General features: G+C 39.9%; 1 protein-coding gene and 1 non-coding gene across 2 annotated transcripts; one reads left to right on the top strand and one right to left on the bottom strand.

The window, feature by feature from the left end:
• Nucleotides 1–33,122: 33,122 nt before the first annotated feature.
• Nucleotides 33,123–143,400, top strand: LOC126252019 (Bardet-Biedl syndrome 1 protein homolog). Its single transcript, XM_049952805.1, has 12 exons — nucleotides 33,123–33,236; nucleotides 35,688–35,844; nucleotides 57,804–57,903; nucleotides 79,728–79,843; nucleotides 103,427–103,597; nucleotides 103,682–103,813; nucleotides 109,884–110,138; nucleotides 115,383–115,611; nucleotides 130,898–131,056; nucleotides 135,334–135,461; nucleotides 136,665–136,799; nucleotides 143,183–143,400. Exons 1-12 carry the CDS (start codon nucleotides 33,211–33,213, stop codon nucleotides 143,357–143,359), a joined length of 1,785 nt encoding a protein of 594 aa, XP_049808762.1. The 5' UTR covers nucleotides 33,123–33,210; the 3' UTR covers nucleotides 143,360–143,400.
• Trnas-uga (transfer RNA serine (anticodon UGA)) lies at nucleotides 90,650–90,724 on the bottom strand. Its single transcript has one exon. It is a non-coding gene; the product is annotated as a tRNA-Ser (tRNA).
• Nucleotides 143,401–144,179: the final 779 nt, after the last annotated feature.

Below are 144,179 nucleotides of genomic sequence, written 5' to 3'. Positions count from 1 at the left end.
GATAACTTGTAAAGAGACATGTATTTCGTCGCATGATAAATATCCAAAATCTATTTATCTACAGAGATACGAAAATAACTACAGTTTTTCAGAATGGATCGATGAATTTTTTAAACGGCATTTAATAGCATGAATTACAGTGACATGGAACACGTTAATATTTACAATATTCTATATAGACCTACAAAAGTTAAACCGAAACTAATTTGCTGGTATGTCATAAGATGTAATTTGCTAAGTATCTACAGCTATTGATTATTTCCTTTTTGTAAGTAACAAATGTTTTGTTCTTTTTGCAGTGTGCTTTATTTGTTCAAGACGCATTTCGCCTTTTACTTTAAGACATCTTTGGTGGAATCTAGAATGATCCAATTCTGTTTTGATGTGTGATACTTGCAGATTATAAAAAAGTTCTTATCTTTTTTATGTGAATAAGTTACTTACAGTTACTCGAGTTTTTGGAGGACATATGTGTTTCCCCTCACCTGGTCACATGCTGGAGGTTGAAGTAAAACTTAGCTTATGGACATAAGCACATTTTCATGTTCGTTCTTTTTTCCTTCTGTCATTAGATGTAGTTACTTTACCGAAAACTCTGATTTAAAGTCGTAACTACAGTGTGTTCACCTCACGTCTCTTGCTGTTTGGTTTTTTTATGTAGCTGATGTCAACCTAAAAATTATATGCTGAAAACTAACAACTGTTTATTTCTATTCTCCTTATATCTGTATGTGTGTGTGGCTAGACGGTGATAGTTATAGGAAAAAGTGAAATGCAGAAGTTGTCAGACAGTGGTTGAATGGGTTGGTGTTCAGCTGATTTCAGTTTTGGTTTAAATGTTTTGTGGAGGAGTTCATGTAAGAGTAAACTCATTGCTTACATTAATAGATAAAATAGTAGAATGGCGTTTCAACAGATGATTATTATCAGAATACTGCCACCCAACTCCTTTGTCCTCACTCTTACATGAACTCCTCCACAAGGTATTTAAATCAAAACTCGAATCAGCTGAACACGAAAACTTTCAACTACGCTCTGGCATATATTACATTCACATTCAATTTCTTCGACTCAGCCTGACTAACTACATGCACACATAAACAGATATAAAGAAAAAGAAAACAGAATGAACAAACTTTAATTTTCAGCATATGCTTCGTTAGGTTGGCAATATGTACATAAACAAACCAAATAAGAAAACACAGAGGTTACAACTCTAAATCAGTTTTTGGTAAAATATTCGCAGCTAGAGACAGAAGAATAATTGTGCTACACACCAATTAGCGCAAAGAACATAAAAATTGTGAAGGAATAAAAGTTTGTATCGTGAAAATGTGCTTACGTCTCGTAAGTGATTTTATACTGCGATCTACAGCCTGTGACCAATGAGAGGAAATGCAGATGCCAGCCAAAAATTCGATCAACTGTCAGTAATCACTAATTCACGTTAAAAAATTAGACCTGAACTGTTTCATAATCTACAAACATCACAAAGATTCCACTAGAAGTGCCTTAAAGTAGAAAGTGAAAAGCGTATAGAACAAATAAACATACATTACAGGAAGAAAATGGCGATTGTTATTTACAAAATCAATATTTCTGTGCATGCTGCAGATGATGGTCGCGTAAAACAAGCGGTTCAAATGGCTCTGAGCACTATGGGACTTAACTTCTGAGGTCATCAGTCCCCTAGAACTTAGAACTACTTCAACCTAACTAACCTAAGACATCACACACATCCATGCCCGAGGCAGGATTCCAACCTGCGACCGTAGCGTCGTGCGGTTCCAGACTGTAGCGCTTGGAACCGCTCGGCCACTTCGGCCGGCTCACATAAACAAATTTATTATTTATTATTTCGTTGTGCATTAAGAGATTTTGTTTATTTGCAACGTTTAGAAAACTTTATAATTACATGATATCACCTGATTGTCAATTACTCTTTCCAGCATCACTAAAACAGTCTTTACAGTCAAGATGTATAGTTTTTGATAAGTCGATTTCTTTTACCGAAAGATTTTACATCCCTGATCGAATCTTTGTCTCAAACACTTTGACATAAAGTACCAAATATAATATTATTTGAATCGTTTTCAATATCCATAAAGTCTCACTGATCACAGTCTTGCAAGGAGTTATGAAGGACCAGTCATAATAATTGCTTTCACAGTTACCACTTTAGGCGTTATAATCCAATTGCCGATTCCATATTTTGTTGCCAAAATACAGTATTTATTTTTTGATTAACCTGCTTTCCCCGACAAAAACGGCAATTAAAAGTAGTTTCATATGACGCTCGTGCATCCTGTAATGTGCGTGAGAATGGTCACATGAAATCTGAAGTCAGCAGAAAAGCCTCCATTGCACAAAAAACGTATGGCAGCATACGTAAACGAGCATTACGATACATTTGCCACACAGTTTGAGAACGTGCATTCGAAAGCCATGGATAATACATAACCAGTCATTGGTTGTTGTTTCATGAAGGAAAACACAGCTTACGGAAAATGCTACAAATGGCAGAATGGCCATTATAGTAATTAAACTTTATCATTTGCTGACAGTCACCATAAGAAAACTGCATTCAAGTTGTAATTGCCTTAACATAAGGCTGTTTGCAGAGTCTAATAGAGATGTATACACAAATACATCACAAATATATGTGCTAGATTCTGCATTAAAGAAATATTTTGGCAATAAATACGCAACTGACCTACCTAATGAAAAATGGTGATATTTGCTGTTGGGCTGCATTAACAAGAAATACAATTCGTCTGTGAGTTGGTACAGTGTTCCACAGTAGTGTATCCTCTGCATGCCTCTTCGTCTCTACATAACTACTGCATCCTACATCCATTCTAATCTGCTTACTGTTGGCAAGCCTTGGTCTCACTCTACCATTTACCCTCCACTATCAAACTGACAATTCTTTGATGCCTCATAATATGTCCTATCAAGTAACACCTCTTTTAGTCAAGTTGTGCCTCTCTTTAATTCAGTACCTCTTCTTTAGTTACACGAGCTTCGTATCTAATCTTCAGCATTCTTATTTATCACCACGTTTTAAAAACGTCCATTGTCTTCTTGACAGAACTGTTCATCGTTCAAGTTTCACTTATATTCAAGGCTACACTCCACACAAATACCTTTGAAAAATAGTACCCAACCATAAAAATTTATATTCAATGTGAACAAATTTTTGTTTTCCAGAAACGCTTTTCTTGCTGTTGACAGTCTTCATTTTATATCCTCTCTACTTCTGCCCCTCAACTACTGCTTCCCTTTCAAGTCATTGAAGTCTTAGAAATGCAGTTTGGTTTCTGTACAAGTTGTAGATAATCTTGTGTCCATGTGTCTTATCGATGATACCTCCAGAGCTTCAAAGAATGTTTTTCAATTAAGATTGTCAAAACCTTTCTCTAAACATGCAAATGCTATAAACACAGTTTTTCCGTTCTTCAGTTTGTCTACTTAGCTAAGTGGTAGGATCAGTATTGCCTTGCGTGTTCATTCAATTCACAGGGATCTAAAATTGTGCTCATGTTAGTTTGTATAACCCCTCCTTCTCCCCTCTCTACATATTCCTTCCACTTTATAGCCTTCTCTCATTTGCTTCGTTCTGGCTTGCCAAAGGAGTTCTTGACAGTTGCTTCTCCTTTGAGCAAAGTTTTCTTTCTTCTTTCGCATTTTCATTATCCTATGTTTTCCAACGCGATTTTGGACTCTCTGTCAACGTCATTTTTAGACATTTCTATTTCCCATGGCCTACTTTATTTCCTGCGTTTTTATATTTTTCCTTCTTGTCAGTTAAATTTAGTATATCATGTTTATCTAAGGATTTCTACTGTACTTATTTCCCATTCACGTCGTCTGCTGCATTCACCACTTCTTCTCTCAAAGATATCCATTCGTACTGTAGTGGATTCCTTCCTCTGTTTCAGTCAGTCGTTTCCTTACTGTACCTTTCAGACTATCGAAAAACACTGGGTCTTAACTTATTCAAGTTCTGTCTCCTTAATTTGCTACCGCTTACTATCTCCTTAGTTGTAATCTACAACTCATAGCCAATAAATTATTGTCGGTTTGCGTCTGTACCGAGAACTGTCTTACAATTTAAGATCTGGTTTCGAAAACTCTGTTCCAAATATATATTATTCTTTCATGATTCTTAAGCGAATTGTTGGCGATGATTACATTATGCTCTGTGCTAAATTCTATCAGGTGGCTTCCCCTTTCATCCCTTCCCCCAAGCTTTTGTGTTCTTACTGTTTTCTCTACCTGTACCTGCTACTGTATCACATTTTAAATTTTTGTCTCGCTGAACTATCTGAATAATCTCTTTTATTGTACATTGTTTCAATGTGTTATGAGATAGTGAACAATCATGAGAAAAAATGAAAATGAAATATGTGAAAGAGTACATTGTACAGAAAATGAAAAATTAGTATGTCTTCACACAGCTTTGTCTTTCTTTCTTGGAGGTGTACGATATAGTTAATCAAACGCATTGCACGTTTCAGTGGGTCCCGCCCCATACCTCAGTGGCTGTCCATCATTGGCTGCTGCTAGCGTCTGCCACTTCCAGATGGGAACGCCAATTCCGCGAGCCGTTGCCGCTGCCGTTGACGCACGCTGCGCTGCCGCGCTCTAGTGGGAACCGGCGAGTGCTTGCGTTATGTCTATCTTGGTAATGGGAAAGTTAATGGCTGTTTAAAGATGGAACTGAGTGTTGTGACACTACTTGGTTTTTAGTTCAATAGCTAACAGTCACAGAGTGGTTCAACTACAGTATATGAGCTTAACATAGCAAATATGGAGGATCAACTGTCAGAAAATTTTAATTATAAATAAATGACTATAAGATAACAGGTAATGTGCTATCATTACTGCAAACAGTGTTTAGGTACGGCAGCTTGCAATACTAAAAGCTGTTATGAAAGTAACAGTAAGTTTCTGTTCTGGGGCAATTGTTTTTCTAAATGAGATAGTGAACTATCATGAATGGTAGCCATGAAATCTGTTTATGGTGGAATAAGAAAACACGAATAATGAAATACGTGAAAGAGTACATCATAAAGAAAATAAAAAATTGTTATGTCTTCATCCAAGTACGTCTTTCCTTTATATTGGTTAATCAAACGCACTGGGCGCTTCAGTGGGTCCCACCCCATACCCCAGTGGCGGTAGGTCATTGGCTACCGCTAGCATCTGCCACTTCCAGGATGGGAATGCTAATTCCGCGAGCTGCCGCATCAACGCGGAAAACACTTGCCTCTGCCGTTGCCGCGCGTTGCTCTGCCGTGCTCTAGTGGGAATCAGCCTTAAAAGGACTAGAGCAGAAGCTCCTGGAACCCGCCGCTCACATCGCCTTGACACTTTGAGACATTACAATGCCGCAACTACATAAAGCCCACCTTTCTGTTGCATTCATTCATTCAGTGTGGATAGTTTTGTCCAGTGCATGCTGCAGACATATTTAGTGTCCTGAAATTAGTATATAGTGGAGTATTTTACATGGTTATATTTTATTCGTTTACTTTAGGCTCTTAGTCTATTGTGAATTAAGTTTGCAATGGATAAATTTGTTACCAAAAAGGCCCACTTGGAAGTTGATGATACTGCAAGTCAACCTCCAACACTTATTGTGTTGTCAATTGCTTCATTGTCTTCAGGCAAGAACCGTTCACAGCCGAAACCTGAACAATCCATTAAGGGAAGATCATTTCAGAAGTACTGGTTGATCAAATATACATGTCTAGAATTTGAAGCATCTACCGAAAAAGTGTTTTTCAAAACTTGCAAAGAGACAGATGCTAAAAATCTATTACAATTTTCTTCAAAAAAAGAAGATGCATTTACTTCCATAGTGTTTTATAACAGGAAAAAGGCTTTGGAAAGATTCCTTCATCACGAAAATACGTTTACGCATAAAGAAAGAGTTCTGAAACTAAATTCTATCACTAACCATAGGTGGCCTCCCTATTGAATGAGCAGTTAGATAGGGCTATGAAGAAAGGCCGTTTAGCTCTTGAGACAATTTTTACTACCGTGCAATGTCTATGGCGACAAGGACTAGCAATTAGAGGGCACGAAGAGGTAAACTAAATTTTTTTCAATTGTTTGAACTCCGAAAGAATGACACACCTGAGTTTAAAGATTGGTCAGGGTGTTCGGGGTAAAAGCGAACGTCCCACGATATTCAAAACGAGATAATTGATCTACTAGGAAAGTCTTTGTTGTGAAAGGTATTGGCTCCAATCAAGAAGACTGAACATTTTTCTATTATGGTTGATGAAACAAGTGATTCTTCGATTCACGAACAAGTGTCATTTTGTATTCGTACTGTTGATGATTCCTTAATCATCAACGAAGACTTTTTTGGCTTATACGAGACCCCCAACACTGAAACACAAACTCTGTTTAGTATTTTAAAAGACGTTTTTGCTCGTCTTCATTTGTCAATGGATAACTTCAGAGGTCAGCGCTGTGGTAGTGTCTGGAATTTGAGAGGTAACTTCTAAGGACTAAAAAGAGTTAGTTTTGGATATACAACCAAAAGCACATTATGTGCAATGCACTGATCACAGTTTAGACTTCGCAATTGCAGACAGTCTCCGCCATCTTACGTCTATGAGGGATATTACGGCTTTAGCCAAGGAATTAATAAACACCGTAAGGGAATCCAACAAAAGGATTGCACTTTTCAGAAGCATACGCTGTGAGAGCGGCAACGACCAAGCTGGTCTACGATCCCTTTGACCGACTTAAAGCACTATGCGAGCTTCTAGTATCTTGAGAATATTGAAAAACTTTGAAGAACTTTTGGAAATATTTTCTGCAGAGGGCAAAACAGAGGCACATTACAAATGTGCAGGCTACCTTGAGTCAACGTTAAAATTTACGTCGTATTTCTTTTTATGTCTTTATTGCCATGCAATGAACCCAGTAGAGGATTTCAATGAAAAAATTCAGTGCCCTCATCTAACTTTTTCTGATCTGGAAAAAAAATATATGAGGGCTTGATTTGTATATTGAATGGAAGGCGTGATAGTTTTGAACACTTTTGGTAATTTTGTTTAAAAGAAAAACCTTCGCAAGTTGATGATCCTTCGCTTCCTCGGAATCTAAGTATACCAAAGAAGTATGAAAACAACGAAGCCAGCTCATCGGACATTGAAGTTTGTGAAACGGTGCAATCTTGCATTACTGAGTGGTTTTCTTCAACTGGACTCACACGGGTCATTGCACTTCAACAAGACTACTTGCTTTTAGCAAACAGAGGTAAAACAAATTTGGAAAAATCAACTGAGTTTTTCAGAAATGACCTACACAATGAGAGACTGCGCTTACACTTGAATATTTTAGCCGATATCGCTAATAAAAAACAACTGATTTAAAGACATGCGCGATCTAAGAAAGTACATTAAGCAAGAGCCTATAGTTGGAGAAATGTTATGTGAAGTAGTGAATGGAACAGAAACGACTGAACAACTTGGCTGTTCTTCATGCCCACCGAGATGTTTTGGATGAGATGGATAATCGACCAGTCATCAACGACTTCATATTCAGTAATCCAGTCAGACGGTCGACATTTGCACCTTTCTAAAGACACTCTAGCCCTAATAATGGCATTTAGAGCTATATTGAAAATCTTTATAAAATATGGTACTATATTACTATATTCCTATAGTACTGTATTAGCTATTTTCAAATACTTAAATATTTTTAGGGCGTAAGACCCCATTAAAACCCCCTATTTACATACTTTTTGACTGAAAGTTGTGGTGTCACCGCTAGACACCACACTTGCTAGGTGGTAACTTAAATCGGCCGCGGTCCTGTAGTACATGTCGGACCCGCGTGTCGCCACTATGTAATCGCAAACGTAGCGCCACCACAGGGCAGGTCACAAGACACGGACTTGACCTCGCCCCAGTTGTACGGACGACATAGCTTGCGACAAGACGTATCACGTCTTCCTCTCATTTGCCGAGAGACAGATTAAATAGCCTTCAGCTAGTCCATCGCTACTACCTAGCAAGGCGCCATGTGTATCATTGCTAATTGCTTACTACTATGCAAGAGATGTATTTCAACAAGAACAAGACTACATTAAAGTTAAGTATATTAAAATCTCTCTTCTTTTCTTTATAGTTTTCATCCAGTCTCCTGTTTCAGAATTTACGCCCGTCTGCGTTAGTTTCGCGTGCACCTAGCCACTCATTGTGTCGAGACCTTAGGGAATCGACACAACAATATTTTGGCGCCGAGGAGTGGTGCCGCGCCCACGTTGCAGTCTTTGTGTTATACTTGCTCTAATTTGCTTGAATCATGGCTTCGCCGCATTCTCCAGATGTACTGTCCGAATTTTTTCGCTTGCAGAATCAGCAGACGCAGGCGTTATTGGAAGCCCTTGGACAGCTCGTCCAGGGTCAACGTGCGCTGCAAACCGATGCGGCGGCAGCCGCTTCATCGCTACCGCAGCCACACAACGCTGTCGCACCGCCATTTAGGCCCTTTGAGGCCCATAACGAGAGCTGGACTGAGTGGGCCGATCAGTTCAACTTCCACCTCACTGCTTATGGAATTCAAGGTAAAGAGCGGCAGCCGTTTTTGCTTTCTTGTGTCGGTGTGTCTACCTACCGTGTGATAGTGAAATTGTTTCCCCGACGCGACGTAGCAACTCTGACCTACGAGGAAATTTTGTCGGCTTTAGATGCCTATTTCAAAGAAACAGTAAATGTAGTTGCCAAACGGTATACGTTTTTTCGTACAAAACGTACGGCCGGTCAGACTAATAGGGAGTGGGTAGCAACTTTGCAAGGCCTTACTAGAGACTGCGCGTTTGCCTGTGAATGTGGCCTCCCATATTCAGATACTATGGTGCGTGATGCAATTGCACAAAACGTTTCTGATGTTCGCATAAGGGAACAGATTTTGAAACTCGTTAATCCCTCCCTGCAACAAGTGATAGACATATTGGACAGGCAAGACACACTTGACTTTGCTCAGGCATCATTTGAATCTTCGCCAGCAGTGTGTCACGTTAATCGGCCCGCCGGGCCCGCTGCACGGGACGCTGAGCGGCCCTCGCGCCCGACTTCGCTGCGGCCGCCTAGCTTGCAACCACGTGCGCCGCGTAAGCAAGCAAATGCAGTGAAATCTTGCCCGCGGTGTGCCACTAGACATTCGCGTGAAAATTGCCCGTCACGCCAAGCTATTTGCTTTTACTGTCACAAGAAAGGACATGTACAAAGTGTTTGCCAGAAAAAGTTCAGATCAGACAATCACACAAATTCCAGGCCCTTTGCTTCGCGCCGGAATCGAACCCAGGACAATCAGGCTCGTGGACCTTCGCCCATGGACATTCATGTAGTTCATTCCCACCCGTCCAGTGACACTTTCGCTAACAGTGACTGTGTTCGTCCCACCCAAAGTGTGCGTCGACGTCGCCGGAAATCCCGTAAAGTTGCAAGTGCTTCTGGACCTGTATCAGTTCAAATTGCACGTGACAGTCGCTCTTGTCGTCAACAAGACAATAAACTTTTTGTGGACTTAGACTTTGCAGGAAAAGTGATACCATTCCAGCTCGATACCGGAGCTGCAGTTTCATTGCTCAATCACGACACGTACAAACAACTGGGCGCCCCGCCATTGCGTGCCGCAAATGTTAAGTTAACTAGTTACTCAGGACAGCATATACCTGTGTTAGGTCAGTGCAGCCTTCTTGCAACATACAAGGGACAGACAAAACTTGTGTCATTTTATGTTCTTCGTTCCTCTAGTGCAGTGAACTTGTTTGGTTTAGATTTGTTTCAATTGTTTAATTTGTCTATAGTGAATCAGGTCCTATCAGTGAATCAGACTGTGCCTTCCGCCAGTGTTTCTAGTCTTTGTGAAGAATTTGCAGACATTTTTGCACCGGGCCTTGGTTGCGCTAAGAACTATGAAGCGCATTTGGAACTGAAAGACACCGCGCAACCGAAATTTTTCAGAGCGCGCAATGTTCCCCACGCATTGCGTGATGAGGTCGCAAAAACATTAGCCGAATTAGAATCTCAAGGTGTCATTGAACGTGTGCAGGCTTCTCTCTGGGCCTCACCCTTAGTAATTTTGCCAAAACCTTCCGGAAAATTGAGACTTTGTGTGGACTTCAAGGCAACTGTGAATCCACAACTTGTGCCTGCTACTTTTCCTTTGCCCCGCCCGGAAGATCTTTTTGACAAACTGTGCCCGGGAAAATATTTTTCAAAATTGGACCTAGCAGATGCGTACTTGCAAATACCTGTGGACGAAGAATCCCAGCGCGTCTTAGTGGTAAACACGCATCTTGGCTTGTATCGCTTCAAAAGACTGCCATTCGGGTGTGCATCCGCCCCTGCTTTATTTCAGCAATATTTACAAACTATTTGTGCGTCGGTCCCTACAGCTGCGAACTATCTGGACGATATTGTAATCTCAGGAAAGACAGAAGCAGAACATTTGCAAAATCTCCGAACATTATTTCAGGTATTGCGACAAAATGGTCTTCGCTTGAGGAAGGACAAATGTGTGTTCTTTGCTCGGGACTTACCGTACCTGGGCCATGTCCTTAACGCCCAAGGTATACATCCGAGTCCAGAGCACCTTCGTGCCATTCAGGACTTGCCGTCACCGCAGAACTTAAAACAGCTACAGAGTGTGCTGAGTAAGGTAAATTATTATCATCGGTTTGTGCGCAATGCTTCTTCTATTTCAGCTCCGCTTCATCGCTTACGCCGTAAAGGTGTTCCGTTCGTCTGGACAACGGAATGCGAACGCGCCTTTCGCCAGTTGAAATCGGCGTTACTTTCAAATACTTGCCTTACGCCCTTCGATCCCCGAAAACCCCTTTTGTTGATGGTAGATGCCTCGGATTTCGGGATCGGTGCTGTGCTTGCGCACAAGGATGGCTCGCATGATCGCCCTATTGCCTTTGCGTCCAAATTGCTCTCATCTGCGCAAAGAAATTATTCACAAATAGAGAAGGAAGCTTTAGCTCTCGTGTTTGGTGTTACCAAGTTCCATGACTTCTTGTATGGTCGTCCCTTTACCATAATCACGGACCACAAGCCTTTGACATCGCTTTTTCATCCGAACAAGCCTGTAACTCCACGTACAGCGCAGAAATTCATTCGCTGGTCACTTTTTCTCTCGCAGTACCGCTACGATATCTTGTATCGGTCCACTGCTAAGCACGGAAACGCTGATGCGTTGTCCCGTTTGCCTGTTGCTGAGGATAAAGCATTCGATTCTTCCGAACTTGCTTGCATGTTCATTGATTCGGAAACCGATGACGTGGTCGAATCGTTTCCGATTGATTTTCGTCGTGTAGCTACAGCCACAGCTGCTGACCCTGTCCTTGCTTCCGTTTTGCGTTTTGTTGCTACGCAATGGCCCTTGTCAAAGTCACGGATCGAGGATCCTTTGGTTCGCCGTTTTTTTGCTCACAAGGAGAGACTTTTTGTACGACGTGGTGTTTTGTTGTTGCGTTCTGATAATGATCAGTCCAGAGTCGTGGTACCACGTTCGTTGCAGTCCTCTGTCTTACGGCTTCTTCACCAAGGACATTGGGGTATAGTGCGAACGAAACAACTTGCTCGACAGCACTGTACTTGGTTCGGAATCGATGCTGCGATTGCGAATATGTGCTCCTCTTGCGTGGCGTGTGCCGAACAACAATCCGCACCGCCGCGGAAATTCTTTGCTTGGCCGAAAGCCACTTCCCCTTGGCAACGCTTGCACATCGATTTTGCTGGTCCATTCTGGAATGCTCGATGGTTGGTTGTGGTCGATGCTTTCAGTAATTTTCCTTTTGTTGTCCGGATGTCTTCCACGACGTCTTCTGCCACAATCCAAGCCTTGTCTGCTATCTTTTGCATTGAAGGTCTTCCGCAGACTATTGTTTCCGACAATGGCCCACAATTCATGTCCGCAGAATTTCAGTCATTCTGCCAGGCCAATGGTATTCAACATCTGACATCCGCGCCGTTTTCGCCTCAGTCAAACGGTGCCGCGGAACGATTGGTCCGGACTTTCAAGTCGCAGATGTTGAAGTTGAAAGAGTCGCATTCTCGGGAGGACGCTTTGTTGCTCTTTTTGTCCTCATATCGCTCTCAGCCCCGCGATGGTCGCTCGCCGGCTGAGTTGCTCCATGGTCGTCCTCATCGAACTCTGATGTCTTTGCTGCATCCGCCACATCAGGTTCCTGTGCAGCGGCAGACTCCTGCTTTTGCTCCTGGCGACGTTGTCTATTATCGCAACTATCGCGGTTCACAGCGTTGGCTCGCAGGGCGCATTCTTCGCTGCCTCGGCCGCGCGATGTATTTGGTTTTGGGGGCCTCTGGTGAGGTGCGTCGGCATCTCAATCAGCTGCGCCTCTGTCGTCGCCTGGGTTCTGCCGCTCCCCGTCTGCTTTCAGCGACGGAGCCGTCCGGTCAGCGCCCTGGGGACCCATCTACTGGCTCGCCTCATCCCCAGGTGTTACCGACGATGCCTTCCATTTTGCCTCATGGCGTCGCGCCGCCGCAGCCGCCGCCGGCGCCGCCCGCAGCGGACGCTTCGCTGCAACCGCATGGCGCCTCCCTGGGTCACGCGCCGCCGCTTGCTTCCCGTGACCAGCCGTCCTCCGCCATGGACCTCTTGCCCGCTCCGGACCAGATGTCGTCTTCGCCCGTCGGGTGCTCCGACCACATGGAGGTCGACCCCGCGGCTCCTCTTATATCATTACGTGCGCAAACACCTCATGTTGACGTGCACCCTGGACTAGGTTTGCAGGCGTTTCCTAGCTCCCCTCGGACCGAATGGCCGGGTGCGGGTGGCACAGCCTCGCCTGTTGTTAGGCTCCCCACCTCATCGCATACGTCAACATGGGGTCCTCCCCACGGCGGGCGGAAGCCTTATCTCACGACCGTTCGCCGATTTGCGGGGGAGGAATGTGGTGTCACCGCTAGACACCACACTTGCTAGGTGGTAACTTAAATCGGCCGCGGTCCTGTAGTACATGTCGGACCCGCGTGTCGCCACTATGTAATCGCAAACGTAGCGCCACCACAGGGCAGGTCACAAGACACGGACTTGACCTCGCCCCAGTTGTACGGACGACATAGCTTGCGACAAGACGTATCACGTCTTCCTCTCATTTGCCGAGAGACAGATTAAATAGCCTTCAGCTAGTCCATCGCTACTACCTAGCAAGGCGCCATGTGTATCATTGCTAATTGCTTACTACTATGCAAGAGATGTATTTCAACAAGAACAAGACTACATTAAAGTTAAGTATATTAAAATCTCTCTTCTTTTCTTTATAGTTTTCATCCAGTCTCCTGTTTCAGAATTTACGCCCGTCTGCGTTAGTTTCGCGTGCACCTAGCCACTCATTGTGTCGAGACCTTAGGGAATCGACACAACAAAAGTATTAGGTATACTGTATTAAGTTTATTTACTGTATTAACGCATTAACTTTGAGATATTAATACTCTTTAATGAACCCTGAGCCTTATTCAGAGTAAGCTTATTAATCAAAGTGGTAATACTGATTGACAACAATATTTTACGTTTTATTCTTTTAATAATAGTTTATCGTTTATTTAAATATAATTTCAGTCTTTTCAGAGCTATATATTCCCTAATCTACACTCCTGGAAATTGAAATAAGAACACCGTGAATTCATTGTCCCAGGAAGGGGAAACTTTATTGACACATTCCTGGGGTCAGATACATCACATGATCACACTGACAGAACCACAGGCACATAGACACAGGCAACAGAGCATGCACAATGTCGGCACTAGTACAGTGTATATCCACCTTTCGCAGCAATGCAGGCTGCTATTCTCACATGGAGACGATCGTAGAGATGCTGGATGTAGTCCTGTGGAACGGCTTGCCATGCCATTTCCACCTGGCGCCTCAGTTGGACCAGCGTTCGTGCTGGACGTGCAGACCGCGTGCGACGACGCTTCATCCAGTCCCAAACATGCTCAATGGGGGACAGATCCGGAGATCTTGCTGGCCAGGGTAGTTGACTTACACCTTCTAGAGCACGTTGGGTGGCACGGGATACATGCGGACGTGCACTGTCCTGTTGGAACAGCAAGTTCCCTTGCCGGTCTAGGAATGGTAGAACGATGGGTTCGATGACGGTTTGGATGTACCGTGCACTATTCAGTGTCCCCCCGACGATCACCAGTGGTGTACGGCCAGTGTAGGAGATCGCTCCCCACACCATGATGCCGGGTGTTGGCCCTGTGTGCCTCGGTCGTATGCAGTCCTGATTGTGGCGCTCACCTGCACGGCGCCAAACACGCATACGACCATCATTGGCACCAAGGCAGAAGCGACTCTCATCGCTGAAGACGACACGTCTCCATTCGTCCCTCCATTCACACCTGTCGCGACACCACTGGAGGCGGGCTGCACGATGTTGGGGCGTGAGCGGAAGACGGCCTAACGGTGTGCGGGACCGTAGCCCAGCTTCATGGAGACGGTTGTGAATGGTCCTCGCCGATACCCCAGGAGCAACAGTGTCCCTAATTTGCTGGGAAGTGGCGGTGCGGTCCCCGACGGCACTGCGTAGGATCCTACGGTCTTGGCGTGCATCCGTGCGTCGCTGCGGTCCGGTCCCAGGTCGACGAGCACGTGCACCTTCCGCCGACCACTGGCGACAACATCGATGTACTGTGGAGACCTCACGCCCCACGTGTTGAGCAATTCGGCGGTACGTCCACCCGGCCTCCCGCATGCCCACTATACGCCCTCGCTCAAAGTCCGTCAACGGCACATACGGTTCACGTCCACGCTGTCGCGGCATGCTACCAGTGTTAAAGACTGCGATGGAGCTCCGTATGCCACGGCAAACTGGCTGACACTGACGGCGGTGGTGCACAAATGCTGCGCAGCTAGCGCCATTCGACGGCCAACACCGCGGTTCCTGGTGTGTCCGCTGTGCCGTGCGTGTGATCATTGCTTGTTACAGCCCTCTCGCAGTGTCCGGAGCAAGTATGGTGGGTCTGACACACCGGTGTCAATGTGTTCTTTTTTCCATTTCCAGGAGTGTATAATAGTCTATAAGCATGATTATTACTGTAAATTAAATTATCTTTTTACGAAAATACCATGCATGTTTATCTTTTGTTTCTTTTTTCAAAGCCAAAAAATGTGTCAGTCTTGTCGAGTTTCCCGGTGTGTGGAGTTGTCGAAAGTCAAGTTTTTTGGGTTCTAATGTTGATCATATGACTCTAAAATGCTTAAAAAACTTGAAAGATCACTATTTTTCATCTAAAATTTAGAAAATTTCCTGGGGAAAAACTTCCAGTATGCCCCCCCAAATATTTTTTATAAGTCGGTGCCCCTGACTGTTCTGTGCCTACAGTATGCTGGGTTCTTTTTTATTCTGGAAGAATATAAACACGTAATGTTTAAGTATTAATACAAACAAATGGTGATCGATCGTTACTCACGTCCATAGGTATAACCTAAATGAACCTACACGTGAGCTCTGGGTGGTGCTAAAGGAGCAACAGTGTCATAGGTGACACATAATATGTCCGGAAACATAACTAATAACCTTCCTTTTCAAGATCATCCAACTAGAGACGAGAAACACCTAGTGCGTATTATGCAGCTTAATACTGAAGGCATAAGCTCTGTCAAATGTGAGTATCTGCAGAAACAACTGCATAAACTTAACATTGATGTTGTCAACATTCAAGGAAAACATACCAAAGATGTGCAAGATCTTCAGTGTAGAAGACGACTACCTGGTTATACACTGGTCAAAGCTATCCACCATCCACAATATGGAATAGCCACTTATATGTAGTCAAGCCTAAACAGAGTACATGTAATTGATTCTACATACATTAGCCACATCTACACAATAGTAATCCAGATAAAATACTTAAAAATTGTCAACTTGAATAAACCTCCAAATGTGAATTTGACCCCCACAATTCTGCCGGCTTTTGATCACCCTTGTATATACAATGGAGACTTTAACAGCCGTCACACGCATTGGCGGCACGACACCGTGAATGTCAATGGGGAGTCAGTAGCTCAATGGGCAGAAACTACCAGCAGGCACTTGGTCTTTCATGTGAAAGACAAGAGAACCTTCCACTCTGCACACTGGAATAAGTATTACATCCCAGACTTGGTATTTGTGTCCAAAGATCAGCTAGACCACCCAATTAACGCCACTCGTACTGTTCTGTTTAACTTCCCAAACTGCCAGCAACGGCCTGGTATGACAGAAATTGGTTTAAAAATTCCCCTTGTAAACTCAATGCCCCTACCCATATGAATTTTCAACGAGCTAACTAGGATGGATTCTCAAAAGACCTTGACTCCAACTTAGCTGCGAAGAACTTAGACAACAGCAAGCAACTGCGATGAATTCGTTAGAATAGTTATCAAAGCTACTAAGTCAAACATTCCTAGGGGCTACAGAAAGAAATATGTGCCTGGCTGGAACCAAGAAAGTGAGGCTTTATAACAAGAATACCAAAGTTCTAGAAATCAATCAGTGGGCTCACAGCTACTCCACTCTTTAAACAAGAACAGCCGAGATAAATGTGAAGCAACACTCAAAGAAATGAACTTTGCCAAGTCAAGTAGGAAAGCACGGAGAGTCTTGAATGGGCTAACTGGCAAGCAAACACCTCAAAAAGCTGTATCCTAAATTGAGTCTCGACCTCATTGCCAACCAGATCACAGACCTCACAAGGGCAAAGAGAGACAAGAATCATAGAATCATGCCAGAGCAGTAAAACGTAACCTCTCTAACCTTAAGCGCAGTGTTCCAAGAAACGAGCCACTTTCCAGGCCCTTCTCCATAGCGGGAGTAGAAAGTGCTGCCAAGCAACTGAAAGTTGGTAAGGCTACTGGCCCCGATAACATCTATAATGAATATATTAAGAATATGGGCCCACACTGCATACGCTGGCTCACTTAGCTCTTCACTTACATACTCAGAGAGAGCAAATTTCCCAGCCAATTAAAACTTTCGGAAATTATAGCCAATCTCAAACCTGGCAAGCCTGAAGACAGCCCTGAAAGCTACCGCCCTATAGCACTGCTCAATTGTACATTCAAACTTTTGGAACGAGTCCTCCTAACTAACCAGAACAGCACCATTTGTCGAGGCTGCTACCCCCCCCCTTCCCCCCCCCCCCCCCCCCCCCCGAACAAGCTGGCTTCAGACAAGGACGCAGTTGCGCCAATCAACAATCAAGTTCTTGCCCTAACTACCCATATTGAAGCAGGTTTTCAAGGCCATCTGAAATCAACAGCTGTCTTCATCGACCTTACAGCTGTGTATGACACTGTCTGGCGACAGGGGCTGATCTACAAGCTACTGCAAGTTGAAATCGAGAAATGGTGGATCTAATATCCAGCATGCTTAGTGAAAGGCAGGCAGCTCTAAAAGCCACAAATGGAAACTAAATAATGGACTACCACAGGGATCTGTTTTAGCCCCATCACTATTCAATTTATACATTAATGATTTACCAACCACAACATCAACTAAATTTATCTGTGCTGATGACATCGTACTGGTAGCACAGAGCAATAATTTCGAAGATGATGAACGAATTCTTACAGAGGATCTGGAGAAGATGTCAACTTTCTTTAAGACCTGGAGATTGATCCCAAGCACATCAAAAACTGAAGTCTCTTGTTTCCATCTAGTGAATCGTGCTGCGAACTACAAACCAAGAGTTCTGCTCAATGGACAAACGTTGAGGTACAATCCTTTCCCAAAATATCTCGGAATCACTCTAGATAGAGCCCTGAGCTACAAAGAGTACATCACCAAGCTTTCTCATAAAGTTGCTGCAGGAACAACATACTACATAAGCTCAGTGGTACCACCTGGGGAACCTCTGCTGACTGTCTACACTTAACTGGCATCAGTCTTGTGTACTCTGCTGCAGAGCACTGTGCACCTGTGTGGTTGCAAAGTGTACATGTGAAGAAGGTAGGCACAAAACTGAACGACACAATGCACTGCATTACTGGTTCCATCAAATCAGCCCCATTCCACTGGTTACCTGTATTGAGTCACAACCCTCCACCTCACTTAAGGCAGAAACAAGCTCTACTGAGGGAGGCCAAGAAAATCTATGCATCACCAACTCTCCTACTGCACCAGGAATTCTGTCATCCTCCACTGCAACAATTGCGATCAAGAAGACCAAAAGCGTTACTGCAGGACAACTCATTGCGGATGGTTTTGATCTAAATGAAAGTTGGAAGCATGAATGGTCAACAATAACATTGGGACAAGAGTCCATCACCTTGATCCCACAAAGAAGCCAAAAGGTTTTGACCTATCGAGGAACCTCTGGTGCCGTCTCAACAGATTAAGGACCGGACATGGTTGTTGTAGCTACTTCAGGTACAAATGGGGCTGGATCAGTTCACCAATGTGTGAATGTAATCAAGAAGAGCAGACAATTGAACGTCTAGTCCAACGCTGTCCACTTCATTCATACCCTAGAATTCCCGACGACTTGTTCACTCTCACACCCAGCTTAATTAATTGGTTGAAAAACATGGACGTTAGGGTTTAATCTTGTTTTATATCATATGTATATTGTATAAAATTACTTGTCTTACATCAACTGTATATTGTATAAATTCACCATACGATTAAAAAAATAATAAATAATTAAATAAAAAATACAAACAAATGTGCTTAAGTGATAAAGGATGTTTCGTTATGTGTCCTTCCGAATTGTTACCTAATAATTGTACTGTGTCACGCTTAATTCAACTCCTCAAGCAGAAGTGGATGAGTTAAACATCTGAACTGAAACCGCCGAACAGCGGTACGTTTCCGAACGTGGGCTCCATTCAAAATATTGTGTACTCACTCTCCTCCACAAGTCCCAGAAATTTGTAACGGGAATTTCCGAGCACCCTGTATATTGGGCACTTAGAAGTTGGTTTTTAAATTATTCAGGATGATATCAAAGCATGCAAATGCTTAAAGGTGAATGAATAAATAAATAAATCAGAACTGTACAAGGCGCTAGCACTAGATATTTATACTGATATCTCTCAAAAAAAAAAAAAATATTTAGAATGACATTGTAGCACATATTGTCGCTCCGTGTAGAAGAATCGTGCAATAGTAGCAGCATAGAATCTCGACCTTTTCCATCTTCGCAAACCACTATGTGGGAACAACGGCAGAACCACGTCACTATCACAGCTCTCTTCCAAGAGCACTGACGTGGCACGTGTTCACAGGTAACAGTCCAACGAATATCACGTGAACAACTCGTTGCGCTAGCCTCTCGTGGTGATTCCGAGAACTTTTCAAACCACCCTCGTCCCAACTACCTACAGTATAAATTTCGTCACTTATCTTTATTTAACTGGGTGTACTACGTCTTCGAATGTTTAATTTCTATAAGAAGCTGTTTACGTAACGAGTTTTTAATCCGTACGCCATTCATTGGGGATGCACAGCCCACAGCCCGCTACTACCGGCACCCAACCACCCGTTCCTGGTGCTTGTGATACGAGTGTGCGGTATGTGAATGCGCGCTGCGCTCCTCTACGCATAGGCCTTTGAAGTATGGTTTGTGGCTTGTTGAATCGAACAGAACAGATTGAGCTTTCAAGTGTCTTTTTTTTTTTTTTTTTTTTTTGCTGTCACAGTGTGTTTTCCTTTGTTTTCGGCAAATTCTGAAAAAATGACATCGAAATGTAAATAAGGAGATAGTTTCTTGTTTATTTTTATTTTTTACTGAAAGGAAAGAAAGAAAGAAGCGGAGGAATCGAGCTAAAATAAACCAATATTACCTCGAAACAATGTCTGTGACTTATTATTGCCGACTCAAACTTCATCAGGTACAGCCTTCAGATTATTTTTATGTACTTAAATGAAATTTAAGTAAACACTATTCGTCAAGTTTGTGAACTTTTGTTCGGTTGAGTTCGCTGATCTTTCGATCTGTGTGGTGTGGGTGGCTGTGGGCTCCCTACGCGTGAAGTAATATTTCACGTAAATCGTGAATATAAAATCAGTCTTGGGTTTGTTTAGTTTTGAATTGTTTTTAAACTATCGTTTTTGGCGCGCCCGCCGCCGCTGTGAATTTGTTTTATAACTCATCATTTAACTAAAATCTGTCATCAGTAAGAACAATTTTTACTATGAGACCAACTTCAAAATCGCGAAAAAGATCAGCTGTTTCGTACATGTTGGTCGAGTAGGTTAACTGGTATGTAACCTTCGTAGTGAATAACTGACTTTTTTCCCCGATTTCGAAGTTGGTTCCATAATAATCATACTTATCTGTGAGTGTTATTTAAACCCCTTAAAGCAGCCACGCTGTCTGAGAGGGTAGAGGGGGAAGAGGGGCAATTGGCGAACGCAACGTATTTAAATGGCAATGCAGTCGTACTGCATACGACTTGGTTTCATATTCCTCAGCTACGTAGAACATAAACAAAACAAATTTTCAGTATTACTTCATTATTTTTGGCACCCTGAAGACATATTATAATTTTCATCTAGTACAAACAGTCGGCATACAGAGAGAGGGAGACAATTTCACAGATTTTCGCACTCAGGTTCGCACATAATCGTGACTTATTTAGTTTCACAATCGATAAGAAGTCTTTCATACACATGTTCTGATCGAAATATTTTACCGCGTTTGAAATCTCATTACGGAGATTTGGAAACTGACCCTGAGGAAAACAATGTAGACATCCTGGAAAGTTGTAACGAAAAACGATTCTCCTTTAAAACAGGACTTTCATTGTAGATCGATCAATAACGTCTGTACATACACAGGGGTGCTTTCAAGTGAATCGGCAAACGGTCTCGAAAACAGTTCGAAAATGGGTGCAAGATTGGCAGTGTACTCAAAAACGTTGAGTAAACTATCCTTGTAATTCTGTCAAGGCCACAATGAATTCTTCATATTTCGCGTTTTCTTTGACGCCTGTGAAGTTGCGGAGCTGGACTGTGCCTTTTGTCAGAATTTGTCCGTTCTACAACACGATTTTCTTTTTAAATGCTTCCGCATCAAACCAGTAGTTCACCTTACAATCGCATACTATGGGTAGTGTACAATCAAGTGCAGTTAAATTCTATGTCTGCAATCCATTCCAGATGTTCCAATTTTAGTTCATGCACCCTTTTCCTTCATAAAGTCAACAATACCGAGCTTTACATAGATAAACCCTTCCAGGCGTGCCCAAATTCATTTCAATTTTTGCACATGCACCATGCCTGCAAATTTAGCACAAAGTGCTTCTTGAAGTACAGAACAGTGAAACCCATCTCTCGATTATTGTAAATTTTTGTTGTTTTATTATGGAATAAGTCTATTAATTCTTTCTGCATGTAGTTGTAATATCGTTTCGTAGCCAATATGCAGTACACTTCGATTATGGTTTAAATGGTTCAAATGGCTCTGGGCACTATGGGACTTAACATCTGAGGTCATCAGTCCCCTAGAACTTAGAAATACTTAAACCTGACTAACCTAAGGACATCACACACATCCATGCCCGAGGCAGGATTCGAACCTGCGACCCTAGCGGTCGCGCGGTGCCCGAGGCAGGATTCGAACCTGCGACCCTAGCGGTCACGCGGTTCCAGACTGAAGCGCCTAGAACCGCTCGGCCACTCTGGCCGGCACTTCGATTATGCAACTGCATTATAGATACTGAAAATTCTCGCCCTTCTCTTCTGTCATTCATGTTTATTTTTAAAGGTTTATAGCGATAGATTGCTACACTGCCTCTTTTTGTGCAAACGGCCACTGGACCTATGAACGCCTGTCACACCGCCAAGAAATAGCGAAGAGTAGACAGCGTTGACACCACGATTCTGCCACACTGAAGAGAGTCGTGCCGGCCGCAGAATGTCGCACCGCAATACTAAATGATATGTCGCGTTGTAGCGGGTACTTCCGGCAACGAATGAACAAAGCTAAGACAGACTGAACCTTGGACCGACCGTGGCCCGCACACCATGCCCGCGTGCCGTTTGGCACACCGTAATCAGCCCTGCCTTAAAGGATTACTGGCCGTTTCTAAATAACCCTGTAGAGTAGTTCCGAACAGTTTATTTAGTTGTTGTTAAGTTGTTCAAATGGCTCTGAGCACTATGGGACTCAACTGCAGAGGTCATTAGTCCCCTAGAACTTAGAACTAGTTAAACCTAACTAACCTAAGGACATCACAAACATCTATGCCCGAGGCAGGATTCGAACCTGCGACCGTAGCGGTCTTGCGGTTCCAGACTGCAGCGCCTTTAACCGCACGGCCACTTCTGCCGGCTGTTAAGTTGTTGTTCTGATTATGTATGAGTCTGTACTTTGTGTACAAGTTGTAGGTTGTGTTTGCTGTTGTTACAGAGCCCGAACCAGTGCTTGTGGGACTGGCTAGTACGTACATTACTTGCGCTGAAAATTGGTTTGATGTTTCTTGTGTAATAGGAAACGTACTCAGTGACGAGAAAAAGTATTAACATCTGCCAGAGTCTATGGAACCATCTCGTAAACATGAATATCCATACAAAAAGAGGATGGACAAAAAAGAAGATTCCTATTGTTGCGGCGTAACGAGAAGCGCCAGCACGAAGATGAAGAACGCAAGAGCAGAGGAGACTGTGAGACGACGTCAGCAATAGTTCGCTGACTAGGAGCAGCCTCTAGCCGAAGATAATATAAGCGCCGCTCCTGCCAGCTTCTACCGGGCAGTAGAAGACGGACTATAAAAGACGAGCTCTATCAGATGCACTAGCAGAACCGTTATTATTTTGTTTATTTAGTCCTTCAAATCCTATATGTATAGAATATATACCAGGATATTGGACATGGTTAGGTATTTACAAGATAAAATACAGTTTGTATTGCAATCCTAAGGACTAGATATTGAAGTAATTTAGCACAGATTCATAAATACAACAAACATTACAGGCAACATACAAAGTAGAATATTAATAATGCATCTTTATTTTTGTTGTTTGGCTTTTATATATTCTGTCAGACTGTAAAAGCAATGATCAATTAAATATGCCTTTACTTCAGCCTTAAAACTACAGAGTTTACCTATTGATTTAATATGTTTAGGTAGATTACTGAAAATCTTTATCCCAGTGTGTAGTGTGCCTTTTTGGCACAATGATGTTCTCACCTGTTTCACATGAAGGTCAGATTTTTGCCTTGTATTGTGTGCATGTATATCTTCATTTTTTAATAAGATATCTGGGTGTCTATCGATATGTTGTTTGATGAAAACTGATGTTTCATAGATAAAAATGCAAGGAAGAGGAAGAACTGACAGTTTTTTGAATATGGGTCTGCACGATTTCGTATTGTTTACCCCTTCAATAATTCTTAGTATTCTCTTTTGCATCCTGAAAAGTTTAATATTTGTTGTTGTATTGCCCCAGAAGATTATGCCATATTTAATTACAGAATGCACATACGAGTAGTATACATTTAACAGGCTGGCTTTGCTGCAACAAGTTTTCAAGATCCGTATCATGTAACAGGTTTTGCTTAGTTTTCTTTGCAAATATTCAATATGTACCGCCCATTTTGTGTTGTTCTGGAGCCAGAGTCCCAGAAATTTAGTGCTGTCAACACTTTCATGAACTCTATCTCTATCCCTAAGTTCTATTTCTATGTTTGGGTGGTGTCTTCCGTTTACATTATAGAAATTCAGTGCTACTGTCTTTTCTTTGTTTATAATTAGCTTGTTGTAGCTGAACCACTGTTCTACACTGTTCATTGTTTGGATAGCGGAGTCTTTAAGTTTTTCTTCTGTTTTACCACTAATAAGAAAGCTTGTATCGTCTGCAAATTGGAGGGTAGTTTGGCAATACTTGTTGTACATAAGATCATTGACATAGAGGAGAAACAGAATGGGTCCTAATACTGATCCTTGAGGGACACCATATTTCACATTTTCATATCCTGAATAGTAGTAGCTGATTTTGTTATGGTCAGTATATTGCACTTCAACCACCTGTTTGCGACCACATAGGTATGTCTTGAGCCACTCATTGGATATACCTCTAATTCCTAACTGGTCAAGCTTCTGCAGTAGGGCACTATGGTCAATGACGTCAAAAGCTTTAGATAAATCAAGACATATGCCGGTCACAAACTCACCTGCATCCAGTTTACTGTAGATTTCATTAAGAAATTCAAATATTGCACTTTCAGTTGAATAGCCTTTCCTGAAGCCATGCTGTGAAGGAGAGAGAATCTTATTTTTATTTAGGAAATCAGACAATCTCTTATAAAAAGCTTTTTCTAAAATTTTAGAAAATACAGGCAGTAGGGCTATTGGTCTATAATTTGAAACACATTCTGGATTTCCTTTTTTGAACAGTGGTTTCAGCTTTGCTGTTTTTAAGCATGAAGGGAAGGTTCCTGATGCCAGTGAGCTGTTGCACAAATGTGTCAAGGGTTCAGCTAAGGCAAGACAGCATTTTTTAATAATTGCATCTGGTATTCCATCAATTCCACATGAGTAACCTGTTTTCAAGGTTTTTATAACTGATAAAATTTCTTCAGAATTTGTGGGTGAAAGGAACAAAGATGTAGACACATTTCTTACACTATTGCATGTTGGAGGTGATATTTTGTTGTGTTTTTCCAGTCCACTCACCAACTGTTCACTTACGTTTGCAAAATATTTGTTGAAGGTCCCTGCAATTTCTGTTGGGCAAGAAATCATGTGTCCTTCATAACATAAGTTCACATTTTTATATTGTTTAGTTTCACTTGTTGTTTGATGTTTTATAACTTCCCACATATTTTTAGATTTGTTTTTTGAGTTTTCAATGTATTTGTCATTTGCCATTGTTTTAGCTTTCCTTACAACATTTTTGAGGATCCTCTTGTAATTCTTCAGGTACAAATGAAATTCATGAGGCATGTTCTGTGTCTTTGCTATATCGTGTAATCTTCTTTTCTCTGCACAAGATATTGTAATACCTATTGTAATCCATTTATTCTTTTTGAAGTTAGGTTGACATTTTTGCTTTTTTAATGGAAATGCAGCTTCAAAGTATGACATGAAGATTTCCATGAATTTTTCAAACTTTTTGTTAGTATTTTCACAGGTATACACTTCATACCAAGTTTCTTCACTTAGTCTCTGTACAAAAAGGTTTATTTGTTTGTTAGGGAATTTCCTTGCTTCTTTTACAAGTTCCTCTTTCTCAGTTGTTTCACTTGGGGTGTGCAAAGCAATAAACTGTACATAGTGATCACTGAAGCCAGTATTAAGATTTCCGGCACAGAAATTGTGATTTACATTTTTGTTTATTAATATCTGATCAATTGTTGAGCTAGTTGTTGGTGTAACTCTTGTAGGAGAGTCTATGGTGGCTTTTATGTTATATGTTTCCAGTAGGGTCATCAAGCTTTGCTGGTCTTTATTAGTGATCCATAGGCACTTAACTTGTATTGGACATTATATATAGCGACGGACACTGACTATTTGCATGTGCCATCGCTTGGACAAACAGAAACAAAGCGCCAGTCAGCTCAATGGAAGCACACAGATTCACCGCCACCAAAAAAATTTCGGGTAACCGCCAGTGCTGATGATGGTGTCCATGTTCTGGGACAGCGAGGGCATAATCCTTACCCATTGCGTTCCAAAGGGCACTACGGTAACAGGTGCATCCTATGAAAATGTTTTGAAGAACAAATTCCTTCCTGCACTGCAACAAAAACGTCCGGGAAGGGCTGCGCGTGTGCTGTTTCACCAAGACAACACACCCGCACATCGAGTTAACGTTACGCAACAGTTTCTTCGTTATAACAACTTTGAAGTGATTCCTCATGCTCCCTACTCACCTGACCTGGCTCCTAGTGACTTTTGGCTTTTTCCAGCAATGAAAGACACTCTCCGTGGCCGCACATTCACCAGCCGTGCTGCTATTGCCTCAGCGATTTTCCAGTGGTCAAAACAGACTCCTAAAGAAGCCTTCGCCGCTGCCATGGAATCATGGTGTCAGCGTTGTGAAAAATGTGTACGTCTGCAGGGCGATGACATCGAGAAGTAAGGCCAGTTTCATCGATTTCGGGTGAGGGGTTAATTAGAAAAAAAAATCGGAGGCCTTAGAACTTGAATGCACCTCGTACACTACTTGCCATTAAAATTGCTACATCACGAAGATGACGTGCTACAGACGCGAAATTTAACCGACAGGAAGAAGATGCTGTGATATGCAAATGATTAGCTTTTCAGAGCATACACACAAGGTTGGCGCCGGTGGCGACACCTGCAACGACCTGACATGAGGAAAGTTTCCAACCGTTTTCTCACACACAAACAGCAGTTGACCGGTGTTGCCTGGTGAAACGTTGTTGTGATGCCTCGTGTAAGGAGGAGGAATGCGTACCATCACGTTTCCGACTTTGATAAAGGTCGGATTACGGTTTATCGTATCGCGATATTGCTGCTCGCGTTGGGCGAGATCCAATGACTGTTAGCAGAATATGGAATCGGTGTGTTCAGGAGGGTAATACGGAACGCCGTGCTGGATCCCAAAGGCCTCGTATCTCTAGCAGTCGAGATGACAGGCATCTTATCCGCATGGCTGTAACGGATCGTGCAGCCACGTCTCGATCCCTAAGTCAACAGATTGGGACGTTTGCAAGTCAACAACCATCTGCACGAACAGTTCGACGACGTTTACAGCAGCATGAACTATCAGCTCGGAGACCACGGCTGCGGTTAGCCTTGACGCTGCATCACAGACAGGATCGCCTGCGATGGTGTGCTCAACGACGAACCTGGGTGCACGAATGGCAAAACGTCATTTTTTCGGATGAATCCAGGTTCTGTTTACAGCATCATGATGGTCGCATCCGTGTTTGTAGACATCGCGGTGAACGCACATTGGAAGCGTGTATTCGTCATCGCCATACTCGGCGTGATTGTATGGGATGCCATTGGCTACACGTCTCGGTCACCTCTTGTTCGCATTGACGGCACTCTGAACAGTGGACGTTACATTTCAGATGTGTTACGTCCTGTGGCTCTACCCTTCATTCGGTCCCTGCGAAACCCTACATTTCAACAGGCTAATGCACGACCGCATGCTGCAGGTCCTGTACGGGTCTTTCTGGATACAGAAAATGTTCGACTGCTGCCCTGGCCAGCACATTCTCCAGATCTCTCACCAACTGAAAACGCCTGGTCAATGTGGCCGAGCAACTGGCTCGTCACAATACGCCAGTCACTACTCTTTGATGATCTGTGGTATCGTGTTGAAGCTGCATGGGCAGCTATACCTGTACACGGCATCCAAACTCTGTTTCACTCAATGCCCAGGCATATCAAGGCCGTTATTACAGCCAGAGGTGGTTGTTCTGGGTAGTGATTTCTCAGGATCTATGCACCCAAATTGCGTGAAAATGTAATGACATGTCAGTTTTAGTATAATATATTTGTCCAATGAATACCCGTTTATCATCTGCATTTCTTCTTCTTGTAGCAATGTTAATGGACAGTAGTGTAAGTGATCGAATCGTTCAAGAACTGAATCAAGTCGGCCTACAAGTTGAGAATTTGAGAGGTCAAGGTTATAGCAGAGATCCCAGCATGTCTGGAAAGTTTAGTGGCGGACAATTCCGAATAAAACAGCTCCATGCGCTAGCGACTTTTATGCATTGTGCAAGCACATTAACTAAACGTAGCTGTCGTGGAGGTCTGCAGCTTACTAGTATTCGCAGTATGATGGGAGTTGTGTTGTTACCAGTTTTGTGCGTGAATCAGCAAAAAGACTGGAATTTGCCAAGCGAGCTACACTCGAAAAAAACTCAGAGGCAAAAAGCGATACGAAGTGTTAGTGATACGTGCTGTCTTGAAAGCCCTTCAATTCAAAGAGCTCTTAGACTATCGTACAGTTCCTCGAAGAACTGGACGGAACTTCTCCGTCATCAGAAAGTGCAAGTCTTCAGACGTCTATTCAACGATTCGACTTTGTCTTACCTTTGACGGTAACCGCCGCATACATACATACACACATACATTAATCCTTGTTCGATAGATCATGAATACGACATTTCGTAATGATGTAGAACGTGTTACTGAAACATAAGTTTTCTTTACACAAAATTATTATTTTTTTATTACAGTTACTACTTCATAGCTAAGACTTCATCTGGAATTTTTGTATTGGAATTACTGTTCCACTTACACGGCAACTTCAGCCTGTTGCATTATCTAACCCTTACTGTCAGATGGTAGACAGTATAGTAAGAACACTCTAAAGGTACTGAGAAAAAAAAACATCAAGACATTTTCGAAGAGGGGTGCCGTGTTATAGAACGTTTGGACATCCCAGTGCAGGCACCAAGAACTGCCAAACGTTCAGTTCATCGCTCAGATACTGAAGCAGGGATACTAAAGGTAAAATAAATCATTAATAAAAACACACGCTTTTTGCTTAATGCAGCATTTCTTCCTTTTCTGTTATGTCCGTTCGAACTCGAGAATAGTGTCGTGTTTTGTTTCAGATTGAATGTATTTCTTCCTTTCATCGATTTCGTATTGGGACAATTAAGAAGGCGCTTTTCAAGAACAGAGCACTCTGCAGTTCTCGAACTGTTCATCCTCAAGGCACGTCCACACGCAACGATCTGTCTGCGCAAATGTCTGCGCACATCACATCTGCGCAGACAGATCGTTGCGTGTGGACAGAAGATTTGCACCAACCTGAGGTGTGTGCAAACCTGGAAGTTGGAGTTGGAGGTTTGAGCGAAACCTCTCAAATCTGTGGGTTCAAACCACATCTGCGCAGACAAGTTGGAGCGTGTGGACAGGAGATCGCCGCAAATCTGGCGCGAAACAGCTGTTTGCTCAGTCTAGTGTTTGTATTTGTGCTCACTGGGCATTAAAATGGCTGATACTCGTCAGTGTTCTCGAAAGTTTGTAAGTGAATTCATTGAAATATATAGAAAGCACCCATGTTTGTGGAAGATTAAAAGTAAAGACTATAGTTACCGAGACAAAAAGACAGCAGCATACAATGTTCCAATTGAAAAATTGCGGGCAGTTGACGCCTCGGCAAACAGAGAAACAGTAATAAAAAAAATAAATTCGTTGCGAACTGTTTACCGAAAAGAGTTATCCAAAGTTCAGAAATCTAGAAGATCTGGTGTGGGAGTAGATCAAGTATAGCAGCCAACATTATGGTATTTTGATCTGATTGGCTTTCTTAGTGATCAAGAAACGCCAAGACCAAGCAGGAGTACAATTGAAAATGAAATTGGAGTGTCAATGTGCGAGGAAATGGAACATGAGGTAATGTAAAACAGTAGTATAACCATATTAACTATAGTATTAACAACCACAGTACTACAAGTAAAACTTTTCAGGCAGATAACGAATCTCTTTCTAGAATTCAGAATGGAGTTTTGTATCCTGGAACAAAAGTTTGCAACAGGTTGCTTGTACACAGTAGCGAACTGAAAATGCCTACTCAGAAACAAAGTAAACCATAGCTCATTGGCCGTGTAGGTATATAATCTCTAATAATATAGGCCTACTGTGTTTCAAACACGTCTACAACACCAAAAATATTATCTGTAACTTGACAGACTTAATTTACTTGACTTGCCTTCATGAACTCATCCTTCAGGACAGCGTAAATAGCTTCACATGTGTTGGGTATTATTTCACTCAACGCTTGTTTCGATATTGCAGTTGAAAATTCCAAATCCTTGTAGCTCCTTCCTGTTGCTAGGAATCTTAATGTTACCGCCAGCCGTTCATGAGGAGAAATTGCCCTTCTCATACAAGTATTTTTTCTCATAATATGAGGGGTTACAAGCTTTAAGAGATAATTATAAGTTTCGACATCCATCCGCAAATAATTTCGCCAGTCGTTAGGTTCGCCCTGCAACTCTCGCAGTAAATGTACGTGAGAAAGCTGCTTTCGCTTTAGCAGCCCGTGTCTACACATTTTGACCGCTTTCTCTGTTTCCTACGGTTGGTCTGAATGCTTTTTGCAACAAAAGTTGCAAACACAGACCACAACAGAACTTCCTCCATTTCTATATTTCAAAATAACTGAATTAAATTTTTGACGTTTACGGGGAGCGTAGTCGCTTGCCACTGATATTTCTTTTCTACACCGACAGACGGCGGGCGAGTAGTAGATTGGGGTTTGTGTCGTGTGAACACACCACATTTGCAGCGATCTTTTGCATGTACAGACATCTGCGCCGATGTCTGCGCAGACAGATCGTTGCGTGTGGACCGGGCTTCACACTATGAGAACCGTAAAAACAGAAAATCTGAACTCGGTAGTGGCAGCGTGTTTACAGCAGTGACTTGCTTCCTCCTCTCTCATTGTTAGGATAAATACCTCTTTGGAAGGAGCCTTGGGGAGACAGGGAACTTCCTTCCGTCCCTCCCCCCCCCCCCCCCAAATCAGCGACAGAGGCGCATCAAGAGACAAACGAGTTATTCCCAAATACAAAAATTACAAATTTAGTGTGCAGCACAGCTTCTCTTCGCTTCAACTAATAAAATCGTACTTTCGCACAATGACGGAAGACGGGTTGAACAGTTTGGCTTGCATTTATAATCACCCGGATATGTATAACCGGCAGCCTGCAACCTGTCGAAATCATTGAATAATTTGCGAGAAGTTATCTGTAGACATTCGCTGTACGTTAAATGAGCAAAATATAATGTTGTGTGTGGTTTTAGTGTTTTATTGTTTACCTCTACAAAGGGTACCATCAGCTGGGTTAAGTCCCTTCCAAACCAAAATCCTGGATCCGTGACTGAGCGCCGCTATCATCTGGTGGTATTTCCTGAAACATGTATCAATGGAAATGTATTCTATTTGTCGCAGTTTCCATCGACCGATAAAGATTGGGAAGCGAAGGCGTTTGAAATCAGATGGCGGTTTCCTACCTGTCTGGGGGCAGTTGATAGTAAACACGTCTACGTTATTCCACCACGTGATGCTAGAACTTTTATTTCTTCAACTACAAGCAGTTTCACAGTCAAGTGTTTTTTGCCATTGCTGATGCTCATTAGGAACTAATTTACTTTCACTATACCACAAATGGATGTGTATCTGACGGTGATGTAATGAAGAATACGGATTTCTAAAAGAAACTTGCGAATGGAAATTTGAAACTACCTCCACCATATGAAGCGAATGAATACACACTATCGTACGTATTTGCCAGAGATGAGGCTTTTCCATTACGTACTTCATGAAACCATTCAACAAAAATCAACTGAACAGAGAACGAAGGATTTACAATTATCGAGTGTCACGTGCCAGATGGATTGTGGGAAACGCATCTGGAAGAATAACTGCAAGATTCAGAGTGCTGAAGATTCAAATCGGTTTGATTCTGGTTCAAATGGCTCTGAGCACTATGGGACTTAACATCTTCGGTCATCAGTCCCCTACAACTTAGAACTACTTAAACCTAACGAACCTAAGACATCACACACATCCATTCCTGAGGCAGAATTCGAACCTGCGACCGTAGCAGTCGCGCGGTTTCTGACTGAAGCGCCTAGAACCGCTCGGCCATCGCTTGACTCTGGACAACATCTTTTTAACCGTAATGCCTTTTTGTACGCTTCACAATTTATGACGCAGAAACGGTACAGGCACGTACTCGCCTTCGGACTGCTTTGATAGGAAAAATTACGACAGAGGAGTGACCGGAACAGGATGTCATTGCGACTTACTAGGGCTGCAAAGAATTCGAGCTATGTCCAAAGCTTCTGCTCAGCAAGTTCCAGAAGTTTATGTGCAATACTTCAATGATGCCGGCAGCGTGCCTTGGTGAAACAGTTTAGCATTCACAAGCGTAGGCCTACATGACGACCGTACCTATACATCTCTTCTCATTTGTTATAACCGGCTGCGGTGGCCGTGCAGTCCTAGGCACTTCAGTCCGGAACCACGTGACTGCTACGGTCGCAGGTTCGAATCCCGCCTCGGGCATGGATGTGTGTGATGTTCTTAGGTTAGTTAGGTTTAAGTAGTTCTAAGTTCTAGGGGACTGATGACCTCAGATGTTGAGTCCCATAGTGCTCAGAGCCATTTGAACCATTTTGTTATATTTTGTACTACAATACTTGTAAAAGCTATCATTAAAGATAAAAATAAATAATATTATCTCTAAACCACTGTCTCTTCATTCCTATATTTCAACTAATTTTATTACAACCATGCAGTGACCATGACAAATGCTAGTTGCTTCGTAATTTCCCCGTCGAGGTGGCTGTTAAACTGTTAAGTCCTTTAGAAATAGTCATTTCGTAATTTCCTCATCTCACTAAACGAACTTACAGTTAACAAGCAATGAGGCTCAGCATAGTCCTTTAAAAACAAAAGGTTACTGAAACACCACAGCTGTGTTGTATATATTTGTTCTCTTGTACTTACTGACACTAAAGAATTTTCCACTTTACTGTACTGTTTCATAAAAGCAGATCTCAAGTTGCGAATTTTTTTAACTTGGTCCTTTGTTGCCGTAGCGACCACTTCCTTAACTTTTACGAGCAGCTGCTCGAAACATTTCTCTCTTTTTAATTTATCATGATAATCCTTAGATTTCATTTTCCACGGCGATTCCTGTTCACGGAATAATTCGAGAAACTCAAGTGGCCATGGTCATCCTTAAACCATACAGCAAGGCGACAACAAACAAACTGATGTAATCAGCGCTACATTGTCGAAGTATAGCCGATTGTCAGTTATAAAACGCTGTTGTTTATAAGCAAATAGATCGCTGCCAACCAACCACAGGCGTCTAAAGCTAGCGGAGCATCCCTCATTTCGCAAGCTTTAGACGCCTGTCAACCAACCCGGCAGCGATATTATAAGCACGAATCGCATGCGATGCTTCAGAGTGCCTGGGATTTACATGCGATCAGCGACAGATCGCTGTGATTTGCTCACACACGTGCGATCTACAAAGCAAGTGGTTCCCCATGCGACGGATTGCTGTGATCCGTCGCTCGTGTGTGGGGCCTTAGCAAGTTGCGTTGCCATGACAGCGGCGGAGTCCAAGTTGCGTTGCCATGACAACGGTGGAGTCGTTTGTTGTCCGACGCGGTCGCTATGGATTTGGGGACTGGAGGCGTTTGCTCGTCTTCGTAGCGAGCGAAGTGTGCTGCAGTTCAAACAGTTTGATGTGTGGTACATGCGTATGAAAATGGCTGGAATAAGGTTTGTATAGCATTGTATCCGTTTTCATGTTACGTGATGCATCCAAACAAGTAGTTATACACCACAGCAATAAACGAGTGTTCAACTACTTACGCGTACATGCTGCACTCGATGTGTGCCGAATATTTAAATACCTCACCTAATATTTTGTTGGTGAAGGTATACTTTTGACGTTGAACGAAATTAACCGGTAAAGCGTTTCAGGTAGAACATTAATGCACAATGATTTGCAATACATTATGACTTACAGTTCCAGAGATTAAAAAAATACAGTTTTATTACATAATATTATCTTATGTTGTACCTAAGTGATCCTAATTCTAGTTTACTTTGTAACACTAATTTATAATGTTAGCTTCTCTTAAAGTAGTACCAGTACATAAAATTTGTCACTCAGAGGGTGAACTTTTGCTCACTTTCTGCTCATGTAATGAGTCACACAAAGGTGATGAGGAAAACTGGGTATTATAATCTTCCAGTCAACAATACTTTAAATTAGAATGACACGAAGAAGAATCATCACATTTTAAACAGAAATCTCACGCAACACTTACACCTATTTTCAAAGTTTGATGTTCAGTCTAAAATGCTATGATATTTCATTCAGTTTAGCAATGCGTCGAAACATACTTAATACAAAGGCTTATCAAAAGTGTGCCTTGTCGTAATACAGTTTGGAGTGAGTCATGTTGATAATGTTTCCTTACCTATCATTACTTCTGGTAATTTTCATTCAACCTCACTAAACTTTCTGCTATCAGCTCCTGTCATAAGGGAGAATGTGCTAGGCTACATTATGGGACGAATCAAAATACAGGCCAACTACATTAGCTTATACCAGAGTTGTAGTTTTGTAAAATAAGGTAGATCAATACAGTAACTAGCTCTCATTAATGATAGGTAACTTATGGTTTGGCATAGTTTGTTTACACTTAAAAGATCACAGTTACTGGTATATGATTAAAGTAGTGTCTTTGAAAAAAATTTTTGACAGACCACAATCAGCTTTCTATATACAGAACCGGTAAAATGAAGATCTGTTTAGTATAAACAGTATAATTAATACTTAATGTACATCCCTGAGTCTCATCCCATAAGCACCCATCAGTCTCTACTACTTGTACTGATACAGGTCAGTAATTTTTATTGTTTGTAATGACAACTCCTTATGCCATTGAGAAATAAAAACTTCTTATTTTTTAGCAACTGTGTTGAGATTTATGCGATGAGATGGAAACTAATTTTCCATAAACAGTAACAACCGAGGCTTGTTTTAGTAAAAATTAAAACTTTTTGCATGGAATATGAAGTTTCAGAATTTAAAAACTTTTCTATATTCTGTTCCATAGTTGTTTAAGTTTAAGTCAATCAGCAACATTTAAAAAGACTCACAGTGACATTAAACTGTTAGTTTGTAGTGATGTCATATGGTTAGACAATGATGTTACAGAAGATAAAAGGGAGATATTAGACAACAGTGGGCAGTGTGAGGATGATGTCATGGATAGAGTATCTCATTTTAGCACTAGGCTTGAGAAATTCATAGCCTTGGCCAAGTAATATATTGAGGCATTCCAGGCTTGAGTAGCACTGTATGACAAGAAGGGTGCTGTTGAGTTTTTTTTTCAAGTCAGAGGATGAGCAGAGAGTAGTGCCCAACAGATTTGTTTGTGGACATAATCTGTGGGCTATTTGCAGAAGAATAAAGACAGGAAGAAGTTGTTGGTATATGTGTTGAGAGATTCTTTGGTGGGGCAGGTATGTTTGGTGCAGTTTGCAAGCATGTAGGGAAGAGAATGTCTGATGTGCAGGGATGGCAGCTGTCAAAGTAGAGTTATTGTTGCTTATTGGTTGGCTTTAAATGGACTGAGTATGTGAATATGAATTAAGTTAAGAAACAGGAGGAGTTCTTCTCCCTCTGAGTCAGTACCACAAAGATAACATCAATAAATATGTGTCTAAGTCACACTTTGCCCTCAAATCCGTGCTGGGAATGTTACTGTGGTGAACAAACCAAAGGTGGGCAATACTAATCGTTTTCTGCATACAGTGTCTCTCAAGTCCTTTTTTAGAAATCTGTTAGCAACCGCATGATATAGTTTAAAATATTTCTTCTTGAAAACTTGCATACTGGTGGAAATACTTTCTTGTATATTTTTAAATTCTCTAGTTTGGCACAGGATTCAGTTGGCCAGTAAAGTAGTTACCAACCTGTGGCACATGGGACATGCATTTGCTTTTTGTGTTTACAAATAAGTTCTCATGTTTACCTTTTATTGAATTATATCAACCCTCAAGATATAACAATCAAGTTCCACAATTTACAGTTGTTGACTAGTTGGGCATAAACACATGTACTGATATTAGGCTGGCTGTAAAATTATGTACACTGAATCAACTGAAACGAAATCTACTTGTGGTATGTTTTACATTGAGATATTACATTTACAGGGCACTTAATACACCATGGCTTGATGCCTTCACTGATGCTCATGCTGGAATTTATACATTCAGTCATTGTATTACCATGGCTGATATTAATGGTGATGGAGACTATAAACTGATTATTGCTGATTTGGGCACAGGTTCCTCCAACATACGTCTTAAGGTCTGTACACTTCGAGTGAGTGACACCTTAGTGCCCAGACGTGATCGTGGTTTTTGTGTGTGTGTGTGTGTGTGTATTTTATTCTATATGTGAAGGAGGACTCTGTCCATTACCTTAGTCTATGTTTTGAATGTACTCTTCAATATGCCTGTCTGACACTCAACTTCTCCTCTTCGTGTCAAGTAGTAATCTGTTTCATTTTATTATTCCATCCCACATTTCCCATTGTTTGAGTGTGTCACATGATTTTGTGTTAGTGAAATGTGTAGTGATAGCCATTTTCAGGGTGTGATGTAAGTGTAAGACACTATATTATTTTATAGATCCTATACAAGCTTAACTCTGGAACAATGAGTCAGTGATGCAAGCATGCAGTGTGGTTAAGCATGGCATCTGTTTTGATATCAAAATTACAGTTCTGTAAAATACTGATAATTAAATATAGTTGCTTCTAATTATGAAATGTTCAAAATTTATTAAAGGTCACATCTAATCTGTAGATGTAAGTAAGCTTAAGCTGGCTTTCCAGAAAGGACAGTGATTTTAGCTTCAGTTATCAGCTGTTTGTGTTCATCCAGTTGAGTCCTCTGTCAAATATCATTCTGCACATGTACAACATTCTTACTGATACTGGATGCACCATACATGTGTCTGACTAGCAGTTGTTCCTTGCCAGCTGATGCTGCTATCACTTGAACAAGTTTATATCAGCAGTAGGTTGGTGGTCGTAACATTCCATCTGATCATTGTATATGGACTGTACATTCTTGGGTCACAGAATGCTGATTTATTATAAAGCAATAGTGTTGTACGTAAATGAGTTCTACATTACAGTAAAAGACTCAAAATTGTTGTTAGGAACTCATGTGCAAAATGAAAGAAAACTGCAATGAGGAAAGGTGGAGGTTTAGCTTTGTAAATTTTAATTTTATATTTAATTTTTTTTTTCATTTCTATTGCAAATGGAACCTTGTAACACATCAGGAGCGATGAGTCTAATATACTGCAATAAAATCTACATTTACATAAATACTCTGCAAACAGTTATAAAGTGCATGGCAGAGGATACTTCACATTTTACCAGAAATTAGGGTTCCCTCTCATTCCAGTCACACATGGAGTGTGGGAAGAATGATTGCTTAAACTCCTCTGTAGGCAGAGTAAATAGTCTAATCATATCTTCACAGCCCCTATGGGAATGATACATAGAAGACAGTTGTATAGTGATAGATTCCTCACTTAATACTGATTCTTGAAGTTTTCTAAGCAGGATTTTGTGATATAGTTTTTCATGACACTCTCCCTTGGATCAATTAAATGTGTAACTGTTTGTGCTGTCACTCTTTGCATATTCTCATCATACCCTGTTAGTCCTTTTTGATATGTCACAAGTACTTGAGCAATATTTTAATATGGGGTGCAAAAGTGATTCATAAGCAGTCTCCAACATTTGCATCTTCATCTGTACTCTGCAAGTCACTGCAAAGTGCCTGTCATAGGGTATGCCCATTGTACCAGTGTTAAGGGTTTCTTCCCATTCCATCCATGTGTGTAGTGTGGGAAGAATGATTGTTTCAAAGCATCTGTGTGTATTGTAATTATTCTGATCTTATCCTCATGATACCTTTGTGAGCAATACGTAGGGGGTTGCAGTATATTCCTAGAGTCATCATTTAAAGCTGGTTCTTGGAACTTTGTTAATTGACTTTCTCAGGGTAGTTTATGTCTGCCTTCAAGAGTCTGCCAATACAGTTCCCTCATATCTCTGTGACACTCTCCCACAGATTAAACACACCTATGACCACTTGTGCTGCCCTTCTCTGTAAATGTTCAATATCCCCTGTTAATACTATTTGGTACAGGTCCCACACACTTGAGCAGTATTCCAGAGCTGGTTGCACAAGCGATTTGTAAGCAATCTCCTTTATAGACTGATTGCACATCCCCAATGTTTTACCAATAAACCAAAGTCTACCATCTCATCTGCCTTACCCTGCCTTACCCCTGACTGAGCCTATGTGATCATTCCATTTCATATCCCAACAAAATGTTATACCCAGGTGTTTGTATGACTTGGCTGATTCCAACAGTGACCCCACAATTGTACATATTTGAAAATTTAAAGCAAGTTGCCAATCTTTGCACCACTTTGAAATCTTATCAATATCTAACTGAATATTTCTGCAGCTTTTTTCAGACAGTATTTCGTTATAGATAACTGCATTGTCTCCAAAAACTCTGAGGTTACTATTAATATTGTCTGCAAGGTTATTAATATATAACATGAGCAGCAAGGGTCCCAGCACACTACTGTGGGCACATACAAAGTTACTTCTAGATCTGACGATGACTCTCCATCTGAGATAAGATGCTGCGTCCTCCCTACAAAAAATCCTCAGTCCAATCACAAATTTCACTTATACCCCATATGACCGTACTTTCAATAGTAAGTGTGATATTGAGTTAAATAATTTTCTGAAATCAAAGACTACTTCATCTAGCTGCCTGTCTTGAAAAGTGCAAATTGGTTTCACATGTTTGATATTTATGGAATTCATGCTGGTTGGCATGGAGGAGGTGATGCAGATCATTCTGTTTAAGATACCTTATTATATCTGAGCTGAGAATATGTTGTAAGATTCTACAAGAAATTTATGCCAAGGATATTAGAGAGTAGTTTTGTGGATCACTTCTACTATCATTCTTGTATACAGGTGTGACCTGTGCCTTTTTCCAAGAACTGGGAACAGTTTTTTGTTTTAGAGATCTGTGATAGATTATAGTTAGAGGAGGGGCTTCCTCACAGTAAATTATGTATGGAATCTGAGGGACTCTACCAGGCCCTGGAGCTTTGTTCACTTTTAATGATTTTAGCTGTTTCTCAACACCACTGACACTAATGTATATTACTCTCATCTTTTCAGTGGTACAGTGAAGAAATTGGGGCAATTCTTGGACTGGACACTAACGTTGGTGCCACTAACATCCTTTGTATACCACCAAAATGTCTTTGAGTTTTGTGAAAGATCGTTTGACAATATTCTGTTATGGTCATCACTGAAGGCTTCACACATTGCTCTCTTGGCAGCCAAACGCATTCATCATCTATCTGTCTGTAGGCCTATCCTTTGTTTTACACCTATTAGTCTCCTCTGTAGAATGACTATCTTAGAAGTGTACTACCAATGAAATGGGTCACCTGCATTACCTACAATTGACCCTGTGCTGTCATTGCAATATATGTAGCTACAACTGCTGCACCTAGGTATATTTCTATGAGTTGACTGATTCCAGTTGTAACTCATTGATACTATACTCATAGAATACAACATTTATGCATTTTATGATGACCACAAGTTCACATTTCTAAATAATTAAAGCAGGTTGTTGTTCATTGCACTATTTTGGAACCTTATCAAGAACTTACTGAAAATTTATACAGCTTTTTGCAGATAGTGCATCATTATAGATAAGTACATCATCTGGAAAAAATTCATGGGGAAGGTCATTCTCTTCGAGATACTTCATTATACACTCCTGGAAATGGAAAAAAGAACACATTGACACCGGTGTGTCAGACCCACCATACTTGCTCCGGACACTGCGACAGGGCTGTACAAGCAATGATCACACGCACGGCACAGCGGACACACCAGGAACCGCGGTGTTGGCCGTCGAATGGCGCTAGCTGCGCAGCATTTGTGCACCGCCGCCGTCAGTGTCAGCCAGTTTGCCGTGGCATACGGAGCTCCATCGCAGTCTTTAACACTGGTAGCATGCCGCGACAGCGTGGACGTGAACCGTATGTGCAGTTGACGGACTTTGAGCGAGGGCGTATAGTGGGCATGCGGGAGGCCGGGTGGACGTACCGCCGAATTGCTCAACACGTGGGGCGTGAGGTCTCCACAGTACATCGATGTTGTCGCCAGTGGTCGGCGGAAGGTGCACGTGCCCGTCGACCTGGGACCGGACCGCAGCGAAGCACGGATGCACGCCAAGACCGTAGGATCCTATGCAGTGCCGTAGGGGACCGCACCGCCACTTCCCAGCAAATTAGGGACACTGTTGCTCCTGGGGTATCGGCAAGGACCATTCGCAACCGTCTCCTTGAAGCTGGGCTACGGTCCCGCACACCGTTAGGCCGTCTTCCGCTCACGCCCCAACATCGTGCAGCCCGCCTCCAGTGGTGTCGCGACAGGCGTGAATGGAGGGACGAATGGAGACGTGTTGTCTTCAGCGATGAGAGTCACTTCTGCCTTGGTGCCAATGATGGTCGTATGCGTGTTTGGCGCCGTGCAGGTGAGCGCCACAATCAGGACTGCATATGACCGAGGCACACAGGGCCAACACCCGGCATCATGGTGTGGGGAGCGATCTCCTACACTGGCCGTACACCACTGGTGATCGTCGAGGGGACACTGAATAGTGCACGGTACATCCAAACCGTCATCGAACCCATCGTTCTACCATTCCTAGACCGGCAAGGGAACTTGCTGTTCCAACAGGACAATGCACGTCCGCATGTATCCCGTGCCACCCAACGTGCTCTAGAAGGTGTAAGTCAACTACCCTGGCCAGCAAGATCTCCGGATCTGTCCCCCATTGAGCATGTTTGGGACTGGATGAAGCGTCGTCTCACGCGGTCTGCACGTCCAGCACGAACGCTGGTCCAACTGAGGTGCCAGGTGGAAATGGCATGGCAAGCCGTTCCAGAGGACTACATCCAGCATCTCTACGATCGTCTCCATGGGAGAATAGCAGCCTGCATTGCTGCGAAAGGTAGATATACACTGTACTAGTGCCGACATTGTGCATGCTCTGTTGCCTGTGTCTATGTGCCTGTGGTTCTGTCAGTGTGATCATGTGATGTATCTGACCCCAGGAATGTGTCAATAAAGTTTCCCCTTCCTGGGACAATGAATTCACGGTGTTCTTATTTCAATTTCCAGGAGTGTATTTGAAGTGATCTGTGGTATGTTATGGTTAGGAGAGGGCCTAACTCATTCACAAACTTTTATAGAATGTGACAAGTATTCAACTGGATCCTGAGGCCTTATTCTATTTTAGAGACTTCATCTGTTTCTTAACACTATGGTAGTTGTTGAAGGTTGCATTTCAGATTCAGATTCTTTTTGATCCATTTAGCATTTGTACATGCAATAGACTTTTACTTATTGTTATTACAAAATACATATTTATGTTATTTACAGTGTTGTATTTGACATTTCTAAAACTTCTTCCAAAGAATAAGTTTGGTTATCTAGCAAGAAGCTATGCAGTTTTTCCTTAAATGGTTTGATTGGCATGTCTGTGATATGTTTCCACAGTTTGTTACATATTTTTATTGCCATGTTGGTATGACTGTTGTTTGTTTTTGCTAGTCTGTTTTGTGGTAAGTGCAGCATAGTACTTGTTCTTGTATTATAATCATGTCTTTGATTTGTTTACACTTAAATTTGATAGTTCAATGTATATGTAATTAACAATTTCTAGAATATGTTAATTAATTGCAGTTAAGATCTTATACTTAGTGAACAAAAGCTTTCAATGAATTATGATATCAGCTCTTTCCATTACTCTAATTGCCTTTTTCTGAATAAAAAAAAAAACTTTTTTTTTTCCTTTTTCCCCAGAGTATTAATCTGTATTTTAAATAGATTGAAAAGGTAAATTACGCTGTCCTTACATATTCAAAGGTGACACACAACATCAGTCTCTTCAGCAAGTACGTCACTCTTGCTAACATAACTGTTACTTATTCTAAATCAGTGTTCCATGTTAGTTTGTTGTCAAGTGTATTGCCTAAAAATTTTACATTTTGTTTATCCATTTTTGCAGTCTTTGATAGACAGAATTACATATTCTGCATCTTATTTATATTTAATTTGCACTGAACCAGGATGCTGCACTTTCTTTCACCAGATTCATTCTTCAAATACATGGTTTATTTACTGACAGAAAAGTGGTATCATCTATGTACATATATGTCTTTACATTTGTATTAACGGGTAATTCATTTATTTCTACCGGAAATAGAAGAAGTCCTAATTTTGATCCCTGCGGCACTCCAACTGTTCTCCCGAACTTACCATTGGCTTTCTTTTATTGAGGTATGATTACATTAGTTTTAGAATTTTGCCACAAATTCTATATTATTCTAGTTTGGAGTGCAAAACATGGTGGTCAACACAGTTGAAGACCTTACTCAGGTCACAGAAGGTTACCTATGTATGTGCATGGTCCTCAAATGCTGATAAAATGTCTCTGACTAAGAGTGTGTAGATGATCTTTCATTCCTGTAACGAAACTGTTATGTACTTAACATCCTGTTCAGTTCTAGCTACTCATACATTTGTTTATACATGCTACTTTGAAAGACTTTGCTTAGTAGTGGGAGTAGTGAATCTGGCCTGTAGTTCACAAGTTCAGATTTTTGCTTCCCTCCTTACGGACTAGAGTCATCTTGAATAATTTGATGGGATCAGGAAAAAGATCCTCTTTAAGACCCAAGTTTATACAGTATTTTAATGAAGCTACAATGTAATGTATTATTTCTTTCAGGAGGTTGTTTGACATATGAACAACATCTGTACAATATAAATTTTTCAAGTCTTTAACAGTTTCAAGAACTTCCTCTTAATCTACCTCCATAAAGCTGCTTAATGGAGGTCTGCCCTGATCATGATTTAAGTTTGTGTTCTTAAGAAAATCCATATATGTTTCATTAGGCTTTCTTATTAACTTTTTGATTTACAAATTATTGGTTCAATATATCTGCTGGTATTGGAACTTTGTTACCAGAGTTTCTGACTACACCTTTAACATTATTAACTACTGAGCAGGCCGTTTTTATTATTTTTTATGAATTTAGTGCTGGATGTTTGAAGTCAATTGTAATTCTTTCTTGGACACTTTCTTGACAACTTTTTGCAGATTCTTAATTTAATGAGAATTATTGACTTCGCTTAGGCATTTTAACAGGAGTATTTTATTCTTTAGATTCGCTGTACCATAGTTTTCCCTTTTTTGTTAAATCTTTATTCTTTGGAACAGAATGAGCATTTAAGATACTAATTAAATAATTGTGGAAGGTCTCATAAAAAAGTTTGGCATTGAAACCACATCTTACAAATAATTTGTCCCCATCTCTTATGCTCAGCAGGTGCATCAGTTTTTTTCAGATTGAATTTTGTTAGATTAAAGTATTTTTAGACCTTGTTAACTTTTGTTGGGACTTGATCCTGTCCACTTTTATAAAATGTTTTAACTCTACTGTTAACATGTTGTTATCTGAGAAAATAAATTCTTTCACCCTGGTGGAATACATATCATGAGAACAGTCAAAAAGACGTTATCTAGGGATACTTTTAGTCTAGTAGCTTTTGAATTAATGTAATGGAAATTGTGCTGCCATAGGACAGTTAGTAACTTTTTTACTCTAGGTTTGTCACAAGTTAAATCAAAGCTTGTATTTAGATCCCCCACTTCCACTTTTGTTACATATTCTTCCAACTTTGTTATGTAGCAGAGTACCCGGTCTAAGTTGCCTAAAAAAGTACATCCATCTGAATCAGGGCTATGGTAGATACATGCTAAAATAACTTTCATTACATCACATATGATACCCATAATTCTGAAGTGTTTCCCAACACATTCACAGCTGAGATCAATTGCTCTAAGGTCTGTTTCACTGAAAACGTGGATTACATTACCACCATTTTGGTACTGGGATGTGCAGAAGCTGCTCCTGTATTTATAACCTTATGGTTTATAGCACCATATTCTATTTATTCTTGTTTAAGCCAATGTTCAGATAAATAGAGGAAAGAATACTTATTTTGTGTTGGTAATTCCTCCAATACTTCAACTTTCCTTTCAAGGCCCTGAATGTTTAAAAAAAGAAGTTGCTGTGACTTATCTGTAAGTTTGTAGGCTGATTTGTCGTGTTCTTATTCTTTTCTAGGTCCGTGGACATAAAAAAATCATCACTGTGTAAAATACAGAGTCCGCCAAAAAAATGTATACCCTCTTTGTCAGGCTCTATCGAGATACCGATATTGCCTTTCGATTTGAGTTATGAGTGTATTGTAGTGTGGTCTTTGGCTCAACAGATGCTAGTACTTGTATCTCGGTATTGAGAAAACAAGATGGCTGGAGCATGCTTGACATTTGAGCAACGAAAATGTATTGTGAAGTGATTTTTCAAGTTTGATAATGCCGTTGAAGTGCAACGTTAGTGGAGGTGGGAGTTTGAAACAGAACTGCCAACACATCTAACAATGAAATGCATCATTGACAAGTTTGAATTGCTTGGAACAATTTGTGATATTCACAAAGGAAGATTAGGAAGACAGCAAATAACTACAAGTCCTGCTTCGTCGGCTCTCTTTTTAGAAATGTTTGTTAATTCTCCACAGAAGTCTGCTATGTAATGTGCACATGAAATGGGGGTTAGCAGTACAAGTGTACAAAGAATTCTGAAAGCTGCAAAGTGGAAGATTTTCATTCCACAATTACTGCATGCGATTAATGATGATGATCCTGATCACAGAATGCAATTTCACGAATGGTATCAGCAAATGGTAACTGATGATGGACAATTTGTGACGAAGGTAGTGGGGAATGATGAGGCACAATTTAAACTTAATAGAACCATGAATCAACGTAATAGTGTGTACTGGGCACCAGAAAATCTGCATGTTTTTGTGGATAAAGTGGTGAATCTACCAGAGGTTCATGTGTGATGTGGACTATCATCTAGGGGCTTAGTAGGACCCTTTTTCTTTGATGCTATGTCACTGGAGAAGTGTACCCGGAAATGTTACATACTTCCATTTTGCCAGGTATAAGTGCACCTTGTGGAGCTGATGAAGAGGTCTTCTGCCAACAGGACAGGGTGCCACTACACTACCACCTAGCCATGCGAGCTTTCCTGGTTGACAATTTTTTGGGGCATTGGATTGGATGAAGAGGGCCCATTGAGTTCCCTCCACGGTCACCAGATCTAACACCTGTGGACTTTTACTTGTGGGGAACTGTGAAAGATAATGTCTATCGAAGTAAGCCACACATGCTTTAGGAACTTCGCCAGGAGATTACAGTGACAAGTGCAGCTGTAACATTGACTGACATAGTTGTGGCAACTGCTTGTCATTCTGTTATGTGTATAGCCACCAACGGTGAACATTTTGAACATTTAAAGTAACCATGTGCTAAACTGAAGGTTGTACAACTTGTGTGATCAATTATTAAATGTAAAATAAACACAGAAGTAATACTTTTCATTCTGTAAAGGGTGTACATTTTTCTGCCGGAGTCTGGAGAAGGAGGCCTATTAATGTAATCCTGTGGCTCCTCCTTAAGCTGTGTCATCCTGATGCTACTGTTGTTGGTAGTTCTGCTGCTGCTAGTGTTGCTAGTGTTTTCATGATTCTTTGTACAATAGTCTTCTTTGCTTCTCCTTCTGGTGGTATGGCTGTCGTTGTTGGTATTTGACGTGCTGCCGTTGCTGATGGTTCTGCTGCTCCTACTGATGATGATTTTAATGTTTGTGTTGATGCTTCTGTTTGCATTGATGTTGTTTTCATTGCTGTTGCTTCTGTTGTTGTTGTTGTTGTTGTTGTTGTTAGTATTTGTGCTGGTGGTAGTGTTGTTGATGGGGGGTGTTGGTGTTGTTGATGCTGTTAAAGATTTTGGTGATGGTACTGGTATTGCTTTCAGTGGTTCAAAAAGGCCTCATAGCTTGTTCTTCTGATAGCCAAATAGCCGATTTTTATTTGGGCATTGTTAGTCAATGAAATCTTTCCATCAATTTAGCAATTTAATTAACTGAAAATTCAGTGTGATTAGTAAATTTAATATTTGTTTGTAATTAAAGCCTATGGCTGTGCCTTCTCTCAATAATGACATAACTGATTCACAGACATGAAGAAAAAAGAAGCTTTTGAAATGTGATGCTACAGAAGAACGCATAAGATTAAATTGCCAGATAACTAATGAAGATGTACTGAATCAAATTGAGGAGGAAAGAAATTGAAGGCAGATATTGACTATAAGAAGTTATTGGTTAATCAGATACATCCTGAGGCACCAAGGAAATCATCAGTTTGGTAATGTAGGGAAGTGTGAGAGGAAAAAATTGTAGGTGGAGACCAGTGCTTGATTACAGCAAGCAGTTTCAGATAGACAGGCTGTAGCCTGTTATATAAATATGAGATGATTGCACATGATAGACTAGTGTGGAGAGCTGCATAAACCAGTCTTTGGACTGAAGACCACAATAACAGCATTTAACTGCTAAGCATAATATTAGGTTGGTGGACAAGTTCGTAATGTTTTTGTTTTGCATGCTGCTATTCTGGTTGCTATGGGTTTATTTATCAATTGTCATTTTTTAGTGGTAGTTCACTGTTGCAATTTGAGTTTACATATTAACATTTTGTCATTTGTATATAGTGAGTGGAGCTATGGATGCTAGAAAATAAAGTACCAAGTGAAGAAATTGGAACATTTCTGACATTTTCTTTGGTTTGAGTTCAGTGGAGGGGTGACAACAGTGGAGGCAGTCAGAAACATTTGCATCATGTATGGGGATAATGGACAGAATGCTGAAAGAAAATGGTTTTCTCATTTTGAGAAGGATCACTTTCACATTAGTGACTCTCTACATTCAGGAAGACCACTGGTGTTTGATAAAGATCATTTAAACACATTAATTCATAATGTTCCACATTGCTGTACTTGAGATCTAGCAGTTGTGATGAACAGTATCATTCCACCATTGAGCAAAATTTGCATGCTGTGGAGAAGGTTCAAAAATCGGGTGTATGGGTACAACATGCTTTAAGCCAGAATCACAAAAATGAGCGTGTGGCCACATGTCCACCTCTGCTTGCTCGCCATCTATTGGCTTGTGGACAACACCAACCTTTCCTATCCTGTGTCATTACTGGTGATGAGAAATGGTGTCTTTAGGCCAACATAAGGAAAAGAAAGGAACAGTTGAGCCAGAATAAACTAGCAACTCCTTGTCAACGACCTGCATGCATTCGCAGAAGATAGTGTTACACATCCGTTTGAACAGAGATAGTGTCCGCTACTACAAATTACTTCCTCAATGTGTAACCATCACTGCTGACATTTATTGTCAACAATTGAGATGTCTTGCAGAGGCAGTCCAAGAACAATGACCAAGAAGTCTGTGCAAAGTGATGCTACTCTATGATAATACCCACCTACATTCTGTTAGACTTACAAAAAACACTATACAGAAGTTGGATTGGGAAGTCATTGTGCACCCACCTTATTCACCTGATCTTGGACCATCCGATATTCACCTTATCCGCTCTGTATAAAACAGCTTTCAAGAAACTCCCTTCCCAGATGAAAATGCGCTCCAAACGTGGTTCGATGAGTTCTTCGCTTCAAATCCATGTGGTTTCTACAGTCACAGAATTGAAAGTTATCCCGGCATTAACAGACTGTCGTAACTAGTGAAGAAGAATATACACTGAAGTGCCAAAGAAACTGGTATAGGCAAGCTTATTCAAATACAGAGATATGTAAACAGGCATAATACAGCAGGACCTATATAAGACAACAAGTCTGGCACATTCCTTAGATTGGTTACTGCTGATATATGGCAGGTTACCACGATTTAAGTGAGTTTGAACATGGTGTTATAGTCGGTACATGAGTGATGGGACACAGCATCTCCGAGGTAGTGAAGAAGTTGGGATTTTCCTGTACAACCATTTCAAGAATGTACCATGAATATCAGGAATCTGGTAAAACATCAGATCTCCGACATTGCTGCAGCCGGAGAAAGGTCCTACAAGAATAGGACCAATGACGACTGAAGAGATTCATTCAGTGTGACAGAAGTGCAACCCTTCCACAAATTGCTGCAGATTTCAATTCTAGGCCGTCAACAAGTGTCAGTGTGCAAACCATTCAATGAAACATCATTGGTATGGGCTTTCGGAGCTGAAGGCCCACTTGTATACTCTTGATGATTGCATGACACAAAGCTTTACACCTTGCCTCAGCCCGTCAAGACTGAGATTGAACTGCTGATGACTGCAAACATTTTGCCTGGTTGGATGAGTCTCGTTTCAAGTTGTATCAAGTGGATGGATGTGTATGGGTATGGTCACAACCTCATGAATCCGTGGACCCTTCATGTCAGCAGGGGACTGTTCAAACTGGTGGAGGCTCCTTGGTAATGGTGTGGGGTATGTGCAGTTGGAGTGATACGATAGCCTTGAGACACGTAGATATGACTCTGACAGGTGACACGTACGTAAGCATCCTGTCTGATCACCTGCATCCATTCGTGTCCATTGTGTATTCTGATGGACTTGGGCAATTCCAGCAAGACAATGCGACACCCCACATGTCCAGAATTCCTACAGAGTGACTCCAGGAACACTCTTCTGAGTTTAAACACCACTGCTGGCCACCAAACTCCAGACATGAACATTACTGAGCATGTCTGGGATGCCTTACAACATGCTGTACAGAAGAGATCTGCACCCCTCATATTCTTACAGAATTATAGACAGTCCTGCAGGATTCAAGGTGTCATTTCCCTCCAGCACTATTTCAGTCATTAGTCGAGTCCATGCCATTTCATGTTGCAGCACTTCTGCATGCTTGCGGGGGCCCTACAAAATATTAGGCTGGTGCACCAGTTTCTTTGGCTCTTCAGTGTATCATTGATGACTTAAAGTCTCTGTTATGTGTATCTCTTTGTTCAAATAAAATGGCAGATTGTACACTTGTAATAAGTAGAGCAGTAGATTCATAATCAATCCATAAGGACAGCCCTTTACAACTTGTTCCCTTGTAAATAAAATAACATGTTCATTTACTTTTTAGGAAACTTCTCAGTTTTTCTTATTTCTAATTAGGTTTGTATTCTTTCTTCAGAATACTGATCAACATATTTTCCCTTTTCCATTAACATAGTAAAAAATATTTGCTATGCATTTACGGTTCCTTGTTGCTAAACTCTTTATGGCATTCATAGAACAGGTGCCTTGCCATACCACAACTGTGGATGGTACTGATGTGCCATTGACATTCTGGAAAATAAGACTGCCCATGGCATTTTACCTGATGCACATCTCTCAAAAAGTTGCTTCCAATAAAGGTTTCAGCACAGTCCAGTCACAATTACTTGTGGTACTGCGTATTCTGTGCTCACCACTCTGGTTCCCTTAATTTTATATGTGGACGTAATATGAACACTCTTAGAAACTGTGTTAGTCTCACTGCTAGTATATTTATGTGTCCTACTGAACTGTCTTGTGATATCTTTCCAATCAGTTCTCTTGCCATTGCGCAATTCTTACAATGTGTCAGTCACTCTGTATATCAATTTTGTGTTTGGTGCTACTAGTCATGTGTTTCAAATAAATGTATCCTAATATAGATATAAAACTATTGATGACGACTCATGTACATTGTGTATGCAATATGAGTAAATGGACCCTGTGTTGTTGAAAATATTCAAACAGAAACATGAGGAGGAGAAAGAAAAATATTACTAGTAGCAATTCAAACAGAAGTTGTTCTTGCTCAGTCAGCTCCTATGTTAACAACAACAAGGAGTATCAGTTTCATTGAGTCTGTAGCCCTTGGTTTAGTTTTTGATGAGTCAAGGTAAATTGAGACAGATACTTTTCAGGACTTGGTGATACTGTGATGGCTTTCGGGTATCCGATGAGCAGAGTCAAAGATTATTTCCCTTGTCTGGGTTGAAGCCAGAACTTACTTCCTATTGAATCCATTATATTTATCTTTCATAGAAAGTTGTCATCTCTTGAGCACTCATTTCCATAGTGAAAACCCACAATGGGTTTTCATAAGAGTAAATATCAACTTAATCAGTAATACAGTTCTGTGATTGTGTTCTCTTTCAGTTGAAAATGTAAGCTGTAAATTTCAATCAATCCAGGTAACAAAAACTATGGATAGGCATCTACAGGTTGAAGTGGACTTCTCTGAAGTTCATTATTCACCCTGGTGTTATCTGCCCACTTCCTCATTGGATCTTCCTGGAAAAAATAAAATAAAAATAAAAAAGGAGCTGTATTGTTTTCTGCATACAGCACCATAGATGTAGCAAGACTCATGCCCCAAACTAGCAGTTCAGCTAGTCAATGATTGTCCCAACCCATGATATAAGCCCACACTCGAACTTTTAACTGCAAACCTATCTCCATCCTAAGTTTAATAGGTCACAGTCATCCATCATGTTCTGTTTTGTGCTTCAGTGACTACTAGCCTTTCTAGTCAGGCAGAAAATATGTAACTATTGTAAGAAAATATAATAATAATAATAATGAACATTGGACATTTTTGTCAAATCAGGGTTAAAGCAAGGGTTCAAGCTCAAAATCCATTCCAGATTAAATATCGATTCAGTCTCTACCCAGTGCGTTCACTTCAGAATTAACACAAACTTTTTCTTTCTCTCCTTTTAAACAAATCAGTTCCCTCAATCAAGCAATGCCATGAGACTTAACACACATACAGCAATGCTAAAAGTACAGTTAATGGACATCCAATAATTATTTCACAAATCTCTCCATGTCAAGAAGAGCTGCTCTCCAAAATTGTTGGTGGGATTTTTTTTTTTTTTTTTTTGACTGAGGAGATTGTTTATGGCACCTGTTAGTTAATGATTCTCAGTGAATTGCAATTATTAACATACCATTTCTGCAAATAAAGGAATGAGATTGCATTTCAAAATAGCAAGCATGCCCACCTTTATCCAAAGATTATGCAGTATCTAACCCAAAACATACCACAGTGTATGAATTACCTCAATAACATTTTTGTCATACATGTGAACAAGCAATATCACATCAATAATGTGTTGATTATCTTCTCCAAACTACATGAGACAAGTCTAAAATGTAATTCAGAGAAGTTTTGATTCTTTGAAGTACATGTAAAACATCTAAATCACATTCTTATTTGGACAAGCGTATTGTCAACACTGTGTCATTTAGAAGCTATAGATGCATTAAAAAAAAATCAATACAAAGATGTGCAGTAATGATGGTCTACAGAATGTGATGCAGTGTTCCTTATGCTTAAGGTGACGGTCCAATCTCCTCCTCATCTAATAACATGTGAAACCAGCAAAAAAACTGGTTATCATGGAAGATACATTCTGGCATGGAATAGGCATCATTTTAGCAAACTCCTGAACCATGGACCTTGTCGTTGGTGGGGAGGCTTGTGTGCCTCAGTAATACAGATAGCTGTACTGTAGGTGCAACCACAATGGAGGGGTATCTGTATCTGTTGAGAGGCCAGACAGATGTGTGGATCCTGATGAGGGGCAGCAGCTTTTTCAGCAGTTGCAGGCACAACAGTCTGGATGATTGACTAATCTGGCTTCGTAACATTAAACAAAATGGCCTAGCTGTGCTGGTACTGCTAACGACTGAAAGTGAGGGGAAGCTACAGCCGTAATTTTTCCCAATGACATGCAGCTTTACTGTGTGGTTAAATGATGATGACATCCTCTTGAGTAAAATATTCTGGAGGTAAAATAGTCCCCCATTCAGTCTCCAGGTGGGGACTACTCAGAAGAATGGCATTATCAAGAGATTGTGGGAGTGTGGAATGTCAGAGCCCTCAATCGGGTAGGCAGGTTAGGAAATTTAAAAAGAGAAATGAATAGTTTAAAGTTAGATATAGAGGGAATTAGTGAAGTTTGATGGCAGGAGGAACAAGACTTCTGGTCAGGTGAATACAGGGTTATAAATACAAAATCAAATAGGGGTAATGCAGGAGAAGGTTTAATAATGAATAGAAAAATAGGAGCGTAGAGCTACTACGAACAGCATAGTTAATGTGTTATTGTAGCCAAGATAGACATGAAGCCCGTGCCTACACAGTAGTACAAGTTTATATGCCAACTAACTCCACAGATGATGAAGTGATTGAAGAAATGTACGATGAGATAAAAGAAATTATTCAGATAGTGAAGGGAGACAAAAATTTAATAGTCATGGGGGTTCAAATGGCTCTGAACACTATGGGACTTAACATCTATGGTCATCAGTCCCCTAGAACTTAGAACTGCTTAAACCTAACTAACCTAAGGACAGCACACAACAAGTCATGGGGGACTGGAATTCGATAGTAGGTAAAGGAAGTGAAGGAAAAGTAGTGGCTGAACAAGGGATGGGGATAAGGAATGAAAGAGGAAGCCACCTGGTACAATTTTGCACAGAAAATAACTTAATCATAGCTAACAGTTGGTTTAAGAATCATGAAAGAAGGCTGTATATGTGGAAGAGGCCTGGAGATACTCAAAGCTTGCAGATAGATTACACAATGGTAAGAGAGGGATTTAGGAACAGGGTTTTAAATTGTAAGACATTTTCAGGAGCAGACGTGGACTCTGACCTCAATCTATTGGTTATCTATTGGTTATGAACTGTAGATTAAAACTGAAGAAACTGCAAAAAGGAGGGAATTTAAGGAGATGGGACATGGATGAACTGAAAGAACAGAGGTTGTAGAGAGTTTCAGAGAGAGCATTAGGGAATGATTGACAAGAATGGGGGAAAGAAATACAGTGGAAGAAGAACATGTAGCTTTGAGAGATGAAGTAGCGAAGGCAGCAGAGGATCAAGTAGGTAAATAGATGACGGCTAGTAGAAGTCCTTTGGTAACAGAATAGATATTGAATTTAATTGATGAAAGGAGAAAATATAAAAATGCAGTAAGTGAAGCAGGCAAAGAGGAATACAAATGTCTCAAAAATGAGATTGACAGGAAGTGCAAAATGGCTAAGCAGGGATGGGTAGAGGACAAATGTAAGGATGTAGAGGCATATATTACTAGGGGTAAGATAGATCCTGCCTACAGGAAAATTAAAGAGACCTTTGGAGAAAAGAGAACTACTTGTATGAATAGCAAGAGCTCAGATGGAAAACCAGTTCTAAGCAATGGAGGGAAAGCAGAAAGGTGGAGGGGTATATAGATGGTCTATATACAATGCTGATGTACTTGAGGGCAATATTATGGAAGTAGAAGAGGACATAGATGTAGATGAAGTGGGAGATATGATACTGCATGAAGAATTTGACAGAGCACTGAAAGACCTAAGTCGAAAGAAGGCCAGGGAGTAGACAAAATTCCATTAGAACTACTGATAGCCTTGGGGGAGCCAGCCCTGATGAAACTCTACCACCTGGTGAGCAAGATGTATGAGACAGGTGAAATACCCTCAGACTTGGAAGAATATAATAATTCCAATCCCAAAGAGAACAGGTGTTGATAGGTGTGAAAATTACCAAACTATCAGTTTAATAAGTCACGGCCACTAACACAAGTTCTTTACAGGCAAATGGAAAAACTGGTAAAAGCCAACCTCAGGGAAGATCAATTTGGACTCTGTAGAAATGTTGGGACACACAAGACAATACTGATGCTATGAACAAATCTACATTTCTAGCAATCGTAGACTTAGAGAAAGCTTTTGACAATGTTGGCTGGAATACTCTCTTTCAAATTCTGAAAGTGGTAGGGGTAAAATACAGGGAGTGAAAGGCAATTTACAATTTGTACAGAAACCAGATGGCAGTTATAAGACTTGAAGGGCATGAAAGGCAAGCAGTGGTTGGGAAGGGAGAGAGACAGGGTTGTAGCCTATCCCCCAATGTTATTCGATATGTATATTGAGCAAGCAGTAAAGGAAACAAAAGAAAAATTTGGAGTGGGTATTAAAATCCAGGGAGAAGAAATAAAAACTTTGAGGTTTGCCGATGACATTGTAATTCTGTCAGAGACAGCAAAGGACTTGGAAGACCAGTTGAACGAAATGGACAGTGTCTTGAAAGGAGGATATAAGATGAACATCAACAAAAACAAAACGAGGATAATGGAATGTAGTCGAATTAAGTCGGGTGATGCTGAGGGAATTAGATTAGGAAATGAGACACTTAAAGTAGTAAATGAGTTTTGCTGTTTGGGAAGCAAAATAACTGATGATGGTCAAAGTAGAGGGGATATAAAATGTAGACTGGTAATGGCAAGGAAAGTGTTTCTGAAGAAGAGAATTTTGTTAACATTATGTATAGATTTAAGCATCAGGAAGTCATTTCCGAAAGTATTTGTATGGAGTGTCCATGTATGGACGTGAAACATGGACGATAAATAGTTTACACAAGAAAAGAATAGAAGCATTTGAAATGTGGTGGTACAGGAGAATGCTGGAGATCAGATGAGTAGATCACATAACTAATGAGGAGGTACTGAACAGAACTGGGGAGAAGAGGAATTTGTGGCACAACTTGACTAGAAGAATGGATTTGTTGGTAGGAAAATATCGAAGGCATCAAGGGATCACCAGTTCAGTATTGGAGGACAGTGTGGAGCGTATAAATCATAGAGGGAGACCAAGAGATGAATATACGAAGCAGATTCAGAAGGATGTAGGTTGCAGTAGTTACTCTAAGATGAAGAAGCTTGTACAGGGTAGAGTAGCATGGAGAGCTACATCAAACGAGTCTCTGGACTGCAGACCACAACAACAACAACAACAGTAATGAAGTTCCATGTTTACCTTTATGGTTTAAAGTTTCACATAGTTACAGACCCCAAGTCTTTAGTAGGAGTTTTTGGATCACAAAACAATGTCCTAAAATGAACAGCTCAGCACTTACAACTATGAGAAGCACTGTAAACCAGTTTCCTAACTTGCGTATGTAAATGAACTTTCTTGATTCTCAGTGAAGATTTTAACAAACAGGAAATCTGTTTCAAATTTAATAGGATGTAGGAATGGTCCTAAATGGGGTTTCCAGGCAATCACAGAGCAAATCATCACAAAAGTCATGGGATGTACCCTTGTGTGACAAAACTGATATCATATATGGAAAAATAGTGGCTTCATAACATTCAAAATGACTTAAGCTTATATAAGTTTAGATTCCAGAGGCATGAAGTAACAGGGAATGCAGTACTAATCCTACCATCCGAAGAAACAGCAGATGCAATACTAATCCTACAATCTGTCTTGTTCATGAGGTCTTCCAGGCCATGAAGCAGGTGGAGGCCCTGCCAGAGGTGGCATAATGTCCTGTGTGACCAGTGCCAGAAATCTGACTTTCATGATGCCTTCTTCCATGATAAACAAATACTGAGCTATGTAGGTAGTTTCATAGGCTTGAGCTATTCATATTACTTCCATCAGACAAAAATCTGATTTCCTCAATGTATAGTTTCTCAGTTCTAAATCAGGGGTTAGTTGCACTACATCATCCCTGTTTAGCAAATCTGTGTAATTCTGGCTGCACAAACATCTGAAATTACAAATCCTTCTTAATCATGTAGGTAGGCTGCTCAGCCAACATTACATTGATAAGGGTCATTTTTCTCCTACCCTAGCTGCAATAACATCTTACATCAAAAAATATTCATGTAATAAAGAAAACATTGTAGTAAACTCACATTGTAGTTTTGAATTTGATGACACAGTTGGAGTTTTCCAGATGAGAATGTAGGCTTTTGTCATTCCATATCAGAAATTTGAAAAGCTCGGTGGAAACGCTGTAAATACAGGAAGTTTGGAAGCTGTTAGTCCCACATTCACTAATGCTTTCACTGTCTATAGGACATCTGTCAATAGCTCCTGGAAATCTGGTATTTGCTTTAGCATTTGTTGTGAGTGTTCAATGGTTGAAAGGCTTTACACTTTCTCTGCTAATTACAAAGATATCCAAGATTTGACTTGCACATGTCAAGGGTCCTATCGTCACTGTCATGTTTGCAAAAGGCAAGTTACACCAACGTATTGGGAACTCAGACCTTTTATTTATAACTTGATATTCATACAGGATGCTTCTGGAGAACATTGCTAAAGCAAAATTCAATCCATGCCATATTAATACTCCATAAACAGAGTCCATGATAGTAGCATTAACAATGATGTCATTAGAGATGAAACACAAGCTCAGATTGTTTCCAAGGATGGGGAAGAAAATTGGCTGTGCCCTTTCAAAGTAATCATCCCAGCATTTGCCTGGAGCCATTTATGGAAATCAAGGAAATCCTGAATCAGGTGAATCAGAATGGTTGGATGTGGATTTGGAACATCATCCTCCTGAATATAAGTCCACAGATCACATCGCAACTAACTGGCCCTGGACCAGCTTATATGCAGGATGTGGTGTGGCTATAGAAGACAGCGAAAGGGCTGCCAAAGAAGGATAATAGAGACATACAGTCATTTGATTGTTGCACAGACTCCTATATGGAGGGCATAGGAGTATGCATCCCTGGCATAGAGAAGCAACTGAAAGGGTTGAAAACAAATAACCCTCCAGGTACGGATGGAATCCCAATATGGTTTTACAGAGAGTACTCTCTGGCTTGACTCCTTACTTAGTTTGCATTTTTCATTAATCTCACACCCAGTGCAAAGCCCCAGGTGACTGGAAAAAAGTGCAGATGACTCCTGTACATAAGATAGGTAAAAGACTGGACCCACAAAATTACAGACCAATATTCTTAACATCAGTTTGCTGCAGAATTCTTGAAGATTTTCTGAGTTTGAATATAATTAATTTCATTGAGACAGAAAAGATTAGGTCCACAAAAGTACTGCTCATGCAGAACTCAGCTTGCCCTTTTTTCAAATGATATCCTGTGAATCATGGATGAAGGGCAACAGTCAGATTCCATATTCCTAGATTTTTGACACAGTCATGTCAAATAAATATCTAGGTATAATGTCACAAAGTGATATGAAATGAAACAAGCATGTAAAGATGGAAATTTGGAAATTTGTGGTAAGGTCTTTTGGGACCTGAAATGAAACAAGCATGTAAAGATGGAAATTTGGAAATTTGTGGTAAGGTCTTTTGGGACCAAACTGCTGAGATCATCAGTCCCTAAGCTTACACACTACTTAATCTAACTTAAACTAAATTACACTAAGGACAACAAACACACCCATGTCCGAGGGAGGGCTCAAACCTCCGATGGGGGGAGCCGCACGGACTGTGATAAGACGCCTCAGACTGTGCGGTAACCTGCGTGGCTGTAAGGATGGTAGTAGGGAAGTATTGGGAGAATTTTAAGGAAATGTAGCCCATCTGTAATTGAGACCACATGTAGAATACTAGTACAATCTATTATTAAGCACTGTTCAATTATTTGGGATCCCCACCAGGTCAGATTAAAGGAAGACATTGAAGCAGTTCAGGGACATGCTGCTAGATTTGTTACCCATAGGTTCAATTAACACACAAGAATTACAGTTATGCTTCATCAGCTGAAATGGGAATCCTTAGAGGGAAGACAACATTCTTTTTGCAAAAAAAACAGTTGAGAAAGTTTAGAAAATTGTCATTTGAATCTGACAGCAGAACGATTCCATTGCCGCCAATGTACATTGCACATAAGGACTGCAGAGATAAGATAAGAGGAATTAGAGTTCATACAGAGGCATATAAACAGCCATTTTCCCCCCATTCCGTTTGTGAGTGGAACAGGGAAAGAAACGACTTGTAGTGGTACACTGTACTCTCTGCCATGCTCTGTATGGTAGCTTGTGGAGTATGTATGTAGATGTGGATTCTGACATGATCACATTCCATCAGAGGGAACACCTCATTACAAGTGCCGACTGCATAGCGGCACCATGGCAATTAACAGTAATGTTGCACCAGTGATGTCAGTAGGTGCTGCTACATTCTATTACAAACTCACTACAATCTGACAAACTTACCATTGCAAAGAATAATCAGTGTCTATTTTTCAATTTATTGTACTGATCTGAGTCTTTACTATCTTTTTTGTAGCCCCTGTTTCTCTCTTTACTATATACATTTTTGTAATGTTTCTAATTCTTTTTAGGTTTCAAATGCCTTTTTTCAAACTTCTTTGTTTGCAGGATGAGAAGTAATAATAAACTATATTTTCAGGTGTACAAAGGAACATCTCTAATGACGGAATCAGTCTTGACAGAGGCACCTACAGGTGTTGTTTCAGTTTATATGGACACTAATGAAAACCATGTGCCAGGTAAAACATTAATGTAAATAGAATATCACATATTTCTTCATGCTTGCATACATCAGTTTCTTCCAAACATAATTAACGTGTGTTTGCTCTGTTTGTATCTTCAGGTTTAGTAAATTCCTTGTGTTTAATTGTATCATCTGGCAGGTAATGATGATATAGCCATGGCTGTTAATTTAAAGAAAATGTTTTGTTGAAAATTAACACTCATGTTATGCAACAGTGATTACAAATTGAATTGTGTATCCTTACTGAATAATTGCTGGAACTAATCACACAGAATAGTGCATTATAGTATGTCATTAAGGTAATGCCACAGAGTATGCAAAGCAGTCATAGAGGTCTAATAAAACAATGACAACAATCAATTTTTAACAGCAACAATCAATCTTTCCTTCTCATCCCATGTGGTAAGTCTCCCCAGACCTGCGGTTCTGGGCACTTTCCTGAAATCTACCCCTCTCCCTAGACTTCTTGAGTCCATTTCCTTCACCCCTCTTCCTTCCCCTTCAATCCTGCATGAAGAAGGAGCCACTGGCTCCAAAAGCTTGCATAATAACAACCTTCTTTTATGTGTGTCTTCTGCCGCCACTTGGTGAGTAGATTTTTTATCTAACTAATTAAATTATCTTCCCCCCCATGAACCATGGACCTTGCCATTGGTGGGGAGGCTTGCGTGCCTCAACAATACAGATAGCCGTACCGTAGGTGCAACCACAACGAAGGGGTATCTGCTGAGAGGCCAGACAAACGTGTGGTTCCTGAATAGGGGCAGTAGCCTTTCCAGTAGTTGCAGGGGCAACAGTCTGAATGATTGACTGATCTGGCCTTGCAACACTAACCAAAACGGCCTTGCTGTGCTGGTACTGCGAACAGCTGAAAGCAAGGGGAAACTACAGCCATAATTTTTCCCGAGGGCATGCAGCTTTACTGTATGGTTAAATGATGATGGCGTCCTCTTGGGTAAAATATTCCGGAGGTAAAATAGTCCCCATTCGGATCTCCGGGCGGGGACTAGTCAAGAGGACGTCGTTATCAGGAGAAAGAAAACTGGCATTCTACAGATCGGAGTGTGGAATGTCAGATCCCTTAATCGGGCAGGTAGGTTAGAAAATTTAAAAAGGGAAATGGATAGGTTAAAGTTAGATATAGTGGGAATTAGTGAAGTTTGGTGGCAGGAGGAACAAGACTTTTGGTCAGGTGATTACAGGGTTATAAATACAAAATCAAATAGGGGTAATGCAGGAGTAGGTTTAATAATGAATAAAAAAATAGGAGTGCGGGTTAGCTACTACAAACAGCATAGTGAAGGCATTATTGTGGCCAAGATAGACATGAAGCCCATGCCTACTTCAGTAGTACAAGTTTATATGCTAACTAGCTCTGCAGATGATGAAGAAATTGAAGAAATGTATGATGAAATAAAAGAAATTATTTGGATAGTGAAGGGAGACGAAAATTTAATAGTCATGGGTGACTGGAATTCGGTAGTAGGAAAAGGGAGAGAAGGAAACATAGTAGGTGAATATGGATTGGGGAGAAGAAATGAAAGAGGAAGCTGCCTGGTAGAATTTTGCACAGAGCACAACTTAATCATAGCTAACACTTGGTTCAAGAATCATAAAAGAAGGTTGTATACATGGAAGAAGCGTGGAGATACTGATAGGTTTCAGATGGATTATATAATGGTAACACAGAGATTTAGGAACCAGGTTTTAAATTGTAAGACATTTCCAGGGGCAGATGTGGACTCTGACCACAATCTATTGGTTATGAACTGTAGATTAAAACTGAACAAACTGAAAACAGGTGGAAATTTAAGGAGATGGGACGTGGATAAACTGACTAAACCAGAAGATGTACAGAGTTTCAGGGAGAGCATGAGGGAACAACTTACACAAATTGGGGAAAGAAATACAGTAGAGGAAGAATGGGTAACTTTGAGGGATGAAATAGTGAAGGCAGCAGAGGATAAAGTAGGTAAAGAGGTGAGGGCTACTAGAAATCCTTGGGTAACAGAAGAAATATTGAACTTAATTGATGAAAGGAGAAAATATAAAAATGCAGTAAATGAAGCAGGCAAAAAGGAATACAAAAACGTCTCAAAAATGAGATCGACAGGAAATGCAAAATGGCTAAGCAGGGATGGCTAGAGGACAGATGTAAGGATGTAGAGGCTTATCTCACAAGGGGTAAGATAGATACTGCCTACAGGAAAATTAAAGAGACCTTTGGAGAAAAGAGAACCAGTTGTATGAATATCAAGAGCTCAGATGGAAACCCAGTACTAAGCAAAGAAAGAAAAGCAGAAAGGTGGAAGGAGTGTATAGAGGGTCTATACAAGGGCGATGTACTTGAGGACAATTATATGGAAATGGAAGAGGATGTAGATGAAGATGAAATGGGAGATATGATACTGTGTGAAGAGTTTGACAGAGCACTGAAAGACCTGAGTCGAAACAAGGCCCCGGGAGTAGACAACATTCCATTGGAACTACTGACGGTCTTGGGAGAGCCAGTCCTGACAAAGCTCTACCATCTGGTGAGCAAGATGTATGAGACAGGCGAAATACCCTCAGACTTCAAGAAGAATATAATAATTCCAATCCCAAAGTAAGCAGGTGTTGACAGATGTGAAAATTATCAAACTATCAGTTTAATAAGTCATGGCTGCAAAATACTAATGCAAATTCTTTACAGATGAATGGAAAAACTAGTAGAAGCCGACCTCGGGGAAGATCAGTTTGGATTCCGTAGAAATGTTGGAACACATGAGACAATACTGACCCTACGATTTATCTTAGAAGAAAGATTAAGGAAAGGCAAACCTACGTTTCTAGCATTTGTAGACTTAGAGAAAGCTTTTGACAATGTTGACTGGAATACTCTCTTTCAAATTCTAAAGGTGGCAGGGGTAAAATACAGGGAGCAAAAGGCTATTTACAATTTGTACAGAAACAGATGGCAGTTATAAGAGTCGAGGGGAATGAAAGGGAAGCAGTGGTTGGGAAGGGAGTGAGACAGGGTTGTAGCCTCTCCCTGATGTTATTCAATCTGTATATTGAGCAAGCAGTAAAGGAAACAAAAGAAAAATTTGGAGTAGGTATTAAAATCCATGGAGAAGAAATAAAAACTTTGAAGTTCGCCGATGACATTGTAATTCTGTCAGAGACAGCAAAGGATTTGGAAGAGCAGTTGAACGGAATGGACAGTGTCTTGAAAGGAGGATATAAGATGAACATCAACAAAAGCAAAACGAGGATAATAGAATGTAGTCAAATTAAGTCAGATGATGTTGAGGGAATTAGATTAGGAAATGAGACACTTAAAGTAGTAAAGGAGTTTTGCTATTTGGGGAGCAAAATAACAGATGATGGTCGAAGTAGAGAGGATGTAAAATGTAGACTGGCAATGGCAAGGAAAGCATTTCTGAAGAAGAGAAATTTGTTAACATCGAGTATAGATTTAAGTGTCAGGAAGTAGTTTCTGAAAGTATTTGTATGGAATGCAGCCATGTATGGAAATGAAAAATGGACAATAAATAGTTTGGACAAGAAGAGAATAGAAGCTTTCGAAATGTGGTGCTACAGAAGAATGTTGAAGATTAGGTGGCTGGATCACGTAACTAATGAGGAGGTCAGAATGAGATTTTCACTCTGCAGCGGAGTGTGTGCTGATATGAAACTTCCTGGCAGATTAAAACCGTGTGCCGGACCGAGACTCAAACTTGGGACCTTTGCCTTTCACGGGCAAGTGCTCTACCAACTGAGCTACCCAAGCACGACTCAAGCCCCATACTCACTGCTTTACTTCTGCCAGTATCTCGTCTCCTACCTTCCAAACTTCACAGAAGCTCTCCTGCGAACCTTGCAGAACTAGCACTCCTGAAAGAAAGGATATAGCAGAGACATGGCTTAGCCACAGCCTGGGGGATGTTTCCAGAATGAGATTTTCACTCTGCAGCAGAGTGTGCGCTGATATGAAACTTCCTGGCAGATTAAAACCGTGTGCCAGACCGAGACTCGAACTCGGGACCTTTGCCTTTCACGGGCAAGTGCTCACTAGACATGTATGGAAGTGAAACATGGATGATAAATAGTTTAGACAAGAAAAGAATAGAAACGTTTGAAATGAGGAGGTATTGAATAGTATTGGGGAGAAGAGAAGTTTGTGGCACAACTTGACTAGAAGAAGGGATCAGTTGGTAGGACATGTCCTGAGGCATCAAGGGATCACAAATTTAGCATTGGAGGGCAGCGTGCCAAAATTTTTCACAATTTTCTCCATGTATAATGTTTGGTTTTTTCATAACTTTTCTGTCATCTTATTTTGAAAAATATTCATACTCAAATATTGCTTTATCTCACCAAAGTCATGTGTGTTAAACTAGGTTTCTAGTTGTCTTTTTAAATTGTTCATCTGTTCCTCATCTTTAGTTAGAATGAAGAAATCATCCACCCATATAGCCATTACAGTGAGCTCTTCTGTAATAGAATCTGCCACAGATTGTTTCATACCCATCTTTAACAAGGGTTGAGCAGATATCTGTTCCAGCAGCCACCACTCTGTTCAATTGCCAAATCTTCACTTCTTCTAGATAAGTTTTCTAGCTTCTTCTGTTGAGATCACATATATTTCTTCATCTAATTTCCCATTTAAATAAGCTGTGTCCACAATCATTTTCTGAATGAGTAAATCTTCTTTTATTGCCAGGGCTAAAACATATCTCTCCCCCCTCCCCCATGAACCATGGACCTTGCCATTGGTGGGGAGGCTTGCGTGCCTCAGCGATACAGATAGCCGTACCGTAGGTGCAACCTCAATGGAGGATTCCATAGAAATGTTGGAACACGTGAGGCAATACTGACCCTACGACTTACCTTAGAAGGAGATTAAGGAAAGGCAAACTTACGTTTCTAGCATTTGTAGACTTAGAGAAAGCTTTTGACAATGTTGACTGTAATACTCTCTTTCAATTAAGAAGGCAGCAGGGGTAAAATACAGGGAGCGAAAGACTATTTACAATTTGTACAGAAAGCAGATGGCATTTATAAGAGGCGTGGGACACGAAAGGGAAGCAGCTGTTGGGAAGGGAGTGAGACAGGGTTGTAGCCTCTCCCTGGTGTTATTCGATCTGTATATTGAGCAAGCAGTAAAGGAAACAAAAGAAAAATTCGGAGTAGGTATTAAAATTCTTGGAGAAGAAATAAAAACTTTGAGGTTCACCGATGACATTGTAATTCTGTGAGAGACAGCAAAGGACTTGGAAGAGCAGTTGAATGGAATGGATAGTGTCTTGAAAGGAGGATATAAGATGAACATCAACAAAAGCAAAACGAGGATAATGGAATGTAGTCGAATCAAGTCGGGTGATGCTGAGGGAATTAGATTAGGAAATGAGACACTTAAAGTAGTAAAGGAGTTTTGCTGTTTGGGGAGCAAAATAACTCATGATGGTCGTAGTAGAAAGGATATAAAATGTATACTGGCAATGGCACGGAAAGCGTTTCTGAAGAGGAGAAATTTGTTAACATTCTGAGTATAGATTTAAGTGTCAGGAAGTCGTTTCTGAAAGTATTTGTATGGAGTGTAGCCATGTATGGAAGTGAAACATGGACGATAAATAGTTTAGACAAGAAAAGAATAGAAGCATTTGAAATGAGGAGGTATTGAATAGGATTGGGGAGAAGAGAAGTTTGTGGCACAACTTGACAAGAATAAGAAATCGGTTGGCTGGACATATTCTGAGACATCGATGGATCACCAATTTAGTATTGGAGGGCAGCGTGGAGGGTAAAAAGTGTAGAGGGTGACCAAGAGATGAATACACTAAGCAGATTCAGAAAGATGGAGGTTGCAGTAGTTACTGGGAGATGAAGAAGCTTGCACAGGATAGAGTAGCATGGAGAGCTGCATCAAACCAGTCTCAGGACTGAAGACCACAACAACAACAACAAAACATATCTAACTAATTCATATTTTACCACTGGAAAAACAATTCCCTGTAGTTAATCCCTTTTTTGTGTATATCCCTTGACTACAAGTCATGCCTTGTGTTTTGATGTTACAATTTCAGGATTTTTTACATTAACTACCCATCATGTCTTTTAACAGGTTTTTTCCATTCTGCCATTTCAACCAATTTGAAAGTTTCATTTTAATAAAATGACTCCAAATCTCTTCCCATAACGTTTCTCCATTGTTGAGAATTGGTACCACTCACTGCCTCTTCAACTGTTGTAGATTCACCATTAAAACTATGGGTTACATACATTTCATAATCAGGGTATTCTTTCGGCTTGGGTGCACGAGAAGAATGTCTGAAAATATTTTCTTCCTCTTCTTCATACTTTAGAATTTCAGCTTCACAGAATGTGTCTATGAGTTCCTTGCTATCTACTTCTTCCTCTACTTCATGTTCTGTTCCTTTCCAGGATTATTATTTCTTAAACCTGATGACATTAATGAAGTGGGTGTATGCTCTTGATGATCCTATTTTATTTTGTTTGTACAATTCTCAAAGAATATGACATCTCTGCTAGTCAGTGTCTTCCTGTTTGTGGATTCATCAGTTGGTAATCCTTCATGAACTGGTAACCCTTTGAGTCTTCATAATAGCCTACAAAAATATATTTCTTAGACTTTGGATCCCATTTTCCCCTCAGTTGTTTCAGGAACTGTATTACGGTCTCACATCCGAAAAATTAAGTGTCAAAAATGTCTAGGCCCCTAACAGTTTTGAAAGTTTAGGAAAGGAAGTAACTACAGGGCAATGCACTTGGCAATAAGGCTGAAGTAGGAAGGCATGTGAAGAAAAGTGCGTGTGATGAAGATGGTATTTTCAATATTATCAGAACATGTGTCTTTCATCATTTAACATTTTTAAAGCAAACATTGGGTAAAATTGAACCATGCATTCCCACAGTTAAAGCCACTAAAAAGATGAAATTGGATGTAGAAAGTATGTTTTATGAAGGAAGAAGTATTTCAAATCAATCATTGACTGATTTTGTGAAGGAGGAAGTATTTCAAATCAGTCATTAACCGAAAGTCAAATTCAGGAGGATAATATGTCCATGGGAATAGTGGGAAGTCCATTAGGAAATTCTGGAAAAATAATGGTGGGAAATAGAGCAGCAATGGACAGCACGGTAGAGAAGGAAATGGTGGTTAAAAAGGGAGGAAGCTGTAATACAGTGATAGGAACACCAATAAGAGGAGTAGGTCAGGGAGTTTTTAGCAGACAAATCAAGGATTTCATAAAGAAAAATTTTAAGGAACTACAGTCAGCTGTGGCAAAGAAAAAAGATTTTTTAAAACTAGAGGAAAAATTGGAAATGCATAATCAAACAATCAACGGCTTCATACTAAAATGGAAAAAGGACAAACGAATGAATAGAAAAGGGAAAAGAGGAACAATCAGTGGTGAATAAGGAATTAACATGGCAGGTGAATTTGCAAAAGATTAATTGGTAAAAGCAAACTGTATTAAAGGATACTGTGGCAGCAGTTTCAGTTCTCACAAATGATACCATACATCAAGAGAAAACAGCTGAAAAGATTCACAAAGTTGACAAAAAGGTAGAAACAGTAAACCACGTTGTACAGGAGAGTACAAACTGTAGAGCAGCAGGACAATCTGGTTGTGAAAAGTAAATGGAAGCAGGAACTGGAAGCTTTTACTAGACACACAACTATGATTAGTGAAAATGACCCACAGATTGAGTTCATTAACAGTTCTAAATTCAGCAAATTTCATCCAAGGGGAAAATGGCACCCCACAGTTTTCATTAGAAATTTTTAGTCTGTTACCTGTAAGTTGGGACGATAAAACAAAAATCAATTACATAGTGTATCAAATGGAAGATGAAGCCTACAATTGGAGTATGAAGCTAGAAAAGGAGTGAATGTTGTACCAAGAATTTGAGATGTTCCTGGTTAAATATTGGTCATAAAGCAAGCGGGATGATATACTAATATCTATTTGCAACCAAACATTTAACAGGAGATCAGACAGAACATATGCTGAGTTTTTAGAAAAGGAATTTGAAAAGAACAAGTACTTATGTACTCCATATGATGAAAGAATCACATAACTAATGATGAGGTATTGAATAGAATTTGGGAGAAGGGGAGTTTGTGGCACAACTTGACTAGAAGAAGGGATCAGTTGGTAGGACATGTTCTGAGGCATCAAGGGATCACCAATTTAGTACTGGAGGGGAGTGTGGAGGGTAAAAATCATAGAGGGAGACCAAGAGATGAATACACTAAGCAGATTCAGAAGGATGTAGGCTCCAGTAGGTACTGGGAGATGAAGAAGCTTGCACAGGATAGAGTAGCGTGGAGAGCTGCATCAAACCAGTCTCAGGACTGAAGAACACAACAACAACAACATTATGAAAGAGCAGTTGTAAGGTGGGTGGCATAAAGATTACTGAGAAATACACACAGCCACCTAGTAGGAACCATCATTGAGTCCACTGACCAAGTAAGGCCAATATTCACCCATCTGTAGAGGGGAGAAAGACAAGGGGAAGCATTTAGAGAAAATTTGGACAATGCTGGGCGACAGCCAAAAGGTGATGCGAAATGGAATGAAGAAATAAAGATTAGATGTCACGCTGCAGAGGATTAGGCAGCTATTGATACAGAAGCTACAGGGAGTAGAAATACCATGTAAGGGAGGAAGATGGGTGTAACGCACTTGGGAACAAATGCAATACTTTGGAGAGAGTGAGTCATTTAGATCCTTTTGCGGGTAATCAGATGGAAAACAGGCTGTAGTTTCAGGTGCATCCCGACCTGAAATGGAGAAGTGGTGCCATAACATTACAATGTGAAATAGAATGGCAAAGTTTTCATAATAGCAAAAGACCAATTAATAGATGACCAAGAAGATTTGATAGTAGAAGAGGTAACTGGTGGTGGTAACACAGTAATGGTACCAATTATAAAAACCTATGGAAGAAAAATGAGAATGCTGATTTACTCTGGGAGTGAGCTCTGTGCAATTGCCAGCAAAGTGTACAACACATTATTAGCAGAGAATTCAGAAACACCAAGTTTGACTGTGACCAGTTTTGAGATTAAAGGACCAATGGGAGAAGCTGGAAAACCAATTGGTTGTCAATCCATGTTAAAAGTTAAAATAGATGGAGAAATGTATCGAGTGGATGCCTTGCTAGTGCTTGGGTTATAGGAGTAATTTATTATTGAATCGGATTGGCTTGCCAGGCAGGGAGTGGAAACAGATTATGGAAGGAATGAGATGAGAATAAAAGGAGGTGGTACATACAAGAAAATTCAGTTTATGGAAAGCAACCAATAGGAAATTTCATGAATCCACCAGTTATTTGAAACAGGAGATTTTGAAAACAATGTGTTGGAGGCTTACGAGGTCAAAACAACTAAACATTTAGAGGGATTAGAAGAACAACATGAACATAATCCAGATGAACCCCATTCAAAAAGTAATGGCATTGCAACATTGGTACCCAGAGAAGCAAAAGAATTGTTCAAGTTGACTGCAAAGCATAAAGAGATATTCAGTCAATAACCAAGGATCATATAAAAGGACAACCTTATCAGAAAAAATAAGACTGCACAAATCATATTTTGTTACTTCATATGAAATACCTCAAGCAAGGAATAAAGCTGTCAAAAGGAGCTCCAAAGGATGTTGTCATCTGGAGTAATCGAATGAGCCAGGAGTCAATTTAACAGCTCTTTGATGGTGGCCATTGAAAAGCACAGCAAGGTTCATTTGGTTTTAGATGTGAGACAAGTGAATAAGGTATCTGAACTTGAAAGGGACCGACCTATAAATTTGGAAGAGATGCTTCAAATGTTTAAAGGGAGAACAATTTTTAGAAGCCCAGATTTAATGTCTGGGTGTCATCAAGTGTTGCTGCATCTTGAATCGGGACCGTTCACAGTGGTTTATTTCTTTCTTTCTTTCTTTTATTTACATATTTATTTAATTTTTAAGGATATTGTTACCAATACTGAGCGTTATGTTTCATGTTGAACATATTTGTTTCAGCATTTATATGGACATTGGGCAAGATATTGGATGAAGAATTATTGAAGAAAGTAACTGTGTATGTTGCTAATTTGATAATAGCCAGCAAAGACTGAAACAAACATTTTAAAATGTTACAGGAAGTATTTGAGATGTGTGCAGCAGTAGCAGCTCATTAAATTTTCAGGAATCAGAATTTGGAAGGCAAGAAATACAATTTTTAGAATATGTAATTGAAACTAATGGGATAAAGTCTAATACAGACAAAATAAAAGCAATTAAGGAATTTCTATTACCACGGAATAGAAAACAATTGAAAAGTTTCCTCAGACTGTGATATTGTGAGGAATTGATGTAATTTGCAAATTTTTTTGGAATTCTTATTATACTCAGTTAAGTTCTATTCACCGTGTAAAATTTAAATAGTAACCTTGAACATCAGTAGACAGTGCAATTAGGACAATTACATGTGTCTAATAGCACTGTTATAGATTAGTTAAAGTTGTGGCCTAGTGTTTTATGAACATGTATTATGGTGTGACACACAGTTTAGATTGTGACAGCTAGGAAACAAGTGAATGTTGAGACAATGCATGGTGCTTGCTCATTTGTTTCTAGACACTAGTAATCAGCAACAGCCAGCAGTTTAGCTATTCACCACAGGGAGTAGCAGCATCACAAATTCTGTAATGATGGTGCTGTATTAAAACGAGCTAATGAGAGGCAGCAAAGCATGCAATTTGGCAAGACTCAGATGTGCTCGGAGAGGACCAAGGCTGTAGTACTCTGACTTGCCACTAGATTCCTTGGTAGTAAGGTGCCCACTATGCATAAACATTAGTGGTTATATCATCACAGCTGGTTTTAGATAGCTATGATTGATATGATTGATGGAGTAGGCAGCTTACAATTTTTATAGGGGTCTATTACACTCAGTGGAATACACTTTGCTGCGTACACAAACATATGAAGTATGTTATTCATATATTCCCAACTGTAATGCATCCATCTTATGTGATTTGGAGAAACTATAGAAAATCTTAGTTATCAATTCACAACATTGAATAATAATATGAGTAACATGTTATTGTTATTCACCTATGGGCCCAATGGGACCACACAAAATACAATCAATCAATGTTGCTTTTGATGTTTGGCCTTCCTTTGTGTCCAAATTTGTTTCATCCTTTCAGAATGAGTCTCTTTCATTTATCAGACCATGGTGTTTCTGTCCATTTTCCAATTTCCCTATGACCAACTTTCCAATCAAATATCTTTTGTCTGAATGCTTTTCTATCTGTAAAGTTTGCCTGAGTTATACCAGCTGCTTTAAGATCCCCCTTAATTGCAGCAATCCATTCAATTGGCTCAGTTTTGGCATTACTTTTGTTTGTAGAATTCTACTATTTGCTTTGTCAATCTAGTGGGTACCATTCTTTTAATGTGCCCATAAAACTTAAGTCTTTATTTTCTCATATCACCACGTGTGTCTATGTATTCTTATGTTTCCTAATTATGTTTCAGCCTATAAGTTTCTCCATCAGTAATTTTGGGACCTAAAATTTTCCTAAACCCTCTTTCTATTTCAAATTAAAGTTCTTGCTCCATAAAGACATTCAGGTTTGATTACAGTGCTGTAATGCCTACGTTTACTGAATTTAGAAAGTGATTTTTTTATTATAAATATTTGCATTAATCTAAATCCAGCTGCCATGTTTTGACAGGCACTTTGCATGTGGTGTTGTCCAGACCGTTTTCTTGTATGATTTTCCCCAAGTATTTAAACTAAGAAACTCTTTTTATTTTTCCATATTTCATGTTCAAAAACTTTGGTGCTTGTTTAATGCATGTCATACATTCTGTCCTATTTTTCTGCAACTTCTTTAAGAATTTCAATTTGTTTTCAAACTGTGGTAATATCCATAGTTAAAATTGCCAAGTCATTTGCGAAGGAGAGGCAACTACTCTTAATATTACTTCCCCCTAACTTGATTGATTTTATAGTGTGAGGGCCAGCTGATTTTAGTAGTTTTGCAATACTACCGTCTTCTCCAGATGCTTTATTGATTTTAAGTCTCTTAATTTGTTTAATTATTTCAATTTCATCAGGTTCTGTAGAGTTAGGGTCGGTGTTATTAGTTTGCTGTGGTTGGAATTTATTCACTGGTTTTGGACAGTTTAATAGTTTTTCAAATAATTAGCAAGTACCTCACAGTTTTCCTGATTGTTGAAAGCCAACCTTACACTTTCATTTTTGAAGCAAAGACTTTGGAGTTGGTAACCGGTTAGTCATGTTTTGAGTGTTTTATAAAAATTTCTTGTATTTTTCCTTTGGAAGTCTTTTTCAGTTTCTAAAAGTTGGGCATTTTTGTAGTTTCTTTCAGTCTGCTGGAATAATTTTGATGTTTCTTTTCTTACAGTTGGAAAAATGTTGTATGAATTTTTCAGTCTTGTTACTATTCCAATTTTTGAATGCCCCATGCCTAGACTTAACTGCTGTTTCACAATCTGCATTCCAGCAAGGGTGTTTTTGTGTCTTTTGAAGCAGAATTAAATTGTATGCTGTTTTGATGAATTTTTCTTTTAGGCCTTGCCAATTGTTGGATTGTTTTTTGTCAAGTTTGCTTATGAGAGTTGGGGTTATTTTAGCAGTGTCAAATTTTGAAACAACATTTTTTGTTTTGAAGAGTTTTTGAGGTTGAAGTTTTACTGCCATTCATGTTAAATAATGTTCAGAATCAATATTAGCCCCTTTCCTAACTTGGACAGTTAAAATTTCTTTGTAGTTAAGGTATGAAATTGCTACATGATCGACTTGAAATTCCCCAATAAATGTATTGGTTACCAGCCAAGTCTTTTGTTGAGAAGGGTTCTTTTTAAAATGTGTTGACGTGATTTTAAGGTTAAATTTGTCGCAAGTTTCAACAAGACATTGGTCATTTTTGTTTGTCCATATTATTTAACTTTCCTAACTGAGCATTAAAATCACCAATTAAAATTTTAACATGGTTTGATGCTCTCTAACGTTTCCCCAGCTTCATATACAGGGTGGAGAAAAATTGTGTCACGAAATTTTAACCCTGGATGGCTGATGCCAATAGAAATCAAAATTACTAATGTTGTGTAGGTCAACAATGCAAAATTTTTAAACTATGGAAACTTGGCACCATGTGCTCCGATTGGCCATGGGATTGCCCTGTTGCCTGATGCTCTGGAGAATCCATTACTGCAAATGCTTTGCCTGCCGAACGTCGTGATGTATCCAAGGCAGCCAGCACGCTCGGTGGTAATGTGCCAGCCTTCCACTCAGAGGGTTTGGGGGCAAATCCACTGGGGTCCCGACACATCCATTATAGTTTCATGATAAGACATACCAGGAACAAACCTGTCAACAGCTGTTAGTTTGCATACAGAAAGTCTTTTACAAATTGTGACGGCCCTGAAAAGGGCCTTTTTTGTAGCTATAACATTGTTTACTTAAAGCAGATGCACAAGCTGGTGACCCTCTGATGCAACACAAGCTAGGTAATGTCAAACAGTATTTTGATGAACTCTTTCAAAGATTCCTGGCATTGCCCTGATGTGATTGGCAGTATGTTGAAAGTGATCCATTAATTCCTATTCGTTTCTAGGTGGTTCTCATGCAGATGGGTGAACTAGAACCTTGAAGAATCCCCTCAGGAAAAAGTCTGGTGGCATGAGGTCTGGTGATTGCAGGGGCCTTGTCCTACGAGCACCTCTGCCAATCACCCAGCTGTCAGAGAGTTCATTTAAATATCCACACACAGCACAACTGTTATGCGCAGGTGCCCCATTATGCTGCAACCACATGCATAGCTGTATGTCCAGGAGACACCTTCCAGCAGGCCGGGTAGTTTCTTGCAAAAAGTGAAGGTAATTTGCCCTGGTAAGTTGAGGAGGTAGACAGACCGGCTCAATCAGATGGTCACCCGCAATTCCTTCTCAAATGTTGAGTGAAAATCATTCCTGGTATCCGTGGACATACATGACATGAGGATTTCCCCTAGCCCAGTAATGATTCTTTTGAGTGTTGCAAAGGCCATCTTGATGGAAGCTGCACTCATATCGGTAAACAACACAATGATGGGAAAGTTGGGACCTCATGCAACATGTTGCAGAAACTGCCAGCAAAATCCTAGCCTGTGGTCATAGTCTGCCACAGGATTTAGATCATGGACAGGATGGAAACTAAATGGATGCTGGCTATCATCCCTTGAAACCTTCCAGACTAACCAATGAGTGACCCCCATGTCATGTCCAACTGCTCGAGTACTTGTCGTAGGTGCTTCCTCAAAGTGCTCGAGAACAGTCTCTTGATATGCAGCATCCCGTCATGTTTGAGGCCTTCCAGCATCTCCATGATATCCTGCTAATGAGCCTGTTTTGCCAAATCGCCAGTAAATTCCTGTAAATGTTTGCAGGAGTGGATGGCATCTTTCTGGGTACCATTCCTCATACAACCATCGAGCTTCATGCACATTACCATCGGCTAATCCATAAACAAAAACCATATCTCATTGTTCTTCAAATGAATACTGTGCCGCCAAGCTTACTGTGTGACTAAATCACAGGTGACGTGTTTGTGTGGTCTGAAGCAAAGCTTCATGTGAATGCCTCTGACATGAGGTGGAGACAAACAGCAAGACCTATTCAACACATGTGCGTAACACCTTGGGGCAGTGACGGGGTGAGGGATGTTTGTCTGCATGAACTGATAACCATAGTGCTGCCCTTCAACCGATGAATGGCTGTAGGTTCTGTAGTTTAAAAAATGGTGCATTGTCGACCTACACAACATTAGTAATTTCGGTTCCTACTGGCATCAACTATTCAGGGTACAAATTTTGTGACACAGTTTTTCTCCACCCTGTATATACAGGGTGATTGTAATTGATGTTAAACTTTCAAAACACTGTAGAAATAACACCACTGGTCAGAATGACGTTAAATTGCAATGTAATATTATCAGAAAATGGGGCAAACATATGGCAGAAGAAAAGAAAATAGTGTGAAAATTGTTCAGTAGATGGCACTGTATGTGTCAGAATACATAAATGAAAACACCTGTCATATGCATGACCCATTGAAGTTGGTATAAACACGCTGGGTACAAGGCTTTATCTCCTTTCGCATCTGTGACGTTCACCATGACTGTCTCAATGTAGGATCACGCTCTGCTTATAAAGTTGTATTACAAGAATGATGACTGTGCACACATCACTCTGCAGAAGTTCCAGACACTGAAGAGTTTGAAAAAAGGCGTTGGTCCAATGACTGCCGTGGGTCTAGAGAAAATGATTCATAAATTCGAAAAGACGGATTCTTTTGGTGTTTAACCTGGTAGACAGAGGAAACAAACTGATTCAACATCAGTGGAAGCAGTGGGCACAACAGTGCAGGATGAGGTGAGTGGTGGTGTGCAAATGTGTTGTGCATGGAGAATCCTACGTAAAATCCTACAAAACGTCCTCCTTTGCTAGCCATTCAAAATTACCCATGTGCACGAGTTGCTTCCTGTTGACCTGCCAGCAAGAGAGACCTTTGCTTTAGAATTTCTTGCTCACATGGAAGTGGACAATGACTGGCCATTTAAGAGTTTCTGGACAAATGAAGCCCACTTCCATCTGGCAGGATATGTCAATATACAGAATTGTCGAATATGGGCAATGGAAAATGCACATGCACATCAACCAGTACCACTTCATCCTGAAAAGGCCACTCTATGATGCGGGTTCACAGCATAATTTATCATGGGGCCATATTTTTTTCGAAGAGACAGGTGCTTCCGGTCCTGTTACCTGTACCATCACTGGTAAGCGATTTGAGTGTCTGTTGCACAACTACACCATTCCAGTTCTCCAACAGCGTGGATGTGTGGATGGGATAATTTTTATGCAAGATGGCACACCTTTGCAAATTGAAAATCCAGTTAAGCAGCTGCTTAAGCGCCATTTCGGAAATGCTAGAATTATCAGCCACCATTTCCCTAAAGCCTGGCCATCCTGATCACCTGATATTAATCCACGTGACTTCTGGCTGTGGGGCTATCTGAAAGATGTTGTGTTCAGTGTTCCAATTGTAAACTTAGCTGCATTGAAGGCACGCATTCTGCTGAATTTTATCCAGTATTTCAGTAATATGCCAACAGCCTTGCCTCAGTGGTAACACCGGTTCCCGTCAGATCACTGAAATAAGTGCTGTCGCACTTGGGTGGGTGAGTGACCATCTGGTCTGTCGAGCACTGTTGGCAAGTGGGGTGCACTCAGCCCTCATGAAGCGCATTGAGAAGCTACTTTATTGAGAAGTACCGACCCTGGTCACGAAAACTGACAACAGCCAGGAGAGCAGTGTGCTGACCTCACACCCCTTCATATCCACATACAATGATGTCTATAGGCTGAGGATGACATGGCAGTTGGTCAGTACCGTTAGGGTCTTCTGAGACCTGTTCGACCAGAGTTTAGTTTTTGTTTAATTTTAGGTCATTAATATATATCAAGAAGAACAGTGGACCTATGACACTTCCTTGTGGCATGGTGTTTTGGACCATCTCCATGTCTTAGTAGTATCTATTACTTCCCTCATCTGCTATTTCTACTTTTGGTATCTGTTAAGTAGGGTTTTATAAGATTGAATGTAGTGATTCTTATCCCATGGCATTTTAGTTTTTCAATAAGAATGTTGTGATTAACTAGCTTAAAAGTTTTTGATACGTTGCAGAATACTCTAATTATTGATTTCTCCTTGGAAAGTATTTGCAGTACATGGTCCTCAGCTTCTTTTTTTGCTGAGGTAGTAGATTTATTTCTTTGGAATCCATGTTGGCCTCTGGTTATGATATTCTGTGATGTGAAGAAGCTTATTAAGCTGTTAAAATATTATGAAAAGGATAATTGCTACTCACCATATAGTGGAGATGCTGAGTCTCAGGTAGGCACAACAAAAAGGCTGTCAGAAAGCCCTTCATCAGAGATAGAACATACACATGCACACACTCATGCAAACAAGACTCACACACACACATGACAGCAGTCTCTGGCTGCTGAGGAGCAATGTATGCTGGGAAACGCAACCTGGTGGTGGTGGTGGTGGTGGTGGTGGTGGCAAGGGGGGAGGGGGCTGCGGTGGGGAGGGGGAAGGATAGCAGAGTAGAGGTGGGGGATGGTAAAGTGCTGCTTGTGGGAGCTTACAGCGATGAGGCGGAGAGAGGGTAAGGCAGCTAGGTGCATTTGGGAGGTAATACAGAAGGTGGGGCAGGATTAGCAGAAAAGGAGAGAGGTAAAAAGACTGTGAGTGTGTTGGTGGAATAGAGGACTGTGTAGAGCTGGAATGGGAAAAGGGAAGGGGCTAGAGGTTAAGGACAAAGACTAATGAAAATTAAGGGTTACAGGAGTGTAGAATATACGTTTGTGAAAGGTAGTTCCAATGAATATTTCACATCATTGCCACAAGTATCAGTCTATAAATGACACTGACTATTCTAGTTCTGCTTTTAGGGTACATTCGCCACTATAAATAACATCAAGTAAACACTGACAAATGACCCCATACCATCATGTGGAAATGTGAAAAAATGAATGGAGTAATAATCTTCACTACCACAGCCACATATATAGAAACAATGAACGTGAAAGCAGGTGAGAGAAAAACTAAGACATTTTGTCAGAAATCCAATAAGGAGTCAATGAGAATAAACCAACATTCTGTGGCTAATATGAGACCACATCCACACACCATTTTATTGGTCCCAGTTTTAGTGTAAATGTCAGCCACATCATTTCAGATTGTTGGGATTGAGTTAATAACAGCTGTACTAACAACAGTGCCCATCAGTGTCATAGCCAAACCTATTGTCTTCAGTTACAAAGATATCAATGCCTGTTTACCAATATATTGTACAAGCCAGCGTACCATAAAGATGACATGTTAAGTTGCAGACAGGCACAATTAAAAATTATACAAGCCAGTAAGGTGTCTTCAGAAATGTTATGCCATATTTGTCTGAATAAAATACAGTGGCACACATTCAGCATGGCTGCAAAGTGTTGTGAATAATTACTGCATGAAGAAAATAACAGAAAACAATTTTGTCCTCCAAAGCACAGTGGTCACTGGAGGATGTAGACTGTCTACATTGTTAGTGTCCACTGGCCGGTGGAGCCCTGTGTCCAAATTGTCCTACAGAGGCTGCAGTTGTTTACAATTTAGCAAGGCAAGTAAAGATTAGGAGCACATGTTTAATACAATGCAGAATGTACTATATTACTAACATAGTGGATCATTTAGATTTGTCAGTGCAGATACAAAAGATGATTTTGTATGTGGGAGTGATTTTGTCAATGCAGTTGCTCTGCACCTGTCTCAGAGGGAAGCTGTGCTGAAATATCAGTGCAGAGCAGATATCAATGCAGCAGGAGGTCCAAAAAACGTACTAGGCAGTTCTAATGCTCCTGTTCAGTGTGAGATATGAAGAAGGAAAAAACAGTGATCTCTGTTCAGTGCATTTTTAATACTAGGTGAGCTTCGTTAATCTGACCAAACTATATCAAAACTCCATGTTGTTGTTATTTGTAAATGATGTCTCTGGCTTCCAAGTGTAGAGTGTGTGATGTGAATTCACAACCCTGATTAAGCTCCTTTGTGATCAGAAACTCCTCTGAGATGTTATTTTGGTGCAGAGCTGGATCAGTTATGGAGTGTTCAGATCAGTTTTGCAAAATATCCAGAACAGCCAAAGCTTCTTAACCCATTGGTATAGCATCTCTAGTCATGGTGTCAAGGGCCTTTTCAGGATCTCAGAACACAATAAATATAAGTGTACAATGAAGTGATAAAAATAGATGGGATAGTGGTAGTCACATATACTGATGGTGATTGTGTCACATACTCAAGTTGTAAAAGGGAAGCACAGTGATTGAATTGTCATTTGTACTCAGTTGATCCATGTGAAAAGGTTTCCGGCTTGGTTATGGCTACACAATGGGAATTAACAAACTTCGAACATGGAATGGCAGTTGGAGCTAGATGCATGGGACATTCAGAAATCATTAGGTAATTCAATATTCCGAGATCCACAGTGTCAAGAGCATGTGAAGAATACCAAATTTCAGCCATTGCCTCCCACCATTAACGCAATGACTAATGGCCTTGATTTAATGACTGAGAGGAATGGCATTTGCATAGTGTTGTCAGTGCTAACAGACAAGCAACACTGCATAAAACAACCACAGAAATCTATGTGGGATGTAAGGCAAACATATCCATTAGGATACTGTGATGAAATTTGGCGTTAATGAGCTATGACAGCAGATGACCAATGTGAGACCCTTTGCTAACAGCATGACATTGCCTGTAGCACCTCTCCTGGACTTCTGACCATATCAGTTGAATACTAGACTACTGGAAAACTGTGGCCTGGTCAGGTGAGTCCAGATTTTGGTTGGTAAGAGCTGATGGTAGGTTTTGAGTATGAGTATGGTGTAGACCCCATGAGACCATGGACCCACCTTGTCAACAATGCACTGTTCAAGCTGGTGGTGGCTCCATAATGGTATGGGCTGTATTTATGTGGAATGGACTAGGTCCTGTGGTCTAACCAAACTGATCATGGGAATGGTTATGTTCTGCTACATGGAGATCATTTACAGCCATTCATGGACTTCATGTTCCCAAACAACAATGGAATTTTTATGGATGACAATGTGCCATGTTGCTGGGACATAATTGTTCATGATTGGTTTGAAGACCATTTGGGACAATTTGAGTGAATGATTTGGCTACCCCGATCACCCAACACACAAAATTCTGCCCCAGTAACACTTTCACAGTTATGGACAATTATAGAGGCAGCATGGCTCAGTATTTCTGCAGGGGACTTGCAACAACTTGTTGAGTCTGTGACATGTTAAGTTGCAGCACTACACTTGACAAAAGAAGGTCCAACACAGCATTATTTATTTTTATTTATTTATTTATTGTTCCATGGGACCAAATTAAGGAGAAGTCTCCATGGTCATGGAACGAGTCAATACATGAAATTATAACACGATATTAGAAACAGATAAAATGAAATATAAAAAAACATATTCAGGTGACAAGTCGTAAGTTTAAATAAAGAAAATCGACAATGTAACACTGGAATTTTCTTAATTTTTTAGCTCTTCCAGGAGCTCCCTGACAGAATAGAAGGAGTGAGCCATGAGAAAACTCTTCAGTTTGTACTTAAAAGAGTTTGGGCTACTGCTAAGATTTTTGAGTTCTTGTGGTAGCTTATTGAAAATGGATGCAGCAGAATAATGCACTCCTTTCTGTACAAGAGTCAAGGAAGTGCATTCCACATGCAGATTGGATTTCTGCCTAGTATTAACTGAGTGAAAGCTGCTAACTCTTGGGAATAGGCTAATATTGCTAACAACAAACGACATTAAAGATAATATATACTGTGAGGGCAATGTCAGGATTCCCAGACTATTGAATAGGGGTCGACAAGAGGTTCTCAAACTTACACCACATATAGCTCGAACAGCCCGTTTTTGAGCCAAAAATACCCTTTTTGAATCAGAAGAATTACCCCAAAAAATAATACCGTACGACATAAGCATATGAAAATATGAGAAGTAGACTACTTTTCGTGTTGAAGTGTCACTTATTTCAGATACTGTTCTAATGCTAAATAAAGCAGCATTTAGTTTCTGAACAAGATCCTGGACATGGGCTTTCCTCAACAGAGTACTATCTATCCGAACGCCTAGGAACTTGAACTGTTCCGTCTTGCTTATAATATGCCCATTCTGTCTGATCAAAATATTGGTTCTTGTTGAAGTGTGAGTTAGAAACTGTAAAAACTGAGTCTTACTGTGATTTAGCATCAAATTATTTTCCACAAGCCATGAACTTATTTCATGAACTACATTAGAAGGCACCCCATGACTTTTGTCACCTGACTGCATGTTGTTTGTGCTGTTACATCAAAGTAAATCTGGTGAGTGTCAGGATATATTTCCTCACAGACAACCTGAAACCTGTGCAGCAGAATTTTAAAAGCAGTCTTTCACAATAGCTCCCATAGGTGTTTCAGTCAACAATTAGGATGGCATTTTTCATGTCAGCTGATACTGTTTGGATTTCCATATTAAAAGGTCTGGAGTGACATTTCTGCTTACTTATATTATCTTTAATTACAACTGCATAAAGGCAGTCAAATTGGCCTGTTGTGGCATGTAGCCCTGACATGTAATTCTCTCAAATTTATACTCCTACATCTCTCAAATTTCCACCACTGTAGTGAATTTGACTTCGTTTCCTTCTTCCACACATGTGCCTCACATTCTTTAACAGAATATTGTGCCACTAAATGCTCATCACAAGTCTCCCTGTGGAGGTGAATGACAAAATAACCTTCCCTTATCACTCTTTCAGCTTTTAAGGCACAACTGCAAAATTCGCATGTAAATTGCAGTGGTTTTCAACATGTATGTGTTCTTCAGTCAATCACTTTTCATTTCTTTTGCTTGACCAGTAGCACTTCTCATCGCCAAATACAGAATTTTTAAAAAAGTTAAAAAAACAGAAAACAGAAAAATGTAAATCTGAAAAGTGACAATAACAACCTTTCAGTTGATTAGTAAACTCTCCCATACAGATTTGCAGCACAATTTTTAATAGTTTTGGTCTGTGAGTCATTTTTTATAGTTTGTAATGCAATATATTTTCAAATTACTTTTACTTTATTATTCATAATTGTAATTGATATTATGTATTATTTGTTTCTTACATTTAACAGGAGTAGTTGTAGCTTCAGGTCCTAATGTGTACATCTACAAGAATTTGCGACCTTACTTCAAATTTACTGTTCCATCACTTGATGTGAGCCCTATGGAGAAAGATCTTTGGTCACAGGTAAATTTAGATGCCGATTAACAATAAATTTTGGAGTTAGTGTTTGAAAATATTTTTATCGTGTAAAGGACAAATTATGATTAATGGGACAGAAGTTTCTAAGTTTCTGGCTAGTGCAAATAATGTAAAATAAAATAATAATTAGATTCCAGCAGCAAACAATGTGTGAATACCTAGGATATTGGGACTGGCAGAGAACATAGTTGACAAGTCAGAAACAAAGGGAATGATGGACTGGTAACAGGTTTAGGCAACACACAGGATAGAAAAAGACAGAAAATAGGTGAAGAAGTAGCTGGTAGTAAATGAGAACTGTAAGAATGCAGTGACAACAAGAGAACTTATAATTATCCCTTCAAGACTTATTTCTTATCTCTTGTTCCTGTTCATCTGCTTGCACTTCAGTGCCAACCACAGTGACCTAATCTAAAATGCACATCTCTGTATCCAACTAAAACCATCCACCAGCCCTTTCTGCATTTTAGACCACAATAATCTCTTTGTTTGTCACAGCTCATGCATTTCATGTTCAACTTTTTGCACTGCTAAACTTTAGTATTTACATAAAATGCTATAACTGGTTGTCCTTTGTTTACTGCCACATGATATCACCCACTGATATCATTCCAGATTTTAGGAACAGTTTGAGTGTCTCTTTAGACAGTTTCCAAATCTTTGCCTTCATCTTCCCCTTGTCTCACTCCAGGTTCCCACTCAGTTACCCCAACAAGCTCCTTTCTCTGCTGCAGACCTACCCTCTTACATCTCCTGTCCCTTGGACCAAAGCCTTCTGAAGGCTGTCTCAAGAGCCAGTGGTAGTATCATGTCATGAATCTGCTTGTGAAGGCCATATCATTCTGTTAATTATTTGTACCATTTAACGACCAGCATCCACCTTTAATCAAATTACTCTATTCGAGGAATTGCTTTCTTTTTGCTCATAATCTACCTTCAAAATTTCACCTGGCAACCTTCCTGATATTAAAACTCACACTGAATCATCCCTTTAACAATTTCACCCACAACCATTACCATTTCCATAGGCCACTCATAATAAACAAATCCAGGAATTTCTCACATTCATTATGTGCTCCCAACAGAGTATAACCTCAACTTTTGCCAAATTTAAGACTCTCCACTTATGAATTTAGTTGGAATTTCATATTTCTCTGATCTATATTGTTACCTACAGTTTAATCTTCCTGTAACTCATTATTATTGCAGACCACAGATTTAGTGCTGTGGTTCTTGATAAATGGCTCTGTCGTCATGGTTCATAGAGCTCACAAAAGCTCCATAATACTGCACATTTGAATCGAATGAGCTTCATTTTCTACCTGAAGTGTGCTCTAAAATCATTTACCTTCTTTAAACATACAAATATAATCATTCTGGCTGGTGTATATTTGCTTGCTTTGAAACACCCCCTGAATGAGTCTGCGATGAATGATCCACATCTCAAAATGCTTGCATACGGCTTCATATGAAGATTTAACATTATCTGTACTGTTGAAATTTGTTCACATCCAGTTCCCACTAATACTTTGCTCTCACTGATGTTACATCTCCCAATGCTCATTTTAAAAACTATGTCTCTCCTCATATTAAATTGTTTTACATGCTTTAATAACTGCCCCATTTCTGAGAAGCAGGCCTACACACAAGATAAAATAGATATAGCCATGGAACCAATTGGTCTGCTTCTTATTTCATTCTTTTCTCTGGTCACTAGCAATATTTCTGTAGTTTAAGAATCACAGGCTATTCTCCATGTTCTGACACAGTACAAAATTTCAACCATCTGGATGCCCAGTGTTACAGAATATTGTCTGCCATACAGCCATCCATTAATAATTAACATGGCAAGACCTGCATCTTCATTCATACTCTGCAGATAACTGTGAGGTGCATGGCACAGAGGGTACTTAGCTTTGTACCACCTGTTAGGGTTTTCTTCTGTTCTAGTCGTGTATGGATTTGGGAAGGATAACTGTTATAAATGCCACTGAGCACACTGTAGTTCTTCTGAACTTGTCTTTGTAATCTTTGTAATCCCTACAGGAGCAGTACTTTGTGGACAAAAGTATAGTTCTTCACTCTTCACTTAATAATAGTCCTTTAAATTTTGTAAGTAAGCCTTCTTTCAATATTTTCCATCTTCAAATGCCTGTCATTTCAGGCTTTTTATCATTTGTGTGCTGCTCTCTTGTAAGTCACAAAAACCTGTGACCATTTGTGATGTCCTTCATTGAATATGTTCAGTATACCCTGTTAGTCCCGTCTGGTATGCACCACACACACTTCAGTAATATTCTGATTTGGGAAACTCAAGTGTTCTGTAAGCAATCTGCTTTGTAGACTAACTGCATTTACCAGTACCTTGCCAATGAACTCAAGTCTCCTACTTACTTTTCTGAAGGTAGTTTACGTGACATTTGGATTCGATATCCATACAAATTGTTACACACAGATATTTGAGTTGTCTTACAGTACCACTTTTCTGCATGTTATGAAGTGTACATTTTTACATTTCTGTACATCTGAAGCAAATTGCCAATATTTTCACCAAGTTGAAATCTTGTCAAGACCCACCTGGATATTAGTAATTCATTGTTACAGTCATGGCAGGAGGTGCTTCAGTCATTCACCCCTCATCTCCCCCCTCCCCCATCCCCTCACATACACACAAAATTGAAAATGCACACATGTACATGTGCAAAGGTCTCACTACTTCCTTCAGGTTTCACAGTTACGACAATTTCATTCAAGACTCATAATCTAGAGGATTTGGGTTCATATCCACATCTTGCCATACTGATTACGGTTTCCTGTAATGAGCTACACCCTAGCCACTACACAGTATCCAGTCTTGTAATCCCACTGTGTGTACAGCTGGATGATACAATACTATCAATATGCCTCACTACAGCTACTTCTGGTGGTATCACTGAGAACAGGGGGTGACATGGCGTCTCCAGCTGGCAGGCCACGTAAGGACACCAGCCAACAAATTTAAGGACATGTGTCCTTCAGCCTAGTCTTACTTCTGGCTGAATTGAATGTGTTCATCACCACAGCCAAATGGAGTATTGACAATGTGCACTCCATTCATCTGTTTGTATTACATATGGGCCTGCTTGGGATCTGAGAGCGGTAATATTCATCCACTGCCATTAACTTTTACTTTTGCTGACTGTGATGCAGTTTGGCTAAGTGATTACTCTCTGCTTCACTTATGAGTAGTTTTCACTACCATATTTAAAGGTGTGCTGCTGCTGATTGATTTCCTTTGCAGTCCTGAACAATTCACAGGATCAGTAATGACTGTGAACAGTGCATCATTTATTTTGGTGTTTCAGTATAATCAACAAGTCTTAATAAATGACTTTCATGAGCTGAATTGTGGACTACAAAACCCACTGAATTGTGGACTACAAAACCCATAGCAGCTTTTGTCAGCCTATCAATCTTGTAACATCCTAGTGAGACTATACAATAAATTTTTGAAGGCAATGGTAGAAATATTTTTTTGTGTAAGAAAAATTGTGAATAATATTAGCTGCTGCAAATAATGTAAAATATTAATAATTAAATTCCAGCACAAACAAGATTTGAAAATGTGAGTCATTCACTTCATTTGTTAACCATTTGGTTCATATCATTGTGACTGCACTCTTTCCAAAACTTTCTGTTATTAGTCACAAAATGTCATTAAGAAGTAATAAGGTACTGTGAAATATGTGTAATAATATCAAGACAGTCTAAAGGCTGTATGTGTGATATTCAAGTTCAGACAAAACTTTTATTTCTTCTTTTTCATTATGCCAGAAGGCAATGGAGAGTGGAAGTGTGAGGTCTCTCTAAGTAGAAATGGGATTACTCACATTATTAAGAATCTGTCTGCTATGGCATGTAGTGTGCCCTTTTTTTCTGACTTTGAACTATATCTTTCTGCAGTGAAAAGTTTCACCAAAATATGTCAGTTCGGTAGTAATGAATGAGTTATTTACTGGTAATGTGTTCTCGTGCTATGCTAAAAAATATCATGTTCAAGGTTTAACACAAAGTAAATGAGAATGATGCTCCAAATAATTGCATATACCAACCCTTTGTACCAAAAATTTTGTAAGTCAACTAGAAACTCCACTTATGAACCCTCTTGTCCCATGCATAGGAACTCTTTTTCGTATCTTCACTAGTACAAATACCCTTAACCTTTCTTAATAAAGGGTGACTCGAAGCTAATGCCTTAGAGTCAGGCATCGTCTGTATTATAGGGGGCCCTTCATTAAGAAATGTTTTTATTTATTTTTTTTATTGTACCTTGCACTCATCTGTTGGCTGTTAACTAACACCAGATCTCCTGTGTCACAATTTTCTGTCATTTCTGACATGTCTTCCCCACTTTCTCATTTCCACTGCCCTAACTGCTCGTATCTTATTCCCTCTTTTTCCATTGTTTCTTACACTTCTCCATTGACTTATCATTCTGTCAACTATAAAACAGGTTCACCCATTCATTTTTCCACTTACCATTAGCAAAGGAGGCACTTATGTAACTGCCAGTCCTTTTTGAAATTCTGTTATCATTTCACTCCATTTTATAAGGTGGCTTCCACAGTAGATTCAAAAGAGCTTCCCCAGTTTTTTTTTGTGTAACCTTTGTAGGATTAACTTGTGGGTGATATGTAGGATAAACTTGTGGATGATACCATGAAATTAATTCATGTTTTACATTCTTCTAAATTAACAATCCTTTAAGCTCTTCAGTTATAAATAGCACACCACTGTCTGACAACAATCTCTTTGTGTGTTCTGTTTCCTTGAAATATTAATGTGAATGCAATTTATTGAGGTCCTGGATGGGTTACAGCTTCACCATTTTTGACCATTATTCCAATACTACTAAAGCTGACTCATCTCAGCCTCATGGCAGTGAACCCAAAAATGTCCACAGCAACTAAAGTCCACAAATGGCTATGCATGAGGGGATACCCAAAGAAACCAAACTGATTTTGTGTTGGGCAGAGTTTTTGTAGCACTACATTCTTCCCCTAGATGCTTACAGAGCTACCATTCCTGAGTCAGTAAGCGAAGTGTCATCACTAAAGAAGCTTCTGTTCAGCTTGTGGAATTATTAATTGACAGATGTTTTGTGTGCTCATTGCTTTTGTAATGACTGATTCTCAAGACCAGCATGCAGCCAATAACGTTTTTCCTTCTTGCTTAGAAAAACTGGCACATAAACTCTCTAGATGTTAAAAACTGGCTGTAAGGAGAATGCAGTGGAGAAAATTCAAGTGTTTGATGGTTTTTGGGGTTCTGTGCCTCAATCTGGAAATCGGAACCCTTTTAATATCGCTTTGTTGTCCATCTGTCCGACTGTTATGAACTCTTTTTCTCAAGAACAGGTTGATGTATTAAGTTAAATTTTATGTCATATACTAAGGTCCAGGATCTCTCGGTGGTGTACAAATTTTAAGCCTTTCAGTCAATATAATCAAAATATTCAGCCATTTATGTCACATGTCTTGATAATTGCAAACTCACTTACCAAAACCTGTAGGCTACTTCCTGTTGACTTAGAGTCATGAAATTTGTCATGAAGCAAGGTTTCACATCAAAAGTGAGCGAAAAATTCTGAAAATTATTAATTTGTAATTTTATCACATGGAAAAAACTACTTTTGTCATTTTTCATCTTTCTCTCTGTCTGTCCATTTGTTAAGAACTCTTGAACAGTTTGATGTATCAAGTTCAAATTTATGTCACAATCTTAAGTCTATGGTCCATTACCATTGCAAAAAATTTGAGCTTCTAGGTTAGTGCAATCAAAAGATTCGGGCATTTATGTCACATATTGTGACACAAACCCACTCAAAAAACCTGTAGGGTACTTCCCATTGACCTAGAATCATGAAATTCAGTTTCAGATAATAGTAAAGAAAAAATCTCTAAACTGTTAAATTTTAATTATATCACTTAAAAATATCATTTTGCCATTAGAAAATACAATGCATTCATCATCCATCAAAAGCATATACACAAATATTACAGCATGCAAACATAAAATGTAAGTTTTAGTCATGTTTTAGTGAGCAAATAAAAACTATTTTATTAAATCTTCAAACATGGAAACTCCAGGAAAAGATAGATTGCTACTTTCCATAAAGAAGACACGTCAAATTGCAGACAGGCATAATTAAAAGACACTTCTATAATTTCGTCCACAGCCTTCTTCAGTAAAAGAGAGACACACACCATTCACACACACAAGCAAGCACACTTCATGTACACACAACCACCAACTCCAGCATCTTGGGCCAGAATGCAACTGTTACATGGGATGCAAGTACAATCTGGAGGCAGCAGGGAAGGGGAAGGGGAAGGGGAAGGGGAAGGGATAGTAATGTACAGGTGGGAAGAGAGACATACGCCATCTGGTGAAATGTACAGGGACTAGACTGCCAACAGGTGCAGTGAAAGGAAGTTGTGGGGCATGGAGGTGGGGAAAAAAGGAGCAAAAAAGAGGAGCGTGCGGAAAGGTGGGCAGCTGCATTGGCAGAGGGCTGCAAATAAACAGGGCGGGAGATGAGAATGGGGAGAAGATGATAAGATACAGAGGGTGGAAACTGTTTGCTGAAGGGTGTGGGGCAGTATGCTACTGTAGGTTGAGGCCAGGATAATTACGGGAGTGGAGAATGTGTTGTAAGGGTAACTCCCATCTGTGCAGTTCAGAAAAGCTGGTGGTGGAGGGAACGATTCAGATGGCTCAGGTAGTTAACCAGCCATTGAAATCAAGTGTGCTGTGTTCAGCTGCATGTTGTGCGACAGGATGGTCTACTGTGCTCTTGACCACAGTTTGGTGGTGACCGTTCATCCTGGTGGACAACTGGTTGGTAGTCACCAACACAAAAAGCTATGCAATGACTGCAGCAGAGCTGGTAAATGACATGTGTGCCTTCGCAGGTGGCCTGACCCCTGATGGTGTAGGATAAACCTGTGACAGGACTGGAATAGGAAGTGCTGGATGGATGGATTGGGCAGGTCTTGCATCTGGGTCTTGCACAGGGATGTGATCCTTGTGGCAAAGTGTTGGGATTGGGAGTGGCATAGGGATGGACCAGGATGTTGTGGAGGTTGGGTGGCCAACAGAACACCACTTTAGGAGGGGTGGGAAGTATCAGAAAAGATGTTGAGGTTGTTAAAGAATGAAGATTGGATATCTCAGCCCTAAGCCCAGATCATGGAGTTATCACAATGAACCTGAACCAGACTAGAGGTTTGGTACATTGGGATGCTAGGAAGGTTTCCTCTAGATGGCCCATAAAAAGGGTGCCTTAGGAAGGTGCCATGTGGGTGCCCATTGCTGTGCTGCAGATTTGTTTAGTAGTTTTGGGTGAGCTGTGCTTGGCTCATGTTCCCACCATCATGTATTTTACACCTTGTTTTTAACGTACTTCCACCTCACTATGTTAATTTAAATTACTACCGTCACTCAGTTGCTGCTTTGCCTGACCAAGGGTGGCGTTAGCAGCACATATCAATATATTCCCTCTCGTAGTATCTTTTTTTGAATGCTATTACTTCCCGGTCATTGTCTGTTGCAAAGAGTGCCAGTCATGAGTTCGGGCGGCCAGTCAGTTGGAATATGTGTGGAGCGCAGTCCGGATCTGCCAGTCGGGGAGTTTCAGTGCAGCACTAGTGCAGTCGGGTTGGAGCAGCAGTGAGGTCTGCAATGACATGGCTTGCCCAACCATTGCCGCCACGTATCACTTGAGCCGGGCCACGATCTTGGTGGATCGTCGGTCAGTTGTCCAAACTAACAACGCGTTTTGGCTCGCCAATTGTACATGAGTCGGCTGTGTGTCTGTGTGTGCATCGACTCCCGATTTGTCTTTGTGTGTGTTTAGTTACTGTTGGGTGTCGTTCAAGTCTTCGTGCAGTGTTTGTCGGGTTGTGTGTGTAGTTGGTGTTATTTCCTGGTGACTATTTTAGGCAAATGGCTCTGAGCACTATGGGACTTAACTTCTGAGGTCATCAGTCCCCTAGAACTTAGAACTACTTAAACCTAACTAACCTAAGGACATCACACACATCCATGCCCGAGGCAGGATTCGAACCTGCGACCGTAGCGGTCGCGTGGTTCCAGACAGTAGCACCTAGAACCACTCAGCCACCCCGGCCGGCGACTATTTTAGACGTTGTAGGCATTTGGAGGAGTCGATCAGTTGCTGCGGACCAGAGGAATTTCCTTCCTTGTGGCCCTTAGTGTTCTGGTTACCTGCCCTGGCCACTAACGTAATTTCAGGCAGTGTCCTTTCCTCACCTGTTGTTGCTGTCCAACATGGTGTGTGATTTTGACATTGTGGATTATCACATCAGTAACCTTTTCTGTTTGAGTTCTCATGTACTGATTGATGGGAAGCAAGTTGTTGTGTCGGTCAGTCCGTGGCTGTCCCCTGGCTGGGTTCTGATGGATCAAGTGTAGTTGGGCTCACCACCTGTCTTGTGTAAGTGAACGAGGGCAGACCGACCTCCTTGGAGGCTGAGTGCCACTGGTGTTTAATTATCTGTTTTCAGCTATTTAAAATTTAAGGCTTATGGTTATTTTTCTTTTTTCTTAAAAATTTGGCAACATTTATTCTTAAATTTATCTTTCTAGCTCAAACATTGCGGCCTTCTACCTTTAAAAGATTATGGTAATATATTTTTAAATTTTGAAACTTAATTGCGGCTTTCAGCCATTGGTATTGCACCTTGCATATGTTTGTTCTATCTACCTTGCTGTGATGTTTTTTTGATTATTTTATTTGCCTTTTAATTGCATTTTTATCTTGTTGATTTTTAAGATTTCTTGTTTTTAAACATTCTGGCCTTCTGCCTTTAAAAGTCTATGGTAATATATTCTAAAATTTTGGAACCTGATTGTGGCCTTTAGCCTTTGGTATTGCACCTTGCGTATGTTTGTTCTATCTACCTTGCTGTGATGGTTTTTGATTATTTTATTGCTAACTTAATTGGATTTTTATCTTGTTAAGTTTTCTTGTTTGGTGGCCTTCAGCCATGAAAGAGTTGCATTCAGTAAAGGTCCAGCTATGTGCCACTTTGGTTGTAAAGGTCTTATTAAATTACAAAAAATTTCAATTAGAAGGTGAAACTGACCCCAACCTTATTTGGCCCTTTCCACAATCCTAACTACCTGTTCTGCCCAGCGGGTTTAGCAGGCATATCAGTGGGTTATGATAAAGTTAGTAAGGTGTGCGGGGAATGAGGTAGTGGGTTTGGAGTCTGAAGGACGTTGGGATCAATAACAGTAAGACCATGGGCATGAGGGATGTTGGTGTATATAGAGGTTGTGTCGACAGTGACGAGCAGGGATCCAGGGGCTAAAGGGGTGAGGGTGGTGGAGAGTTTGTGAAGAAGTGGTTGGCACATTTGATGTGGGAGGCTAGATTATGGGAAACTGGAGGTGTTGGTCAGTGAGGGCCAAAATCCTTTCAGTGGGGGCACAATAACCAGCCACAATGGAGCATCCAGGATTGTTGGGTTTGTGGATATCGGGGAGTATGTAGAAGGTGTGGGGTGTCATAGGACTGAGGAAGGAAATGGATTCAGGGGAGAAGTTCTGGGAAGGGCCTAAGGCTTTAAGCAGGGATTGGAGTTTGTGTTGGACTTCTGGGATGGGATCACTCTGGCAGAGTTTATAGGTGGTGAAGTCAGATAATTGGCTGAGGTCTTCTGCCAAGTAGCCACTGCAATTCATAACAGCAGTGGTGGAACATTTATCTGCAGGTAGGATGATTAGGTTAGCAGTTGTTTTGAGGTTGTGTATGGCTGTTCTTTCTTCTACAGAAAAGTTGGTGTTCTGAGGAAGGAACCTGGGGAAGGATGGTGTGGTTCAGTTGGAGGTAAGGAATTCCTGGAAGGTGACCAGCAGATGGTTAGGTAAGAGGGGGAGTCATGGTTCAATGTTGGAATAAGGATGATTTTGGTTGGAGGGACTGGTGGCAAAGAAGTGTTTCCATTGCAGGGATCAAAAGAAGGAGAGTAGGTCTTTGGCAAGTCGAGCATGGTTAAATTTGGGTGTAGGGCAAGAGGTGAGGCCTTTGTATAGGACTGAAACTTCTGTGGAGCTGAGGGCATTGATGGAAATGTTAACCACAGTGTTGCAGAAATGTTTTGGCTCTGGATTGGGTGTAGAGGTGGTACAGAGTTTTGGGGGATATGGTAGGTTGAAAAAGTCAGCTAGGCAGGGTTTAGGTGCTATGAGGGGTGGATGAGGAGGAACACTGCAGGTATCATAGGGGTTTTATGGTGGTACCCCGAGGCAGCAGTAGGATGTCAGCAGGTGAGATTACTTATGGAGGTGGTGTCTGGAATGCTCATCCAGATGCTGGAGAGCAAGGGATTAAGTTTCAGAGGTGTGATGTATGGAGTAAGGATGGCAGAGTAGTAGTATCATGCAGAAGGAGCAGAGGTAGTCCTGGGATACCTGTGATATGGAGATGTGTTTTTGCAGCACCAGATTTGTGAGGGTCAGGGAGTGGTGCACAAAGATGGAGCAAGGATCCATTGAGGCAGGAATGGTGAAAGGAAATGGGAATGATGCATAAATAGGAAAAATAGGTGTTGGTTGTTGTGAGAGGATCTGGATAAGCAAATAGATGGGTAAAGTTGCATAAAAATACATAAAAAAATGCAGAAACATGCACAGATGTGCAAAATACATACAGATATAGAATGAAATTTTCACTCTACAGTGGAGTGTGTGCTGATATTAAACTTCCTGGTAGATTAAAACTGTGTGCCAGACCGAGACTCGAACTCGGGACCTTTGCCTTTCAAAGGCAAGTGCTCTACCAACTGAGCTACCCAAGCATGACTCAGGCCCCGTCCTCACAGCTTTAATTCTGCCAGTACCTCATCTCCTACCTTCCAAACTTCACAGAAGCTCTCCTGTGAACCTTGCAGAACTAGCACCCCTGAAAGAAAGGATATTGTGGAGACATGGCTTAGCCGCAGCCTGGGGGAGAGCTTTACCATAGTTTGGAAGGTAGGAGATGAGGTACTGGCGGAATTAAAGCTGTGAGGATGGGGCGTGAGTCGTGCTTCGGTAGCTCAGTTGGTAGAGCACTTGTCCACAAAAGGCAAATGTCCCGAGTTTGAATCTCGGTCTGGCACACAGTTTTAATCTGCCTGGAAGTTTCACAAAGAGATATGTTAAAATTTGCATGAATGTGTAAAAATATGTGGTGGGAGGTTTTGGGGTGTGAGAGGAAACAACATGTGAGATTCATTTGTGACTAGGTCTGGGGGATGGTGCTTGTCAGTGAAGGCCTTTGTGAGACCCTCAGACTGAGCAAAGAAGTTTTTGTCAATTGCAGATACGCCATCCCCAGGTGGCCAGGCTGTAGGGGAGGGATTTTTTGGTGTGAAAAGGATGACAGCTGTCAAAATGCAGGTACTATTGGTAATTGGTGGGTTTAATGTGGAGAGAGGTGTGGATGGAGCCGACAGGAGGAGGAGGTCAACATCTAGGAGAATGACATTCTCGTTGAGGAGGACCACATGAAGCAAATGGGAGAGGTGTCAAGATTATGAAGGAAAGAAGTCCATATCATGAAGATCCCCCCATGAACCATGGACCTTGCCGTTGATGGGGAGGCTTGCGTGCCTCAGCGATACAGATGGCCGTACCATAGGTGCAACCCCAACAGAGGGGTATCTGTTGAGAGGCCAGACAAACGTGTGCTTCCTGAAGAGGGGCAGCAGCCTTTTCAGCAGTTACAGGGGCAACAGTCTGGATGATTGACTGATCTGGCCTTGTAACACTAACCAAAACGGCCTTGCTGTGCTGGTACTGCAAATGGCTGAAGCAGGGGGAAGCTACAGCCATAATTTTTCCCAAGGGCATGCAGCTTTACTGTATGGTTAAATGATGACGGCATACACTTGGATAAAATATTCCAGAGGTAAAATAGTCCCCCATTTAGATGTCCGGGCGGGGACTACTCAAGAGCACGTTGTTATCAGGAGAACGAAAACTGGTGTTCTACGGATCGGAGCGTGAAATGTCAGTTCCCTTAATCAAGCAGATAGGTTAGAAAACTTAAAAAGGGAAATGGATAGGTTAAAGTTAGATATAGTGGGAATTAGTGAAGTTCGGTGGCAGGAGGAACAAGACTTTTGGTCAGGTGAATACAGGGTTATAAATACAAAATCAAATAGGGATAATGCAGAAGTAGGTTTAATAATGAATAAAAAAAATAGGAGTGCAGGTAAGCTACTACAAGCAGCATAGTGAATGCATTATTGTAGCCAAGATAGACATGAAGCCCCTGCCTACTACAGTAGTAAAAGTTTATATGCCAACTAGCTCTGCAGATGATGAAGAAATTGAAGAAATGTATGATGAAATAAAAGAAATTATTCAGATAGTGAAGGGAGACAAAAATTTAATAGTCATGGGTGACTGGAATTCGAGTGTAGGAAAAGGGAGAGAAGGAAACGTAGCAGGTGAATATGGATTGGGGCTAAGAAATGAAAGAGGAAGCCGTCTGGTAGAATTTTGCACAGAGCATAACTTAATCACAGCTAACACTTGGTTCAAGAATCATAAAAGAAGGTTGTATACATGGAAGAATCCTGGAGATACTAAAAGGTACCAGATAGATTATATAATGGTAAGACAGAGATTTAGGAACCAGGTTTTAAATTGTAAGACATTTCCAGGGGCAGATGTGGACTCTGACCACAATCTATTGGTTATGACCTGTAGATTAAAACTGAAGAAACTGCAAAAAGGTGGGAATTTACGGAGATGGGACCTGGATAAACTGAAAGAACCAGAGGTTGTACAGAGTTTCAGGGAGAGCATAAGGGAACAATTGACAGGAATGGGGGAAAGAAATACAGTAGAAGAAGAATGGGTAGTTCTGAGGGGTGAAGTAGTGAAGGTAGCAGAGGATCAAGTAGGTAAAAAGACGAGGGCTAGTAGAAATCCTTGGGTAACAGAAGATATATTGAATTTAATTGATGAAAGAAGAAAATATAAAAATGCAGTAAATGAAGCAGGCAAAAAGGAATACATATGTCTCAAAAATGGGATTGACAGGAAATACAAAATGGCTAAGGATGTGGAACACGTAGGGCAATACTGACCTTACGACTTATCTTAGAAGAAAGATTAAGGAAAGGTAAACCTACGTTTCTAGAATTTGTAGACTTAGAGAAAGCTTTTGACAATGTTGACTGGAATACTGTCTTTCAAATTCTAAAGGTGGCAGGGGTAAAATACAGAGAGCGAAAGGCTTTTTACAATTTGTACCAAAACCAGATGGCAGTTATAAGAGTTGAGGTGCATGAAAGGGAAGCAGTGGTTGGTAAGGGAGTGAGACAGGGTTGTAGCCTCTCCCTGATGTTATTCAATCTGTATATTGAGCAAGCAGTAAGGGAAACAAAAGAAAACTTTGGTGTAGGTATTAAAATTCTTGGAGAAGAAATAAAAACTTTGAGGTTTGCCGATGACATTGTAATTCTGTCAGAGACAGCAAAGGACTTGGAAGAGCAGTTGAATGGAATGGACAGTGTCTTGAAAGGAGGGTATAAGATGAACATCAACAAAATCAAAACAAGGATAATGGAATGTAGTCGAATTAAGTCGGGTGATGCTGAGGGAATTAGATTAGGAAATGAGACACTTAAAGTAGAAAAGGAGTTTTGCTATTTGGGGAGCAAAATAACTGATGATGGTCGAAGTAGAGAGGATATAAAATGTAGACTGGCAATGGCAAGGAAAGCGTTTCTGAAGAAGAGAAATTTGTTAACATCGAGTATAGATTTAAGTGTCAGGAAGTCGTTTCTGAAAGTATTTGTATGGAGTGTAGCCATGTATGGAAGTGAAACATGGACGATAAATAGCTTGGACAAGAAGAGAATTGAAGCTTTCAAAATGTGGTGTTACAGAAGAATGCTGAAGATTAGATGGGTAGATCACATGACTAATGAGGAGGTATTGAATAGAATTGGGGAGAAGAGGAGTTTGTGGCACAACTTGACAAGAAGAAGGGATGGATTGGTAGGACATGTTCTGAGACATCAAGGGATCACAAATTTACCATTGGAGAGCAGCGTGGAGGGTAAAAATTGTAGAGGGAGACCAAGAGATGAATACACTAAGCAGATGAGAAGGATGTAGGTTGCAGGAAGTACTGGGAGATGAAGAAGCTTGCACAGGATAGAGTAGCACAGAGAGCTGCATCAAACCAGTCTCAGGACTGAACCCCACAACAACAACATGAAGATCTCATCAGTGAACCTGAATCAGATGTGGGGTTAGGTGTTTTTGGATGGCTAACAAGGTCTCCCCTAGATGGCCCATAAGAAGGTTGACATATTGAGGTGTCATGTGAGTGTCCATGGCTGTGCTGCAGATTTGTTTATATACCTCCCCTTCAGATGAGAAGTAAATGTGAGTTAGGATAAAGGTAACAAGGTATATGAGGAATGAGGTAGTGGATTTGTAGTCTGAAGAACATTGGGAAAGGTATCAGTAAGAACCCAAGAACCAACCACAAAGGGGTATCCCCTTCATCATCCAGTATCATCCTGGACTGGAATAACTGAATCATATCCTTTGCTAGGGCTCTGATTACTTATTATCATGCCCTGAAATGAGGGACATCTTACCCAAGATACTTCCTGCCGCTAATAAAGTGGTGTTCTGTTGCCCACCCAGCCTCCACAACATTCTAGTCCATCTCAATGTCACTCACAATCCCAACCTCTTGCCACAAGGATCATACCCCTGTGGAAGACCCAGGTGCAAAACCAGCCCAGTCCACCCACCCAGCACTTCCTACTCCAGTCCTGTCTCAGTTTTATCCTACCCCATCAGGGGTCAGGCCACCTGTGGAAGCACAAATGTCATTTACCAGTCTGCTGAAGGTTTATCCCACGCCATAAGGGGCCGGGCAACCTGTGAAAGCACACATGTCATGTACCAGCTCTGCTGCAATCATTGCACAGCTTCAACCAGCTGTCCTCCATGATGAACGGCCACTGCCAAATGTGGCCAATGACTGCTTCACTACCTGAGCCATCTGGATCCTTCCCTTCACCACCAGCTTTTCTGAACTGCACAGATTGGAGTTATTTGTACAACACATTCTCCATTCCTGTAATTATCCTGCCTCAACTTACAGTAACATACTGCCCCACACACTCCACCCAACAGTTTCCACCCCATCTATCCTATCATCTCCTCCCCATTCTCATCTCCCACACTGTTTATTTGTAACCTTCTGCCAACACATCCACCTGTCTTTCCCCGCTCCTCTGTTTCTTGCTCCTTTTTTCCCCACCTCCCCACCCCACAACCTCCTGATGCTATGCCTGTTGGCAGTCTAGTCCCTGCACACTCCACCAGACAGTGTACATCTCTCTTCCCAACTATAATTTACTATCCCTTCCACTCCCCCCCCCCCCCCTCCAGATTGCTGCTTGCATCCACATGATAGTTTCATTCTGGCCTGAGATGCTGAAGTTGGCGGTTGTGTGTACATGATGTGTGCTAGCTTGTGTGTGTGTGTGTGTGTGTGAATGGTGTGTATCTCGTACTGATGAAGGCTGTAGCCAAAAGCTTTATGGAAGTGTCTTTTAATTGTGCCTGTCAACAAATTGATGTGTCTTCTTCACGATAAGTAGCAAACTGCGTTTTCCTACATTCTTGTTTATTAAATCTTCCCTCTCTTAATATAAAACTGAAGTCACCTGCTTGCTTCTTTTTGTACATCCAGACTAGTCTGAGGAACTACTTAGGGATTGTGATACAGTCTTGGAAATGAAAAGAGTGACTGCCAAATTGATTCCTCAGCTGTTGACTGCTGAACATTGTTAACACAGGGAAGCATGCTACGTTTTGAAATTAGGGATCTAAAGTGGTTGAAGCATTTTCTCCAAGTCATCAGAGTTGATGGACCATGGCGCTATGGTCAAGCCAGTGAAAGGCTCAAGTTCACCTTGCTGCTGTAAAGCATGTCAAATTTTAAAACAATTCTCATTACTTTGTTTGATGCAAGAGGAATCATCTACCCACAGTTTGTGTCACAGTCTCTGATAATTAACCAGGCTTTCTACCTAGAAGTTTTGAAAACACCGTATAACAATTTGTGGTAGAAGAGACTTGATTTGTGGCAGTCATATCACTGGTTTTTCTATTCTTATAATGCCTCTATCAACATAGACCTGTCTGCATGTCAATTTTTGACCACAAATGGCATGTCTCCTGTGCCTCACCCCCCTACTCACCCGATCTTGGACCTCGGAATCTTTTTTTTTATTTTTCCCAAATTAAAAGAGATGTGAAAGGAAAGTGTTTTGACAACATTACCGTGGTGAAGAAAAAAACCAATTGAGACACTGTTGAGCATCACCAAAGATGAATTTTAAAAATATTTCAGACAATCGATTAAAAGATTGGGTACATGCTTTAGTATCAGCGGAAAGTGCTTTGAAGGGGATTGAAGGATTTTTTTGTTTACATCCTCATACAATTCTGTAGAATTTCGTCTTTAGATCAGCAGTCAGGAGATTTTGCCGTTGATATGTACAGTTCTTTTGAATTGTTTTCACTATTCTAAACATGTTACAATAATTGTAAAACATCTCAGTCCATGCTACTCTTTTGTGCAGTGAAATGAGCACACACCCTTCATGGATGTATAAAGCTATCAATTCAATAGAATCATCTGAAATGCAAATCATACATTTCAGTCCCCTTAGAGACATCTCAAATAGCAAACACTGATGTACAAAGTGTGTTTGAAAAGTAAGGTGACTATATTTTTATGAAAAAATATTTATTTATTCATCAATATTCATGTTGTCCCCTTCAAAGTAATCCCCCTCAAATACAATACACTTGTGCCAATGCTTCTTCCAATCCTCGAAGCACTTCTCATAAGCCCTTTTTGGTACAGCCGTGAGTATTTCCGGTGATGCAGTTTTTGTTTCCTCAATAGTTGACAGTCTTCATATTTTCGTAGGTCTCTTCAGTTTTGGGAGCATGAAATAATCGCAGAGGCCAAATCCAGTAAACATGGTGGCTGAGGCATGATTGTTGTGTTGTTTCTGGCCAAAAAATCTCTCACAAGCAACAATGAATGAGCAGATGCATTGTTGAGATGCAAAAGCCATAAATTGTTTTTCCACAATTCCAGATGTTTTTTGCACATTGCTCCATGCAAACGGTGCATAACATCAAGGTAATACTCCTTATTGACTGTATAACCTTGAGACAAAAACTGACGATGCACTACACGAGGGTAACTGAAAAAAACAGTGAGCAAAACCTTGACATTCGATTGAACTTGGCATGATTTTTTTCAATCTTGGCTCTCCAGGATGCTACCATTGGGATGATTGGGCTTTGGTTTCAACATCATAACCATAAATCCATGTTCTGTCACCAGTTATGACCATTTTGAGAAAATCAGGATCATCATTGACATTAGTGAAGGGCTCCTGAGCGATGCTCATGTGATGGTTCTTCTCATCAAAATTGAGAGGTTTAGGTACAAACTTCATTGACACACATCTCATGCCCAAAACATCTAAAAAAAATTGCATGACATGAACCGACAAATATGATAACGTCCTCAGCAACTTCTGTATGGTAATTTGCCATTTTTCAAAAACAATTTTCTTCACAGCTCCGACATTATCATCTGTTGTTGATGTGCTGGGGCATCCAGAGCGAGGTTCATCACTGGCATCTTCTCAGCCATCTTGAACAGCTTGTACCACTTGTAAACATTTTTTTTAATTTAGAGCAGACTCACCATATGCCACTATCAACATTTCAAGTGTTTTAGAGCACTTGATTCCATTTTTCACACAAAATTTGATGCAAATTCTTTGCTCCATTTTTTATAACAATCAAAAATCGCTAAGCACACTAAAAGATGTTTCACCTTTCTATCTGTCAAAAACAAACAAAGTATGCTGTACACTTGAAATTGTGAACATATGTTCAGGACAACTGTACCAACATTAAAAAAAGATCAATAATCAAATGTATGTTGTATGCACAAATTGAAAAGTAATCTTACTTTTTGAACAGCCCTCGTACATTTGATTCACCTTGCAATTTCGTTGCAGCTGTGACACCTCTTTCCAACCTGTTAATTATTTCCAGAATTGTTGTCAACCTGATGTCCTCATGCTGTAGGATTTTTGTATCGTGGAAAAAATATCAAATGTATCTTTTCTTTTCTTTTTTAATATTAATTAAAAAACATGCTAACTTCTAGAAAAGAATAAAAAATCTGTCCTCCTTCAATAGTCTTTTGGTTTAATCCTCATTTGTACCTCAGATAAGGCATCTGGGACATGACACTGTGAAAAAAACCTCAGTCAAATCATTGTACATAGGAAACCCACTTTGTGAGGTGACTATGCAAACACTAAAGAAGGAATGGCACATGAGGAGTGGGATAGGCTGGACTGCAGTAGTAGGCAGCTGGTGTCAGCGCATGAGGTGCTGCCAGCAGATGGCAAAGGGTGGCAGCTGATAGTGGCTGGGGCTGATGGATAGAGACAGCAAGCAGAGTCACTGATCCCTTCTTGTAGGTGGAGAAATGCACATCATCCTTAGAAGCTGGCTCTCACTCTATGGTCACTCACAGGCACCCGGTCTGTGAGACTTGTAAACAGGTAGTCTCAAGAGCCCACTAAAAAACTGTAGAACTTCCCATCATGTCAGATATGTTGCATGCAAACCAATTGGTCTACTTGCACTTAACCTTAGTGATTCTTATAATGTGAATAAGAAACTTTCCCTTTTGTTGTAGTCTCTCGACTGGTGCCTGAGAAAGTGATATCGTCAATTAACAAATTCTTGTTCACTCATTAGCAAGATCAGTTATCACTTATCATTTTCCGTAAAATTCAATTAAATGTTTTTCTCTCTTCCTTTTGTACTTATCAAATGAGTTTGGTGTCCAACATGAAGGCTATCACAAAAAATTTGTTGCTGTATTTAGAGGATGTGCTTGCACACTTGCAACCAGTCTCATCACTGGGCTAACTGAGTTAGAATACAAATAACAGTTCTTAAATTTTTGTTTCACTACTAACAGTAACACATGCTTTCTGGACACAGCCTTTTCTATGACACCAAGATTTGGTTACTGATCTCATTCTTGTGTGACATCTACTCATAATGTAAAATAAATAACTTATGCTTCAACAACAAGGGATTTTTATTCTGTTTTAAAGTAGTATGTGCCTGAAAATTATTTGCACAGGAAAGACAGAGGAAATAAAAGTGAGATCTTTCCTAGAAATGAAAAATGAAAAAGAGTGACTGTATCCAGTCCAAAATAATTAATGCTGGTGGGATACTGGCTGCTTAAAAAGTATATATTTTAATTAATTATTTATAATATATTTCTGATGTGACAGGTGTTTTTAATTGGAAGTGCCTTTGGTCATAAATGACAACGCATTGGTTTGCAGGTAACAATGATAGGGAGCCTAAGCTATAAAAAATTGACAAATATATAACTGAAACAGATGTTCCTGTGTTGGCTTGAATTTCCATGTATCTCTGCCAAATTTATTTTTAAGTTAAAAGCTTCCACTGCAGTGGAATCCCTGGGTTATATAGCACAGGATTCCTCATGACCAAGTTGACCTGATCTCCTGTGGTTGGCAGAGAACAGTGATTTGCCCTCATTTGTGACATGGTGCACATGTGTCATGATTGTGTAGGCAGCCTGCCCTGGTATATTTTCAGAAAGAACCAAAGAGATGCTACGTCCTCAATGTTGGGTCACCTGTGTGTGTATAAATCCTACCAGAGACTGATGGTGTAGATTCACAATTCTAAAAGCACTTTTGAAATGACCTAGAAACTGGAGATTATTCACATTTTAAGTACATGTGGCATTTTCTGAAAATTGACTACCTGAGCTATTTCAAATGCATGTACATCTGCTCACAAAAGTTCCCACTTTCTTCTCAGTTTTTGTTAATTAGTAACCCATTAATGATGGTATCAATAATGTTGTAGTCTAGTGACTAAAATATGACATTCTTTAAAATAATAGATTCATGTACTGTCACACATTTCCTTAAGAGATAAAACTGCAGTTTTAGACAGGGCACATAACTTCCATAGCAAAAAGATATTTCAAATGTGGCTCAAGAATGAAATACAAAGTATTGTGAATTTCCATTCAATACTCGGAATACTTTGAAGTGTCGCATCTGAAGCTCACTCTTATTTCATGTCATCAAAGGCAACAAAACTGGTTAGCTAAGGGAACACTTGGTGGAGGAATCACAGGTACTTGTGGTTTTGCTGTAACAGCAACCTAAATTCTGTTTTTCTGACATTTTGTCTATTGCTGCTGAAGGAGTTGTAGAGGTGCAGGACCCATTGAATTATAACAAATGACCTAAATAAATTCTCATTGCTATTATCGTATCCAGTAAATTATCCTGGATGGTGAGTATTCATCAAAGGCAATGGTATCATTAGGACTGCCCCAGGGAAGTTTATTAGGACTGCTCTATATACGTAAACAAATTGATGGATAGGATCAGCAGCAATGTGTTCTTTTACTGTTTGTTGGTAACATGTGAGTGTATAGGAAAGCATTGTCATTGAGTGATATAAGATGACTGAGATGGAATTTCTAATTGACGGTAAGCAGCTTCCTCTAAATGTAGAGACAAATGCACTGTGATTAAATATATGTTTATAACATTGCAAAGTGATATGAAATGAAATGAAAATATAAGTTCAGTAGTAAGGAAGGCAAATGGTAGGTAGACTGTGGACTATTGGTAGAAATTTGGGGAAATGCAGCCTCTGATTCAGACCCTCCACTCAGCTCAGTACCAAAGGTCCACAATCAGTCCTGTTGACTATGCTGCAAATGCTGACCTCTGGTTTCATCTTGCAAGCAAGACTGGCAGCCTTTACCACTTCCGTTAGCCACTCAAAACCAGAGGGAATCTGTTCTGATACAAAGCAACACATATCATTGGTACTGCAGTTGGCTGCACCCTGTGCCCTTCATGGCATCTGGAAGGACCCGTTCCACATCTAGAATGACTCCACCCAGTATGCACTTGGAGTGCCCATTGGCCTTCTTCCCCTTCTTGGCAGCCATGTCCCTAAGGGGCCTCACAATGCACCTAACATTGGAGCTCCCAACTACGAAAAATCTCACTCTCTGTGATTGCCCACATCTTGCAGGCTGAGAGGTTTCCCCTGAAACAGGACAGGTGACTGCATCTGGCTGAGTGACAGTGTCAGCCACAGAGAGCACCTGGAACCTATTTGTCAGACTAACCGGGGAGCCCATGTGTGCAGCCCCCTGGGAAGTCTGTGTCTGCCTGCCATGCCCCGAGGCAACCTCCCACTTGACCACAGGAGAGGGGCCAACCTCAGTGCAAGCAGTAACTGGGCTGGCCACCAGTGAGAACTGATCAGTGGACTCAGACATGCTAGATGTCAGGCCCACAACAGTGATACCCACGCTGCAGCTGCAGGTTGTGTAACCAAAGCCGTCACAACCTGGAGCTGAGAGCGAAGTGTCACCAACTTAGCTCACATCCACACACAACAATCACAGCCCCTAACCGTACTAAAGACTGTGGAAAACTGCACTACTAAAGACAAATGGACTATCGACATGTGCTGCAGAACTCTACTGTAGACCCTGATGAAAATGCAAGAACTGTGTCTAATAAAGTAGATTAAATTGCAGAGATTCAAAAGCTGAACTACTGAAGCACTCACGTGAGATGAAATAGTTTGCTCATCATTTGCAACTTGTAATATGTCACAAAACTGGTTTACTTTCCAACACAAATAAAAAGCAAGAACTGTGTCTATTAGATATTAAATTAACATGCAGAAACTCAAGAAACTAAACTATCAAAGCACACAGATGAAATTGTACAGTTCACTCCTGGTTAGGAACTCATAAAATTCACAAAATCGGGTGCTTCCCTGTTGCTGCTTCAGTCTCGGCTGGTTGCTGCTGTCTGACTCCACAACAAACATTATTTCAGTGATACAAAATATCCCTTCTTAGGTTTTCTGTCAGATACTGTTGTCTAGCACTATGACACCTGTTCAAAAAATTCTGGAACATTTGTAATTTCGTGCCAATGGTACATTGGAGCAAAATGCACTTGACATCCCTGCACATGCCTGTGTTTCATGTGTAACTGCCGATAGTTTCATTGTTTACATCTTTTAGTTATTGTTCAGAGCTGTATTGAGTAGGATGTTGTGCCACACAGTTTGTGAATTTCAAGATGGCAGAGTTTGAGGAGCAATGTAGCAATGTGTCTGCATTAAATTTTGTGTGAAACTCAAGATAAAATTTACAGAAACACACCAAATTATGCAGGAAGCCTACAGGAATTTAACGATGATCCTCATTCAGGATGCCCTTAGATGTATACTGACAATGCTCATGCCCTTATATGTCTACTGACAATGTTCATGTCAGGAATGTCAAGAAAATTGTGTGTGCCAATTGAAGACAGACTGTTTGAGAGACTGCAGAAGAATGTAACATTTCAGTTGGATCATGTCATGAAATTGTCACAGACCATCTTGGAATACATCTTGTTGCCACCAAGTTTGCCCCCTGGCTCATTAGTCAAGACCAGAAAGACCTTCACCTTGCAATGTGTGAAGAGCTTTTGGATTGCAGATATGAGAACAAGAAGTTCCTTAAGAGAGTCATAACTGGTGATGAGATGTGGGTTTGCAGTCATGATGTTGAGACCCAGGTTAAATCTTCACAATGGGTCAGAAAGGTTCTCCAAGACCAAAAAAAGCTCATCAGTTCAGTTCAAATGTTGAAGCCACACTGATAGTTTTCTTTGACTTTGAATGATTAGTTCACCATGAATTCATGCCACAGGGACAAACTGTTAATTAATAGTACTATCAGGATGTGTTGCATTGCCTGCCAGAAAATGTGAGAAAGAAATGGCCTGAAATGTGGTGAGACAATTCATGACTCTTGCATGACGATAATGCACCTCCACATTCATCCCTGAAGGTGTGTGACTATTGTGCAAAAATAAAATCACAGTGCTTTCTCATCCTTTGTACTCTCCAGACAAGACCCCTGCACTCCCCCCCCCCCCCCCCCCCCAACCAACCCTATTGAAGGGACAGAGATTTGCAATGATAGATGAAATAAAAGAAAATTTGCAGACAACACTTTGCATGATCCAGCAAGCAGCATACCAAGATTGTTTCTGGAAGTGGAAAAGCTGTTGGGAGCAGTGTATCAATTGTGGAGGAGAGTACTTTGAAGGACACCATGCACAATATACAAAAAGTAAGTGTAGATAAATTTTGTGGACAAAGTTCCAAAATTTTTTGAACAGACCTTGTATTATCTAGTCAAAGACTCAAGGAGGTATCAGACATTGTCATCCCCAAAACAAGAAAATTTATAACATTCAATTCTTTGTGACTACTTTTACAGTAACACTTGCTGCAGCCAACTACATTTTATAGAAATTGTTATAATTTCAGGTAAGAGACCAATCCTTAGAAACAGATGTCTTCTATGAATTTCTACAAAACCTTCGGCAAGAAATTGGGTTCAACAACCTAACGGAAAGATCACAACAACTCCTTATCCTTGACCATTCAAAGCGGAAAGAATTTGTGGAAGAACAGAAGAATTTGCCACCCAAAAAACAGGTAATCGTAAAGACAGAAGGTTTATGTAATGACTGTTCACAGGTATTAAAGTGTATCTGCAAATAACTATTGATTTTTTTTCAGACGGTAATAACATGTGTATCAACACTTAAAAAATCAATGACTGATGAAGATGCCATTTCCTGTATTGTATTTGGGACTGAAAGTGGTGAGCTATACATCCTGGAATCAGAAGCTTTTGTGATTCTCCAAAAAGTAAGTGAATAACATTGGAAGAAAATGTATTTTTGTAAATAATTTAGCTGATTGTCACAAGAAAAGTTTCACCTTAAGCATTTCCCTCATTTTTTGACTGCTTGTGGGCTCGATTTATCTTCATTAATTATTGTAATGCTGTTTATAAAAAGAAACATAAATAATCAGATGGTCTAAGATATTGACAAAATTATTACTGGCAAGGGAATGATTTTTAAATATAAATCAGGAATTATCTCATTTAAAATCCCCAATTTCTTACTTTACGTATCATGGGTGCTTGTTGAGTTAAAATTTCAAGATCCTGAAAGAGGCCTCTGCAAAGTGTGTGGTTATCTACTTCACACAATATTATTACTGCTCACTTCTGCTGAATTAATGATTTAATATTTTGATAGACTGCTCCTACTATATGAATAAATGAGGTAATCAAGCAATGGAAAATCCAGCATGGAATGTGTCAATATAATGAGAAGGAAAGTTGCTACTCATCATGGAATTGAGATGCTGAGTCACAAAAGGCACAACAAAAGGACTCTCACAATTAAAGCTTTCAGCCATTAAGGCATTCGTCAACAATAGACACACACACACACACACACACACTCACTCACGCAAACGCAACTCACACACACAACTGTGGTCTCAGGCAACTGAAACGACACTGGAAGCAGTAGCACCAGTACATGATGGGAGCGGCAACTGGGTGGGGGTAAGGAGGAGGCTGAGGTGGGAAAGGGGAGGGATATTATGTTGGGGGTGGCAGACAGTGAAGTGCAGCAGGTTAGACGGAGGGCAGGGGAGAACTGGGGAGGGGGGAGGGGAAGTAGCAGCAAAGAAGAGAAATAAAAAGACTGGGTGTGGTGGTGGAATGACGGCTGTGTAGTGCTTGAATGGGAACAGGAAAGAGGCTGGATGGGAGAGGACAGCGACTAATGAATGTTGAGGCCAGGAGGGTTACAGGAACATAGGATGTATTGCAGGGAAAGTTCCCACCTGTGCAGTTCAGAAAAGCTGGTGTTGGTGGGAAGGATCCATATGGCACAGGCTATGAAGCAGTCATTGAAATGAAGGATATCATGTTTGACAGCATGTTCAGCAACAGGGTGGTACACTTGTCCCTTGGCCACAGTTTGTTGGTGGCCATTCATGTGGACAGACAGCTTGTTGGTTATCATGCCTACAAAAAATACAGCACAATGGTTGCAGCTTAGCTTGTAGACCATGTGACTGGTTTCACTGATAAGCCTGCCTTTCATGGGAGAGGTGGTGTTAATGACCAGACTGGAGCAGAGTAGGTGGTGGTGTGAGGATGTATGGGACAGGTCTTGCATCTAGGTCTATTACAGAGGTATTAGCCATGAGGTAAGTAAGGGATTGGGAGCATGGGTTGCGTAAGGATATACGAGTATATTGTGCAGGTCCAGTGGATGGTGGAATACCACTGTGTGAGAGGTGCAAAGGATAGTGGGCAGGACATTTCTTATTTGAGGGCAGGACGAGAGGTATATGAAACCCTGGCAGAGTACGTAATTCAGTTTCTCCAATCCTGGGTGGTACTGAGTTACGAGGGGAAAGCTCCTCTGATATGAATTTATCGCAGAATAGATTAAATTTTATGTCAGTGCTTGGTTCATTATAAATTTCATCCCAGGTTATTTCCTGTAAGCTACTCTTAAAACCATTTATTCTGGAGTCATTAATTATTCTAACTGATTTCCATTAAGGAGTATCAATACTCCTACTATTTAAGATACAAAACATGTGATGTAATGTAGTACTCAGCCTGGGGCTAGCATTTTATTACAAATAAATGCTTACATTTGTTTGTTAGCTAAAATTCAAACATTGGTATAATGCAGATACTTTTAACATGGCAAATTAGGTATATAATATTTTGAGCTATATTTGTGTCTGTATATGTGCGGATGGATATGTGTGTGTGTGTGAGTGTATACCTGTCCCTTTTTCCCCCTAAGGTAAGTCTTTCCGCTCCCGGAATTGGAATGACTCCTTAACCTCTACATTAAAACCCACATCCTTTCGTCTTTCCATCTCCTTCCCTCTTTCCTGATGAAGCAACCGTGGATTGCGAAAGCTTGAATTTTGTGTGTGTGTTTGTTTTTGTTAGTGTCTCTATCAACACACCAACGCTTTCATTTGGTAAGTTACATCATCTTTGTTTTTAGATATATTTACTTTATAAATGTATTTACAAGAAAAACAGTTACCATAAAGAAACCAATGTTGCTCTTTTTAAGCTTCTTGGCTGCTGCTTCAGTTCAGTACCTCAAACAAAGCATTGTGTAACTTAACCTAACCTAACCATAACACTATTATATACTAGCAAAGTCATGACCTATTTAATACAAACATTTCAGTTAAGCAAAATTTACATCTCTGACTCCAAATATTATGATAAATTCCATTCTACATCTTTACTCTGCAGACCAGTATGAAATGTATTGTAGAACATATTAGGATCTCTTCCCTCACCATCACACATGTGGAACATGGAAAAAATGGTTTCTTAAATGCCTTTGTAGGCATTGTAATTAGTCCAATCTTCTCTTCACCATTCCTAAGGGAGCAGTACATTGTGGGTTGTAGTATTCCTATATTTGTCACTTAGTATTAGCTCTTCAGATTTTGTAAGTAGGCACTAGTGAGATACTTGGTGTCCATATTCAAGTGCCTGTCAGTTCAGGTATTTCAGCATTTACATGACACTTTCACATGAGTAAGAAAAACCTGGTGATCATTTGTGTTACTCTCTTCTTGTCCATTCAAGCTGCCCTGTTACACCTGTTTGGTCAGGTCTCACACATTTGAGCCATATCATAGGGTGGGTAACATGAGTGTTTTTTAAGCAGTCTCCTTTTTAGACTGAGTGCTTTTCCCCAGTATCCTGCCAATGAACCAGTCTGCCACCTGCTTTGCCTGTAACTTAGCATATGTGATCACTCCATTACATATCACTATAAAGTGTTACACCCAGGTATCTGTATGAACTGGCTGACTCCAGTTGTGATTCATTCATATCCTGTTCAGACAATACTACATTCTTTGCATTTTGTGAAGAGTATAATTTTACATTTCTCAGTATTATTGCAGCTTTTTTTCCAGATAATTCTTCATTACAGATAACTTCATCATCCACAAATTGCCTGAAGTTACTATTAAAATTTTCTGCCAATGCCATTCATATGGAGTCCCAAAATATTCCACTGGAGCAAACCTAAAGTTACTTTTACAGTTATAGATGATTTTCCAAACAAGAGAACAAACTGCATTATACCTACCAAGGAATCCTCAATCCAGTGTGATACTCCACATGATTAATAAGTGTTGGTGTGATACTGATAGAAATGCTTCTAAAAGTTACGAAACTCTGCATCTATCTGATTACCTTGAGCCATAGTTTCCGGAACATTATGTGAGACAAGCACAAATCAGGTTTTGAATGACCAACGTTTCTGGAATCCACACTGGTTAGGATGGAGAATGTCATCCTAATTGAGATACCTCTTTACATTTAAACTCTGGATGTATTCTAAGATTCTATAGAACAGATGGGTGAGAACAAATTTGGATGGCAATTTTTTGAACCGCTGTGTCGTAATGTCTTTCAAATACAGGCTACAGTTTTTTGTATGAGGGATCAGTGATATATTATGTTTAAAATGGAGGCTAACTTAGATGCAAATCTAATATATGGAAATAAATATTTGTTTGTTAATCTTCTATGTGTTTATACCAAACATCTGATTGTGATGAAACTTTGGTGATTTGCTGTGTGTGCACCTGCGAAGGCTTCTAAGGAGGTAAGAACCATTCACCTTCCATATCATGGGATAGTAGTGAAAAGGAGTTGACATAGGAGAATAATTCAGGAATGTCTGGAGCAATTTCAACCAAATCTCATATATATGTGTCTCGTTATTTGTATAGAGCTACTGTGATGTGTAGTATAACTACACTGCCCATATGGGAGGACATGGAATTGTGAAGCAATGATACATAAAAATATTCAGTAAGAACCAATATTAAAACTAAATCCACAGATTTAGGGGTCACTAGGCTTATTGGTGGCAGCCCCGATAAATTTGAACTCCTAGAAGTGGGGATGTCTGGTGCAGGGGGGAGCAATGGCAGTGACATATCAATATATCTGTGTATTGATTGAAACAATTTCTACCTAACTTGGTATGTGTATCAGTGGAGAAATTACTGTGACAGTAAGACACCACTAGTATCCCTGCAGTTGAGGGTCAGGATGGAAAGGGATAACATAAAAGCATAACTCAGGAATGCTTGGAGGAATTTCAACCAAATTTTATATATAAACTAGCTGCGGTACTCAGCTTCACTTCCGGAGTTGTGAGCCAATTTTCTCCATTCATGTATCAGAATCCTGGTGTTTGTCTACTGTATTTTTTCACATTGCAAAGTTGGCTGATGTTGTCTTTTTTCCAATTATGGTGTGTTTGTGTTCATTAAATTTTTTCATTAGGTCATAGTGGAATGCTTCATTTGTTAGGTTGTATTATGTATTTGTCCTCATCCGCATTTCTCATAGGGTGATATTTTCATGGCTGGCTTAAGTTTTCAGTCTTTTATTATAAGATTGTGTCACAATTCTTGATTCTTCAATCTGCTCATTTTGCTGTTTTGTTTCTCTGCTTCTCATGGGGCTCATTCTTGTTTGTTGGGAACTTAAATGCGTGTCATACTTGTCGTCTGTAATTTTTTTTTCACCATTTTGCTTCAGAACTGGCAAGATCTCCTCCTCTTTGACATTTGGGCATTGTCTAAAATATAAATCAAATCAACATTTTATTGACAAATACACTAAGTACACTTTACACACTTTTCATGCTTTATTTTCAGTTTATATTCAGTTACTGTATCACTTTGACTGCTCACTTCACTGTTTAATTTTATTTGTTTACTACACTGATTTTTCAGTTTCTCCCTTCATCACTGATAAGAAACATGTTTGAACCCACAACAGGTCATGCTTTATACACCCCTACCTATGGGTACCCCCACTAATGACAAATTCCAGAGCATACCAAAATGACTTCGAGTGGTCCACAATGTTCAATAACACTCCACAACATTCTAGAGTATTCTGGAATGTTCCACAATGATCTAGGATGTTTTCAAACATTCTGGAATGTTCCATAATATTCATGAACATTCCAGAACATCCTACATAATTGTGGAACATTCCAGAACATTCTGAAATGTTGAGGAATGCTCTCTTATGTTCTGAAATATTCTCAAATACTCTAGAATGTTCTGGAATGTTCTAGAAATTTCTGGAGGGCGAAACTTCCCAGCCTTTATATCTTCAAAAGCACAACCTTCAGGTAAAAATGGGAACCTTTTTCATGGATGGCAGTTGAGGGCTACCACACTGTATAACTCCCTTCATCATACCAGGACTCGTTTCTGAGTTTTAGTGGCATGCAAATTGTACGCTTACTATTATAGTATGCTCTATATTGATGACTCATTATTTGTATAAAAATACTGTGGGAATAGTAGCACTGTTTAGTATTCTTATTTAATGTGATTCATGGAAAAGATACAGGTTGTCCCGAAAAAAAAAAAAAAAAAAAAAGAAAAGAAAAAAGAAAAAGAAAAGAAAAAAGACACTGACAAGCTTTAGATACAGGTTCTTTACACCAAAACAGGAAAAATTGACTTTAAAATGCATACCTTAGAGCTGTAAGCACTTGTTCTTCTTTGATAGTAAGAAATACATCTCTCTTTACTTTCCATAATTTTGGGAGGAGGCAGTACAGACCAAAACAAAAAAAAAAGTCTAGTAAAGATGGGCTCTAAAATGCATGCCTTAAGAGCTATGACCACTTGTTCAGTAGAAGAGATTTGTTTCACTTTTTTTTGTTTTGGTGTAAGGAACCTGTCTCTAAAGCTTGTCTGTGTTGTTTTGGGACAACCTGTATATGTCTGACAAAACAGTTCATTACAATATTTTTCTTTGAGTGCTTTAAATCTGTTGGTGCTCTTCTGAAACCAGTAACCATTTATGATATGAAAGGTACAACTAGAGGGTGGTGAAGTACACAGTCCTGCTCCTGCTCACATTGCCTGTTCTGGTCTGTATGATGTGGAGTTCCGGATTGTATGCCTGTGCCGTGATGGGACCTTACGTTTGCTTCGTCGAGGGTGGCAGCAGACACGCACCTTAACAGAGCTTACAGCTCCTGCTGTTGGTTTGTTGTTAATGCCAGATGGTACATCAAGTATAATAGTAGCACTAATGGATAGTGCTTTGCATTGCTTTTCTAAGAAGGTAAGTAATTTCACATTAATGTTCAATTGTATCTTTATGTTGCAGTACCACTAAAAAGGTTGTTCCATCATTAAGGTGCTGCTAATTTTAGTCCTGTTAAATTATTCATTTAGATGCTGCAAATTAGAAGTTCACAATTTTTTAATGTAATGCGTATGTAGCTGTTGGAACATTAGTACATACATATCTACGAGTAGCATCTATTGTAAGAGAATGCTTTACAGCAACTGAGTTCAGCAAAGACTAATATTTAGTTGAAGAATATGCCATCATGTTTCTTCATTTACCAGTGCTAGCTTTGTGTCACATTGGTGTTCACAAAATTATTAATTGCATATCATTTATCTGACAAATTAATAAAATTTGTTTTCTGGTAGGATAGTAGTTTATAACAAGCTAAGCTAAACATTTTGTAGTTTAGTTGACTAATCTTGTGGAATCCAACTATTTACAGAACACACTATCCTTACAAATTGTGGAAAATTTATCTTCTGTAAATAATTTTATTCATTTCTCATAATTATATTTTATTAGTCGATAATCTAGGTATAAATCTGCCAATTAATATATTACGTGACAATATTATCACTGAAAAATCTACATCTACACTAATAATAAAACTGTAAAACAATCATGTCTGTGTATTGAAAATATTTGCCAAAAACTGATGTGAGTGTGGTGTATGGAGTGTAATAGAATACAGCAACTTTCTGTGTTTGTTTGAACACACTAGTCTCCAAAACTACTAGATGAATTTTCATGGGGTTTTCACAGGTAACTTGAACATAGCTTGAGACAACATAAAGGCTTCATTAATGCAAAATTGGATCATGCAAAAAAATCTTAATTTAAAGTTTTAGGAATCTGCTCAGCTTAGTAGTTCAGATGTTTGCAAGTAAAGCAATCATCACAGTGTATTGCACCAAAGAAATGAGAGGTAGCACTGTTAGTTTTGTAGTACACCAAAGAACCAATAGATGGTGCTCTTAGTTTTTTTTTTTTTTTTTTTTTACCTCAGAGACAGAAGTATTTTCAGAAGATTCTGTCAGTAACAGAATTATGTGCTGCAATCTTATCTTTATGAATGCAAACTAACATTGAATTTACTTAGCTGGATATGCAGATTTACTAATTTCACTTTGTTTATTAAAAACTTAAAAAAACTGTTTTGCTTCTTTCAACAGATTTCATTTTTATTTGACCTCTTGGCTATTAAACAGGAATTTATTGAGTTTGCTTTATGATTTTGTTTATGAACAGAAATGCCTAGAAAAAGGTCAAGTATTTCTCAATGCGCTAGAATGTCTAAAAGACTGCGGACTGTGCGGTCTCAAGAATCCAGTAAATTTCATGGTACGAGACTTGCTGAGTCTAAAGAATATCAAACTTTAACTTGATCTCTGGGAGTTTCTTTTAAAAGGAAGGCACAATGTAACTCCAATCAAGAGCATCATGCATGACCTCCCTTCTCGCTACATATTATAAACAACATGTCCAGCCATAGATACTTGGTGGTACCCATGCAAAGCCGGCGCATGTCACTAGTTGAAACATTTGTATTTTTTAAAAAAATAGTTCAAAATAAATTTGTTAATGGTTGGATAATGAAGAATGGCATTGATTTTGGACAGTGCAGTGACTGCCACTACTGTTAGATGATAAGCATCTATTGAAAAAAAGAACAGTTTCCCACAGTAGTGTTACAGCCAGATCAGAAAAGTTGATTATGGTCTAATCATCCAAATAATGGTAAAGATGAAGAAGAAACTAGTCTTATGGTTTCCATTTAGGCATCTTCAGTAGCTTCAGTGCTCTGAAGACAAAACCAAACTTGGATTTAGGGCATAATGTGGAAGCTATGCATAGAAAATAAAGGTTTAAGGCCATATTGCTAGGTGATATTCATTGGAGTGATAATTGTTTGGGTGATGATAACAAGACAACGTATGTCATTTAGTAAAATGCAAGCAAGGCTTAAGGTGTCACAGGTCATTTAAGCCCTTGGAGGAAATATTTCGATAAAAAAGTTAAATGATAATAGTTTCAGCAGCACGCAACAATTTGGATGACAACCTCATTTACACAACTGTGGATGGCTTCAGGTACATACGGAATGTAGTCCAATTACATTAGGTTATGCTGATGAAATTAGATTAGGAAATGAGACACTAAAAATAGTAAATTGGTTTTGATATTTTTGTAACAGAACAACTAACAATAGACAAAGTAGAGAGGATATTAAATGCAGACTGCTAATAGCAAGAATAGTGTTTTGGGAAAAGAAAATCATTTTATTGTCGAATATCAATTTAAGTGTTAGGAAGACTTTTCTGAAGGTATTTGTCTGGAATATGTAGCCCTGTATAGAAATGAAATGTGGATGATAAACAGTTCAGACAAAAATAAAATAGGAGCTTCTGAAATGTGGTGCAAGAGAATACTGAATATCAGAGATGTAGGTTGAGTACCTAATGAAGAGGTACTAAATTTCACAGGAAAATGAAAAGGTGAGTAGAGTTTTAACAGAGGATATGCTAATCAGTTCATCACTTGCAGATCACTGAATTTGAACTGATACATCCAGATGGATACTAGTTAACTCATATTACTGGAGAACCAGGAAAAAGGAATGAGGGACAGAGTATGTATACAGAAATAGGAATTAAGTCCTAGACCCTAAGCCATAATGGATATTTTATTAAATAGCTCTTTGAATGCTGTACCTCAATGGTAGATTTGCAAACACACACAAGCACACTTACAGTTACAGGCCAACAGCTGGCCACAGCTTATGTTTCATAAGTGAGCTTAAAGTTTGTTAAGAAATTAGAGAAATTATGTCATAAGGATATGCAGTGTTAACTATAAATCCAATGTCTATGGAGACTTTAATGTTGATATCTGCATCATAGGACTGACTGAGAATTGTTGATGTCAAATGTATGATTATTTGACCACAGTGAAGCTCTCAACAAAGACTGAATATCATAATACAACAGTCATTATCAACTTATTTTCAGTGCCAACAATGTTCAGTGATTTAAATCTAAGGACAATAATAAATGTTTCATCTGACAATGAAGGTCAAATTAAAACAATAAAACTTTGTGAATAAACTGCTTTAAATGATTAACAAAGGGAAGAACAGCAAGGGTTTCAAGAGTCTGTCAACAGTGACATATGATAAACAAGTTTACATTGGAGAAGGAAATCAGTTATGTCCTTTTTAAAAAACCATCTTGGCATTTGTTTTAAGCATTTGCTTAATAATATTAATGTGCAAAGCATACAGCAACATCCTCCATTATATCTTAGCAAAAGATCTAGCTGAGAACCCAGGAAAATCTGATCCTGTGTAAAATCAGTAAGCAAGTCAAAGGCTTCTATCCAGCCAAGCATCAACCAGTTTCATGTGGTAATAGAAGACAGCAAAAGGAAAGGACATAGTAATAGGCATTCCTAGAGCAGACAAGCAACTGAAAGAGTTGAAAACAAATAAGTCACCATGTCTAGATGGAATCCTAGTTTGCTTTGACAATTTAGGTGATCCTGTAAATAAGAAGGGTAAAAGAGCAGACCTGCAAAGTTTCAGATCAATATCTTTAATGCTTGTTTGCCAAGAATTATTAAACATATCCTGAGTTTGCATATAATGAATTTCCTTGAGACAGAAAAGCTTCTGCCTACAAATTAGCATACATTTAAAAAGTATCACTCGTGTGAAACTCAGCTTGCCCTTTCCTCACAACATCCTGTGAACCATGGAGGAAGGACATCAGGCAGATTTCATATTCCTAGATTTCCAGAAAGTGATTGACACAGTGTACCACTACAGATTGTTAACAAAAGTCCAAGCAAACTGATTAGGTTCCCATATATGAGTGGCCTGAAGATTTCTTAAGAAATAGAACCCAGTATGTTGTCCTCAATGGTGGGTATTCATTAGAGAAAAGGGTACCATCAGGAGTGCCCCAGGTAAGTGTAATAGGTCCACTCTCGTGTTCTGTATATAGAAATGATATGATTAATAACGTGAGCAGCAAACTACAACTCTTTGCTGATGACACTATAGTATACAGGAGAGTTTCATTGTTGAGTGACTGTAGAACAACACAGAATGACTTACACAGCATTTGTAGTTGATGCGATGAATGGTAAGTTGCTCTGAATGTAGAAAAATGTAAGATAATGCAAATGAGTAAGAAAAACAATTTTCAAATATTCTAATGCAGTATTAGTAGTGTGCTGGTTAACACAGTCATGTCAATTAAATATTTAGGCAGAACATTGCAAAGTGATATGAAGTGCAATGTGCACAAAAGGACAATAGTAGGAAAGGTGAATGCTTGACTTTGGTTTATTGGCAGAATTTTAGGCAAGTGTAGCCCATCTACAAAGGAGACTGAGTATCAAACACTTGTACAACACATTTTTGAGAACTGCTCAAGTGTTTGGGATCCCCACCAGGTCAGATCAGAGGAAGACATGGAAGTAATGCAGAGTCGTGCCACTAGATTTGTTACAAGTAGGTTTCATCGACAAGCAAGTGTTACAGAGACGCTAAGTGAACTCAAATGGGGATACCTGGAGGGAAGAGAACTTTTTTTGACAGACTATTGGGAAAATTTAGAGAACAAGCATTTGCAGCTGACTGCTGAATGATTCTGTTGTCATTAATGTACGTTTTGTGTAAGGACCACAAGGACGAGATAAGAGAAATGAGTGCTCATATGGAGGCATATAGATAGTCATTTTTCCCTGGAAAGGAAATCTTGCTCTTCTAGACTGCAATTCCAGTGTCTTAACAACTGCAGCACCTCACTTGGTTTAAATGATAAAAGGAAAGGCACCATACCCAATGACTCAAGCAGTGTGTAGAGAGAAATTACAGAAAGAACACTGTGAAGAAATGTTCAAAGTAGGTATTGTAGTTACAAATTTATAACATATTCTTACAGAATGTTAAGTCTCATTTGCTGCTTGAAACAAACAAGGGTATAATTAACCAAGAGCAGCAAAATTATATCACATGGAATTTAGTGTATGTAATATGTTATTTATTTGTATATGCAATCAGAAGTCTTTTGTTTTCACATTTTCCCTTACTTATTTAATGTCTTTAGTTTATGTCAGTGCTTTGGTACTTACTCAAATTTAGTGATTTATTTCATGTCTGAGTGGCTTTGATTCACATGGTCTTACACAGTTCGGATAGTAAATAAATACAACAGGTATTTATCACAGGGACGCAGACAGTGGAAGCTACAAATGGAAAAGAATATCACAGCAATTGGCAGTGTCCATTTGCCTCAGCAAGGACTGTGCTTAGTGGCAGTTGCTCTCTCAGGTGGCTTGGTTAAACTATATTCTGGTCAACAGCTTGTTGATACTATTGCAACTCCTGACACTGTCGCAGCATTAAGGTTTGGTCGCTTTGGACAGGAGGAGAACAGCTTAGTTCTCATTGCTGTTGGTAAGTATTTAATAACCATGAGACTAGATTTTACTTTATTTTTGTTATGTTTCACTTCAGTACATAAGTTCTGTTCCTCACCTACACGTTGGGTGTTTCAATGCTGCCAAACCACTGAATGCACATGAGAGAACTACAGCAAAGTGAATGGCAACAATAAGAAGAGTAATCAGTTCTTCCTTTATTAAGAAATATTTTGAAAATAAGAATCTCATTTAGTGGGAGATAAAATTGAAAGTTAAGTCATAAGGCATATGTACATACCTCCCACAACCATGAGATTTCAATTACTTCTGCCTTTCTGTTGCATCCCAGATCATTGTTTGACTTTGTTTAAATTCCTCTCCTCAACAGGCATGACTCTCTTAACCCTGCACTTTAAGAAACATCACTTACCTTATGTACTTTACATATCTTTTTCTTTCTTCCTCATTATTTTTTATTGATAGAGTGCTCCACTACCCAAAGGGTTTTGCTGCATGGCCGTGTCCCCTGCAAGCAGCACAACTGGGTTTGATACTGATCTTGGGTGAAGCATGACATCCTTTCCTATCCTATACCAGTTTGTTTAGTCCGTCAAGCTTTTTAAGAAACCTGTGTAAAAGTGAAAACCAGTTTTCTGCTCTTCCAGCTGGTGCTATGATAGTTCCTACTTTGAATTCCATTTCTCTTGCTAAAATACACTCAACTACTTGAAAGTCCCTTCAGGTTTGCTCCCGAATCCTAAAATCAACTTGACTCGATATTTTGGTGATCCAACTGGTTGCCATCTTCATGGGGAATGCTGCTTCTGTTGATGAGTTCCGCTGAGAACTGATGCCAGGCTGCAAATTGACGTCCTATATAGGCTCTTCTGTGCGGCCCTGAGTACAATATATCGTTGTGGCCAGTGTCTACTAAGGGTGGCACCACTCCCTGTCTTGGAGGGCAGCAACTGTGATGGGCGGTGCATGCACCGTGTACTGAACGATGGCCTATATATGACGTCGATTTGCAGCCTGGCGTCAGTTCACAGAGGGACTCATCAGCAGAAGCAGCATTCTCCATGAAGATGGTGACCAATGGTATCGCTGAAATATCAAGTCAAGTTGATTTTAGCAGCAAACCTGAAGAGACTTTCAAGACTCATTATGCCGGGAAATCCTATGAAGTTACACTCAACTACGTTGTATGTTAAAAACTTATTTTTGATCAGTCACATGTCTCAGTATTATTAGTTTCTCAGAATGTGAACAACTAAGGCAAAGCCTGTTTAATTACTACACACTGATTACTAAATGTATGTTGCAAGTTCATAATGAGTTTCTTTCACATTTGAGCAAGTCTTCCTACTGGAGTAAGTGTGTTGATTTATAATAGAAATCAATTATCATTTAGTCTCAGAGATGTCATTACCCAAACATTTTTATAGTAACATCTATTTCAAATTCACTCCATCTCATACTGCAGCTAGCGTCACATCTTTCCTTCCTAAAAGTGTGATGAAAGGGAAAATTAACTGCCATTGATATAATGGCTTTATTTCTTTTAGTGGCACTGAAGTCTAGTCAGAATTCAGCAACTACTATGACAGACGATATCAGTACTTTCATATATGAAAATCTCTTTTCACTTAAACACATATAACAGTAAACTCTTATTTCAGTTCACTTGAGACTCACGGAAAATGTAATTAACACCCTGCTCCCTTCCAAAGTACCAATCCCAAATGAACATAAAATGCCCTAGAAGTAATTCCCATTATAGTCCACATGAGTTGAACAGCACTAGCTATAATTTGTTGTAAACTTTACAGAAGTTGTCTACAGTAACCACTTCCACCTGTTTACATATAACTTCATTCATTTCACATCCTACTGTGTGTGTGTGTGTGTGTGTGTGTGTGTGTGTGTGTGTGTGTCCAAGAAAAATTAGTTTGAAAGAAATTGGCATCAAAGAAACAGTGTACCAATGCAGTGCTCTCATCAAAACGTCAAAAGTTTGTGGGAATATTAGCATCACTGGCCAGAGAAAACTACATGTAGTCTTATACCTGACAGTTGATGGTAGCAGCAGTTCGCTCTGTGACTCAAGTGCGTTATGTCATGTATTCTTGTATGTATCGAGTTTCTGTAAAATAAAGTGTGTTGTATTCTCTGTACCACTGTGTTATCTGTCATTTGCTATCACCGAAGTGCCACAAGTTCAAAAGTTTGACATGTAAGAAATGAGAAAAACATGTTATCAAAATTATCTTGTGTGTTAAGTATAATTTCTGCCTATGTGAAGAATGTGCAGAAATAACTCCGGAATTCATAAGCAATGATTGTCCTTAGACATTCCATGACTATTTACAGATAGAAACAGCAGAATTACAGAGTGCAGTGAACTCGAGAGATGAAACTATTAAATTACTGCAAAGCAACATAGAAACACTTGAAATTGAAATATTACCAGTAAAGAAAATAAATGCTAATCTAGGAACCAAACCAATGTCTTGTGTTTGCAAAAAGTAAGAACCAAACTCATTGGCTGGCCGGTGTGGCCGAGCGGTTCTAGGCGCTTCAGTCTGGAACCGCGTGACCGCTACGGTCGCAGGTTCGAATCTTGCCTCGGGCATGGATGTGCGTGATGTCCTTAGGTTAGTAAGGTTTAAATAGTTCTAAGTTCTAGGGGACTGATGACCTCAGATGTTGAGTCCCATAGTGCTCAGACCCATTTGAACCAAACTCATTGTGCCTGACAGTAAACAAATTGTGGCCATTGTTTCTAATGACGTTACAACAAATGAACTACTCAGGAAAGCAGTATTCAAATACAAGTGGAAGACAGTGAAGTACAATAAAAGAAAAAAAAATGGCATTGATACTGAAGCATCAAAATCGTGAGATGAAACCATATTACCCAAGAAATATCATATGATAGGTGATGCTCTGTTAAAAAATTTACTAGTTCAGACTGCTAAGTCAAAATTTCTCCTGAGATAAGAACTAGCCAACACAATTAATACATAAAAAATATTGCAACATTGGAAACAGGGTGCACAAATAAATCCAGTGCAATCCAGACAATATTATAATAAAGTATTCAGTCATGATGTGATGGTTCTATATGAAAGAACTTATCAATAAAACTAGAAACTTGATTCATTAGCAAAAAGTGTTTATGCATATTGTAAATAGGATGTTGGTAAGTGAGAACAAACAGTGGCATAAGAAAACAATGCAACAGGATCAGAGCAATATTCAGCAACCAAAAGAAAAATTTAAATCATAAATATTTTGTAAAGGACGGTTTTCATTTGAGTATACTAGACACTGCATCTTCGAGTAAAATGTGTATCTGCAAAACATAAACAGAGGAACCTGTTGGGGGTGGTAAACTACATAGTAAACCAAAAAATGTCCATAATTCTGCAACATCTAAAACTCATACATCACAGAAAAGTTGTGAAAAGGTAGACATTTGGTAGAAACAGCCTGAAGAAACAAAAACAAATAGGTATCATTAAAGTGCTACATCAAAATATTCAGTACCTAAACAACAAGTACATACAATTACAGCAAACACTAAGTGAGGAAAATGTAGATGTGATCATTCTTACAGTACCGTACATAGCCTGTCAAATTATTTAATCACTGTGACTAAACCTGACAGCTATACTCTGTCCAGTAAAAATGGTGGCTTTACCATGTAATGTAAAGACCACCTAAATTTCATAAAACTGCATCTCATCACAGAACTCATTGTAGAAGCAATATTTGAAATTTCAGGAATAAAGCTAATGGTAAACAAAATACCCTTGATTGTTGCAGGTTTGTACAGATCTCCTAATAACAGTTGATGATTTCTTAGGAAACATGGAAAAAATGATTGACATTGCATGTAGCAAATGTAACAACATGGGTATGGATTTAGCTGGTGATTTTAATATAGATTCTGTAAAGCATATTTAAGATTAGGGAGTTAAATTATATTGTGCATAGTTATGTTTTGTCATACTGAGTTGATGGGCCAACTAGACTAAGTAAAAGCACCTCTAGCTACATAGATCACATTAACACCAATTTAGATAACTTTAGAGTTGATATAATAAACTTTCACCTAATACATAATTCATAAAGTATGCACGAGGATAAGGAAAATGTGTATTCGGAAACTCTTTAGAGAAGTTAGAGTCTTCATTGCAGTCTGAGACATGAATTAATGTACAAGGTGGGCCATAACTCAATTGTCACCAACAATTCCTAGACATTGTTTTGTGTAGTGTAGTGGTAGTCAGTTTTGTACTTGACTAATGTGTAGTATCCATAAGACAGGTAACAGTAGCAGTTTTAGGATATGTGTGTGTTGTAATCTGAGAAATACTGAATAGAAAGTTAACTATAGAACAGCATGTATTTGTTTTGCAAACTTTATGGAATATGACCATAGTTACAGTAATGTTTGTGATTTGTCTGTGAAATGGTCTCCACACATCCAGCTCTCATCTTGACAAGGTATTCACAAACTAAATTTAAGAGGTAAAGAGAATGGGTTAGTATTGGAAATTCCTCATTTGGGTAGGCAAAAGTCTGTGTCCATTATTACAGACGAGAACCTTAATGTTGTCGCACAGGTTTTTGTGCAATTACTGACTCAATCTCAGAGAAAATCTTCAAAGGAGTATGGAATAGCAAAACCAAGTGTATAAGGATTCTGAAGAGCAGAAATTGAGACTGTATAGGTCTACTTTACTACAAGGCTAAATGGAGATGTTCCAAACACACATAGGGAACTCTGCAAGTGTACACAGTCTGACAAGAAGTCAGGCCCAAGTTTTAGAAAAGCACTCTTTGGGGTGACGAAGTCACTTTCAGGTTGAATGGCATCATGAACAGATATATCTGCATCTACTGAAATTCTGCAGCTGCAGCCTGTTAAGAAAAAGCTGATATGGCAACAAGATAGAACAACCTTATGGAGTTATTGTGAGCTTTGATGAATGGATTACCAGTGTAAAAAATTAATTTTATTCCATGAAGATACATAATATTGAGCATTTGAAGAAATGAATCCAATCAGAATTTGAAAACCTACAGTCCCAGAGGCTATGTCACAAAACTTGTAAATCATCATTGAAAAAATGCAGTGTTTGCTTAGAACAGTATGGAAACCACTTTGAGCATCTTTTGTAAGTTCATTGAACTCTACATTTATTTCTGTATTGACAATAAATTTGTACTTTCATTTATTTGGTATTTATGCCCCAAGCACATTTTGGACAACTGACTTACGGCCCCCGTATGTCATCCAGAAAATGTTGCAGATTAGTGGAATAACTTTTGCAACACTTTCTGTGCCTATTTCATTATAACATGTCCAATTACTGTCAAAAAGAAAACTGTTCACAACCATGTAAGACTGCCATCTGAATATTACTTGTAAAATGAACACTGCTCAGCAAAACTGAAGGACAAGGTAGGTAAAGTAACAGCATATTAAGAACTCAGTGGACATGAATGAAAGTGCAGGATCATATTGCCAGAGGCCTCCCAATCATGCACAGAAAACTGAACGTCACATGGCATGAGACCAGCATGACTATAATAACATGGCTCAGAGACAACATTTGAATGACTTCACATGGGAAAGACTCATCAGGATACTGGAAGAAGGAGGAAGTGTGACAAGTGTCACACTGGCATTCTGTATTGCTCACATCATTTCTTCATGTGTATGGGGAATGTTCTAAACCACAGGCACTGCTTCCCAAATGAGATAAGGTTGTTGGCCATTGTCAACTCCAGTAGTAAATGATTGCTACACTATGCAATGGGCAAGAAGGGACCCACACCAAACAGCAGATGCAATTGCATCACATTTAACAGGACTGTAAGTCGCACTCCACAGTAATCTGGTGTCTGCATGGGGGGGGGGGGGGGGGGGGCCTCCTTATGTGACAACCTGTACATTCCGTTGACACCTGCACATAGGCGGTATCGTTTGGGATGGTGCCAAGGACATAGGGATCGGACCAACAAGCAGTGGCGTCACGGGCTTTTCCTGGATGAGAGTGGTTTCTGTCAGAGAAGGGTTCTGGATGCATCCTCATATGACAAGAGGTGGGAACACCTAAGGCACCCAGGAACATGGTTGAAGACGATTGTTTTGGTGGTCCAGGTGTGACTTCATTTTTATGGATGCCAATGTGTGACAGCATTGAATGGTGCAGGAGAAAAAGTTCTTGGAACAAGTGAATAGTCAATGAATGGATTGGCCTGGCTGTTCTCCCTGCTCAGATCCCTCCAGATACATGTGGGAAGCATTGGAGAGGTATGCTGCAGCACATCCACATGCACCAACAACCATTCAGCAGTTGTCATTTACACTGGTGGTGGAATGGAACGCCCCTCCATCCACAAGCACTCCTTAACCATCTTTGTGACCTGCACAGGAGCATGTTGTAGAGCATTCTTTGCCACCCACGGTGATCACAATTCCTATTGTAGACATGTCCCATTTTTTGTAATGTCCAGGGTACCATCATAATTTGTGGTAACATCAGTGTAATTATTGTCTTCAATTAAAAGTGTTGTTTTTCTTCATCCTATTGCATATTTCTATGTTACCTTGTGTACTATACTGTTGCAGTTCTTTCTATGTATGGAGCAAGTTTCATCAAGCTATGCTGTTGTCATTTACACTGGTGGTGGAATGGAACGCCCCTCCGTCCAACATGCTCCTGTGCAGGTCACAAAGATGGTTAAGGAGTGCTTGTGGATGGAGGGGCGTTCCATTCCACCACCAGTGTAAATGACAACTGCATAGCTTGATGAAACTTGCTCCATACATAGAAAGAACTGCAACAGTATATGTGTGACAGCATTGAATGGTGCAGGAGAAAAAGTTCTTGGAACAAGTGAATAGTCAATGAATGGATTGGCCTGGCTGTTCTCCCAGCTCAGATCCCTCCAGATGCACCAACAACCATTCAGCAGTTGTCATTTACACAATGGTGGTGGAATGGAACGCCCCTCCGTCCACAAGCACTCCACAGTAATCTGGTGTTTGCATGGGGGGGGGGGGGGGGGGAGCTCCTTATGTGACAACCTGTACATTCCGTTGACACCTGCACATAGGCACATAGGCAGTATCGTTTGGGATGGTGCCAAGAACATAGGGACCGGACCAACGAGCAGTGGCGTCATGGGCTTTTCCTGGATGAGAGTGGTTTCAGTCAGAGAAGCGTTCTGGATGCATCCTCATATGACAAGAGGTGGGAACACCTAAGGCACCCAGGAACATGGTTGAAGATGATTGTTTTGGTGGCCCAGGTGTGACTTCATTTTTATGGAGGCCAATGTGTGACAGCATTGATTGGTGCAGGAGAAAAAGTTCTTGGAACAAGTGAATAGTCAATGAATGGATTGGCCTGGCTGTTCTCCCAGCTCAGATCCCTCCAGATACATGTGGGAAGCATTGGAGAGGTATGCTGCAGCACATCCACATGCACCAACAACCATTCAGCAGTTGTCATTTACACTGGTGGTGGAATGGAACGCCCCTCCGTCCACAAGCACTCCTTAACCATCTTTGTGACCTGCACAGGAGCATGTTGTAGAGCATTCTTTGCCACCCACGGTGATCACAATTCCTATTGTAGACATGTCCCATTTTTTGTATTGTCCAGGGTACCATCATAATTCGTGGTAACACCAGTGTAATTATTGTCTTCAATTAAAAGTGTTGTTTTTCTTCATCCTATTGCATATTTCTATGTTACCTTGTGTACTATACTGTTGCAGTTCTTTCTATGTATGGAGCAAGTTTCATCAAGCTATGCTGTTGTCATTTACACTGGTGGTGGAATGGAACGCCCCTCCATCCAACATGCTCCTGTGCAGGTCACAAAGATGGTTAAGGAGTGCTTGTGGATGGAGGGGCGTTCCATTCCACCACCAGTGTAAATGACAACTGCATAGCTTGATGAAACTTGCTCCATACATAGAAAGAACTGCAACAGTATATGTGTGACAGCATTGAATGGTGCAGGAGAAAAAGTTCTTGGAACAATTGAATAGTCAATGAATGGATTGGCCTGGCTGTTCTCCCAGCTCAGATCCCTCCAGATGCACCAACAACCATTCAGCAGTTGTCATTTACAATGGTGGTGGAATGGAACGCCCCTCCGTCCACAAGCACTCCACAGTAATCTGGTGTCTGCATGGGGGGGGGGGGGGGTGGAGCTCCTTATGTGACAACCTGTACATTCCGTTGACACCTGCACATAGGCACATAGGCGGTATCGTTTGGGATGGTGCCAAGAACATAGGGACCGGACCAACGAGCAGTGGCGTCATGGGCTTTTCCTGGATGAGAGTGGTTTCAGTCAGAGAAGCGTTCTGGATGCATCCTCATATGACAAGAGGTGGGAACACCTAAGGCACCCAGGAACATGGTTGAAGATGATTGTTTTGGTGGCCCAGGTGTGACTTCATTTTTATGGAGGCCAATGTGTGACAGCATTGATTGGTGCAGGAGAAAAAGTTCTTGGAACAAGTGAATAGTCAATGAATGGATTGACCTGGCTGTTCTCCCTGCTCAGATCCCTCCAGATACATGTGGGAAGCATTGGAGAGGTATGCTGCAGCACATCCACATGCACCAACAACCATTCAGCAGTTGTCATTTACACTGGTGGTGGAATGGAACGCTCCTCCATCCACAAGCACTCCTTAACCATCTTTGTGACCTGCACAGGAGCATGTTGTAGAGCATTCTTTGCCACCCACGGTGATCACAATTCCTATTGTAGACATGTCCCATTTTTTGTAATGTCCAGGGTACCATCATAATTTGTGGTAACATCAGTGTAATTATTGTCTTCAATTAAAAGTGTTGTTTTTCTTCATCCTATTGCATATTTCTATGTTACATCAGCTCCCCACTCACGTGTATGTCTGTACACGCAACCACTGTTTTTCCACAGCCTCGCATTCATGCGACACACTAGTATCACTGAGGAGCCTGTACCCTGTGGGATCAGTGTTCAAACATAACTTGGGCTAATGCTAATTACTGCGGTCATGCAATCACCAGTGCATAAATATTATGAACTGAAATCCCTGTCAGCTGGTCATGTACTCAAATGTGCTAAACCAAATGCATTACTAGGCAGACGTGCTCTTCACCAATTATCCTCATCACAGCCTACTTCCTGAACATAGTGCATGGAGGGTCACTAAAGCTGGCTCACTGTACAACTGTCTTGTAAGCAACAAAAATATGCATTTCAGCTTCACTGGTGACTGAAAAGTGATCTCTAGGCTAAACACTTGATGTCTTATGAGCCTTGCCATGTGATTGCAGAGCCGCGAATGGTCTAACACTTATGTCTTTGCATATAAACTGTGTTTTGCTCTGGACAAGCCCTTGACAACAATAGGTGAAAGATAATATATGAGCTGTCAGGGTGCAACCAGAGGCTGGAGAGTGAGCTAAAGGCACTCTCCACATGCGTGGACTCTGCCCACCCAGAGCCAGCTCAGGAACACTTCTGTGTGCAAAGTACAACCACACCAACACAGCCTTCTGTTATGGGAATGCCAGAAAGCACAGAACTTATGGGTGATGATTAGGCTGCCAATGTTTTGAGCCCATGACCCAATCATGTGGTTCGGCCAAGAGGAAGTGGTTTCCCTGAGCAATAACATCACCTGTGACCTTGCCACAAGGACACATCATGAGCTGTCTAGTCCAAGGCAATGCAACTGAAGTGTATGACATAATCACCACCCTGCTGATGCAATCTTCATAAATGTGACTAAAGGGGGAGTAAAGCCAATGAATTTCATCATCGTAGGAGCAAGGGGTACATCAGTTTCTGCACCAAGAGGAATGCCACAACAGGGGGCCATCTCAGTACGTTCACCATATGCAGAGCCTCAGATGGTCAGACATGGTTCCAGACTCACTGTTGCACGCTACCTGGGTGCCCAGCCTCCCAGCACAACCGCAAGTGGTCACTGCCGCACAGACAGAAATGCAGCTGGGTGCCATTACAGACTTGGCTGGTTGGATGCATGACACGACGGCAATGGTGCTCTCTATCACTGCTGCAGCAACCTATGGTACCATCACCCTACCAGCAGTTTTCACTTCATGGCAATGACTGTCTCCACAGATGCTGACCTGCACCACCCAGCTCAGAACTTGGCTACACAGGTGCCAGCACTAAGTTTGCTGGTCAACCAGTTGGCACACTCACAGCCAGAGGGCAGCAGGCACTGCAGAGGTAGCAGTTCCAGCTACCACCAAATTGGATCATGCAACTGGCAATGCAGTACCAGCCATTGTAGTGGTATTCCTCCAGCATCAGATGAGCTGGCAGGTGGCCTTTGCTGGTAACATGCCAATTTCAGCAATAGAGCAACAAAGTGTTGACCTCCCTGCTCACACCCAAATCCCAGCTGCAACCACACCAAGACAGTTGGCTGCAGTGCAATATCCAGGTGTGTCTTCATAGTGGAACAGCGTGGCATTGTGAAGTATCTCGTTGACATGGGTTTCAGACTTTCTGTTTTCACCTCCACCTATGCTAAGAGACTGCTGGAAGGCCAAAGCATTGTTTCTTGTGATGGCAAATAATTCAACCATAAAAAAGGCACACATCATTGAAATTCGGACCTTGGACTGTGCCACACATTTGTGTGGGTATTTACTTTGGTTAAAGTCAGCATGCCAATCCTGGGTGCGTATTTCCTTGGCCACTACAAGCTGCTAGCCAGTGTTGCAAATGCCCAGCTGATTGATTCACTAACAAACTTGATAGGTTCACAGAAGTGACAGGCTGCTTCCTTCAACATAAAACCAGTGAAGTGCCCCCCCCCCCCCCCCTCGGATGGGACACAGACATGCTGGACAAATTTCTAGAGCTCACTTGCCTGCCTGGTGAACTGAGAGATGTCAAACCTTTGATGACACACTACATTGTAACTATACCTGGTCCACCCACCTTGTGCTGTACAAGTTGACTTGTACCCAGTAGACTCACTGTTACAAAGGCCAGGCTCAAGGCTAGAAATGACATTGATCAACCATCAAGCAGCCCATGGTCTCTGCATTGCACTTAGTCCCTGAGAAAGACAGCTCATGGTGACCATGCAGGGACTGTTGTGCTGTTAATTTGTAAATGATGTGGGACCAATTGCAGAGCCACACCTGCAGGATTTTAGACACATCTTGGCAGGCTCAGTTATATTTAGCAAAATTGACTGTGCGAAGGCGTTCACACAGATTCCTGTGGCACCTGAAGACATTCAGAAAATGGCAATTATCTTGCCCTTTACACTTTTAGAGAGCATGTATACAGCACTTGGTCTTCGAAATGCTGCCGAGACCTGGCAGTGTTTCCTGGACAGTGTCTTACAAACCTTGTCATGTTGTTTCTTGTACTTTGATAACACAATGGTGTTCTTGAAGTCACCCAAACTCCACCACTACCAACAAATGACCATTTTTCCATGCTTAAGAGAGGCTGGAATCATTATTAACCTACTGAACTGTATATTCGTGGTCACAGAAATTGAGTCTAGTGCATTTAATCAACCATAGTATTATGTCTGATATAAATGTTACATGGAACCTAAACTAAAAAAATATTTACTGAGACAATTATGTTGAATGTGCACAGGTCTGTGCCTTTAGTTAAATATTAACAACAACATGAAAGAATAGTTCTTAAATTGTCTTCCAGAACTAATCAGTTAACACCACAGAGATTAAATACGTCTTCCGAAAATTTACTGTTGCAAGAAGAGCTATTTTTTAGTATTGCAGTAAACAACACAGCCTTACAAAATGTTAATAACTGGAAAACAAATAATCAAGTCCCTTGCTGAAGAATATAACTGGTAGAACAAAAGTTAAATTTCTGGCAAACCACTATGGAGCACACTCATTGTGAACACTAAGTCTGTGCCAAGCATGAGTAATGAAAAAGTTATCCTAGCTACAATCACTGAAACAATGATAAAGTGCAGGCTTACCAATCCAGTAGATTCTGATCCCTGGGGCACAATGTCTTGGTTGAAGAACAGTGGTGGACAGGAGAAAATGGTTCAAATGGCTCTGAGCACTATGGGACTCAACTGCTGAGGTCATTAGTCCCCTAGAACTTAGAACTAGTTAAACCTAACTAACCTAAGGACATCACAAACATCCATGCCCGAGGCAGGATTCGAACCTGCGACCGTAGCGGTCTTGCGGTTCCAGACTGCAGTGCCTTTAACCGCATGGCCACTTCGGTCGGCGGTGGACAGGAGATTCAATGCTGAAAGTGACGGGGGCTTTGGTAAAGTTCATTGGTTCTGTTTTGACGATGTCACTGCCTACCGTTCTCTTGGTGCAAACTTAACTCTTTGGTGTGGAGAATACCACATCTCCCCATCTACCTGATTGGGTGCTTGGCTGGGTCCCACAAGCAAAATGTAGTTTTGATGGGTGCATGCTGATGCCTGCTGCATGCAACAATTGAAGTTTTGGAGTGGCCACCACCATCACTTGCTGATGGTCTACTCACTGACTGTTAGGCCCAACTACGGTTCGAGAGGAGCCTCAGACATTTGAATTGTGCAGCTGGCAGACATTCAGATGCAATCATTCTGCGGTAGGTGTGACACAACGCATAAGCAGATCCATGTCACTACTGGATAAAGTATAAGTGGTCTTCAACAAGCCATGCCCACAGATGCTCAAAGACTATCTAAGCATGATGGTGCCATCTGCCTAAGGCCGTTGCAGAGCTGGAACTACTAACTGTGGCACTATATGGCCCCGTCTTGTAGGGAAGGACACCTGTGTTCTGGACAGACACAATGGAGAGAAGCTTTATTGAGTCCAGATGGAGCCTCACAGGTGCCCTGTGGGCTGTTCACCCTGTGCGCAATGCTGAACTGCTGTGGTTGTGGATGCCAGCTGAACTGCCATAGACACAGTGCTTCAACAATATGTTAGTGAGTAGCCATCAGCCACATGGTTTCTTCTTATAGAAGCTCTCAGGGTCACAATGTGACTGGAATGCATATTATGTTGAGTTTATCGCAGTTTTTGAGGCAGTGAAATCTTTACCTGTCTGTAGAAGCCTGTCCCTTTGTGATTTTCACCATTCACAGCTGCACCTGCAACTGTCCAACGTGCCAGCACTGCGCCTGTGCCAGGAATGGCTGGCCGTGGACTATCTGACATGTGACTTGCAGTTGTGTGGTTGCCAGCACCATGGTGTAGGCATTGAAGATACCACACTTTTACCCTCTATCAATAATGTGCTGTTCAAATTTGACATCATTCTGAGCAGTTGTTCTCTTTTCACACAACAGCCCAGTTTTGCCTTCCTAGGTGCACTTTTCATATGGTTAAGCTATAGAACATTGTGTAGAATAAAATACCTTGTTTGGCATCTTCATTGAAAAGTATCCACCAGTGAAGCCAGGGTTTTGTACTCAGAACTCACTGATATCTGCAGAGTGATTAACAAAGGAAGTGCAGTTATCTTTCATATATCTGCTGATGTGCACACACTGTTAGCTTTCTACATTGACCAAAAAGACTAACTGGCAGCCTTAATGGAGTAATGGACATAATGAGTTTATTTGTAATGCACAACTATGTATCATAGAACATTACCCACAAAATAGCTGTGATCTTGATGTGTGCTTCACCAGAAGGGTGAATGCATTCATACTCTCAGAACCAGTACCTAAGAACTTTGAAGGTGGGATGGGAGCTTAGTGTTTAATATAAACTGATATTGAATTATTAGAGAAGGGGCACTAGCTTAATTTTGTTGGGAAGCATGACAGAAATTTTCCATAATTTTTGTTGGACGAATCATCTTGAATTTTGTCTCAGAAGGTTGAGGGAGACCACAGTAAGCTAAATCAGGATGGCAGTATTAGTATTTGAGCAATGCTTCATCTTGCATATGTATCCAGTGTTTTATACAGATGGTAGCTTGCTACACTCCATGTATCTGGCATTACCCACGCACTTGGTCACAACTTACATTGACCTCTTCTGTTATTTTTTCCCTCCTTTTCATATTCTTATCATCATTCTCTCAATTTTTGCATTATTTTTTTCACCATCGGTTGTATATGTTTAACAATTGCACATTCACTACTCTATTAGGACTCTTAGATTGTATCTTCTTTTATTCGGTTCAAGAGATTTTGCTTCATGGCACTCCAACCTCTGTGTCATCCATGGGCTCTGCTGACAGCCATGCCAGTGGCTGATCTAGATCCATCCAGATCACCTAATCTTAATCTGTATGACTTTTGGCTATGGGATTATTAGGAAGAAGCTGTATTGAGTGCTCCAATTACGGACATAGCTGAACTGAAGGTGCATTTTAAACATGACCCCTGAGACATTCCAATCTATTGTGGAACATGCAGTTTCTTGATTTCAACTTGTGGCGGGCAAAGCATTGAACGTGTCTGGTGCCAGTCTCACGTCAGTTATAAATTGATGTAGTTTTGCATTTTACACAATTTCCAGCCTCAGGACAGTTAAAAACCAATTTTTTCCATCCAATGTGGTACAACCTTGCTATGATGGATGCACTTACTTAACTAACAGTTCTACAACACTGAATGCTGAACTTCTGCAGTCTTGCACATTGAACAGTATGGATGGTGCAAAATGCAATTCAAATCATAGCCATTGTATTGTGATTCATGTGGTATTTGTAGCTGAGCCCATTTACATTAAGATGCTTACAGCACCATCTGTTGGTAAAATTTTCATTAAGAATTTTTTTTTACGACTTTCCCTCTGTGCCAACAATATACTATTCAAATTTGACATCATTCTGAGCAGCAATTCTCTTTCCATGGTGTTTTGGAACTGGAACTTTAATTATGGACACCTTGTATGTGCTGTATGTGTTATATGTCCAGTCGTATTTTTCATTATTATTTTTTTTATTAACTCTCCATGTAAGATAATAATGCTCCTTCTAAAAGTTTCTACTCAGTGTTCAGTTTTTATTTCTCCTTTAGTAAACTACCTGTTTTCTGTCAAATCATTGCTGAAGATACTGTTGCCTAATCACCAGGTATACAGTTTGTCTGATTGGGCCATACCTTGATAATTTAAATTTTGATATGAAGTTAACACTAATATAAATAATTAATTACAATCACAAGGAACTAAAGTAACTTTCACAAAATGTAATCTATGGGCTGAAACATTATTATTGGAAAAACTGTGTACGTAACCATAGCAAACTGTGCACCTAATCATATCATTTCTGTCACTTCAGCAGGTTGTCTAATGGTGAAAATTCTTAAAAGAACAGCAAATTTTGTGACACAGACAACCACCGATGGGTTTGTGCCAGGACAACAAGTTAAAGTTCCTATACCAAAGAAGACAAGGCTTTTTGTTGAACAAACAATGCGTGAGCGTCAGTGCTACAAAGGTATGTGTATCCTTCACACATGTGGCTTACAAGTTAGTTTCTTAAGCAACTAATCATTAAATTGACTTCAGTTCAAACATGGAAGCCAATAAGAGCCACTGGTAGGAGTTTATTATTTGCTTGTTTGTTAATACAAATTACTGGATGCCACTGCTACAGATTTGTTATTTTATGCTGTGAATTCATATAAACTATACATTGTGAGTCATCTACAAGGTTTTCAGCTATTATCTTATATTTGTGACTGTTGAAATTTGATAAAAATCACTGTTGACTGAAATGGCAATATTAACACTAAAATAATTTCCTGTCCTTTGCTGCCAGACAGTGCTGCAAGTTGCCAAAACATTTTATGGGTGATATATCCATAAACTTCCACTATGCAGAAAGTTTATTGTCATCAGATTGATGATTTATGATAGTAGACTGTCCACTACATGGAAAATTTATTATAATAAATGTGACTGGCTACAGCAGTTTGTATAGCCTCCAGTGTAAGTTTTGTGTGAGCACCATGAAGAGAAAATAAGAGAAACTAAGTCTCATACAAAAGTATATAGTCAGCCATTTTCCCTCACTCCATTTGCAAATGGAACAGGAAAGGAAAAGACAGTAATGGTACAAAGTACTCTTAGTCATGCCTGTGTGGTGGCTTGTAGAGTATCTATGTAGATACGAGGTAAAAAACAGGAATTTGTTAACATCTAATATAAATTTGTGTGTTAGGAAGTCTTTTCTGAAGGTATTTGTCTGGAGTGTAGCCTTGTATGGAAACAAAACTTGGATGATAAACAATTCAAACAATAAGAGAATGAAAGCTAGTGAAATGTGGTGCTACAGAACTATGCTGAAGATTCAATAGATAGATCAAATAACTAATGAGGAAGTACTGAATCGAATTGGGGAAAAAAATTATGGTACAAATTGACTAAAAGGAGGGATCAGGAAGGGAAAAGAGATATAGAGACATAATAGGGAAATGGACAGCACAAAGAAGAACAAACAAAAATGGCATAAGACTAGTGGAATTTTGCAGAAACCATGACATGATCTCAAAGTCGACGTATTTTAAGAGACGACCAAGTAAACTTAAAACTTGGAAACATCCAGACTGGAAAAAAGGAGAATGGCAACTGGACCATGTCTGCATGGATAAGAATTACCACAAGGAAATTTACAATGTGAAAGTACTGAGAGGGACAGATACCGGATCAGATCATTACATGATAAAAATTAAAATTAAATTAACCCCATTAGCAAAGAAAAAATCCCACCAGAAGAAGAAGAGAACCTATGACCCTCATAAACTGATACAAAATGAGGATTATGAAGCACAAACCAGGGATATAAAAATAACAGATGATCTGGAAGAAATAATTCCCAAATTGAAACAAATAGCTGAACAAGTTGCCCCTATAAATCCAAGGAAAAAACACCAGTGGTGGAACGATGAATGTGATGAAGCAGTGTTGGATCGACACCAAGCCTGGTTAAGGCATCAAAATGAAAAAACAGAAAAATCATATTTGGAACTCACAAAACAAAGAAAGACAACACAAAAAATAATAAGGAGAGTTAAACGTCAGTACCAAAAAGATATACTTCTAATGATAGAAACAAATAGTGAAAAAACAAACTCAAGAGACTATTACAAAATATTTGGCAGACAAGTACAAAGATATGATCCTCCAACATTAATGTTAAAAGATAAAGATAATAACCTAGCCCATAGCAATAGTAAAAATACAGAAATTCTAGCAGAAACATTTAACAAGTTACTAAATTGTGAAGATCCCCCAGAACTTCTTCAGATAAACACAGAAACCCCAATTAAAACACCAGCAGAAAATATAAATCCACCTACAATTAATGAGGTCTACAGAGCTTTGAAAGAACTCAAAAACTACAAAGCAAGTGGAGAAGATCAAACGTTTGCTGAACTTTGGAAATATGCAGCAGAACCAGTAAAGATAGCATTACACCAATGCATAGTAAAAATCTGGAATGAAGAGAAATTACCAGAAAATTGGACTACTGCTATAATACATCCATTACATAAGAAAGGAGAAAAATCAAATCCAGACAACTATAGAGGAATTTCCCTTTTGGACTGCACGTATAAGATCATGTCAAGAATACTATACAACCGCTGTAAAGATCAACTAGAACTGGAACTGGGAGAATATCAAGGTGGATTTAGATCCTGAAGAAGCTGCCCAGAACAGATAATCACCCTGAAGTTAGTTATGGATGTCTACAAAAGAAGGCAAAAACAACTAGTCATAACCTTTGTAGATTTCAAAAAGGCGTATGATTGCATCCATAGATCTTCAATGATGAAAATATTAAGGAATTTTGGACTTCATCCTAAATTAATAAAAATGATACAGTTAACCTTAACAAACACCAAATCCAAAGTAAAATTTAGAGGAGAAATATCTGAACCATTTACGATTAAAACAGGGTTGAGACAGGGAGATTGTTTATCACCATTACTATTCAATTGTGCTCTTGAATATGTAATGAGAGAATGGTACAAGGAAAATCCTATGAATATTAAAATTGGAACTAAGAAAGATAAAATAAACCTAAATTGCTTGGGATTTGCTGATGACCTAGCATTACTAGCTAATAATATTCAGGAAGCCACAAAACAAATAACAAGCTTACAAAATATAGCACAAAAATTAGGACTCCAGATATCATTTGAAAAGACTGAAATAATGGTAACGGATCCACTTGTAATAGATCACATCACAGTGAATAATAGGGAAATTAAAATAGTGAAACAATTTAAATACCTGGGTGAAATTATAACACATAAATTGGACGAGAAACCTGCATGGCGAGCAAGAACTAATAAAATGATAAAAGCTCAAAAACTAACATGGTCTACGTACAATAAAAAATGTCTATCAATTAAAACAAAATTAAAACATTACAAGACGGTGGTTCAACCAGAGGTTACATACGGAAGTGAAACTCTTTTTAAAGTCACCCAGAAAAACAGAATTGACAAAATTTTAAAAGTAGAGAGAAGAATTGCTAGAACATGCATAAACAAGAAATATCAAAAAGCTGGGCAATGGCGGATAGTTCCAAATGAAGTGGTATACAGAGAACTGGAGCCCATCACTGATTACTATACGAAAGAAAAGGATCTCTTTTTGTGGTCACATTCTGAGGACACCAGAAACCAGATTATCAAGGAAAATTATTGAGAAACTCTGGAAGTTGAAACAACAAGGAGGATTGCTTAAGGAAATAAGAGAGGATATGGAAGAACTGGAAATAACCCTGGATGATTTGCAGAACAAAACGCCAAATTTAAAGAAGTTGAGGGACACAGAAATAAGATTTAAACCAAAAATTGACAAACGACATACAATGAAAAGGGTATTTACAGATAAGGAACGACGAAAAGCATCGGAACGAATGAAGAGATACTGGGCCACTCGGAAGGGGAAAATACCAAAGAAGAGGACCAGAAATGATTGACTGAAGTGGTCCAATGAGGCCGTAAAAGCAGAAGAAGAAGAAGAAGGAGGGATCAGTTGATAAGATACATCCTGAGGCATCAAGGAATAGTCAGTTTGGTTATGGAGGGAAGTGTGGCATGGAAAAAACTACTGAGGAAGATGTAGGCATGAATATAGCAAGCAGGTTGAAACGGATGGAGGTTGTAGGCAGTTACTTGGCGATGAAGAGGCTTGCATAGTATCAGCCAATCTGGAGAGCTGCACCAAATGATTCTTTGGACCAAAAACCAATATAACAACAAATATAACAACATTAGGGATTGTAAACTGGTTTTGATGGCTTACATCTTTGGAAACATGTACACACAGCATTATCAAGGAAATAATTTGTTTGTCTGTTATAGGATGCCAAATTGAGATAGCAACAAATTGTATGCATTTAAAGCTTTATTTGCAGATATAATATTTATTCCAGTATATGTACAAGGAAAACAAACTTAAACCAATCAAAGAAGATGGCCACAAAAATTCGATTTATCCAGACATGTAGAACAATGCCATTTAATTTTGTTCAACTGAGCCATGAAAGATTTTTATTTGATGGAATATTTCAAATTTCTTGTGCACATAGCTACAAGATATCTGAAGATTTTCACATTATAGTATGTACTACACCTAGTATGACATGCATCACATGGAATTATGTCATTTAATGCATATTTTCTTTTATTTTTTTTTTTTTTTGAAGACATAGAAATACAAGACTATGATATATGCTATTATTATTTAACATTTCAGAGATACATCAGGCTTTTCAACATGATTTATTTCGAATGCACCTCACTGCAGCCAGGGCATGTGTGCAAGCCTTGCAGAGCTGTTCTCTTCCTGTTTCAAGCAAAGAACCACTCAAGTTAACTGCTCAGGTATGTATTGCTCCACAGAAATACTTCTAATTTATGCAGAAAATAATGATAAGAGTAATAAATTTTCACTCAAAATGAAGATGTATTTTGAAGACTTCAATATTAGCAATCAATTTCTTCTTTTGATTTTGAAAGTTTAAATCTTGTTTTAAATATAAATTTCAGCTGTTGTATTACAAATCACATACTGAAATAGTGAAAAAACCAGGACCTTAGTAATCAACTTATCAGTTTCAAACTTAAATTTAAAGATTACAAAAACTATTCATTTATGTGAAACTTCTAAGTTGGTACAAGAATCTGAGGTATCGGTATTACCACTTTACTTATAAAAAATTACACACGTCTACTTTTGAACATTGTAATTGCCCTTTTACACACCGTAGTATTCAAGAAAATATATTGATATCAAATGCATCGCAATGCATAATATGAGTAAAATATATGGACCAAACAAAGTGATACAGTGGTTAAAGTACAAAATTACCAATTGGAAGGAGCAGATCTGAATCCTCAGTGGACATTCTCATTTAAGTTTAAATTTTCTGCTGTTGCCCAAAATCATTAAAATTGAGAATCAGGACAGTTTCATGACAGATTGGGGCCAGTTCTTCTCTCTTCTCTACACCATAGATGCTGAGACCTTAATAAGGAAAGGTATTCTGTTGACAATGAGGTCATGAGAGATTGAGCACAGGCTGAGATCGTATGTGGAAGGGTTGAAAATTGGCCATCCACTCCTCAGGAAAATGCCTGTATAGTACTTTTGATAAATTTAGCAAAATCCAGTAACACCCAGATATGGATGGCTGTAGAGAAATTTAAACTCCGCCCTTCCAGAATGTGAATTAATTACCATAACCCCCATATCATCATTATCATTATTTAAACTGTAATACTTCAGTGAGATTATATGGATTTGAACCCAAATACTATGTAGAAATAGGAAATGTAAAAGTTTGCGCAGATTTTGTCTCAGGAAACTTTTAACAATTTTACAAAACAGTTAAATATGGAAAAGATACTGATGACATAATAAATCCCAAAAGTGGAACATGGCATTGTATAACTGCAGGAGCTTTTGACTTCTGCAACACTTCATGGTGAATTGAGCTGTTTGTCTGTTTTGTTTTACATTTTTACTTCATGTTACATTTATTATTGTGTCCATTTTAATAAGACAACATTTATTTCTGCTTTTAGGTTCTAGGATTGGGCCCTAAATTCAGATTAGCCATTACTCTTCAAAACATGTCTAAAGATGTGCCATTAAAAGGATTATTCATTGTTGTACACTGTGATGACAAAATGTACATTGTGGAGAGACCTTTCATTGAGGTATGTTGCACCTAATATCAAACTTCTTCATATACCGAAATTCTGTGTAATTAAATTACATGCATGAGATGGAAGTTTATTCAACCAATAAACAATATTTCAAATGCTGTTGAGAAGTGCTGACTAAGTGTTTTGAGGTGAGGAAGCTGGGATCTGCAGTGATTTATTACTGAACAGCTATATTCTCCACAGACTGAGTAGAGTTTCCTATAAAATCTTCTTTTACTCTTTCTTGGCAAATGAATTGCTGCTGTTGTTCAACTACAATGAGGTCAGTAACACAATGTAATTAACTTATACATATCTGTTATTAAGATTTAACCTCAGCACAGAGGCTGAAAGTAGGGACAGGTGCAAAATCTCCAATTGCCAGCCTCATCTTCTCAAGGTGAATATCACTGATAATTTTCAGATGCAGCAGATAACCATTTGTTGGTCAGTCTATCTCCCCCCCCCCCATCCCCCCTCCACACACACACACACACACACACACACAGTCAACTAATGATGCACTTATGATGTTAAGTACCTTATGATCTTTGGTATCTGAGGTGAGGTACCCATGTTAGTTTTTCATCGTTACATTTAACGCAGATCCTAGAGGTAGCTCATCATTATATTACTCAAAACAGAAATACAGTACATGGCCCACCTTATATTTACAAGAAATTCTTGTGCATGAAGGATTGAAAGAAGGTGATGATTTATTCTCAGAAGCACCACTGATGGAGTTGTCCAAATATGGTGTGAGTATATCCTTTTACTGTGTCAAAGTAAATTGTCTACCATGTGCTGTCTGCATTGGAAAGCCTTATGTGTCACCACTTCCTACTGGCCTAAGTTATCAACATTTGAACAATATCTCCCTTTACCAACACTTGAAGTGACATAAGAACTTATTGGTTTCAAGAACCCATGTTAGGCACAGATTTTTTCTGTGTTCTAACATCTTTCTCACAAAGCTTGTAAGAGCAATGCATCTGTAGCTACTTGAAGATGAGCAGCCTTTCCTGATGAAGCAACTGTTGCTTCCCCCCCCCCCCTCCCCCCCCCCCCCCCCCAGCGATCAGGATAGTACCCTATCAGCCAGATCTTTAAGTAAAATGGGAAGGATTTCAGTTGTCTTTGTATAGAGATGTCTTAACATGAAGTGTTGTACCTGATTATTACTAGGCCCATATCTACAGTCACTGACAGAGTAGATCCCAGTTCTGGTTGGATTCAATTGTCCATGTTGCCTCCTATGTGGCAAAAGCCAGATCTGACCTACCTGCAACTGTAATAATCTGTTGTAGCTACAGCAATGTCTCCAAGAGCTGGTAGGAAACTGCCTTGGCCATTCACAGCTGATATTGATGCCCTTCTTTGGATATTGGAAATCCTTCTAATGACTCCAATGCTTCATTGGAACTGGTGGTACACTTAACTGACTCTGGGAACTTTTTCCATGATCTTCTTTTGCTGTTTCTTTATTGTATGTCTATCTTTGACCCCATCCCCCATGAACCATGGACCTTGCCGTTGGTGGGGAGGCTTGCGTGCCTCAGCGATACAGATAGCCGTACCGTAGGTACAACCACAACGGAGGGGTATCTGTTGAGAGGCCAGACAAACGTGTGGTTCCTGAAGAGGGGCAGCAGCCTTTTCAGTAGTTGCAAGGGCAACAGTCTGGATGATTGACTGATCTGGCCTTGTAACAATAATCAAAACGGCCTTGCTGTGCTGGTACTGCGAATGGCTGAAAGCAAGGGGAAACTACGGCCGTAATTTTCCCCGAGGGCATGCAGCTTTACTGTATGATTAAATGATGATGGCGTCCTCTTGGGTAAAATATTCTGGAGGTAAAATAGCCCCTCATTTGGATCTCCGGGCGGGGACTACTCAAGAGGATGTCGTTATCAGGAGAAAGAAAACCGGCGTTCTACGGATCGGAGCGTGGAATGTCAGATCCCTTAATCGGGCAGGTAGGTTAGAAAATTTGAAAAGGGAAATGGATAGGTTAAAGTTAGATATAGTGGGAATTAGTGAAGTTCGGTGGCAGGAGGAACAAGACTTGTGGTCAGGTGACTACAGGGTTATAAACACAAAGTCAAATAGGAGTAATGCAGGAGTAGGTTTAATAGTGAATAGGAAAATAGGAATGCGGGTAAGCTACTACAAACAGCATAGTGAACACATTATTGTGGCCAAGATAGATACGAAGCCCACACCTACTACAGTAGTACAAGTTTATATGCCAACTAGCTCTGCAGATGACGAAGAAATTGAAGAAATGTATGATGAAATAAAAGAAATTATTCAGATAGTGAAGGGAGACGAAAATTTAATAGTCGTGGGTGACTGGAATTCGAGTATAGGAAAAGGGAGAGAAGGAAACGTAGTAGGTGAATATGGATTGGGGCTAAGAAATGAAAGAGGAAGCCGCCTGGTATAATTTTGCACAGAGCAAAACTTAATCACAGCTAACACTTGGTTTAAGAATCATGATAGAAGGTTGTACACATGGAAGAACCCTGGAGATACTAAAAGGTATCAGATAGATTATATAATGGTAAGACAGAGATTTAGGAACCAGGTTTTAAATTGTAAGACATTTCCAGGGGCAGATGTGGACTCTGACCACAATCTATTGGTTATGACCTGTAGATTAAAACTGAAGAAACTGCAAAAAGGTGGGAATTTACGGAGATGGGACCTGGATAAACTGAAAGAACCAGAGGTTGTACAGAGTTTCGGGGAGAGCATAAGGGAACAATTGACAGGAATGGGGGAAAGAAATACAGTAGAAGAAGAATGGGTAGCTTTGAGGGATGAAGTAGTGAAGGCAGCAGAGGATCAAGTAGGTAAAAAGATGAGGGCAAGTAGAAATCCTTGGGTAACAGAAGAAATATTGAATTTAATTGATGAAAGGAGAAAATATAAAAAAGCAGTAAATGAAGCAGGCAAAATGGAATACAAACGTCTCAAAAATGAGATCGACAGGAAGTGCAAAATGGCTAAGCAGGGATGGCTAGAGGACAAATATAAGGATGTAGAGGCTTATCTCACTAGGGTAAGATAGATACTGAGGGTCTATACAAGGGCGATGTACTTGAGGACAATATTATGGAAATGGAAGAGGATGTAGATGAAGATGAAATGGGAGATACGATACTGCGTGAAGAGTTTGACAGCACTGAAAGACCTGAGTCGAAACAAGGCCCCCTGAGTAGACAACATTACATCGGAACTACTGACGGCCTTGGGAGAGCCAGTCCTGACAAAACTCTACCATCTGGTGAGCAAGATGTATGAAACAGGCGAAATACCCTCAGACTTCAAAACGAATATAATAATTCCAATCCCAAAGAAAGCAGGTGTTGACAGATGTGAAAATTACCGAACAATCAGTTTAATAAGCCACAGCTGCAAAATACTAACACGAATTCTTTACAGACGAATGTAAAAACTAGTAGAAGCTGACCTCAGGGAAGATCAGTTTGGATTCCATAGAAATACTGGAACACGTGAGGCAATACTGACCTTACGACTTATCTTAGAAGAAAGATTAAGGAAAGGCAAACCTACGTTTCTAGCATTTGTAGACTTAGAGAAAGCTTTTGACAATGTTGACTGGAATACTCTCTTTCAAATTCTAAAGGTGGCAGGGGTGAAATACAGGGAGCGAAAGGCTATGTACAATTTGTACAGAAACCAGATGGCAGTTATAAGAGTCGAGGGACATGAAAGGGAAGCAGTGGTTGGGAAGGGAGTAAGACAGGGTTGTAGCCTGTCCCCGATGTTATTCAATCTGTATATTGAGCAAGCAGTAAAGGAAACAAAAGAAAAATTTGGAGTAGGTATTAAAATTCATGGAGAAGAAGTAAAAACTTTGAGGTTCGCCGATGACATTGTAATTCTGTCAGAGACAGCAAAGGACTTAGAAAAGCAGTTGAACGGAATGGATGGTGTCTTGAAGGGAGGATATAAGATGAACATCAACAAAAGCAACACGAGGATAATGGAATGTAGTAAAATTAAATTGGGTGATGCTGAGGGTATTAGATTAGGAAATGAGACACTTAAAGTAGTAAAGGAGTTTTGCTATTTGGGGAGCAAAATAACTGATGATGGTCGAAGTCGAGAGGATATAAAATGTAGACTGGCAATGGCAAGGAAAGTGTTTCTGAAGAAGAGAAATTTGTTAACATCGAGTATAGATTTAAATGTCAGGAAGTTGTTTCTGAAAGTATTTGTGTGGAGTGTAGCCATGTATGGAAGTGAAACATGGACGGTAAATAGTTTGGACAAGAAGAGAATAGAAGCTTTCAAAATGTGGTGCTACAGAAGAATGCTGAAGATTAGATGGGTAGATCACATAACTAATGAGGAGGTACTGAATAGGATTGGGGAGAAGAGGAGTTTGTGGCACAACTTGACCAGAAGAAGGGATCGGTTGGTAGGACATGTTCTGAGGCATCAAGGGATCACCAATTTAGTATTGGAGGGCAGCGTGGAGGGTAAAAATCGTAGGGGGAGACCAAGAGATGAATACACTAAGCAGATTCAGAAGGATGTAGGTTGCAGTAGGTACTGGGAGATGAAGAAGCTTGCACAGGATAGAGTAGCATGGAGAGCTGCATCAAACCAGTCTCAGGACTGAAGACCACAACAACAACAACATCTTTGATCCCCATCACCAAAATGGTTATGATGTGTTTAGTTGAACCTCTGGTTAGCTGCAAGTCTGCATGTGTTGCACTGAATTAGGAAACACACTGTCTTCATAGATGGTCAAATAACTGTACAGACAACTGTACAAATAAGTATGCTACACATAAGAATGCCTGCATAGACAGTATTATAGAGAATTTACATAGGGAAGACTTTACAGTCAGGCTTGTAGGAGAAGGTCTGGCAACTGTATAAGAGACAACCAAATAAAATCAAAGAACCTAAAGTGGTACTGATAAGAGGGCAAAAGGAAGAGTATATAAGACTATTTATCAAGAGACTAGGTAGTGGAAAGTGAGACTTCATGTGTAACTGTCAGATGGGGAAAAGGGGAGCTGAAATAGTCTTTGATAACTTTTGTAAATAAATGTACAGATATATGGTATTCTTATTCACCAGTAGCAAAAATTAGATCTCCAAGTGCACTGAAAAATAAAAGGTAGTTAAGGTGTTGGCAGTTTCACTCCTTGTCCTTAAACACCAGGGAAAGGCTGCTTGCGAAAGCTTGAATTTTGTGTGTATGTTTGTGTTCGTTTGTGTGTCTGTCGACCTGCCAGCACTTTCATTTGGTAAGTCACATCATCTTTGTTTTTAGATATATTTTTCCTACGTGGAATGTTTCCCTCTATTATAAGAGGGAAACATTCCATGTGGGAAAATATTCTCACTGCTGCAGTTACTGAGAAAGTTAGTAGTTGCATTGTCTTAAAAGACTTTGGTGCACTGTTGTTTGTAATCGATTTGAAAACTATTATTTCTCATATCTTATATTCGTCTGAACAAAGGAGGTTTCTCTACTCCTTTCAGGACATTAATCATTGTAATAGACACAGTTGTCTGGGAATGAAGAGACCATTCTTGCATCATGCACATTCTCTACAAACTTGCATGTTGCTTGACCCTTACATGACAGCTTGTTATGACCAAAATGCTCATATCTGAAACATTCTAATTGATTTTTAGTATAGGAGTGTATTGCAAGATGCATGACATAAACTGTGATGTATTTTGGAAGGGCTGGTTTGCTGAATATCATAGAAAACATCAACATTCTCTGTTCTGCTTTAGCTTTAGGTCATCAGTTAAGCAAAGACACACTATGTTCCATTGTCCCACCTGATATCAGTCATTGAAACATGCCCAGAGCTCAGAGTCCTGATTGATTGGCAACTTCCCCCTCTCCCCCCCCCCTCTCACTCTCTCTCTCTCTCTCTCTCTCTCTCTCTCTCTCTCACACACACACACACACACACATACACATCCTTGTCCAGAAAACCTGGATGCACCAAACTCTTACCAAGCCACAACTGACAGATCTCCTGGAGGTCTAGAGGCACTCTTTATCGAAACAATGCAAATACAGGAAGCAATTAGCAGTACTTCTGATTATGTTTTTGGTTTCAGCATGATACACACCAATTCAATTTTATGGACTATGAAAAAAGAGATTTATTTTGCAACTGTATCAATGGATGTTATGGGTTTTTATATCAGTTAGCCTCTTAATTTAAGGAAGAGTTATTTTCTAGTCTTATGCTTCAGTTATATAATGTAGCTTTAAATATGTACAAAGTAAAATAGCAATGTCGTAAGCATGTGTAGCAAATTTTTTTAATTACTTGAATGATAAACACTGTAGAGTAGTCCTAGTCATAGTGTATTTGTTTCAGGTGCCTATGCTCGTTCCAAGTCTGACATATAAGTTTGATACAATAGTGGAATGTGTGTCAGATCTGAACATTTCTGATGAAGTACGTGTTTTTGTTGTCAAACAACAACAAACAGAACCTCTCCTGTCAGTGGTTATTGAGATGCCAGTATGTGATATGTTGGCAATGACTTCATAAGGCTAGGCCATTTACTATGCTCTCAAATAAAGCAGAGAACAAATGTGCTTGTTCATTTCACTTATGTAATGTACTGTTAGTTTACTCATAAAATGGTGATACAATAATTTGTAATTAACAGAATATGGTTTGTATATTTATCTGCCATTCCACTTTGGATTGCCTGCCCTTTTACTACAGTGCCCTTAACAAGCAATGGAACAGTTTTGTAAAGAACCTGCACATAATCACTTTATTGTTGATTTTAATGTTGCCTGAACTATAAAACTGTATCTATAAAATTGCAATCAGGCAGAATGTCTGGCCATAATTACATTCAGGATGCAATAGACACATTTAAAAGTAGAAGAAAAAATCCTAGCTTTCAGAATTGTTAGTTCCATCCTCATGGAAGAAAGAGGGATAGGTGAAGCAAGGAAGGGCAATCACTCAGAACCAAAGTTGAGAACAATCCATCTGTTCTAAGGCCAAGATCACAAAGATGAAAGTGATGACGTAGTAGTAGGAAGTCAAAGATAGTACAAGGGTGAGCACTCTGCCAGCTTCAGTCTAGGGATTCTAGAACAACAGAGTGAGAACTAAAGATGGATTGAAAGAAAGAGATGAAAAGTAGAAGGGCTAGTGTAATTAAGAGCTAATATGGAGGCAGAAAAGGAAATATGAAAAACCAATGAGCAGCAAATTTTGTGAATGAATATTTTTTATGTGTCACAGAGAAATTATAGCAAAAATTCACAAATCAAATGCTGTTCCAGTAAAAAATTATCTGCCAAATACAAGGATGTTGTTACCCATCACAGAGCATTAAGTCAGGAAACAA

This window comes from Schistocerca nitens, chromosome 4, assembly GCF_023898315.1.
Source record: "Schistocerca nitens isolate TAMUIC-IGC-003100 chromosome 4, iqSchNite1.1, whole genome shotgun sequence".
NCBI lineage: Eukaryota > Metazoa > Arthropoda > Insecta > Orthoptera > Acrididae > Schistocerca > Schistocerca nitens.
The sequence above is the reverse complement of the archived record's forward strand: the minus strand, read 5'-3'. Positions and strand labels throughout refer to the sequence as shown.

What these genes read in the sequence shown, in the direction of transcription:
- LOC126252019 (XM_049952805.1), top strand. Translation starts at nt 33,211, where the DNA reads ATGCGTATGAAAATGGCTGGAATAAG. An exon ending in ATTTGCCACCCAAAAAACAG is followed by an intron (nt 103,598 to 103,681) that starts GTAATCGTAAAG and finishes ATTTTTTTTCAG; the next exon opens with ACGGTAATAACATGTGTATC. An exon ending in TGGAGAGACCTTTCATTGAG is followed by an intron (nt 136,800 to 143,182) that starts GTATGTTGCACC and finishes TATTTGTTTCAG; the next exon opens with GTGCCTATGCTCGTTCCAAG.